The sequence below is a fragment of the Chiloscyllium plagiosum genome, unplaced genomic scaffold (assembly GCF_037043375.1).
Source record: "Chiloscyllium plagiosum isolate Xiang-an unplaced genomic scaffold, Cpla_swu_hap1 HiC_scaffold_11, whole genome shotgun sequence".
Classification (NCBI taxonomy): domain Eukaryota; kingdom Metazoa; phylum Chordata; class Chondrichthyes; order Orectolobiformes; family Hemiscylliidae; genus Chiloscyllium; species Chiloscyllium plagiosum.
The window spans coordinates 30000404-30144582 of record NW_028270149.1 but is presented as its reverse complement, the minus strand read 5'-3'; the positions used below and the strand labels follow the sequence as shown (position 1 = coordinate 30144582).

General features: G+C 41.0%; 2 protein-coding genes across 4 annotated transcripts in view; both read left to right on the top strand.

Moving 5' to 3' along the window:
- The window catches only part of cox7b (cytochrome c oxidase subunit 7B), a 7509-nt gene extending 1520 nt beyond the window's left edge, over positions 1-5989 (top strand). Inside the window, exons 2-3 of the mRNA XM_043704938.2 lie at positions 4203-4327; positions 5776-5989. Of these exons, the coding sequence (XP_043560873.1) occupies positions 4203-4327; positions 5776-5853 (203 nt within the window). The 3' untranslated portion in view covers positions 5854-5989. The remainder of the gene's footprint in view (positions 1-4202; positions 4328-5775) is intronic.
- Positions 5990-41005: 35016 nt separating this feature from the next.
- On the top strand, positions 41006-142627 carry LOC122557337 (copper-transporting ATPase 1-like). 3 transcript variants are annotated; one of them, XM_043704939.2, is made up of 23 exons: positions 41007-42110; positions 48403-48543; positions 89664-90141; positions 91643-92374; positions 95540-95782; positions 102959-103122; positions 104222-104383; positions 105930-106006; positions 108829-109051; positions 115073-115306; positions 117244-117335; positions 117528-117655; positions 118765-118919; positions 121433-121567; positions 125420-125614; positions 127456-127638; positions 129074-129278; positions 129898-130038; positions 132311-132453; positions 133876-134079; positions 135554-135671; positions 137261-137363; positions 137690-142626. In XM_043704939.2, the coding sequence occupies exons 2-23, from the start codon at positions 48424-48426 to the stop codon at positions 137955-137957; spliced, it is 4503 nt and encodes a 1500-aa protein (XP_043560874.2). In that variant the 5' UTR covers positions 41007-42110; positions 48403-48423; the 3' UTR covers positions 137958-142626. The 3 variants fall into 3 exon arrangements, with proteins under 3 accessions (XP_043560876.2, XP_043560874.2, XP_087848073.1); XM_043704941.2 differs by lacking the exon at positions 129898-130038 and having other exon boundaries at positions 41006-42110; positions 137690-142627; XM_087991947.1 differs by lacking the exons at positions 41007-42110; positions 48403-48543 and adding an exon at positions 83825-84209.
- The last annotated feature ends 1552 nt before the right edge of the window (positions 142628-144179 follow it).

Genomic DNA, 144179 nt, shown 5'->3' with positions numbered 1-144179 from the left:
GACTAGGGGTAGGGCGTAGCTCTTCAATTCTGTAGATGTGGTATTATCAGTGTGTTAAATCTTGCACTATCCAGTAGCTTTTTTGTTATAAAGTAGAGTGAAGTACATTGACTGAAGACTGGCACTTGTCTCAGGATTCTGGATCAGTGGTGCTGGAAGAGCACAGCAATTCAGGCAGCATCCGACGAGCAGCAAAATCGACGTTTCGGGCAAAAGCCCTTCATCAGGAATAGCACAGCAATTCAGGCAGCATCCGACGAGCAGCAAAATCGACGTTTCGGGCAAAAGCCCTTCATCAGGAATAAAGCTTTATTCCTGATGAAGGGCTTTTGCCCGAAACGTCGATTTTGCTGCTCGTCGGATGCTGCCTGAATTGCTGTGCTCTTCCAGTACCACTGATCCAGAATCTGGTTTCCAGCATCTGCAGTCATTGTTTTTACCTCCTTTTTAACTTGTCTCAGGAGGCAATCAAGTTGGCACTTCACTGAAGCAAGGTTCAAACTCCTTAACCTGTGTTTTGTGTTGAGATGCTGGTCTTTTCCATCATTGAGGGTGGAACCATTGGTGGAGCTGCTACCTTCTGTTTAATTGTCCACCACCATCATCATGATTCAATGTGGCAAGACTACACAGCTTCTATCTGACCGATGATTGAGAGGCTGGTCTGTCATTCTGTCGATCATATTGTTTGGAATGTATATTGTCCTTCTAGTAGCTTCACTAGATTGACATCACACTTTGGTGTTCCAAGCATGAACTCCTGCACAGTTTGTAGAACCAGTGTTGATACCGTGGCATTGATAGTAATGCTAGACTGAGGGATGTGCCTTACGATGAGGTTACAGGTTGTGATTGAGTAGATGATTGTTGTTACTAATGATCCATAGCGCCTCATGGAGCGACTGTTCTCGATCTGTTCTGTTTAGCAAAGTGGTAGTGCTACATAACAAAATGGAACACCACCTCAATGTAAAGAAAGGATATAGAGTCAAAGAGATGTACAGCATGGAAACACACCCTTCGGTCCAATCCGTCCATGCCGACCAGATATCCCAACCCAATCTAGTTCCACCTGCCAGCACCCGGCCCAGATCCCTCCAAACCCTTCCTATTCATATACCCATCCAGATGCCTCTTAAATGTTGCAATTGTACCAGCCTCCACCACTTCCTCTGGCAACACATTCCATACACGTACCACCCTCTGTGTGAAAAAGTTGCCCCTTAGGTCTCTTTTATATTTTTCCCCTCTCACCCTAAACCTATGCCCTCTAGTTCTGGACTCCCCAATCCCAGGAAAAATACTTTGCCTATTTATCCTATCCATGCCCCTCATAATTTTGTAAACCTCTATAAGGTCACCCTTCAGCCTCTGACGCTCCAGGGAAAACAGCCCCAGCCTGTTCAGCCTCTCCCTCTAGCTCAGATCCTCCAACCCTGGCAACATCCTTGTAAATCTTTTCTGAACCCTTTCAAGTTTCACAACATCTTTCCGATAGGAAGGAGACCAGAATTGCATGCAATATTCCAACAGTGGCCTAATCAATGTCCTGTACAACCGCAACATGACCTCCCAACTCCTGTACTCAATACTCTAACCAATAAAGGAAAGCCTTCTTCACTATCCTATCTACCTGCGACTCCACTTTCAAAGAGCTATGAACCTGCACTCCAAGGTCTCTTTGTTCAGCAACACTCCCATCTTGACCATTTGTATTAGAAATGTTTCATAGATTAGTTATGGTATATCTGTCTTGTTTATGAAGCATGGGTCTCATCTGCTCTTGTAAATTATGGTTCCTCGAGTAGCTGTGGAAGAAAAATAGTTTTGTTGCACATTGGTTATATTGCATTTGTGATTGTGGATCGACCACTCTAATAACTATTTGAAGGGCTTCTGCTAAAAGGCCAACAGACTTTGTCCTAATTTATTATTAGAATAGCAAACTTGATAGAATTGCCAGCACTGACCATTGAGATAAGTCGAAACAGAATGTGATTATTTTGCACTGCGTAATTTGCTGCTGTGCAGATATGCAGTGAAGCTCATTATGCTACTGGCAATTGCATAGAATCGTCGAAAATAGGACTGAGTAGGCCATTTGTCCCTTTGAACCTATTTCACCATTCCACATGAGCATGGCTAATTATTCACTTCCCTACCCTGCTGCTGCTTTCTCCCCATGCTTGGATCCCTTAAGTCCAAAGAACTATCTCTTTCAAAATAGTTGGCCTGAACCCCTTTCTCTGGAGAATTTCACAGGCTGGCCACTCTGGATGAAGACATTTATCTTTGCCCAAATCCTAAATGGCCTACCCCACATCCTTACACTATGACCATCATTCTGGACTCTTGGTATACAAGAACATCTTTTATTCATATCAAGTCAGTGTGAACCAGAAATTACAGGTAACAAAGTGTAGACCTTATGAAAGCTGTATATTTGAACACCATGGAAACAGTATAATGATTTTTGCTAAGTCCAGTTGCGTCTAACTTTCAGGCAGACCATGAATTGCAAATGGGCTCCATTCTTGAGAATGTTCACAAGTTGATTATGACAGGTGGGAACACAAACTTCAGTTCCAGCCTCTACTCCTTTAAGAGGGATAGGGTTGTCCTTAAGCCATACCAGCCTCATGTTTTTGGACCCAGTGCCAAAAGGTGTATGGTCACTCAGCAGCACAGCACGAAGCTGCACCTCACTATCAGTTACATTAATGACAGCACAAAGTTTCTGAGCTACCTGTAATCCTGAGCTCAATTACCAGCCTGATTGAATTTTAACCCCTTGGTGTTTGACAGCACTGGTCAGTACGCAGCACAGTGGAAGGGGGAAACAAGTGAATAAAGAGGGGTTTGGTTCTCAAAATGAAATCAATGTAATCAGGCCCAATCTTAGTGGCGCATTGAAACCTGGAAGGAGTAAAGCAGAGCAATATCATATTTAAAGCAATACAAAATGTCAACAAATGCTTCCTTATTTAGGAAATACAAATACTTTGTCTAGTAACATCTATTTCCTAAATAAGGAAGCATTTGTTGACATTTTGTATTGCTTTCAGTATAAGTATGATATTGCTCTGCTTTACTCCTTCCAGGTTTCAATGCGCCACTTAGATCGGGCCTGATTACATTGATTTCATTTTGAGAACCAAACCCCTCTTTATTCACTTGTTTCCCCCTTCCACTGTGCTGCGTACTGACCAGTGCTGTCAAACACCAAGGGGTTAAAATTCAATCAGGCTGGTAATTGAGCTCAGGATTACAGGTAGCTCAGAAACTTTGTGCTGTCATTAATGTAACTGATAGTGAGGTGCAGCTTCGTGCTGATGTGCTGCTGAGTGACCATACACCTTTTGGCACTGGGTCCAAAAACATGAGGCTGGTATGGCTGAAGGACAACCCTATCCCTCTTAAAGGAGTAGAGGCTGGAACTGAAGTTTCTGAGTAGAAAGAAGAAAAATGAAAATATAGTAACAAGGATGTTGCCAGGGTTAGTGTTTTGAGCAATAGGGAGAGGCTGAATGGGCTGGAGCTATTTTCCTTGGAGTCTTAGGCTGAGGGGTGACGTTATAGAGGTTTATAAAATCATGAGGGGCATGCATAGAGTAAATAGACAAGATCTTTTCCCCAGGCTAGGGGAGTCCAAAACTAGAGAGCATAGGTTTAAAGGGAGAGATTTAAAAGCGACCTAAGGGATAGCTTTTCAACACAGAAGCTGGTGTGTATATGGAATGAGCTGCCAGAGGAAATAGTGGCGGATGGGACAATTGCAACACTTAAAAAGCATCTGGATGGGTATACGAATAGGAAGGTTTTAGAGGGATTTGGGCCAAATACAGGCAAATGGAACTAGATTTATTTAGAACACCTGGTCAGCATGGACAAGTTGGACTGAAGGGTTCATTTTTGTATATCTGACTCCAAAAATATTGTTTTGTTGACTGTTGTGTTGACTTCAGTTTGGTGATATCTGTAATATCTGCTAAATCCATCTTGCCACATCTGTAGTTTAGAGTTGGTAATTCATTCTGAATCCTACATTTTATGTGGTACCTGCAATGCAGCTGAAATGTAGTATTCTAAAATTCACATGAATGCACTCTCTCTGGCTGTCGAATTTAACAATCATATCTTTGAAGTTGAATAATTGCAGTTAAAAAGAATTTGGTTTTTATTGTTGATCTTTTTATGTTTAGGTCGATGCATTCGCCAAATTGCAACAAGACAAGCTCACCACAAGACTGGTCCTAACTTCCATGATAAATATGGCAACGCTGTCCTTTTGGGAGGGCTAACATTCTGTGTTGTAGTTTGGAGCTATGTAAGTTTTTTTTAACTTAATGATCTTCTATTTGCTTTTTTCCACATTTTCAAAATCAAATAACAGACATCATTCAAGTCAAAACTGGTCTGTTAGGTCACTATCACTACTAATAAACTGGTGATGTGGTAGGTACTATTTTATGGCAACTCAGCAGCACAGACATGGAATGTGTCCCTTGCTTGTGAAATTGGTGCTGAAGCAACGGCAGCATTTCAAAAAATTCAACCTACTTTGAGAGATTTGCCTCATGATGGATATTTGTCTGACTTCAAAACATTTCTAACAATATTCTATCTTTGTTCTGATGTAACTATTAGATACCGATTATAAGCTGAGGGAAACTCTGGAGGGTGTCTACAAGATTTTCCATGTCTGAAAGAGTTGTTCCATCCATTAAAAAATTGTTGATACCTTCTTCACTAAAATGCAGATGACGTTCTCCCTGCAAGCTAAATTAAATTGGCAGAGCTTGGACCGTAAACTGGACAGCAGTTTAATCAAGAACTTCTGACTTGATATGAAGCATTAAGTCCCAAATAAGCACTTGTCTGTCTTATCTGGAATTTCAGTCTTCCTAATTAAGCCTTTTAAAGATTTATGGTGGGAATCGGACCCAAGGCCTGTTCTGTCTTTTTGTTAATCATGGTTGATCTATATCTAAGTTCTAGCTGCTGTCATTTGTTTTCTTTAATACTGTTCTCCAGCATTTTCTGTTTCGGATTTCCAGCATTTGCAATATTTTGTTTTAATTGTTCTCGTAGGTCTGTAATGCTCCCCTTCATGGCCATTATATCTTTTCTAAGGTGTGGTGCTCAGAACTGTTCAATTTGCTATCGTAGATGGCTGGTGGAGGCCTGGTCACACATTTAAGCATATTTTTAAAATGTTGAATTTTGATATTAAAGGCATCAGAAGGTATAGAAAGAAAGCAGGAATATGGCATTGAGAAAAGATTAGCCACGATTGTATTGAATGGCAGGGCTAGCTTGAAGAGCTAAATGGGCCTACTCCTAGTATCTGTGAACTGAATGCAGTATTCTAAATAAGGTATAACCATTGCTTTGTATTCCTGTCCCCTTGCCCAATGTTCTGATCGTCACTTAATCTAAGAAAATAAATCACAGAAATTGCTGGCAAATTTCAGCAGGTCTGGCAGCATTTGTGAAGAGAACTCCATTAATGTTTCAGGTCTGGTAACCCTTCCTCAGAAATCCTTTCTCTTCGCTACCAGACCTGCTGAATATTTCCAGCAATTTCTGATTTACAGCATCTGCAGTTCTGAGTTTTTATTTAATAAAATAAATGAACTCCCTTTTGAGCTGTAATCTATCTGTGGATTAGTTCCCAGCTCTGTTGCTACAGTTCTTTCCTATTAGAAAGACTTGAATTCAACTAGTTACATAGTGTAGTAATTTGTTTGCTTACATGCTTCTGTTTGTATGTAGGTTTCGACACAGACTGGCATAACATGGAACTTATCTCCTGTTGGCAAGATCACCCCTCAAAAATGGAGAGAGGACTAGATGAATGGATCAAGTGTTTGCAAAATAGGAGTACGGAGCCTGAATTGCGTATTAGTCTCAAGGCTCATTCCTTCTGCTGTAATGATTACCTATGTAAACTGGATTTCATAGTAAGTCAATAAATAATAGAAATTTGTATGTTGTGCTCTTTTTGAGGTTGGAGTAGAGCAGGCTTTCGGGGAGGTTGAATGGATAGGTTTGCTCAGCAGTGAAGATGAGTTTAAGTTTTCTGATGAAGGGCTCTTCAATTATCCTGCTCTTCAGATGCTGCCTGACCTGCTGTGCTTTCCAGCACCACAATTTTGACTCTGATCTCGAGCATCTGCAGTCTTCACTTTCTCCATCAGTGAAGATGTATATTTAACAGCTTGTGTAAGATTCACACTTGAGAAGGTTGCTAGGAATGTAGATTGAAACAAAATAAACAAAATATAGTTATGGTGGGGAAGCCAAAAATACTATATAACTGATTTTTAAAGTAAATGTATTAAAACAGAAAATATAGACAATATAAAGCAGGGTTCAGATATGTAGAGCAAAGAAAATGGGCAACCATGCAAAAGTCTATCTTGAGATTAGTGCAAGAGGTTAGGATTTGAAAGTTCTGATATGGATTCAAAAGCCTTTGTTGGAGGACACTGAATCTGGGAATATGGTCTATTAAAATTTTTGAATTGTCAACATGCACTCCCTTCACGTCACTTCACAGTGACAGCATTGTATGTTGTCTATAAGTGCACTACCATAATTCAGTAGGCTTCTCTGGCATCTTCCTAACTGTGACCTCTCTTCCTTTGAAAGACAAGGGCAGCAGATACATGAGAATACATAGAAAAGTACTGCACAGAACAGGCCCTTCGGCCCACTATGTTGTGCCGAGGATTGTTCCTATGTACCCCTCAATTCACTGCTGTCCATATGTATGTCCAACAGTCTGCTTCCACCACCACTGCTGGCAACACATTCCATGCATTCACAACTTAAAGAATCTTCTTCTGACATCTCTATACCTTAACTGACCCTTCATGCCAGTCAGTCCTGCTCTGGGGAAAAGTCTCTGGCTATTGACTCTATCCATGCCCCTCATTACCTTGTGTATATCGATCAGATCACCTCTCTTCCTACTCCTCCTCCTCTCCAGAGAGAAAAGTCTTAGCTTAGTCAACATCTCTTCATAAGACAAGCCATCCAGACCAGGCAGACTCCTGAAAAACTATCTTTGCACCCTCAAGCCTCTGTATCTTTCCTGTAATAGGGTGACCAGAACTGGACACAATATTCCAAGTGTGGTCTCACCAGGGTCTTGTAGAGTTGTAGCAAAACCTCGCAGCTCTTAAACTTGATTCCTCCTGTTAATGAAAGCCAAAACACCATATGCTTTCTTAACAACTCTATCCATTTGGGTGGCAACTTTGAGGGATCTGTGCACTTGAACACCAAGATCCCTCTGTTCCTCCACACTGCCAAGAATCCTGTCTTTAATCCTATATTCAGCATTCAAGTTCAACCTTCCAAAATGCATCACTTTGCATTTATCCAGTTGAACTCCCATCTGCCATTTCTCAGCCCAGCTCTGCATCCTGTCTATGTCGAGCTGCAGCCTACAATAGCCCTCAATACTATCGGCATCCCTAGCCCTTGTGTCATCTGCAAATTTACTAACCCCCCACCCCCCACTTCCTCATCAGTCATTTATTAAAAACTCCAAACAGCAAGGGCCCAAGAACACAGCCCTGTGGGACACCACTCACCACTGACCTCCAGCAGAATTTTTTCCATCTACAGCCACTCTCTGCCTTCTGTCAGCCAACCAATTCTGAATCCAGACAGTCAAATCTCCCTGTATCCCATACCTCCTGGCTTTATGAATGGGCCTACTGGGTGAACCTTATCAAATACCTTGCTGAAGTCAATTTACACCACATCCACTGCTCGACCTTTGTCGACCTGTCATGTTACCTCCTCAAAGAACTCAAAGATTTGTGAGGCATAACCTGCCCCCTCAAAGCCATGCTGACTGCCTTTAATCACGCTATGCTTCTCCAAATAGTCATACATCCAATCCCTCAGAATTCTTTCCAAAACCTTGCTGACTACAGCCATAAGACTGACTAGTCTGTAATTGCCAGGGATTTCCCTATTCCCCTTGAAAAGAAGAACAGCATTTGCCTCTCTTCAATCCTCTGGTATGACTCCTGTGGAGAGTGAGGAAGCACCAGCAGCTTAGCAACCTCATTTCTCGCTTCCCTGAGCAACCTAGGATAAATCTGGTCTGGCTTGGGGACATAACGATCTTAATGTCTGCCAAAATTTCCAGTGCATCAGCTTCATGAATATTGATCTGTTCAAGCCTGTTTCCCAGCTCCTCAAAGTTCTCGTTCACAATAAGGTCTCTCTTTCATGAAAACTGAAGCAAAAGGTTCACTTGGGGCTTCCCTTATCTGCTAAGACTCCACGCACAAGTCCCCTCCGCTATCCCTGATCAGCCCTACCTTCTCCCTGATAATTCTCTTATTCCTCACGTATGAGTAAAATGCCTTTGGGTTCTAATCCTTCCTGCCAAATTTTTCTTTCCCTGTCCTGGTTCTCCTCAGTCCATTTCTGAGCTCCTTTCTAGTAAGCCTGTAATCCTCTAAGGCTGTGCTAGATCCTTGCTTCCTCCACCTTGCGTAAGCTGCCTTCTTCCTTTTGATGAGAAGCTCCTCTGTTCTCGTCATCCAAGATTCCTTAATCTTACCTATTCTTGCCTGTCTCGGAGGAATAAAGTTTGTGCATCATTCACAACAACCTGTTTCCACACTGTAAGTAAATCTAAGTGAAAATCTAAGTAAAATAACTGCTTAAACAGTCTCCACATGTCTGTTGTGCTCTTTCTGTGGAACAATTGCTCCCAGTCTGTACTTCCCAACTCCTGTACGTTAATTACTTTCTTACCCTTTCTGAAATATCCTGCATGTATATCCCCTTCCTTGTTATTTCTCCTGTCACTTGTTGTTAACGTCAAGTTTCTGACAGTATTGAAATGATGCTGGTCAAGGTGGCAAACGACATGCAATACAACCTTGATTAATTTATTCAAGGTCATTTTAAACTGGGGCTATAATATTCAAATCCTTGAAATAAAATTGTGCCTGATGTGATTCCAAAACCACATTCTAGGTAAATCCATGATTGCTGCCTTTTTCTCATTAAAGTATAATGATGCAAATAATCTGAATATCATAGCTTCGGATGAGACAGGCAAAACTTGAAAAGGCTTCTGGCTCATGTTTATCATACTGCCAGCATTCCTGGATGTGTGTGGACACTACATGATACCAATGATTAACTCGACTACAATGCCCACCTTTCGTGGTCAAATAGTTTGCTGATACTCGTCGCTAGTGGAGAGAAAATCAGTGCTATGTAATTGTACCCACAAGATTTGAATACCTTCAAAATTACCAAACAAAAAGGACAACATCAGTACGGAATTAAAAACTCAAACAATCATTTGAGAAATGCATTTTTACTACTGATTTGGAGACGCTGGTGTTGGACTGGGGTGTACAAAGTTAAAAGTCACACAACACTAGGTTATATAGTCCAACAGGTTTATTTGGAAGTACTAGCTTTTGGAGCGCTGCTCCTTCAGGTGATTGTGGAGAATAAGATTGTAAGACACAGAATTTATAGCAAAAGTTTACCATGCGATGTAACTGAAATTATATATTGAAAAAAACCCGTATTTAAGTTTCTCATCTTTTAGAATGGGCATGTTGGTTTCAGTTCTTTCATATGTAAATCACAAAGCTTCTTTTTAAAAGTTGCATTCTTAAGTGCACTTTAACAATTGGTGTCATGTCGGCCCAGATAAGGTATTGAAGGTGTTAACTCCCTGTGAGGCTGTCTGTGCCGCAATGGTCAGACTGATTTAATCTAAAAATCGATTTACAGAACCTTACATGGATTCATGCAGTTTTTGCTCAACATGGTCATTCTAAAAGATGAGAGACTTAACAAACAATCTGGGTCTTTTTCAATATATAATTTCAGTTACATCACACTGTAACCTTTTGCTATAAATTCTGGGTCTTACAATCTTATTTTCCACAATCACCTGATCGAGAAACTCGGGCAGTGTGTTGGAGGGGCGGAACAACGTCCCGGGGCCTCAGAGACAGCTGCTGAATCCTCTGCGGGCCAGGTCCGGGCTCTGGAGTGCCGAGTCTGGGCCTTAGAAGAACATATCGACGACGTTGAAAATTGAGGTTGTCGATATTTGGTTGCTGGGCCTCCCCGAACGGGGAGGAAGGCCAGCTTGTTGATTTTCTGGAGCAATGGCTCCCACAGCTGCTGAAACTGGAGTCGGGGCTGGGTGCGGGTTGAGAGGGCTCACCGGGTTGTTATGCACAGGTCCGGTTTGGACCAGCACCCCCGCCCGGTCCTAGTTCGACCTTAGTACTACATGGAAAAACAAATGCAGCTGGAGGCCTCCAGAATCTTGGGGAAGGATCCCCAAGCCATGGTATACAAGTGATCCAAAATAATGTTGTTCCATGACTTCTCTCTGGTTGTGGTTCGCAAGAGGAGGGCATTCGACAAGGGATTTATGCTTCAGTCATGGAGGATCTGTGTATAACTTTGGATCACCGGAATAAGTAAAAGAATTCCTGGATGCTCACAAATAGACTGCAGGATTTGAACTATATGGATAATGACTTTTTTTTCCTCCTCTTTCCCTCTTTCTCTTTTCCATCCTTCCTCAAGTGGGGGGAGGGGGGTGGGGTTCATTCTTTCTCCTTTCTTTTGACTCTTATCTGTAACTCGTTCGGTTTATCTGATTATTGGGGGATGTTTCTGAGTTTTCTTTTGTTCCTTAATATTTGCTGGGATTGTAATTTAATATATTTTATCTTATATTACTGTTTTGTTAAGTGTGCCTAGGTAATAGTGTAGAGAGAGTGGGTTGGTCACCAACTTTTAACTCCTGTATTATAAGATATTCACATTTGTTTATTCTACTTTGTAATGTCTGGGCCGACGGCATGGCTCTAGCTGGGAGATGTTATGGTGTGATTACTGGAAGGTAGGAGTGTCTCCTGTGGACAAGGGGGAAAAGTCTTCTTTTAAATATATCTTTTTTATGGTTTCTACCCAATGTCTTTTGAGTGGTAGTCTTCCTCCTGATGGATCTCGCACTTGCTTGAACGATCACGGCTAGTCATTTGTTTAAGTAGTGCACCTGGAATGTCAAGGGGAGCCACTCACCAATCAAAAGGAAAAAGATATTATCAAGTCTTAAAAAAGGAGACACATCTACTTGCTAAGGAGCGTTCGAAGCTGCAACAGAGTGGATTTGGCCAGGTGTTCTTTTCATCTTTCAGCTCAAAAAGTAGGGGAGTGGCCATTCTTATTTGGAAGAATCTTCCCTTCCAAATGCTAAACCAGATAAAAGATGAGTCTGGACAGTATATATTACTTAAGCCGTAATTTATGGAGTGGAATACAGGATCTTGAATCTTTACTGCCCCCCTGCACACCCTTTTAAATTTGTAACAGAAGTATTCTCCAAGTTGATGGCTCGGGGGGTGCGTCACACAATTATAGGGGGAGATTTTAATTGTCTTATCAACCCTGAGGTGGATAGGATACTTAGGACCTCTTCGGAAAAATCTATGAGATCTAGGCAATTGGCTGATCTGAATAGGGAGTTGGGGCTGGTAGATTTGTGGAGGTGTCTTCACCCTAAGGGTAGAGATTTGTGCTTTTTATTCTAATCCACACAAATGCCATACCAGAATTGATATGTATTTTGTCCCTCCAACCTTTCTGAACTCGATATTATTTTGTAAAGTAGGTAATATAACTATTTCCAACCATGCCGCGGTATATATGGAGATTAAGACTAGTGATGGCGAAATGGGTTCACAACATTGGTGTATGGACCCTTTCCTTTTGAAGGATAGCAAGTTCATAAAATATTTCTCGCAGGAATTTAAAACTTCCTGGGATATCAATTCAGGCATGGCCAGTAACCCACCGGTGATGTGGGAGACTGCTAAAGCATACATGCGAGGCTTGATTATTTCATATTCTGCAACCCGGAAAAGACAAAAGGGAGAGCAACAGTGTCTGCTTGAGGCTCGCCTGAAGGCAGCTGAGACAATGTATGTTGACAGGCCCTCCATTACAAAACTACAGCGGATCACGGCCCTCAGGGCAACTTTGAATACCGCATTTACTCAAACAGCAAAGAGGGGAGATACTTGCGAAGCAGGGATCATTTGAATACGGTGATAAGTGGGCAGGTATCTCGCATACCTTGCCAGAAAGAAAAAGGCTCCCCAATCCATTACGTCTATTAGAGAGAATACTGGTACCCTGACTTTTGATCATAAAAAGATCAATGCAGCTTTCAGAAAGTTCTATTTCGAATTGTATAAATCGGAGGGCTGTGAGGATAGAATGGAGAAGATGGAGTCCTTTTTTAAAAATCTGTCCCTCTTGGGCCTAACCTCGGAGCAGGTGTCGTTCTTGAATGCCCCCCGATGACCCAGGAAGTACAGGAGGTGGTGAGGCAGCTCCAGAGCAGTAAAGCGCCCAGGCCAGACGGATTCCAGGCTGAGTTCTACAGAATTTATAGGTGAATTGGTCGGGTCACTTTTGGATATGTATAATTATGTATAATTAATCACACAGTCAGGGTTGCCTCCCGCCTTCTCTGAGAGAAGCAAATATCTCCCTCATTCTTAAGAAAAGAAAAGCCCTGCATGACTGCATTTTGTACAGACCTATATCCTTATTGAATGTGGACATTAAAATTCTTTCAAAAATGTTGGCATTAAGATTGGAGAGGGTTCTACCATTCATTATAACAGAGGATCAGACGGGGTTTATAAAGGGCTGCAGATCAATCAATAACATTAGAAGAGTGTTAAACATAGTACAAGCCTGCCAGCAGGGAGCGATACCAGGATTAATTGTCCTTCTAGATGCAAAGCAGGCATTCGATTGGGTAGAATAGCCATATCTCTTTTATTCTTTGGAACGGTTTGGTGTTGGAGAGGTCTTTACCAAATGGGTTACAGTTTTATATAATGACCCCAAAGCAGCGGTGACTACTAATGGTGTAAGTTCTGATAGCTTTAGTGTTGGCAGAGGTTGTCGGCAGGGATGCCCACTCTCACCATTATTATTTACTCTAGTGATTGAGCTGCTGGCGGAAGCTATATGAACTGACCCTAATATAACGGCCCCAGAGGTTGGATCGGGTAGCATAAAATCACTGTCTATGCGGATGACATCCTTTTCCTAAATGACCCATTGACATCTGTGCCCCGTTTAATTCAAGTGGTTAACTTATTTGGTATGTTCTCAGGTTACAAAATCAATTTTATGAAATCAGAGGCCATATTGCTAGGAGGTCTTACCAGCATATCCAATTTTCTGGATGGATCCCACTTCCCCTTTAGATGGTCACTGGGAGGTTTTCTTAAGTATTTTTATTACTCTGATATTTGGTCAGCTATGTGAAGCTAACTATACACACTTAGTAGAGAAAATAAGGCAGGACCTTCAACGCTGGCAAGATCTCCCGATATCTTGGCTAGGAAGAATAGCTTTGGTTATGATGAATATCCTACCTCGTCTTTTATACCCCATGAGAATGCTCCCCTTGATGCCTTCGAGACAGGCGCTGCATAGGCTCTATTGTTGGCTTGACTCCTTTATTTGGAGTCACAGAAGGCCCTTTATTAAATTAGATAAACTGCAACTCCCACAAGTAAGGGGACTTCAGGAGGTACCAATTAAGCCCTCTGTTATCTTATGTAATTGACTGGGTCTCCTGTGACTCATAATCAATCTGGTTAGATATTGAGGCCTCCCAGGCAAAATGTCCCCTCATCAATCTACTCTTCATGGAAAAGATGAGAGTTATTACAGATCATTGTAAAAATCCTATTGTATTAAATACAATCAAAGCTTGGAGGATGATGCGACAGGATGAGGGTAATCTACAAAAAAACCTCCCCTTATATCCCTATAGTGGGATTTCAGCCAGGGCTGACTAATGATTAGATTACCTACAGTGTGGAAACAGACCCTTTGGCCCAACCAGTCCATTTCCCTTTGACTATGGGCAATTTAGCATGGCCAATTCACCTGGTCTGCACATCTTTGGACTGTGGGAGGAAACCAGAGCACCTGGAGGAACACAGAGAGAATGTGCAAACTCCACAAAGACAGTCACACGAGGCTGGAATTGAACCTGGGACCCTGGTGCTGTGAGGCAGCAGTGGTAACTGCTGAGCCACTGTGCTGCCCACTGATGCTCGTTTTAAAATCTGGGAGTCCAGAGGTATCTCCTGTTTGGGAGATCTGTTTGATGGGGAGGTCTTGATGTCCTTCGAACAGTTATGTCAGAAATTCGAGTTGTCCAGCAAGGACCTTTTTTCGATATTTTCAAATATGAGACTTTATACAAAAGAAGACCACATTGATGATTAATTCTTATAAATCGGATATGGAAAGGAGAGTGCTTCGGCCGATAGGTATGCCCTTGGTCAGTACTCTCTACCACTTGCTACGTAATAAGGTATCGAAGGACACAGAACGGTTATATGAAACCTGGAATCAAGAACTGAGGATGGAAATCTCCTTAGAGATGTGAGAGGATATCTGGGAAAACGCTAGGAAGATCACTATCTGTAATAGAACTCAGGTTATTCTATTAAGATACTTCATAGGGCTCACATGGCCCCAGAGCGACTTGCAAAGTTCAAGGCAGAAGCATCCCCAATGCCCTAAGTGCAAAATAGAAGGTGGTACTCTTACGCATTGTCTGTGGACATGCCATAAGATTCGTAGATATTGGAATAGCGTAGCAAATGCCTTGGCAAAGATTTTGAGAATGGAGATTGGGCTGGACCCCATGTCTCTTCTTCTGGGTTCTCCAAATTTCCCTCTTTGGATGTATATGGGAGGAAATTATTCACTATTTTTTCCTTCTGTGTGAGGAAAATATCTTAGTAAATTGGGTGTCCAAAAGTCTCCCAGAACTTTCGAATTGGTATAGGGTAGTTATGGAATACATTCCCCTTGACTTCCTTATGAATATGGTGCACCAAAAAACGGAATTATTTTATAGAACATGGCAGCCTTTTTTGAACTACATTGACACAGATATATCGGTCATATTGTTTAGGGCTTTTGCTTAGCCGTGGGTATGGTGTTAGCTGGTTCGGGGACTCCCGGGAGGAAGAATCCCGTATAAATATGGGTTTTGTTATGGCTTGATATAAATTTATTTTGAATGTGTATCTAGTTATTTATTTACTTACTTATTTTCTTTTTTCTTGATCATTGTGAATAATGTACGATAACCTATTTTCTGTTTTGGTAGTCTGTAGAATAGATTAGTAGTTAGTTTTTCTAATTTTATATTAGTGTTGCTATTATATTGTAAAATGGAATACACTATTTTGTACTAATTTTATAATTTGGTAAAATATCTCAAAAATCTTTTTTTTCAATAAAAATATTTATTAAAACAATGCTTTAAATAAAGACAAGGATAGATGGGGGATAGTGATTTTCATAGAATGAGAGAATGACATCATGGCTCTTCAAATGAGCAGAAAATGTGTTGCTGGAAAAGCGCAGCAGGTCAGGCAGCATCCAGGGAACAGGAGAATCGACGTTTCGGGCATAAGCCCTTCTTCAGGAATGCTTATGAGCAATCTGGTGAGTCATACACCTCTGCTTCATCCACAAGTTCCTGCAAAAAAGAACTTTAATATGTTTATCCACTTCTCTCTAGGAGTTATTGTTGAATCTGCTTCCATCATGCTTTTGGGCTGTACGTTCCTCAAGCCACAGAATCTCTTCCCAGTTACCTTAAAGCAGTGTAACCCTCAGACTATACGATGCTTGTTTCAGCTATGATGTACAACATCAATGTATAACACTTTCAATAATGTAAACATTGCCACAGTGCATGTTTAGAATGAAATGTCATATTATCATCCTGTAGTCACAAATTTTGGCACCAGGTGGAGCCAGATCATAACTGGCAACAAAGGTTTTCAGATTATTTGGATTGACAAAAGACAAAGAACAAATGCATGAGGTCCTGGTTGCAGGAAACTGTATGTAGTCCACTGCCCCCAGTTTATAAAATTCAACCTCATCTCTTAAATGACTGTGAGTATGCAGTATAGGATGACGAGTTCATCATTCTGTAAGGTGTGGAAAACCTTAGGCCTATTTTCATAATTTAAGGAGTTGGTGTGATAATTCAAATGATTACAATGACTATTGGATGATGATGAGGGATGAAGTTTTGTGTAAATACCCTGGATGTTAATCTGGCAGAGTGGATAGCCCTGCTTTGTAGAATCTAGATTAGAATGGTGCTGGAAAAGCACAGCAGTTCAGGCAGCATCCGAGGAGCAGTAAAATCGACGTTTCGGGCAAAAGCTGGTTTCCAGCATCTGCAGTCATTGTTTTTACCCTGCTTTGTAGAATGTTTATCCCATGGAGCCAGTAGTTGCAGATGATCTAGCCTCTATCCTGTACAATTATGATTGGTTTGGAACAGAACTAGACCCTTGTCACCTCAGAGATGTGGCTGCTAGGGCACTTGTGATGATGGCACCATTAAATATTAAGGGAGGTTGTCACAGAATCACTGAATTGTTATGCTGCAGAAGGAGGATATTCAGCCCATAATGTTTGCACTGGCTCTCTGAAGTGATAGAGATTGGTACCTTTACAAAATACATCTGAATGGGTGTATGAATAGGAAGGGTTTGGAGGGATATGGGCGAAGTGGTGGCAAATGGGACATGTAAGAACTGTAAGAATGCATCAGGAATGAATGGAGCATTTGGCAAATTTTCGTGTTGATTCTTGTGAACTTCAAAGTGAGTTAACAGACTTTTAGATTAGAATCAATCTAAACATTATGGCACAGACAGAGAACATGGGGGCTAACAACTTCAACATATTATCTGGCTAATACCAATTAGATTAGATTAGATTACTTACAGTGTGGAAACAGGCCCTTCGGCCCAACAAGTCCACACCGACCCGCCGAAGCGCAACCCACCCATACCCCTACATTTACGCCTTTAACCTAACACTATGGGCAATTTAGCATGGCCAATTCACCTGACCCGCACATCTTTTGGACTGTGGGAGGAAACCGGAGCACCCGGAGGAAACCCACGCAGACACGGGGAGAATGTGCAAACTCCACACAGTCAGTCGCCTGACTCGGGAATTGAACCCGGGACTCTGCCGCTGTGAGGCAGCAGTGCTAACCACTGTGCCACCGTGCCGCCCAGAATTGTTACAGTTAACCTGAGAATGTAACTATTAAAAAAAAGTTTTGTCGTTAAATATGAAAGAAGTGAAACTATCATGGTATTCGAACAGATGAAAAACTAACAAACAATCAAGGTATTTTTCAATGTATATTTTCAGTTACATCACACTGTTAACTTTTGCTATAAATTCTGTGTCTTGCAATTGTGTCCTCCTCAACCACCTGATGAGGGAGCAGCGCTCCGAAAGCTGGTGTGCTTCCAATTAAACCTGTTGGACTATAACCTGGTGTTGTGTGATTTTTAACCAAAAACAAGATGGCACAGATTTAAAGTAATTTCTAAAAGAAGCAAATGCAATGTCAGAAAAAATGTTTTCACAAAACAAGTATTTAGGATCTGTAATGCATTGTCTGAAAGATAGGGGAGGCAGGTTCAATTGAGGCATTCAAGAGAGCATTGGATGATTATTTGAAAAGAAACAACATTCAAGGCTATGGGGAAATGGTACAGATTCAGAGTTAACCCATATGTCGTACTGATGAACTGAATGTTTCTGGTAAATTTTAATGCAGCCTTCTTGAATAGATATTGCTTGTTAGATTTTGCTGTTTGGTTTTGCCTATCTCTAAATACTCTTGAGAAGATGGTGGTAAACTACCTTCTTGAACCATTGCAATCTATTGAATGCATGTACATCTACAGTTGTAGACATTAACCTAAAATATATCAGATTAGCTAAAATGAAATTACAAGAAAAAATACATATGAAGCCTGATGATGACATCAGGTCACTGAATTTTCTTGTGTTTCTGTCTCTGAACGAATGTCTGTAGTTAAGTACTATAACTTGCAGTAATGGACTGAATGATCACAGTAGTTCTGAAAGACTGGGGTCTCATATAAAAACAGAAACAATGAATTAGATATGATAAAGTGTGGAGCTGGAAAAAGCACAGCAGGTCAAGCAACATCAGAGGAGCAGGACAGGAAACATTTCAAGTCAGGACCCTTCATATGGGGTGAAGGGGGCTGAGAAATAAATAGAGGAAGGGGGTCCCACCCAGACCTGATGAAGGGTCCTGACCTGAAATGTTGACAGTCCTGCACCTCTGATGCTGCTTGACCTGCTGTGCTTTTTCTAGCTGCACACATTATCGACTCTTGACTTTCCAGCATCTGCAGTCCTCACTATCTCCAAGATGTGATAAGGTGGACTATTTATAAGCTAAAAAGGGATTACTTGATCATAGAATTGTTCTGTGTGAATATCATACATCTGATGAGGTAACACATAGGTAGTATCAGCATAAGCAAGCCAATGCTAAGGTCCAGGTTTGTTAAGACCAAGACAAAAGTTCTTTCCAAGGACAAATGACCAGCTCCTAATGAGTTTTTTGAACAAACTAGCGGGGAGGGGTGGGGTAAACATATTTGTGATATTTGCCAGAGGTCGTACTGAACATTTGCTGGTAACTGAACAACAGCTGGTCTCCTGTTTCAGTCTGATCGTTGACAAATCCATGTAAACCGGTTCACATGTAATTGTTGTATGGGTTAGATTTTTGAAGTACTTTGGGGTGTACTTTTCTTTACTAAAGAACATTAGGTTTGTTCCATTGTTAGCACTGTCTTGAAGTATTGATATCCAGAGTAAACTCAACAGACCAGGGAAAGTAGGAATAAAAGCCTATATCACTTGGAATGCATGTACACAAACAATGTTCGGGATAAAGTCCCAGGATTTTGAACCAGTAATAATGAAGGAAAGGCAGTGATATTATTCAAGGATGGAATGGAGTACAGTGGGGAACTTGCCACTCCTGATCTTTCCGTGTCTCCACTGCACTTGTTCTACAAAATTATAGCTCTCCATTGGACTGATTGCTAGCAGGAGAGGATTATCCTATGAGAAGGGATTGAGTAAAATGTGCTGGAGTTTAAAAGAATGTGATGTGTTCTTATTGATACATTTTAGACTTTGGGAAGGCTTGACAGGATAGTTGCTGTCAGTCTGGAACTATGGGGCATACACTGTTCAGGGCGTGGACAAACAGAAAGATCATCATTAAGAGTGTTGCAATTTTTTTACATTCTGTTCATCAGAAGGCTTGGATGTTCAGTAATTGACTGTTCAAAACATCAATAACTTTGTACTTTTAATTTAAGTATATGAGGATAGATGAGGTGGAGTTGAATGGCAAAGTAAGCTTGAGGGACTCAATGGCCTACCCTGCTGCTGTTTCTTACGCTCTTAGAACTTCCATGTGTTTGGTTAGGTGTCGGTGTGATAGCTGTGCTTGTGGAATTTGATGAGCTAAGTAATTTACTCTGGGGCACAGGTTGTGTAAATTGGAGTGTTGTCAGCGCTCACAGCCTTTGCTGTATCCAATGCACTCAGCTGCTTAGGAAATTCTAGGGGCTGGGCTGAACTGGGGCTTTGGGACATAACTGTCAGTAAAGTCACAGGCACTGCAACTGCATGTGCATGGAGTGTACTTTCAGAAATTACAGTGTCTGCAAATGCCCTCTTTAAATGAAAATCTGTTTCCTCCTTTATATTCAAAGTTAATCTTGGTAATCATCGTCTCATTTAATAATGTCCATCACTCTTCCATCAATATGATTTTGTAAACCACTGAACTTTAACTAATATTTGACAGATGAGACGAAGCAGTGTCAGCAGATCATTCTAATCCAAGATGCATTAAGAGGGAGAGCTAACCCATGCTGCTCAATAATTACACATTGATGATATTTACTGGATCATGCTTCAGAATGAAAATGTCTACATATTCATCTTATTCCTATCTCAGTTATACTGAAGCCACAACCATTTCAACCAGTGTCCTGACTAAGATCAGCATACTCAACACAGATTGAGAATTGAACCACTGACCATCCCTGACTATATGACTCAGCATCACACAATACAGAAAGATACTCCTTTATAAGTTCATTAATTTAAGGGAAAAAAAAATGCAGGGTATCTCCTGAGAAATTATACAAGGAAACAAAATATTGTGAATTTCATTGGGACTAATCAAATTATGAATTCACTTGACATTTAGCTTGATTTCATTTTCCAAAAGCTGTATTACAAAGACCTCAATCCCAATTTATTGTTATTTTCTTCAAGATATTAATTATTCTAAACAATTGAATTTTAAACATAGATTTTGTTTGGGACTATAAACTAAATACATGAAACATTTCAATAAACATGAAGCACACAAATGTGTTTGAACATTTCAAAAGGCTGTCAGGACAATTGATCAAATCTCAAGATAACCCCTAACTAACCATTAAGCTTAGTTTACTTCAGTCCCTCTTGTTGGCATGAATATTTGAAAGCAGAACTTAGTGGGAGGCTAAATTGCTGCATTTTTATACTGGAGCATGGCGACATTCCTAAGATGAAAGATCAACCTACATTTATCCTCTGTGTCAAGTATATACATGTTCTATCAAATAGGCTGAAAATGGAGGTGTGTAAGTTTCAGCTATATGTATAGATATTAAAACATTATTCTGTATAAGCTGATAGGGCCCTGCAAAAATAAGTAGGAGTTTAGATTAAATTACCCTTAAAGATGTTCTTCTGTCATATTAATATGTCACCAAATTAAGACAAGGACAAGGCAAATTTTATTCTCTCTTGGGATCCTAAGTCTGCGGAAATCTCTTCCTGAAAAGGAGGATAGAGCGGTGATGGTCTACTGGCCAGACTATTATTGGGAAAACTCAGCTACTGTTGTGGGGATTCTGGTTCAAATTTCACCTTGGGCAGATTGTGAAATTTGAATTCAGTGAAATAAAATACCTGGAATTAAGAATCTTCGGATGACCATGAAACAATTGTCGATTATCAGAAAAACCAATCTGTTCACTAATGTCATTTACGGAAGCAAATCTGCCATCCTCACCTGGTCTGGCCTACATGTGACTCCAGACCCAGAGCAATGTGGTTGACTCTCAAATGCCATATAAAATGGCCGAGCAAGCCACTAAGTTGTATCAATTGCTATGAAGTCTCAAAGAAATGAAACCGACGGACCACCTGCCATTGACCTAGGCCTCAGAAAAGACAATGGCAGAAACAGCACTGCTGACCCGGCGAAGTCCTCTTTATTGATATCTGGATGCTAGTGCCAAAATTGAGGGAGCTGTCTCACAGCCTAGTCAAGCAACAGCTTGACATAATTGTACTCACGGAATCATACCTGACAGGCCAGATCCCAGACACCACCACTCCACTGGCAGGACAGGGGAGAGTTGCTTTGGGAATCATGAACATTGACTCTGGATCCCATGAAGTCTCATTGTTTCAGGTTAAACATGGGCAAGTAAAGTTCCTACTAATTACTACATATGGTCCTCCCTCAGCTGATGAATCAATGCTCCTCCATATTGAACAATACTTTGAGGAAGCACTGAAGGTGGCAAGTATATTAAATGTACTCTGCTGGGAGATTCCAATGTCCACCACCAACAGTGGCTTGGCAGCAGCACCACTAATTGAGTTGGTCAGTTTCTAAAAGACACAGTTGCTAGACCGTGTCTACAGAACATGGAGAGGGAACCAACAAGAAGGAAGAACATACTTGATCTCATCCTTACCAATCTGTCAGTTGCATACGCATTTGTCCATGACAGTATTGATAAGAATGACCGTCACACAGTCCTTGTGAAGACAAAGTCTGCTTTCACATTGACAATATCTTCCACTGAGTTGTGTTGCACTTTCACCATGCTAAATGGTACAGACTTCGAACAGATCTTGCAACTCAAGGCTGGGCATCCATGAGGCACTGTGGGCCATCAGCAGCAGCAGAATTGTAGTCCAACACAATCATGGACCAGCAAATCCCGCACTCAACTATTACCATCAAGCCAGAGGATCAACCCTGGTTCAACAGAGGGTGCAGGAGGGCATTCCCAGGACCAGCATCAGTCATACCTAAACATGAGGTGTAAATCTGATGAAGCTACCAAACAGAACAATATGCATGCCAAACAGTATAAGCAGCAAGTAGCAGACAGAGCTAAATGATCCCACAACCAACAGATCAGGTTTAAGCTCTGCAGCCCTGTCATATTCAGTCATGTCTGGTGGTGGACGATTAAATAACTCACTGGAGGAGGCTCCACAAATACCCTCATCCCCAGTGATGGAAGAGCCCAACACACAAGTGCAAAAGAGAAGGCTGAAGTATTTACAACTATCTTCAGCCTGAAGTGCCAAGTGGATGATCCATCTCAGGCACATCCACTGGTCCCCAGTATTACAGATACCTGTCTTCAGCCAATTTGATTCACTCCACATGTTATCAAGAAACAATAGGAGGCATTGGATACTACAAAGGCTATGAGGTCTGACAACATACAAGAGAACTTGCTGTTTCCCTAGCCAAGCTGTTCAAGTACAGTTACAACATTAGCATCCAGCCAACAGCGTGGAAAATTGCCCGGGTATGTCCTATACACAAAATGCACGACAAATCCGAGCTGGCCAATTATTGCCCCATCCGTCTACTCTCAATCATCAGTAAAGTGATGGAAGATGTCATCAAGTGCTACCAGCTCAGCCATAACTTGCTCAATGATGCACAGTTTTTGTTCCGCGAGGAACTTCTGACCTCATTACAGCTTGGTTCAAACATAGACAAAAGAGCTGAATTCCAGAGGTGAGATCAGAGTGATAGCCCTTGACATCAGGCTGCATTTGACCAAGTGTAGCATCAGGAGTCCAAGCAAAACTAGAATCAATAGGTACTGGGGGCAAATTCTCTGAAGACAGGTATTCCATTATACTATACATGAATAGATAAATAAATACACCTGGTAAAAGGATGATGGTTGTGGTTGTTGAAGGTCAGTCATTTCAGCTCCAGCATATCTCTGCAGGAGTTCCTGAAGGTGGTGTCCTAGACTCAACTATCTTCAGCTGCTTCATCAATGACCTTCTCTCCATCCCAAGGTCAGAACTGGGGATGTTTGCTGATGGTTGCACACTATTCAGCACCATTCATAACTGCCCAGATACTGAGGCAGTTCATGCTCAAGTTCAACAAGATCTGGATCAGCTTGGGCTGTCAAATAACAAGTAACATTTGTGCCACACAAATGCCAGATAATGACCATCACGAACAAGAGACAATCTAACCACCACTGACATTCAATGGTGTTACCATCACTGAACTCCCCCACTATCGACATCCTTGGTGTTGCCATTGACCAGAAACTCAACTGGACTTGCTATATAAATACAGAACAGGTCAGAAAATAGGAATACTGACACAAACTTGATTGAGTTTTTTGAAGAAGTAACAAAGAGGATTGATGAGGGCAGAGCGGTAGATGTGATCTATATGGACTTCAGTAAGGCGTTTGACAAGGTTCCCCATGGGAGACTGGTTACCAAGGTTAGATCTCATGGAATACAGGGAGAACTAGTCATTTGAATACAGAATTGGCTCAAAGGTAGAAGACAGAGGGTGGTGGTGGAGGTTTGTTTTTCAGACTGGAGGCCTGTGACCAGTGGAGTGCTGGATCTCCTACTTTTTGTCATTTACATAAATGATTTGGATGCGAGCATAAGAGGTACAGTTAGTAAGTTTGCAGATGATACCAAAATTGGAGGTGTAGTGGACAGTGAAGAAGGTTACCTTAGATTACAACAGGATCTTGATCAGATGGGCCAATGGGCTGAGAAGTGGCAGATGGAGTGTAATTCAGATAAATGCGAGGTGCTGCATTTTGGGAAAGCAAATCTTAGTAGGACTTCTACACTTAATGGTAAGGTCCTACCGAGTGTTGCTGAACAAAGAGACCTTGGAATGAAGGTTCATAGCTCCTTGAAAGTGGAGTCACAGGTAGATAGGATAGGGAAGAAGTTGTTTGGTATGCCTTCTTTTCAGAGTATTGAGTACAGGAGTTGGGAGGTCATGTTGCGACTGTACAGGGCAATGGTTAGGCCACTGTTTTCCCTGGAGCGTCGGAGGCTGAGGGGTGACCTTATAGAGGTTTACAAAATTATGAAGGGCATGGATAGGATAAATAGACAAAGTCTTTTCCCTGGGGTGGTGGAGTCCAAAACTAGAATGAATAGGTTTAGGGTGAGAGGGGAAAGTTATAAAATGGATCTAAGGGGCAGCTTTTTCACACAGAGGGTGGCACGTGTATGAAATGAGCTGCCAGAGAAAGTGGTGGAGGCTGGTACAATTGCAACATTTAAGAGGCATTTGGATGGATATATGAATAGGAAGGGTTTGGAGGGATATTGGTCAGATGCTGGCAGGTGGGACTAGATTGGTTTGGGATATCTAGTTGGCATGAACAGGTTGGACCGAAGGGTCTGTTTCCATGCTGTACATCTCTATGACTCTATGAGTAACTCACCTCTTGCCATCTCAAAGCCTGTCTGTCATCTACAAGGCATACTCCTCACTTGTCTGGATGGGGCAGCTCCAACAGCACACAACGTTGACCATCCAGGTTGAAGCAGCCGACTTGATTGACATCATATCCACAAACAATCACTCCCTCCATCACCAATGCTCAGTACTGGCCATGTGTACCTTTTACAAGATGCACAGCAGAAATTCACCAAAGATCCTTAGACAAGCTGTATGGTCTATGGGCCAAGTGCTGGAAAATGTAATTAGAATAGTTGGGCTGTTTTTGACTGCTGCAGACATGATGGGCCTTTTTCTGTGCTCGAGGCCCAAATGATGGTGAATTAGATGCTGTTCAAGCAAGATGCTTTACTTAATGGTGTCAAGTTTCTTGAGTGTTGGAGCTGCACTCATGGCAGCAAACAGGATCTATTCTATTGCAGTCCTCCTACAAAGCACTTATTTTGTTACGTGGCAACGTCTTTAGAAATGTAAATTCACCCTTTTTCATGGCTACATATATGTAATACAAACACACACAGGAAGAAACTTTAATGATAGCGTAATAAAATCTAATGGAGGATTTTATTTCCCCCACCCTTGTTTTCTCCTCTCCTTGTCCTTTGATTCATGAATAATGTTGGAAAGTTTCCATATGTGTTATTAACTTTCTGGTAACTCAAGTGGAACCATACAAACAAGCATATGAATGCACATGTTAGGAGGAGGAGTAGGCCTTTTGGCTGTTCAAGCCTGTCTGCCATTAAATAAAGTCACGATTGTAACCTCAACCTCACATTCCCAATAACCCCTGATAAAACTTTCACTCCAAGAATCTACACCCATCTGATCTGAAAGTATTTCAAAGTCTGTTTCCTCACCTTTTTTCACTTGTGAGACATGGGTGTCTCTGGCTAGCCAGCATTTTTTGCCCGTCCCTAGTTTCCCTTGAGAAAGTGGTGATGAGCTGCTTCCTTGAACTGCTGTAGTCCACGTGCTGTGGGTTGACCCACGATGAACTTGGAGAGGGAATTCCAGGATCTTGACCCAGTGACAGTTAAGGAACAGTAATACATTTCCAAGTCAGGGTGGTGAGGGGATCATGCAAATAATGGTGTTCCCATCTACCCTCTGCTCTTGTCCTTCTAGATGGAAGTGGTCATGGGTTTGGAAGGTGCAATTACTTACCATCCTGTCCAAGTGCATCACCCTAGATTGAATCCCATTTGTCACTGATTAGCCCATCTGACCAGTGCAGCTATACTCTCCTCTAATCTGAGCCTATCCTCCTCACTACTTACCTTCCCAACAATTTTCATATCATCCACAAACTCACTAATCAACTCTCCTGTATTCCAGTCTAAATCATTGAAATATGCCAGAAACAGCAAGATCCCCAACACTGACCCCTGTGGAACCACAATAGACACAGTCTTACAGTCATAAGAGCAAAAACATCCTTAGCTATTATTCTCTGCTTCCTGCCACTCAGCCAATTCTAGATCCAAGTGCCAAACTTCCTTGGATGCCATGGGCTCTTACCTTCACTGCCAGTCTCCCATATGGAACCTTATTAACAGCCTTGTTGAAATCCATGTAGTCTACAACAAATACATTGCCCTCTTCTACATATCTGATTGCCTCCTCAAAAAATTAAATTAAGTTAGTCAGACATGATCTCCACTTAACAAAGTCATGCTGCCCATTCTTAATTCATTTCTGCCTCTCCAGATGCAGATTAATTCTGTTCCTCAGTAATGGATCTAATAGTTTTCCCAACACTGAGGTTAGGCTGACTGGCCTGTAGATTCCTGGTTTATCCCTTGCTCCCTACTTGAATAATGATACTACATTGGCTGTCCTACAGTCCTCTGACACTTCTCCTGTGATCAGGGAGGAATTGAAAATTATGGTCAATGCCACAAGCTATTTCCCCCCTTTCTTTACTCAGTAGCCTGGAATACACTTCATCCGGTCTTGGATATTTGTCTACTCTTAAGCCTGACTGTTAAGCCTGCCAAACCACTCAGAACCTCCTCTTTGTCTATGCTAACTTCTTTATGTGTGTCACAGGTCCTTCTCCCTGATTTCTGTACCGATCACTCCTCTCATTAGTGAACACTGAGAAAATGTATTCATTTAAAACCCTACCTACATCTTCTAGCTTCATGCACAAATTATTGTGCTCTTTAACTCTTTCGCCAGTTATCCTTAATGTGCCTGTAAAATATCTTAAGATTTTCCTTTTGTTTTACCATGCCCCCTTTTGGATCTCCTGATTTCCTTTTCAGGTTTCCTCTCGCATGTTTTGTATTCCTCCAAAGCTTCTGCTGTTTTGAGCCCTCAGTATCTGCCACAAATCTCCCTCTTTCTGTCTATAGAATACTGTATATCTTTTGATATTCCAGGGTTCGCAGGGTTTGTTTGTCCCAGCCTTTATCTTTGTTGGAACATGTGTACTCTCCCTGTTTCCTTTCTAAAAGTATTGGTTCCCAATACACTCTGACCAAATCATACCTGTTCTAATTAAAATTAGTTTAGACGTTTGCCTTCAGGCCCATCCTTGTCCTTTTCCATACAATCTTGAATCTAACAAAGTTAAGATTGCTATCTGCAAAATGCACCCTCACTAATACTTCAAACAACTTCATTACCAAAAAATTAAGTCCAGGATCTTTCTTTTGGGCTTTCTACATAGTGGCTTAAAATGTTGTCCTAGATACATTTTACGAATTCTGCTCCCTCTAGATATTTCATGCTATGACTACCTCAGTTAATGTTGGGGAAGTTGAAATCCCCTACTATCACTACCCCTCCCAAATTACTTTCACACTTCTCTGAAATTTGCCAGCATATCTGCTTTTTTACCTCTCTCAGCAGTATAGGGGGCCGCTAGTACATTCCCAGCAATGTGATTGCTCCTTTTTGGGTTTTAAATTCTACCCACATGGTCTCATTTGAAGATCTCACTGAGATGTCATCTCTCCTTACTAATGTTATTGATCCCCGATCAATATTGTGACAACCCCTCCTCTTTTACCTTTTTGCCTGTCTTTCCTGAACACCTATATCCTGGAATATTGAGCTGTCTATCTTGCCGCTCTCCCCGCCCTCCCCCACCCCATTTATCTCTCCACTCTGGAGGCTTCCTGCCTCTATTCCTGATGAAGGGCTTTTGCCTGAAACGTTGAATTTCCTGCTCCTCAGATGCTGCCTCACCTGCTGTGCTTTTCCAGCACCACTCTGATCTAAACTCTGGTTTCCAGCATCAGCAGTCTTCATTTTTGCCTAGCTCTTTCAACCATGTTTCAGTGATAGCAAATACATCAGATCGCCTTGTTTTTATTTGAATTGAATTGAATTAGCTTTATTGTCACGTGTACTCACATGAGTACAAAGAAGAGTTGCCACTTATGGTGTCATCTTAGGTACATAGGTACCTAGGTGCAGAATCTTGGTACAAAGCAGAAAAATAAGGAAAACAATGTTAAAAAGCTAAATGTTACACTCCTTCTTGCTAAAAAGTAGAAAAACAAAGAAACATGGTTAACAGTTCAACACCGCAGTCCATAAGCACCTGGCCATGCTGGGCTCATACTCTTCACAAGGGCTTGTGCTCTCTCCTTGCTGCCACCCCAGACTGCCTGCTCTCACTGCCTTGCAACCTGTGGCTGGTCTTATCGGGATTTGTGGCCTCAACTCATCTGTCTTGTTTGTCAGATTCCTAACATTAAAACACAAACCATCCAACTCCTTTGTGCCTTAACTGGTTTATAATTTATAATTTCTTTGCCTTCATGACTCACTTTCTCTCTCTTCTAATTCTGGCTATTCACCTCCCCATGCTGGATCTTCTTTCTGGGTCCCACCCTTGTTGCCAAGTTAGTTTAAGCTGTCTTCAACAGCATTAGCAAACCATCCCACAAAAAGTCTGTTCCCATTCCGGATCTTGTACAACCTGTCTGTCTTGTACAGATCCCACTGTTCCCAAAAATGGTCCCATTGTCCCAGAAATCTTAAGCTCTCCCTTCTGCACCATTTCTCCAGTCACACATTCATTTGCAGTAACGTTCTATTCCTATACTCACTAGCATGTGGCACTGAAATTTTTCGACGCTCTGGTCCTGTCCTTTAATCTTCTTCCTGGCTCCCTAGGATTTCATCCTTTTCTTTCATGTGTTATATGTTTGTCCTCCCCTTTCAGAATACCTTTGCAGCTGTTCAGTGACATCTCTGACCCTGGCACCAGGGAGGCAACACACCATCCTGGAGTTTCTTTTTTGGCTGCAGAAATGTCTGTTTTCCTTACAATTGAATCCCCTAACCAGTATAGCTCTGCAGTTTTTATTCCTCCCTCTTTTGCATCAGAGCCACCCATGATGCCATAAAGTTGGCTCCTGCTGCTTTCCTCTATACAGTCATCTCCCTGATAGTATCAAAATCATAAATGCTCTACAGTGAATTCACCCATTGTACACCCCAGTCCAACACCGGCATCTCGAAATCATGACACCCATAGCTCCAATTCCAAAATGCAATTAGCCAGTAGCTGCAGTTGGACACACTTCTGAACATGTTGTCACTAGGGATAACTAAAGGTACCATGATTGGTCACTTAGCACAAGAGGAACACAGCCCAAGTGCAAACCCTGCTGCATGACTTCCTTTAAGCCCCTTCCTTTTAAAACAAAATTAATTATGTTTATGTAACTCTAACTCTACTTCCATTATCTTACTTTGCTTATTTATATAACTTTATCATATTGGCCTTTTGACTTATTCCTGTTTATTTTTATTTTCAAAAAAATACACTTTTAAAAATTTTGAACCAATAAACACAACACTTTCCTGTGACATCACTCTTTGATTTGTTTTGCCAATCAGCAGTACGCTGAAGCTGTTAAACTAGGGCTCCCCTCCCTCTGTTTAGTTGAAGCTGAAAAATACAGTCTTACAAAGTATGAACTAAAAAAATTGCAAAATGCATCTCTTCCTTTCTGCACCAAATTCCCACGATGTTCCAAATTCTCAAAAACACACTCATTCCAGGCTGTGTCTTTTTCAGGGTGTGTTCTCTCCCACTGTGACTGCAAGGTGTACTGCAGCAACTTGCTAAGAGTTCCATTGATAGCACTTTCTGAATTCATGAAGAACTATAGGTAGAAAGGTAGCAGGTCCATAAGAACACAACCAAACTCCCCTTCAGGACACACCCCACCCTGATGTGGAAAGTTGTTTGCATTCCTTTACTGTCGCTGAGTCAAATTCCTGGAACCCTTGACAGCATTGTGGTTTCACCTACATCATATGGACTGCAGTAGCTCAAGGACGCAATGCAACATGCCATGAATTAATTAATTTTAAAAAGCAGAAAATGCTGGAAATGCTCAGAAGGATTTGCAGCATCTATGGAGAGAGAAAAACAAACGTAACATTTTGATTCATTGACCAATTTGCCCACCACTGTTGTCAGGCTCACCAGTCTATAGTTCCCTGGCTTTTCCTTACCACCTTTCTTAAATAATAGCACCACATTAACCAATGTCAGTCTTCCATCACCTCACCTGTGGCTATCCTTGATACAAATATCTCAACAAGATGCCCAGCAATCTCTTCCCGAACTTCCCACAGTGTTCTAGAATACACCTGATCAGATTCTGGGGATTTATCCACCTTTATGCATTTTAGGACGTCCAGCACCTCCTCCTCTATAAAATGGACATTTTTCATTTTATTTTATTTATTTCCCCTCATTCTCTATCTTCAATATTCTTCTCCACAGTAAACACTGATGCAAAATACTGATTTGTAACTTCCCCATCTCCTGCAGTTCCACACATAGGCTTGCCTTCCTGATCTTTGATGGGTCCTAATCTCTCCTGAGTTAATCTTTTGTCCTTAACGTGTTTTTAGAATTCCCTTAGATTCTCCTCAACCCTATTTGCCAAAGTTATCTCATGTCCCCTTTTTGCCCTCCTCATTTCTCTCTTAAGTATACTCCAACCACCTTTATACTCTTCTCGGGAATCACTCAATTTCTGCTGTCTATACCTGACAGATGCTTCCTTCTTATTCTTGACCAAAACCTCAATTTCTCTAGTCATCCAGCATTCTGTACACCTACCAGCCTTGCCCTTCACCCTAACAGGAACAGACTGTCTTTGAACTTTATTGTATCATTTTTGAAGGCTTCCCATTTTGCAGCCATCCCATTACCTGCAAACATCCACCTCCATCAACTTTTAAAAGTTCTTGCACAATCCTGTCAAAATTGGCCTTCCACCAAATTAGAACTTTAACTTTGTTGCACAATCATTTAACAAAAGACATCCTATGTTAACTTGATTCGCAATGTTTTGGAAAATTGTATAGATTTGGAAATGAAAATGAACCTTCCAGCTCAGTGAGCAAACCTCCATCCAGATTTGGAAATTTACACTGCTTCAAAGATTATGGAGAAAAAGACCGTAGGAGATTGTAGAAGAATTATTGCTCATTCCTGATGAAGGGCTTATGCCTAAACGTTGATTCTCCTGCTCCTTGGATGCTGCCTGACCTGCTGTGCTTTTCCAGCACCATACTCTCAACTTTGTGAAAAATGCAGTAAATCTGAATTAGCTATCAAAAGTGTCTGATCAGTTAAAAAGGTTACACCTCAAGGATGATTGTAAGACTATACAGGCTACTTTATACTTGTGTAACTTTTTGGGAAGGTTACACTTCGAACATTGTCAACAGCTTTTTGTAAAAGGTAAATTGACGTTAGGAAGTTCACCATTTGAAGAAGGATATTTCGGTTTGTAGGGAGCCAGGGTTCACCCATGGTAGCGTTTAGAACATAGAACATAGAACATAGAACATAGAACATAGAAGAATACAGCGCAGTACAGGCCCTTGGGCCCTCGATGTTGCGCCGATCCAAGCCCACCTAAACTACACTAACCCACTATCCTCCATATACCTATCCAATGCCCTCTTAAATGCCCATAAAGAGGGAGAGTCCACCACTGTTACTGGCAGGGCATTCCATGAACTAACGACTCGCTGAGTGAACCATGTGGAACCATATCAAATGCTTTACTGAAGTCCATGTATAGCACGTCAACTGCCCTACCCCTCATCTACATGCTTGATCACCTTCTCAAAAAACTCAATGAGGTTTGTGAGACACGACCTGCCCTTGACGAAACCATGTTGACTATCTGAAATCAAATTGTTGCTTGTTAGATGATTATAAATCTTATCTCTTATAATCCTTTCCAAAACTTTTTCTACAACAAAAGTAAGGCTCACTGGTCTATATTCAACCTATTCATGCCCCTCATGATTTTATAATCCTGTATAAGTTTATCCTTCGGCCTCTGACGCTCCAGGGGCATGAAACATTTAAGTAAAGTCCTGAAAATGTGTCCCAAACCAGAGACCAAATCCCTAACCATGTGAGTGGTAAACATAAGAATATAAGAAACAGGAAGGGTGTTGTTAAACTTGAGAGGATGCAGAAAAGATTTACAAGGACGTTGCTAGAACTGAAGGGTTTGAATTATACAAAGAGCCTGAATAGGTTGGGGCTTTTTCCCCTGGAGCGTCAGAGGCCGAAGGATAAACTTATACAGGATTATAAAATCATGAGGGGCATGAATAGGTTGAATATAGACCAGTGAGCCTTACTTTTGTTGTAGAAAAAGTTTTGGAAAGGATTATAAGAGATAAGATTTATAATCATCTAACAAGCAACAATTTGATTTCAGATAGTCAACATGGTTTCGTCAAGGGCAGGTCGTGTCTCACAAACCTCATTGAGTTTTTTGAGAAGGTGATCAAGCATGTAGATGAGGGGTAGGGCAGTTGACGTGCTATACATGGACTTCAGTAAAGCATTTGATATGGTTCCACATGGTAGGCTGTTGGAGAAAATGCAGAGGCATGGAATTGAGGGTCATTTAGCAGTTTAGATTAGAAACTGGCTTTCTGAAAGAAGGCAGCAAGTGATGGTTGATGGAAAATATTCAGCCTGGAGTCCGGTTACTAGTGATATACCACAAGCATCTGTTTTGGGACCACTGCTGTTTGTCATTTTTATAGATGAGTTAGATGCAGGCATAGGTGGATGGATTAGAAAATTTGCAGACGACACTAAAGTCAGTGGAGTCGTGGACAGTGTGGAAGAATGTTGCAGGGGGACTTGGATAAACTGCAGAATTGGGCTGAGAGGTAGCAAATGGAGTTCAGTGCAGCGAAATGTGAGGTGATGCACTTTGGGAAGAATAACAGGAAGGCAGAGTACTGGGTCAATGGAAAGATTCTTGGTGGTGTGGATGTGCAGAGGGATCTTGGAGTCCATGTACATAGATCCCTGAAAGTTGCCACCGAGGTGGATAGTGCTGTTAAGAAGGCAAACAGTGTGTTAGGTTTCATTCGTAGAGGGATTGAGTTCCGTGGCCGCAATATCATGCTGCAACTATACAAAACGCTGGTGTGGCCACACTTGGAATATTGTGTACAGTTTTGGTCCCCATATTTCAGGAAGGATGTGAAAGCATTGGAAAAGGTGCAGAGGAGATTTACCAGGATGTTGCTTGGTCTGGAGGGAAGGTCTTATGAGGAAAGGCTGAGAGACTTGAACCTGTTCTCATTGGCAAGAAGAAGGCTAAGGGGGGATTTGATAGAGACATACAAGATGATCAGAGGATAAGATAGAGTAGACAGTTGTTTTAAAAAATTCTCAAGGTCAGGTTCGTAGGAGAGTAGTCTGACACAGAACAAACGACCAAGAGGCGAGTCTGCTAGAATATGGGCATTTTATTCCCCGCAGCGTCGCCACAACGGGTCTGGCTTATACTCACTCTACATGTTACCAAAACTGGGAGCCGTCAGTTCTCGTAGAGCGGTTGCCACGCTCGGCGGTTAAACGTAACCCCGGAGCAGACTCACCGAACTGGAGACTTTTTCAGCTGATATACTCTTTTCCAGATATAAACATTCATGTGAACAGCAGAGCAAGGCTAAAAAACACATTCCATTCTGGTTACATACAGATAAGAAGATTCACACGGGGAGGTGTGTAATAAGATTCACACGGGACTAAGCAACACCTCCATTCCGGTTAGATTCACACATGTATTGGGACATAATTTTTAACCGTTTCACCACATTCCACTGCTTGGAATTTTACACCACATTCCACTGCTTGGCCCAATACATGTGTTACATTATGCTTAATTCAGTTCAATTCGTTTCAGTTAATTTCAGTTCAGTCAATTCAGTGTAGTTCAATTCAGCTCAGTTCAGGTCTGTTCAGTTCAATTCAATTGTGTTCAATTCAGTTCCGTCCATTTCAATTCAATTTAGCAGTTCCACTCAGTTCAGTTCAGTTCAATCCCATTCAATTCTGTTAACTCCGCTTACATGCCCACATCCTCCGCTGTACCCCAGGCAAGGGTTCTTCGGCAGGACTGGGATCCTCTCTCAAACAAACTGCCACGTACATGCCCACATCCATGCCATCCCGGGACGGTCGGGACCTCCACAGTTTGTTCTTCTGGTTTCTTAGTCTTTTTCCAAAACATTGTTCTGTATCAAAATCTCTCCTCAATTGCGATTGACCCTGCTCGACTACGCCAAATGTTTTAAAAAATTCTCAAGGTCAGGTTCGTAGGAGAGTAGTCTGACACAGAACAAACGACCAAGAGGCGAGTCTGCTAGAATATGGGCATTTTATTCCCCGCAGCGTCGCCACAACGGGTCTGGCTTATACTCACTCTACATGTTACCAAAACTGGGAGCCGTCAGTTCTCGTAGAGCGGTTGCCAACAACCCACGCTCGGCGGTTAAACGTAACCCCGGAGCAGACTCACCGAACTGGAGACTTTTTCAGCTGATATACTCTTTTCCAGATATAAACCTTCATGTGAACAGCAGAGCAAGGCTAAAAAACACATTCCATTCTGGTTACATACAGATAAGAAGATTCACACGGGGAGGTGTGTAATAAGATTCACACGGGACTAAGCAACACCTCCATTCCGGTTAGATTCACACATGTATTGGGACATAATTTTTAACCGTTTCACCACATTCCACTGCTTGGAATTTTACACCACAACAGTGAAAGTCTTTTTCCTAGGATGATGACATCAGCATGTACAAGGGTCATAATTACAAATTGAGGGGTGATAGATTTAAGACAGATGTCAGAGGCAGGTTCTTTACATAGAGTGGTAAGGGTGTGGAATGCACGACCTACTAATGTAGTCAACTCAGCCACATTAGGGAGATTTAACATAGAACATAGAACAATACAGCACAGAACAGGCCCTTCGGCCCACGATGTTGTGCCGAACATTTGTCCTAGCTTAAGCACCCATCCATGTACCTATCCAATTGCCACTTAAAGGTCACCAAAGATTCTGACTCTGCCACTCCCACAGGCAGCGCATTCCATGCCCCCACCACTCTCTGGGTAAAGAACCCACCCCTGACATCTCCCCTATACCTTCCACCCTTCACCTTAAATTTATGTCCCCTTGTAACACTCTGTTGTACCCGGGGAAAAAGTTTCTGACTGTCGACTCTATCTATTCCTCTGATCATCTTATAAACCTCTATCAAGTCACCCCTCATCCTTCGCCGTTCCAATGAGAAAAGGCCTAGCACTCTCAACCTATTCTCGTACGACCTATTCTCCATTCCAGGCAACCATCCTGGTAAATCTTCTCTGCACCCTCTCCAAAGCTTCCACATCTTTCCTAAAGTGAGGCGACCAGAACTGCACACAGTACTCCAAATGTGGCCTAACCAAAGTCCTGTACAGTTGCAACATCACTTCACGACTCTTGAATTCAATCCCTCTGCTAATGAACGCTAATACACCATAGGCCTTCTTACAAGCTCTATCCACCTGAGTGGCAAGTTTCAAAGATCTATGAACATAGACCCCAAGATCCCTCTGTTCCTCCACCTCACTAAGAACCCTACCGTTAACCCTGTATTCCGCATTCTTATTTGTCTTTCCAAAATGGACAACCTCACACTTGGCAGGGTTGAACTCCATCTGCCACTCCTCAGCCCAGCTCTGCGTCATATCTATGTCCCTTTGCAGCCGACAACAGCCCTCCTCACTATCCACAACTCCACCAATCTTCGTATCATCTTCAAATTTACTGACCCACCCTTCGACTCCCTCATCCAAGTCATTAATAAAAATTACAAACAGCAGAGGACCCAGAACTGATCCCTGCGGACTTCCACTTGTAACTGGGCTCCAGGCTGAATATTTACCATCTACCACCACTCTCTGACTTTGACCGGTTAGCCAGTTTTCTATCCAACTGGCCAAATTTCCCACTATCCCATGCCTCCTGACTTTCCGCATAAGCCTACAATGGGGAACCTGATCAAATGCCTTACTAAAATCCATGTATACTACATCCACTGCTCTACCCTCATCCACATGCTTGGTCACCTCCTCAAAGAATTCAATAAGACTTGTAAGGCAAGACCTACCCTTCACAAATCCGTGCTGGCTGTCACTAATCAAGCAGTGTCTTTCCAGATACTCATAAATCCTATCCCTCAGTACCCTTTCCATTACTTTGCCTACCACCGAAGTAAGACTAACTGGTCTGTAATTCCCGGGGTTATCCCTATTCCCTTTTTTGAATAGGGGCACAACATTCGCCACTCTCCAGTCCCCTGGTACCACTCCCGTTGACAGTGAAGACGAAAAGATCATTGCCAACGGTACTGCAATTTTCTCTCTTGCTTCCCACATAATCCTAGGATATATCCCGTCAGGCCCAGGGGACTTGTCTATCCTCAAGTTGTTCAAAATGTCCAACACATCTTCCTTCCTAACAAGTATCTCCTCTAGTCCGTTTCACACTCTCCTCTTCAACAATACGGTCCCTCTCGTTCATAAATACTGAAGAAAAGTACTCATTCAAGACCTCTCCTATCTCTTCCGACTCAATACACAGTCTCCCACTACTATCCTTGATCGGACCTACCCTCGTTCTCGTCATTCTCATGTTTCTCACATACACATAAGATGCCTTTGGGTTATCCTTGATCCTATCCGCCAAAGATTTTTCATGCCCTCTCCTAATCCCTTTCTTCAGCTTCCTTCTGGCTATCCTGTATCCCTCCACTGCTCTGTCTGAACCCTGTTTCCTCAACCTTATGTAAGCCTCCTTCTTCCTCTTTACAAGACATTCAACCTCCCTCGTCAACCAAGGTTCCCTCACATGACCATTTCTTTCCTGCCTGACATGTACATACATATCAAGGACACGTCGTATCTGTTCCTTGAAAAAGTTCCACATTTCCACGACATCCTTCCCTGACAGCCTATGCTCCCAACTTATGCTCCTCAGATCCTGTCTTACAGCATCATAATTACCCTTCCCCCAATTGTAAAACCTACCCTGTTGCACGCACCTATCTCTCTCCATAACCAAGGTGAAAGTTTCAGAATTGTGGTCACCATCACCAAAATGTTCACCCACTAACAAGCCCATCACTTGTCCCGGTTCATTACCGAGTACCAAATCCAATATGGCCTCCCCTCTCGTCGGACAATCTACATACTGAGTTAGAAAAACTTCCTGGACACACTGCGCAAACACCGCCCCATCCAATCTACTTGATCTAAAGAGCTTCCAATCAATATTTGGGAAGTTGAAATCGCCCATGACTACTACCTTGTGGCTTCTGCACCTTTCCAAAATCTGTGTCCCAATCTGTTTCTCCACATCTCTGCTGCTATTGGGGGGCCTATAGTAAACACCCAACAAGGTGACTGCACCTTTCCTATTTCTGACTTCAGCCCATACCATCTCCAAAGGCAGATCCCCCTCGAATTGCCTTTCTGCAGCCATTATACCATTTCTAATTAGCAACGCCACCCCCCCTCCTTTTTTACCACCCTCCCTATTCTTACTGAAACATCTGTAACCAGGAACCTCCAATAACCATTCCTGTCCCTCTTCTATCCACGTTTCTGTGATGGCCACAACATCATAGTCCCAGGTACCGATCCACACCTTAAGTTCACCCACCTTATTTCTGATACTCCTTGCGTTGAAGTATACGTACTTGAACCCATCTCTGTGTCCGCAAGTATTCCCTGTCAGTGCTACCTTCTTCATAGCCTCCCTACATTCTTGGACATCCTGATAAACAGCTGGCCTACTTGCTGGACTACAAGTCCGGATCCCATCCCCCTGCCAAATTAGTTTAACCCCCCCCGAAAAGTGCTAGCAAACCTACCCCCCCAGGATATTGGTGCCCTTCTGGTTCAGGTGCAACCCGTCCTGCTTGTACAGGTCCCACCTTCCCCAGAATGCAGTCCAATTGTCCAAATACCTGAAGCCCTCCCTCCTACACTATCCTTGCAGCCACGTGTTCAACTGCACTCTCTCCCTATTCCTTGCCTCACTGTCACGTGGCACCGGCAACAACCCAGAGATGACGACTCTGTCTGTCCTAGCTTTTAGCTTCCAGCCTAACTCCCTGAGCTCTTGAATGACCTCCCCACCCCTCTTCCTACCTATGTCGTTGGTACCAATATGCACCACGACTTCTGGCTGCACACCCTCCCTCTTAAGGATTCTGAAGACACGGTCCGAGACGTCTCGGACCCTGGCACCCGGGAGGCAACAAACCATCCAAGAGTCTCGCCCATGTCCACAGAACCGCCTGTCCGTCCTTCTAACTAGAGAGTCTCCTATAACTAGTGCTCTCCTCCTCTCCCCCTTTCCCTTCTGAGTCTCAGAGCCAGACCTCACGCCACAGACCCGGTCACTGCAGCTTACCCCTGCTAGGCCGTTCCCCCCCAACAGTATCCAAAGCGGTATACTTATTGTTTAGGGGAACGACCACAGGGGATCCTTGCACTGCCTGCTTCCTCCCCTTCCCACCTCTAACTGTTACCCAGCTACCTCTGTTCTCTGGCGTAGCTATGTCCCAGTAGCTTCTATCTATCACCCTCTCAGCCTCTCGAATAATCCTCAGTGCATCCAACTCCAGTTCCAGTTCCCTAACTCGTTCTGTGAGGAGCAGGATCTGACTGCATTTCCTGCAGATGAAGTCGGCAGGAGTATCGGTGGTCACCCCTACTTCAAACATCCTGCAGGAGGAACATTCCACTGCCTGCGCTGCCATTACTCTACACCTCGTCTGCAAAACAAGAACACTGAGTAGCTTACCTGTGGACTTTAAAATTAGGTTAGAGGAGGAGGATGGGAGGGAGGCCCTATTATGTAGGGCCTGAGGTCTAGAACACACCCACTCAAATATCAATCACTTACCTTCCCGACCAGCTCTGCGCTCCAACCTCACTTCCGCCCAGCTCGCACCGCTTTCTGTTGTGAAAAGAATTTAAACAATTCTTAGACAAGCACATGGATGATTTTGGGATAGTGTAGGGGAACAAGCTGAGAATAGTTCACAGATCAGCGCAACATTGAGGGCTGAAGGGCCTGTTCTGCGTTGTATTGTTCTATGTTCTAATAGCTAAGATCATTTCCTTAAGGTGAGGGAGTCCAAACTAGGGGGCATAGGTTTAATCAGAGGGGGAAATATTTTAAAGGGACCTGATGGATAACTTTTTCACCGAGAGGGTGTATGGAATGAGCTGTCAGAGAAAGTGGTGGAGACCGGTACAATTAAACATTTAAAAGGCAGCTGGATGGATATATGAATAGGAAGGGTTTCGAGGGATAGAGGCCAAATACTGGCAAATGAGACTGGGTCAGATTGGAATGTCTGGTAGAGTTAGACTACAGGTCTGTATCCATGCTGTATGACTCTATGACTCTATTAGGAGCATGGGTAGGCAATCCAGCCCCTTGAGCCTGTTCCAATCAAAACAGATCATGGCAGATGTCATGTTGACCTCAACTCCACTTTTGTGCCTGTTCTCCATAACCTACAACCTGCTACTAATTAAAGATCTGTCTATCTTCTGTTCAAATTTGCTTAGTGCCTGCATTCAACACATTCTGGGGTGGTGACTTCAACAAGTTAAACATTTTTTTATCTTCACAATGAATCATAGAGATTTTGTCAAACAGAAATGTCCTTCAAATGGCAAATGAATTGTTTACTTTAACCAGTCATTCCTATCTGCACATACTGCACAATACTGCTTTACTGTTGCAATAAAAAGTGTTAGGTGAATGCTGATGATATAAGATTACGCTTACTCCTATGCATTTTTGTGGAAACCAAACTACAATGCATTGAGTATAGGAATTGGGAGGTCATGTTGCGGCTGTACAGGACATTGGTTAAGCCTCTACTGGAATACTGTGTGCAATTCTGATCTCCCTGCTATAGGAAGGATGTTGTGAAACTTGAAGGAGTTCAGAAGAGATTTGCAAGGATGTTGCCAGGATTGGAGGGTTTGACCTATAGGCAGAAGCCGAATAGATTGGGGCAATTTTCCCTTGAGAGTTGGAGGCTGAGGCATGACTGTATAGAGGTTTATAATATCATGAGGGGCATAAATAGGGTAAACAGACAAGATCTTTTCTCCAGGGTGGGGGAATCCAAAACTAGTGGGCATAGGTTTAAGATAAGAGGGGAAAGATTTAAAAGGGACCTAAGGGGCAACGTTTCCACTTAGAGGGTAGTGCATGTATGGAATGAGCTACGAGAGGAAGTGGTTGAGTCTGGTACAATTACAATGTTTAAAAGGCATCTGGATGGGTATTTGAATAGGGATGATTTAGAGGGTCATGGATCAAATGCTGGCAAATGGGATTAGTCTTATTTAGGATATCTGATCGGCATAGATGAGTTGGACTGAAGGATCTGTTTCTGTGCTGTCTTTCTCTATGACTCTATTTCATTAAGTTCTTCTTAGTACCCCTTTGTAACTTTTGATTTGATTGATGATATCCTCCTATAAGCTATTATATTGATTCACCTATGCTACGAAGATAAACCTGTATCTCCATCTATAGGTTTAATTGTTATTATGACTGATGTTTAGCCAAATGTTCTGAAGAAGGGTCACTGGACTCAAAAAATGTTCACTTTTCTTTCTGTCAGGTGCTGCCAGACATGCTGAGTTTTTCCATCAATTTTCTGTTTTTGTTTCAAATTTCCAGCATCCATAGTTATTTGTTTTTGTTTTGATAAATATTGTTCATTTTCCTCCCTTGTGTCCTAGCTATATGAAACTGCACTCTTCATTTATCCATTGTGCTGATTTAAATATTCTATATCCTCAAATGTTTTACCAATTTCAGTCAATGGGATTAAGTCATAGTTTTGATATTCAAACCAAATCATTGTAACCAAATTCCCTGAAGATCTCAGTGCCGGAATATTATTTCCAAAGTTTTGAGTGTTCATTTACAAATTTGCTTTGAAAGGACACAGAATATTAAGTGTGCAAAAACCAGCAATCCCACACTGTTAATGAACATGTTGCACAAATTGGTATGAATCATTAAGTTTATTAGACACTTGACTAACTTCCAAGCTGTCGGTAACTTTAGATCCTAAGTGGAGTCTAGATTCCACATCAGTTGGAATGCAAGACGTTGCAGTTCCTGTTCCATTATTTGACAAAATTGTTCCTCAACGTTTGATTCCACTTTAGCCTCATACTCCTACAGTCCCTGGCTATACAGTTCTGAGGACAACAGAGAGCCCCTTGGTGGGTCCAGCTCCTGAGCCTGGCTAGAGTAGCCATCTACATCTTTGGGCTGTGAGGGGGGTGGCCTTAAAACTGAGATGAAGAGAAATTTCTTCACCCAGAGGGGCGAACTTGTGCAATTCTCTGCAACAGAAAGTCGTTTAAAGTGAAACATTGTAGTCAGATACAGACATTCCTCAGTATCCATGAGGGTTTTGTTGCTGAGAACCGGCAAGTGTGGAGCCAGTTAAAAATAGGTTAAAATTGTGGATGTGAGTTTGCCTGCGGGTTGCTACTTTTTGGCGCAGATAGATGAAGTTGCAGACACAGATGATTTACTGTATATTTTTAGTGTTAAAGAGATCAAAGGAAAAACGGAAAGTGGGATTAGGGTACTAAATCAGATGATCATGTTGAATGGTGGAGGAGGCTCGAAGGGCTGAATGGCCTACGTGCTCCTGTTTCCTTTGTTTATGGGAGCACAGTTTCTGCCACTATTCTTCAGTAGTTAGTTTTATAATTAATAAAATTCCTTCATGCCTTTTAGTCTTTTTGTCATTTGTTGACCGCCATTTGAAAAGAGGACACTTTTGTTGGTGTTTTTGTACATTTAGTAGTCAGTGGTCACCTTTCATATTTTTCTGAAGACACGTCCCACATTATCCCCTCCCTCTGCACGTTCCATCCTCTGATTGACACGTCACGTCGTGATGTCAACACAGTCTAGCCCCGCCCCATGCCACGAAGCGTCATCCATGTGCATGCGCAGCCTGGGGTTCCGCTCCTCAATCTCATCCCCCCGGGAATCTCTGGTGGCGACGATCCGTTCCGGAGGTAACGTTATCCTTGGTGGTGGCGTGTGGCGTTAGCAGGAAGAAGTCAGCTGCTCGGCCGAGGCCCAAGGTGAGCAGCAGCTGGTGATGCTCTAGTGCAAATATAAAACTTTGTTTTTTTTCTAAATGAGGAAAAACATGTGTCTTTTGTGCAAGAGTAAGGGAGAAACAGGTGAAAGCTTCAATTCATTGGAATCTTTTAAATAAACAACAGGACCTGATGTGCATCAGCATGAAAACAAAACTCCATAACAAAGGAAGTAATAATAACCCAATATGTTCAATAGAATCAATCAACTCCCAGTTCCAAGAAGTAGAATGCAAAATAACAATGTTACACAGAAATTCTTGTATAGAAATTGAGTATTTTGTGGAAACTTGATAGAGATGTATTGTTAAGTTTTATAATAAAGGAAAGCTGGTATTGGAAGAGCTTGTACGTGATATGAATTATGTAATACGTAGCGACTTTAAAATAGCTTGTATTTATAATGTATAGAAACATGTCAAGATTCTTCGCGAAAATGTAACCAAACAAATATTTGACACGGGAGTTAGAAAACGGGATTAATGAGAGGGCTGATTAGTATCTGGATCAAAGCGTTTTTAAAAAAATACGAGACAACGAAACGAAGTGTTTAATAACGATTTGGAGGAGCCGGTATTGGACTGGAGTGGACAAAGTTAAAAATCATACAACACCAGGTTATAGTCCAACGGGTTTATTTGGCAGAACTAGTTTCAGAGTGCTGCTCCTTCAGGTGGTTGTGGAGTGTAAGATACAGAATTTATAGCAAAAGTTTAGTGTGATGTAACTGAATTGTATATTGAAAAAGACCTGGATTGTTTGTTAAGTCGCTCAACTTTTAGAATGGGCATGTTGGTTTCAGTTCTTTCATATGTAAATCGAATGTGTGGTCATGGAATTTGGAGGAGAGGAGCATAAGTGAGTCACATGAGTGAAATAAGTTTCGAGTGTGTTATGAGGGAACTGGAGAATTTAATGAAAAATGGTACTGTAGTTCAGGACTAGACTATGCTGAGCCTTGGCTGAACGGAAAGTAGACAGGCAGGAGGCTGGAAGAACACAGCAGGCCAGGCAGCGTCAGGATGTGGAGAAGTCGATGTTTCGGGTGTAACCCTTCTTCAGGAGTGGGGGAGCTGTCAATAATGGGAGTGGCAGGGGAAGGGTGGTGAATTGGGGATGGGTCAAGACAGGTAGAGGGTATGACCTGGTTGGTCAATGAGAGAAATGAATCCCGTTGGTGGAAGGGAGGTTATTTGAAATTTGAGAATTCAATGTTGAGTCCTTGGTGTAGGCTGCCCAGGTGGAAGAAGAGGTGGTGTTCCTCCAATTTGCAGTTTAGTTCTTTGTGGCAACGGAGGAGGCCAAGGATGGTCATGTCGGAAAGGGAGTGGGAAGGGGAATTAAAATGGGCAGTGACTGGGAGGTCCAGTCAGCCCCTGTAGTCCCAGCTGAGATGCTCAGTGAACCGTTCCTCAAGTTTACTTTTGGTCTCCCCGACGTAGCGAAGACTACGTCGGGAGTACCTGATGCAGTAAACTAGGTTGGAAGAGAGGCAGGTGAACTTCTGTATCACCTGGAAGGACTGTTTGAGGCCCTGGATGCTTGCAGTGTCCTTCCAGCTTCCTCCCTGTCTAATTTGGATTCCAGCATTTGCAGTTTTTTTGTCTCTAATCTTGGATGAGTGGAAAGGCAGCTGAGTAACAGGTGATTCCTATCTTCATAAATATGTTGGAGGGGACAGCAAAGAGTGTTTTAAGAACATAATTGGCAGTGAAGAAAAGAAGCTGAAAATGTGTTGCTGGAAAAGCGCAGCAGGTCAGGCAGCATCCAGGGAACAGGAGAATCGACGTTTCGGGCATAAGCCCTTCTTCAGGAAGAAGGGCTTATGCCCGAAACGTCGATTCTCCTGTTCCCTAGATGCTACCTGATCTACTGCGCTTTTCCAGCAACACATTTTCAGCTCTGATCTCCAGCATCTACAGCCCTCACTTTCTCCAGTGAAGAAAAGAAGCCTGATGTTATATTTGCGGTTAGCTGTAACTGAGAAATGAAGACAAAACGATTATAGTTCAGCCTTATTTTATTTTCCCCAAGTTGTCTTGCACAGGAAAGCTTATAATGTTTCTGTTTTTATACTTAAAGTCTATTTTTTCTCCTAGTTCCTGAATGCTTGGGTATGACTCATCTACTACTGGACATTGCTCATTTATCTGATGTGATTCTTGCACTATTATAAAGGACATCACATTTGAGGCTCATTCTGTCCATATTGGACCTCCAAATGGTAACACCTCTGACAGTGCAGCTCTCTCTATACTACGTGCCATAGTCAGCCTAGATCATGTGCTTCTGCTTTGGACTTAGATTTGGATCTACACCCCAGTGATTCATAGACAAGAAAACAATTAAGTATGTTAGTTGACATAGTGCCTAACAAAATGTTAAGTCACTGTGCATATGGCTTTGTGGTGAGATGTTATGTAGAACTGAAAGTTTTAATAATATAGTTGCTGCATGGTAGGCAAGGAAATGACACAAGCCAACTTGTGGTGAAGATTATTGTTATGGAACTTTATTATGACGAGAGCTTATACTATGTCGAGAAATAATATCTGGCAAGCAGTAACTTGTTTGATCAGGATAGAATTTAACTGAAGTGTTTAAGTATGATGTATTCCTGGACTAAATTGAATGTTGATGTTCAATGCGAGCTTTAAAAAAAAATGTGCACCACTAGATATCTCTCCTTGCACAAAGTGAGTTACTGGCAGTCTGTTCTCTTCACTGTTGCATTAATTTTTATATTCATTCAGTAAAAGTGTTAATTAAAGGTATTATCAGAAAGCTAATGATTTTGTTGAGAACAAATTGTGATATATGCCATAGTTTAGACTCATAGATGTCCAGCGTAGAAACAGACTCTTTCGTCCAACTTGTCCATGCTGACCAGATATCCTAAATTAATCTCGTCCCATTTGCCAGCATTTGACCCATATCCCTCTAAACCTTTCCTATTCATATATCCATCCAGATGCGTTTTTAAATGTTGTAATTGTACCAGCCTCCCCCACTTCCTCTGGCACTTTATCCCATACACATACCACCCTCTGATCCTCAGGTCTCTTTAGTCTTTCCCTCTCACCTTAAACCAAGTCCTTCAGTTTTGAACTCCCCTATCCTGTGGCAAAGACCTTAACTATTCATCCTAACCATGCTAACCTCATGATGGTATAGACATCTATAAGGTCACCTCTCAGCTTCCAACACTCCAGGGAAAATAGCCCCAGTCTATTCAGCCTCCCTGCTATAGCTCAAACCCTTCAACACTGGCAACATTCTTGTGTATCTTTTCTACACCCTTCCAAGTTTCACAGCATCCTTCTGATAGCAAGGAGATCAGAATTGAATATAGTATTCCAAAAGTGGCCTGATCAATGTCTTAGACAGCTGCAACTCACTGCATTGAACAATAAAGGCAAGTGTACCAAACACCACCTTCACTACTCTGTTGACTTGTGACTCCATTTTCAAGGAGCTGTGAACCTGCACTCCATGGTCTCTTTGTTCATAGTAATCATTATTCCATAACCTTAATTTAAACTTTCCAACCTTCTGTCCAGGTTGGCTTAGCCACCTTTATGGGGAAAGGGAGGGGGTGATGTAAGAGTGAGAAAGACAGGAAGAAAATTTGAGGGTAGCCAAAAATTAAAATACTGCTTCAGAGAAACTGAAGTAAATAAAGGCACTAATTTATAACAATACTGCTTTTTTTTTGGTAATTGCATAGATCCAGAAAATCTCAGAAGGTCCCATAAAACCGTTATCTGAACAATCAGTTATTCAAATAAAATACTCCTCGCATCATCTCATTTGAATAATCAAGGTTATTTTGTACATACATATTTTGGTTCAGCCTTCACAAAGAAGAACAGAAGGTCTAGATAGAGGGATGAAGTGAAATAAATTAGTAGGGAAATGGGTTGGGGAAATTGATGGGGTTAAATATTAAATCCCCAGAGTCCAATAATCTACATCCCAGTTATTTAAGGAAGTGGCCCTAGAAATAGGGCATGATCATCTTTTAATATTCTATAGACTCTTGAACAGTTCCTTTGAATGATGGTAACTTGGGTAACTTTAAAAAAGGTAGAGAGAAATAGAATTATAGACCAGTTAGCCTGACGTTGATAGAAGGGAAAATGCTCAAGATTTAATAGAACACTAAGAAAACATTAACAGGATCAGACAGAGGCAGCACAGATTTACAGAGGGAAAAATAACATTTGACAAATCCACTCGAATTTTTCAAGGATATAATGAGCAGCATTGTTTAGAGGGGTTGGGGGTGTGGGGGGGGTGCAGTGGATTAACTTGTACTTTCAGAAGGCTTTCATTGAAGTCTGACGTAAGAAATCAGCATACAAAAGTAAAGTGCATGGGATTGAGAGTTATGTATTGACATTGATAGAGAACCTGTTTGCAGACAGAAAATGAGGAGTAGGCACTTAGGGGTCTCTGTGATTCTATTTATGAATAAACTGGTATTTTTTACAGGAGACTGTAGAAGCATCCCAGCTTTCAGTATCTGGACCCCAGCTATTCACAGTATAGCTTAATGATTTAAGTGAGGAAACTAAATGTAATATCTCCAAATTTGCAGACAGCACAAAACCGGGTGGGAGGGTGAACTGTGAGGAGGATGCAGAGATGCTTCATATGATATGGACAAGCGCAGCAAGCAGACAAATACATGGCAGATGAAATATCATGTGAATAAATGTGAAGTTGTCCACTTTGATAGCAAGAGATTGGCAAGGGGGAGGTGCAAAGAGACCTGGGTGTCTTGAACATCAGTCGCTGAAAGTAAGTAGGCAGGTTCAGAAGACAGCAAAGGGAATGTTGGCCTACAAAGCAAGAGATTTGAGTACAGGAGCAGGGATGTCTTCCTGTAATTATACATGCCTTAGTGAGATCACACTTGGGAGTAATATGCGCATTTTGGTCTCTATATCTGAGGAATATTCTGGCTCTGGAGGGAGTGCAACAAAGTTTTACTGGACTGATTTCTGGATGGCAGGACTGATGTATGAATAGATGCTGGATCAGCTCGGGTTGTATTCACTGGAGTGTAGAAGAATGACCAGGATCTCCATCGGAGCGTATAAAATTCTATTCGAACTAGACAGGGTACATGCAGGAAGAATATTCATGATGGCAAAGGAATCCAAAACCGGGACTCTCAGTCTAAGGATTTAGGGTAGGCCATTTAGGACTGAGAAGCAGAGAAATTTCTTCTCCTAGAGAGAGATCAGCTTGTGGAAGTTTCTGCTACCGAAAGTATTTGAAGCCAAAACAGTGAATTGTTTCAAAAAGGAATTAGCTATAGTTCTACAGCTAAAGGGGTCAAAAGGAATGGGCAGAAAACAAGAACAGGGTACTGAGTTGGATGATCAGCTAGGATCATACTGAATGGTACAGCAGGCTCGAAGGATCAAATGGCCTACTACTGCTCCTATTTTCTATATTTCTCTGAAAACTTCTAAACAATTTAAAGGAATACATGCTGTGATATACAATATTTTCGGCCGTAGCTTTTCATCACAATATGACTGCACAAAGAAAAATTGAGCAAATGTCCTAATGTTATTTTGGAGATAACTATGGGCAATTATGAATATCATAATACATTCAATGACAATCTTCACTCGTATTGGACTTGAAACTTTAACTGTTTTTTCACTCACCACAGCTGCTGCCAGGCCCATTGAGTTACTCCAACATTTTGTTGCTATTTCAAACAACAGTATTTTGCTTTTGTCATTACAATTGGTTCATGCATATGAACACAAGAATTAAGAGCAGAAATAAACCACTCTCTCCCTCAAGCCCTCTCTGGTAATGAGTAAGACCATGTCCAACTCTTCACTTACTTTCTGATCGACCTTTGTGTCACCAGCAAATTTGGCATTTGGTCCCTTTACCAAAATCATTTATACAAATTGGCTGGGACTTCAACTCTTTCCAATGTTCTCTCGAAGCTGTGCATGCCATGCAAGATGATTGCCAGCGCCATGCTAACCACAGCAGGCACTTCCAGTTCCAGAAGTGATCTTGTTCGGTAAATCCAAAATTTGGATAATTGACGTTCGGTTAACCAAGGTTGTTCTGTAGTTGGTCTGCCATTTCTTTGTTCACCATTATAATTTCCCCTGTTCCTGATTGTAAGGGATCTATATTTGTCTTTACTGAGCTTTTTAATTTTCAAATACTTTTAGAGGATTTTGCAATCTGTTTTCTTGAGGTTCGCCTGCTTGACTGCCTTGCTATTTTCCAGTGATGTGAAGACCAAAGACAAATGGACAAGAAAAGTGAAATGCATTCCATTAACATATCTGTGGAGGGAATGACCTGCAACTCATGTGTACAGACCATTGAGCAACAGATTGGAAAGTTACAAGGGGTCTGCAAAATAACGGTAGGTGTTGTTCAGTTTGTTCAGTGCAAGCTATTTTCTTCCACATTTTTGGGGCAGTGTGGAGGCATCTATGCTTCAGGATAACGAAAAGCTGAATAAGTTTTACTGGGACTTGAGCATTATGGTGTGCGTCAATGAACTTTGTCTGCCACTGACTTCCATCTGTTTATTAACTCTTCAGTTACAAAATTTCAAATTATATGTAGACAAGAATAACTTGTATGGATTTGTTTAAACAAAGTCACATGTAACTGTGAAGGGAATGCTATAGAGATAGTACATACGAACGTTTAGAAATACTTAAACCAAATCTCTCAAAATGCATGTAGTAAAATTTAGTCAACTGATGTAAGTCAAAGTGTAGCTGCCTGGCTAGAAAGCTGGCCGCCAGTTGGAAATATGGGAAGAGTTGGAAATGGTGTGTTCTAGGAGTTAATGGTCGGGTGCACTTTTGTACCTTGTGAATTTTTGGTTGATTTAGACTTGGGAAACAGGAAAACTGTATTAGAATTTGCTGATGATTAAGTAGTGAATTTGGTATGCAGGATGAGGAGTGAAGTACTTTAGAAAGACATATATAGGTTCACAGAATGAAGAGAAAGTTTGAATATAATTAAATTTGAATAAGTGCTGGGTAATATACATTTAACTGTATCTCTTGCTGCTGTACAAGAGCAGTTGTGCACACTTAGTAGGTACTAACTCCGTTGACCAGTATATTCATGGTTCCTCCCACTGCTGACATCATTGTTATGTGTCTGCTCTCTGCCTAAGCTGATGGCCTGCTTGAAGCCTTTCACTTGAAACACTTCACCCAAGTTCACACCATGCTACCTCAGCAAAAATGGACAATAGGTTATCTCAACAAACAGGAGAAAGTGAGGACTGCTGATGCTGGCGATCAGAGTCAAAAAGTGTGGTGCTGGAAAAGCACAGCTGGCCAAGCAGCATCCGAGGAGCATAAACTTTCAGCAGGAATGTGGCAGCGAAGGAATTGGGAGTAAGGGATAGCATTTTTACTGGGTGGGGGGGGCGGAGGAGGAGGAGGACGTAGTCCAGGTAGCTGTGGGAGTCGGTGTAGTCCAGGTAGCTGTGGGGGTTGGTGGGTTTGAAGTTGATGTCTGTGTTGAGTCGGTGACCGGAAATGGAGATGGAGAGGCCCAGGAAGGGGAGGGAAGTATCCAAGATGGTCTAGGTGAACATCAGGTCAGTGTTGAAGATGTTTGTGAAGTTGATGAACTGTTCAACCTCTTCATGGGAGCACGAGGTGGCGCTAATACAAGCATTGATGTAGCAGAGGAAGAGGTGGGGAATGGTGCCAGTATAGTTGTGGAAGATGTACCCAACACCCCCCGCACCCCGTATAAATGCTATCCCTTACTCCCAATTTCTCCACCCCTGCCACATCTCCTCCCAGGAGGACCAGCTCCACTCCAGAACATCCAAATGGCCTCCTACTTTCAAGGACCGCAATTCCCCCGCCCACATGGTCAGCAATGCCCTCCAGCGCATCTCCTCCATTTCCTGCACCTCTGCCCTTCAACCCCACCTCTCCAATCGCAACGAGGACAGAACCCACCCAGTCCTCACCTCCAATGTCCAGATACAATGCATCATGCTCCACCATTTCCACTACCTACAGTCAGATCCCACCACCAGAGATAAAATTCCCTCCCGACTCCTTTCAGCACTTCACAGAGACTATTCCCTCCGCAACTTCCTCGTTAGGTCTGCACCTCTCATCAAACCACCCTCCATTCTGGGCACCTTCCTTTGCCACCCCAAGTGGTGTAAAACCTACCTACACACACACACACATTCCTCTATATTGGGGAGAGAGGATGCCAACTTGCAGAATGTTTCAGAGAACATCTCCGGGGCACATGCACCAATCAACCCCACCGCCCTGTGGCTAAACTCTTCAACTACTCCCACTCGGTCAAGGACATGTAAGTCCTGGGCCCTCTTCCACTGCCAAATCCTAGCCACCTGATGCTTTGAGGAAAAACACCTGATCTTCCACTTTGGGACCCTTCAACCACATATAAATTTCACCAGTTTTTTGATCTCCTCCCCCCTCCACTTCTTTTCCAATTCCAAGATCCAATTCTCCAACTCGGCACCGCTCTCTTGAACTGTTCTACTTGTCCATGTTCCTTCCCACCTATGCATTCCACCCTATCACCATCACCTCCCACCTTCATCTACCGATCGTATTCCCAGCTACCTTCCCCTGCCCCCAGTCCCACCACCCTCCCATTTATCTCTCTACCCCCTATTACCCTTCGCCCCCCACATTCCTGATGAAGAGCTTATGCTCGATATGTTGACTCTACTATCCCAAAGAACAGTATACCAATTTGAAAGTTGTGCCCTCATGTTGATCATTGGAGAGACCTTGGCACTCCCACATTGTTCATGATTCCCCGAAGATATGAACAGTACTTTAGGCCTTTTTAAGAATGATAGTGCATGTGTATAGCATCCTTTACAATCTTGGGATGTTACAAAGCACAACGCAGCGAATAAAGTATTTACTGAAGTGCAATTGCTGTTGTGATTGATTGGAAAGTCATCAGTCCATTTGTACACAGCAAGGTTCCACAAGTAGCTGTCTCGTAATTATCCAGATTATTTGAGTATGTTGATTATGTCTATTTCCTACTTGGAACTGTTTATGATTTCATCCAGAAGACACTACCAATGTCATACTTTCTCAGTGTTGCAGCATTAACTTTAATGATATGCTTAATTATTTTGGAGTGGGCTTTGAACCCACAATGTTGAGAGTCTGAGGTAAGATTGTTGCTGCAGTTGCAAAGTGGACAGCACAAATGGGACAGATGAGTAAAAAAAGACCGAATACATTTATAAAAAAAAATGGTTATTCTGAAAACAGTGGGAGGAGAATAGAATTGGCTCAGTTGACTTAATATCTCCCATTAGGAAAATGCTAGAATCTATTATTAAGAAGGTGAAAGCGGGACACTTAGTAAATCCAGTTAGAGTAAACATGATTTAATGAAGAGGAAATCATGTTTGATCAATTTGAGTGTTTTCTGATGAGCAGAAGTGATATATGTGGACTTCTAGAAGCTGTTGAAAAGGTGCTACATCAAATAAGAGTTTTTTTTAGGGGTAATATAGTCCCATGGATCGAGGATTCATTGGCTGACAGAAAACAGATTAGGAACAAAAGCAAAATACTGCAGATACTGAAGATCTGAAAGGAAACAGGAAGTGTTGGAGAAATTCAGCTGGCCTGGCAGCATCTGTGGAGAGTTCATATTTTGAGTCCAATAAGGTGGTTCTTTGGAACCAGAGAAAATGTGACTTTTATTGCTGTTGAGAGGCTTCAGATTTGGTTGGTGGAATAGAAAAAAATGCAGTGACAGGTTAGAGGATGAGGGAGGTTAGAGATCAAAAGTGTCATTGAACAAAAGACACACGGAGGCATAATGATTTTAGAGTACAGATAGCGAATCATCCAGAGTCCATTATACAACCAATTGGGAATTAGGTCAGAGAGGGACCAGTGTATCATTTTTGGGTTGGTAATCTGTGGAGGGTTAGTGCTTATGGCCTCAACTATTTGTGACTTGGAAAAAGGGGCTAAATGTATGTCTGTTAATTATACCAATGATACAAAGAGACGTGGGAAAGTAAATAGTGAGGAGTAAACTAAAGAATTTCAATTGTGTGTGAGGAAAAGATTGGCAAATGAAATTTAATGTTGGAAAATATGAACCGTTTGGAACTAAAGCAGCATGTTATTTAAATGGAGAAAGCTTGTAAACCTAGAGATTACAAAAAGATCTGTAGTACAAGGGGACCCAGGTCTCTTGGCGCATGAATTGCACAAAGTTAGTATGTAAATACAATATGTGCTTAAGAAGGCAAATGGAATGTTAATAGGATGGGGATTGGAATACAAAATTAGGAAAGTTTTATTACAGTTGCATGTGACATTGATGAAACCGTATCTGGAGTAATGTGTACAGTTTTGTTCTTGGTTTTTAAGTAAGGATATTGTAATGTTCAAACCAGTTCATAGCTGATTCCTGTGATTGTTATAAGGTTATAAAAGGTTATAAGGAAAGATGGATGACCTTGTAGAGGTTTACAAAATTATGAGGGGCATCGATAAGATAAATAGGCAAAGTCTTTTCCCTTGGATCGGGGAGTCCAGAACTAGAGGGCATAGGTTTAGGGTGAAAGGGGAATGATATAAAAGGGACCTAAGGGGCAACTTTTTCCACACAGAGGGTGGTACGTGTATGGAATGAGCTGTCAGAGGATGTGGTGGAGGCCGGTACAATTGCAACATTTAAGAGGCATTTGAATGGGTATATGAATAGGAAGGGTTTGGAGGGATATGGGCCGGGTCATGGCAGGTGGGACTAGATTTGGTTGGGATATCTGGTCGGCGTGGACAGGTTGGACCGAAGGGTCTGTTTCCATGCTGTACATCTCTATGAATCTATGTGCTTTAACCATTGGAGCTCAGAAGAATAAGAAATGATCTAATTGAAACCTGTAAGATTCTGGGGGGATTTAGAAGGCTGGCTCACCTGTGGGAGAGACGAGAATTAAGGAAGACATTTTAAAAACAAGGGGCCTTCCGTATAAGGTGTAGACTAGTAGAATTTTTTCTGTCTGTCTGTGAGTCTGCACAATTATTTTTTGTAGAGAGCAGTGGATGCAGGGAATGGGATTTATTATAGGGTGAGCTAGATAGATCCTTGATTGACAAGGAAATTGACGGGCATGGGGGTAGCCAGCAAAGTGAAATTGCACTCGCAGTCAGGTCAACACGATGCTGTCAAATGGAGAAGCAGACTTGAGATGCCAAATGGCTGAAAGTTACTGTACTCCTAAATCATATGTTCCTAAAAAAAAAAGGTCTATTTGAAGCCTTGATGATTCCACAGAGTGGGTTCACCAAAATGATACCGTATTTGAGAAATTATAGTTAAGGAGATTCTTGAGATCTCAGGATTATTTTTAGCCATGTAGAGAAGACAGAAGATTTATTAGAGATGTTTAAAATAATGAGTTGTGCTGCTTGATTGAATCTGGAGAAACTAGGTAGTCAGTCATGGATAATTAATTAATTTAACATAATTAGAATAAGAAGAGAGGCTAGCAGAAACTGATCACATGAAGAAGCATGGAATATTTTGTTGCTTGGATCATTGTATATCAGGAAACAAAATTAAATATTTGAAATAGAGGAAGTTAGAGCTACATGAGAGAGACAGCGTGACAGGTTTGATTTGGATTCAGCTGCTCCAGCATAGAGTCAGTACAGATCAGAATGAATTGAATGACTGTGTTCTGTGTTGTAACCTTGTGTACTTCTATGAGATTTTGAAGTTCACCTTTTAAATGCTTATTTATCTTTCTGTGCCTGTGATAGATGAGGTGCTTTCAGCACTGCTACTATCTTATAGAAGTGTACAATGACCTTGGCATTGATGCATGAACCATCATTTATTTTGCATCATTTTCTCTGACCTTTTGATAACTGTGCTGCGCACTGTTTTGCTTTGTTCTAAGCTTCATGATTTTGGGCAGATATTATAATAAGGGTTTAGATCAGAGTGGTGCTGGAAAAGCACAGCAGGTCAGGCAGCATCTGAGGAGCAGAAAAATCGACGTTTTGGGCAAAAGCCCTTCATCAGGAATAGAGACAGGTAGCCTGGAGAGATAAATGGGGGGGGGGGGGAAGCTGGGGAGAAGATAACAAAGAGTACAATAGGTGAATGGGGGTGGGGATGGAGGTGATCGGTCAGAGGGGAGGGCGGAGTGGATAGGTGGGAAGGGAGATTGGCAGATAGGACAAGTCATGAGGACAGTACTGAGCTGGAAGTTTGGAGCTGGGAGAAGGTGGGGGAGGGGAAATGAGGAAACTGGTGAAGTCCACATTGATGTCCTGGGATTGAAGTGTTCCGAGGTGGAAGATGAGGCGTTCTTCCTCCAGGCATCGGGTGGCGAGGGAGCAGCAGTGGAGGAGGCCCAGGACCTCCGTGTCCTCGGCAGAGTGGGAGGGGGAGTTGAAATGTTGGGCCACAGGGCGGTGATTGGTGCGGGTGTCCCGGAGATGTTCCCTGAAGCGCTCTGCAAGATGGTGTCCAGTCTCCCCAATGCAGAGGAGACCGCATCAACAGCAACTGATACAATAAATGACATTGGTGGATGTGCAGGTGAAGCTTTGGATGTGGAAGGCTCCTTTGGGGCCTTGGATGGTGGTGAGGGAGGAGTTGTGGGCGCAGGTTTTGCAATTCCTGTGGTGGCAAGGGAAGGTGCCAGGATGGGAGGGTGGGTTGTTGGGGGGCGTGGACCTGACCAGGTAGTCACGGAAGGAAGGTCTTTGCGGAAAGCAGAAAGGGGTGGAAGGGAAATATATCCCTGGTGGTGGGATCTGTTTGGAGGTGGTGGAAATTTCGGTGGATGAAGCAGTTATTGGGAAGGTTGGTAGGGTGGAAGGAGAGGACCAGGGGTGTTCTGTCCTTATTACGGTTGTAGGGCTGGGGTTTGAGGACTGAGGGCCGGGATGTGGATGAGATGCGTTGGAGGGCATCTTCAACCACGTGGGAAGGGAAATTGCGATCCCTAAAGAAGGGGGCCATCTGGTGTGTTCTGTGGTGGAACTGGTCCTCCTGGAGGCAGATACGGCAGAGGCGGAGGAATTGGGAATACGGGATGGCATTTTTGCAGGAGGTAGGGTGGGAAGAGGTGTAATCCAAGTAGCTGTGGGAGTCCGTGGGTTTGTTTAAAAAAAAAATGAAGGTGTCAAGTTGGTCGTCATTAATGGAGAGGCCCAGGAAGGGGAGGGAGGTGGTCCAGGTGAATTTGAGGTCAGGGTGGAATGTGTTGGTGAAGTTGATATTATAATAAGTCTCCTCTTGTATTTATCTTGAATTGGGCACTATTTGGAAAGACAATGTGAACTCGGATCTTTGAGAACAAAGGTAATATCCTTACTGACTTGTGCTCAGTGTAAAACATTATGCTTTCCAAAAAAAAATCTTGTTTTTTAGTGGGAGAGGTGTTGTGCCTCCAGTCAATTGGGAACAGGTCATTCAGTACAGGGAAAATTAAAGGTATTATACATTAACCTTCAAACAATCATAGACTATTAGTTATGCCAAATGTCCAAAGGTATGTTGCAAAAGGTTCAGTGACATTAGAATTTGTGGCAGATTTTCTTTATGTGCTGGTTTGTAACACATGACATGATAAATTGATTTGTCTTGTACTTTGGCCATCAAGTTCTCAAGGAATTAGTTATAAATTAATGCTTCAACAACACAATCACTGTGCTTGAGAACTTGCATTGATTGGTGCTTTCAGCACTATGAAATTAACAAAAAAAAAACAACTAAGCCAGTTGTGTTGTGCACATAACGGCACAAAGTAGATGGGATATCTGGTCGGCATGGACGTGTTGGACCGAAGGGTCTGTTTCCGTGCTGTACATCTCTATGACTCTGTCATTGGAGATGGGGATATTTGTGACGCCTGCACCTCCAGGCGTTGTTTTATTGTCCACCAGCATTCACAAACTGGATATGGCAGGACTGGAGAGCTTAGATCTGATCTATTGGTTCCCGGATGGTTGAGCTCTGTCTATTACTTGCTGGTTCGGCTGTTTGGCATGTAAGTAATCTTGTTTGGTAGCTTCACCAAGTTAACACCTAAGTTTTATGGATGCCTGGTGCTGCTTCAGACATGCCTTCCTGCACACTCCATTAAATAGGAAAATGGAAAGTTCGAATAGTCAAAAGAAAATACTGTCACCTTGTACCATCAAAACACTATTTGATTTGATTATCCATCTTGTACAGATTGTATTCACTGACCAAGCAGAAACTTGTACTATTTACACACTTATGAAATGGATGCCCCTTGAACTAATGGAGTCATAGAGATGTACAGCATGGAAACAGACCCTTCGGTCCAACCCGTCCATATGTCCCAACCCAATCTAGTCCCACCTGCCAGCACCCGGCCCATATCCCTCCAAACCTTTCCTATTCATATACCCATCCAGATGCCTTTTAAATGTTGCAATTGTACTAGCCTCCACCACTTCCTCTCGCAGCTCATTCCATACACGTACCACCCTCTGTGTGGAAAAAGTTGCCCCTTAGGTCTCTTTTATATCTTTCCCCTCTCACCCTAAACTTATGCCCTCAAGTTCTGGACTCCCCGGCCCCAGGGAAAAGACTTTATCTATTTATCCTATCCATGCTCCTCAAAATTTTGTAAACCTCTACAAGGTCACCCCTCAGCCTCCAACGCTCCAGGGAAAACAGTCCCAGCCTATTCAACCTCTCCCTAAAGCTCAAATCCTCCAACCCTTGCAGCATCCTTGTAAATCTTTTCTGAACCCTTTCAAGTTTCACAACATCCTTGCATTAGGAAGGAGACTAGATTTGCACACAGTATTCCAACAGTGGCTTAACCAATCTCCTGTAAAGCCGCAACATGACCTCCCAGCTCCTGTACTCTATACTCTGACCAATAAAGGAAAGCATACCAAACGCTGCTTTCCCTATCCTATCTACCTGCGACTCCACTTTCAAGGAGCTATGAACCTGCACTCCAAGGTCTCTTTGTTCAGTAACACTTCCAAGGACCTTACCATTAAGTGAGTAGGTCCTGCTAAGATTTGCTTTCCCAAAATGCAGCACCTCACATTTATCTAAATTAAACTTCATCTGCCACCCCTCAGCTCATTGGCTCATCTGATCAAGGTCCCGTTGTAATCTGAGGTAACCTTCTTTGTTGTCCACTTCATCTCCAATTTTGGTGTCATGTGCAAGCTTACTAATTATAACTCTGCTCGCATCCAAATCATTTATATAAATGACAAAAAGTAGTGGACCCAGCACTGATCCTTGTGGCACTCCACTGGTCACAAGCCTCCAGTTTGAAAAACAGCCGTCCAACACCACCCTCTGTGTTCTACCTTCAAGCCAGTTCTGTATCCAAATGGCTAGTTCTCCCTGTGTTCCGTGAGATCTAACCTTGCTAACCAGTCTCCCATGGGGAGAATTGTCGAACACCTTGCTGAAATCCATATAGATCATGCCCACCGTTCTGCCCTCATCAATCCTTTTTGTTATTTTTCAAAAAACTCAATGAAGTTTGTGAGACATGATTTCCCATGCACAAAGCCATGTTGACTATCCCTAATCAGTCCTTATGTTTCCAAATACATGCACATCCTGTCCCTCCGGATTCCCACCAACAACTTGTCCACCACTGACGTCAGGCTCACTGGTCTATAATTCTCTGGTTTGTCCTTACCACCCTTCTTAAACAGGTAGCACCACATTAGCCAACCTCCAGTCTTCTGGCACCTCACCTCTGACTATCGATGATACAAATACTTCAGCAAGGGGCCCAGCAATCACTTCCCTAGCTTCCCACAGAGTTCTAGGGTACACCTGATCAGGTCCTGGGGATTTACCCACCTTTATGCATTTCAAGACATCCAGCACTTCCTCCTCTCTAAAATGGACATTTTTCAAGATGTCACCATCTATTTTCCCACATTCTATATCTTCCATGTCCTTTTCCGCAGTAAGCAAAGATGCAAAGTACTCGTTTAGTATCTTCCCCATCTCCCGTGGCTCCACACAAAGATCTTGCTGCTCTTTGAGAGGCTCTATTCTCTCCCTAGTTAGCTTTTTGTCCTTGCTGTATTTGTGAAAACCTTTTGGATTGTCCTTAACCCTATTTGCCACAGCTGTTTCATGTCTCTTCCCCCCCCCCCCACTTTGGCCTCCTGATATTCCTCTTAAGTATATTCCTACTGCCTTTATACTGATCTCAGGATTCACTTGATCTACCCTGTCTATACCTGACATATGCTTCCTGCTTTTTCTTAACCAAACCTTCAATTTCTCTCGTCATCCAGCATTCCCAATACCTACCAGCCTTTCACCCTAACAGGAGTATACTGTCTCTGGACTCCTGTTATCTCATTTCTGAAGGCTTCCCATTTTCTAGCCATCCCTTTACCTGCAAACATCTGCACCCAATCAGCTTTTGAAAGTTTAGATTAGATTAGATTAGATTACAGTGTGGAAACAGGCCCTTCGGCTCAACAAGTCCACACCGACCCACCGAAGCGAAACCTTCCCATACCCCTACATTTACCCCTTACCTAACACTATCGGCAATTTAGTATGGCCAATTCACCTGAACCTGCACATCTTTGTGACTGTGGGAGGAAACCGGAGCACCCGGAGGAAACCCACGCAGACACGGGGAGAACGTGCAAACTCCACACAGTCAGTCGCCTGAGGCGGGAATTGAACCCGGGTCTCTGGCGCTGTGAGGCAGCAGTGCTAACCACTGTGCCACTGTGCCGCCCACCAAGTTCTTGCCTAATACAGTCAAAGTTGGCCTCCCTCCAATTTAGAACTTCAACTTTTAGATCTGGTCTTTCCTTTTCCATCATTATTTAAAATCTAATAGAATTATAGTCACTGGCCCCAAAGTGCTCCCCCACTGACACCTCAGTCTCCTGCCCTGCTTTGTTTCCCAAGAGTAGGACGAGTTTTGCACCTTCTCTTGTAGCTACATCCTCTCCATCTAAACCCTTATGGCAGTCCCAGTCTATGTTTGGAAAATTAAAATCCCCTGCCATAACCACCCTATTATTCTTACAGATAACTGAGATCTCCTTAAAAATTTGTTTGTCAGTTTCCCACTGACTATTACGGGGAGTATAATACAATCCCAATAAGGTGATCATCCCTTTCTTTTTTCTGAGTTCAACCCAAATAACTTCCCTGGATGTATTGAGGGAATATCCTCCCTCAATACAGCTGTAATGCTGTCCCTTACCAAAAATGCCACTCCCCCTCCTGTCTTTCAGGCAAGTGGGGAGTATTTAATCACACTCCTGATCTGTGCCTTTGCAGTATCTCGTGCCTTCAACCATTTTTTAAATATCACGTGCAGTGAATTGAATTGACTGAAGATTGGTATCTGTAATGCTAATCTTCTTGACTTTGGACAGATATTAAGTCACCTCTTGGGTTTATCTTGAATTGGGCATTATTGTACTGGCCTCCTCTACATCAGTACAAAAGATAAAGCTCAAGCATTCGCAACAACCTTAGCCAGAAGTGCCAAGTGGATGATCCATCTCCGCCTCCTCCTCTGAGTTGACATTGTCTTTCTAAATAGTTTGATGAAATACTCCCCACTTGCCTGGGTGGGTGCAGCTCCAACAACACTCAAGAAACTGGACATTATCCTGGAAAAAGCAGTGCTCTTACATCTACAAGCATCCACTTTCTCTACTATCGATGCTCAGTGTGTATTATTAGATTAGATTACTTACAGTATGGAAACAGGCCCTTCAGCCCAACAAGTCCACACCGCCCCGCCGAAGCGTAACCCACCCATACCCCTACATTTACCCCTTACCTAACACTACGGGCAATTTAGCATGGCCAATTCACCTGACCTGCACATCTTTGGAGTGTGGGAGGAAACCGGAGCACCCGGAGGAAACCCACGCACACACGGGGAGAACGTGCAAACTCCACACAGTCAGTCGCCTGAGGCGGGAATTGAACCCAGGTCTCTGGCGCTGTGAGGCAGCAGTGCTAACCACTGTGCCACCGTGCCACCCGGTGCAAGATGCATTTGCAGAAATTCACCAAAGATCCTTAGAATGTTTCAAACTCTTTGAGCATTTCCATCTTCAAGGTAAAGCGCAGCAGATACATGGAAATAATACTGCAAGTTTCCCTCCAAGTCATTTGACATCCTGACTGGAAATATATTACTGTTCCTTGACTGTCACTGTGTCAAACAAATCCTGGCATTCCCTCCCTCAGGGCAATGTGCATCAACTGACAGCATGTGGACTGCAGCAGTTTGAGAAGGCAGCTCGTCACCACTTTCTGAAAGGCAACTAGGGATGAGTAATAAAGGCTGGCCCAGCCAGTGATGCCCATGTCTCATGAGTGAATAAAAAAAATGAGCAATTGTCTGGATTTTTTCATATACATTTCCTAATGTTGCAATGGTTTTACATATGAATGCAGCATAAAAATGTTTTTTAAAAGTTTTTATTTAAATGTTGTCCATCTAAGATTAGGGGAACTGTGGGCAGCAAGTCTGTGCCACCAATGCTGGTTCTTCAGTCTCTTCTGTTCCATACCAGGTGGTGTTCTAACTCCTCAAACTTGACGAGGTAATCTTTGGCTGGCCCTATCAACTTCATCTTAGTCTCTTTCACTCGATTGCCAAATTGGTAGGGCTTATGTCTGGGAGATAAATGGCGCATCTGGCAGCATCAGTTGTCTCTCCGTCACACTGAGTCTCTGGTCTCTTCAGCCAGTTGTCTGGGTTAACTCTATTTGTGATCCCATTCCTTCGCGTGCTACCCAGCATCTTGTAGGCAGTGCAGGTGAAAGATGTTTGAGATTAGTTAAAACTTTTGTTCTTTCCATGTCTTGCTGACATAGGGGACAAAGGCCTTTCACTTGCCAACAGGTAAACTGTGATTAGCACTTGGGTAGTTAAACAGCTTCTGGCTGTGAAATGTTTGGGCAGAATATATTAGCCCTCCAGAAAGGAAGGAGCTGCCCTTTTGTCTGCAATTAAAAATGCTCATGCTTGAAGAAAACCAGTTTATTTCTCCAAATCAGTTGTTGTAAACTGTGGCTCCTGACCAAGAAGTCATGTTGAAAGCCACTTTGAGATGGCCCAGGGGATCCCTTATGGACTCAGACCTGTAAAGCCTCTCTCTTGGTTCATCTCGGAGATCGTATTCTTGGAAGTCTGGAATAAAAAACCTCTTATAGACAGATTAGTTTAATTTTAGTCATTCCCTTTCTTTACTAATGGCATCACTGCTGATACCAATACTCTAAACTCACTAGATTCTAATGACCTAGCAGAGTAGGGTACCAGCAGGCTACTCCAATGTACTGATACAAAGTGGCTTCCTTTATACAAAAGTTTACGAAAACATTGCATGTTCTTAATTGGACAGATAACAGTGAAAGACAATAATTCATAAGGAAGAAAAGTTAATTGACAGGTCTGTGTACGCTTGACCAATCACTCCTGCAGGCCATAAGCCATTCATAAGGTGGGAAAAACAAACCCAGCAAGTTAGGCACCTGTTAGCGAGATAAACTCCTATCGTACCAGTCTGAGCTAATTGGAGAGTTCATAAGGTAACCTTGCACAACACTCATATCAGATACAATTCTTTTACAAAATGGCTTGTTTCCTTAGCAAGGAGGGCAAACTTTTGACCATAAAATGGCTTCCTGAGACATTGTGCCAGAATCTCTTCAATGTTAGGCCGAGAATAATTTCTAAGCGAGGAGCAGACTCCTGCTTTTAAGCACTGAATCATTCTGTACCTGAGGCTGAAATGTTACCATAAGGTTGCATTTAAACTGACTCATTCGTCTTCGAATTAAATATGCTTTCTTTTCAGGGTTGTGATTCAAATTCAAATAAGACATAAGATCTGATTAGTTAGGATTGACAGTGGGGTAGTCTGTAAGGTCTGTAGAGTGGTCTGCAAGAACAGCAAGTAAGTTAAAGCTTCATCAATATTACCTTTTACAGAGTTTGTATTTAATAACTGGTAAAGGCTACTCTATATCATCATAAAGTGCCAAATGAAATTAAATTCAATCCATAGCAGGTAAGCACTAGGAGTTATTTTTCTGCTGGCTTCAGCAGCCTCAGCACTAAAATGGTCTCTCTCTGTAGTGTCCTTTTGAACTCTCAAGTCGGGGTCTTGTAACTGCAGAGACGTTTTTCTGTGTCTGCCCCGTTTGCAGGAGAGATAAGAATCCATTATAATTGACAGGATGTGACCGTCAATTACAAGGCTTTTGATAGTACCGAGTTTAGTTTCAGGGTTAGAATCAAACACCGTCATTAATTTCACAAGGAAACGGCCATAAATATTATCACTTGGTGTCCTGTTCACACAGATTCACCGATACTAAGGCAAATGTTCTTAATTGCCGTAGAGCATCCTGTTATCACTTGGTGAACACAGATGTTTTTATCTTCTGTATTCCTTGAGTTCCCCCTTTTTTTTTTAGCCTTCCCACTTGTCTTACCTTCTAGTGCAGCTAGAAGATTAAGCATTGCATTTTAGTCTAAATGTTCAAAGACATGTTTTAAGGCTATAGATGTTCTCAGTCAGAGACTTTACAAGGGTGAACCAGTCACTCTGTGCATCCTGCAATTAAGTGAAAGTACCTGGAGAAGGAGGATTGAGGAGTAACAAGTTGAAAGGATCATTTCAGCAAACTGTCAGGACAGGAACTATCTCCCCACACTTTCCTTCTGCCCAATGCATCCATTTTCTTTGTGTATCTACATGTGTGTAGGATACTTTTTAACTTGTAGTTAAATGTAGTTATGAATAATATGTTGATTATTCATAATTATTTATCGATAGCTAGAATCCATTTTTTTGCAATAATTAGTAATTCTTGTTTTATAATAGCCTGGTCTGTGCTTTCTTTTAACTTGGGTCGAAATGACAGGTAAATTGGAGAATTTTGTGTCCTCTTATAAAATCTTTTAACTTTTGTGACAACTCTGGGAATAGTGGGGCTTGATTTCTCATCATAATGTGGATGTGCTAGTGTTGGACTGGGGTGGAAACAGTTAAAAATCACACAACACCAGGTTATAGTTCAACAGATTTATTTGAAAATACAAGCTTTTGGAGTGCTACCTGGCGGAGCATCACTCTGAAAGTGTGTACTTTCAAGTGAACCTGTTGGACTATGACTTCGTGCTGTGAGATTTTTAACCTTGATTTGTAGTGCTCGAGAGTCGAAGATTGTGGCACTGGAAAAACGCAGCAGGCCAGGCAGCATCTGAGGAACGGGAGAGTTGACGTTTTGGGCATTAGCCTTTCATCAGGAATATGGGGAAGGAAGAACTTATGCCTGAAACATTGACTTTCCTGCTCCTTGGATGGTAATTGGCTTGCTGTGCTTTTCCAGCACTACACTTTTCGACTATGATCTCTGCCATCTGCGGTCCTCACTTTCTCCTTTATAGTGTTCTGCCCCAGTGAGATGTTAATATATATGGCTTTGAAGGTATTAATATACTGCTCTGGGATGAGTACTGTCTTGTGATGTACCAGAGTAACTGCTGCTGATTGACATTGGAAGCCTTTCTGAAATCAATGGAGTTGGTAAGGAATGGCTTCTGGTATTCTGGTATTTGCTCTTTGACATTTCTGTGTGTAAAGATCTACCAATCTGGAAACTTACCCTTTTTTCATGAACATTACCAACTATGTCTGGTTTCAGCCTGTTAAGCTGCACCATGCTCAAGACCTTGCCATCTATCAACAATAGCATTATGCCTCTTCAGTTGCTGTGGTCATTGATGTTTTCTTTATTTGGCAGCTGTGTTGTGATTGTGTGCTTGTTATGTTTTAACAGCACTTCTGGTATCTCAATGTCTGGTGCTTTGTAGTCTTTCAGGTTCTTATTGGCTCTTTGATTTCTGTGGCAGTTTCTCCCAGTTTAATGCTTAGCTTCTGGTACAGTGCTTTTATTGAGCTTGACTCTGCAGCTGGGGCTGGGCGAGTTGATGCGTTGTACCCATCTGTTGTGCCCCTTGTCCATAACATCCTGCTGTCCACGCCCCTCATTGGTAAACTGCTTTGGTTCCTTGCACCAGTTAGCCGCCATACAATCCTGGAGAGCATTATGGAGTCATGCTACAACTGTTGTATTGAGCATCTCTTTGAGTTGAGTATAACTTCATAGTATTGGGTGTGGTGTTTTTCTTAACCAGAGGTCAGGTTTGCTGCACTCTTCCAGCAGATTTTCCTTTGGCCTGTTGACCATGTCTCTCAATGTCCGTGATCTCAAGTTATTTGGTTCTCATTTCCGTCAGTCCATGGGATTGTTTCCTTTCAGGAAGAGTGTCTCCCTGTCCAAATTTGCTGTTGACTCAAAGACAGATGGTATTTTAAGCAGTGTTGATAAAATTACAAAGATATTGGCCATATCAGCATAATAGAATGCTGACCACAAATGCGTTATCCAGTTGTTATACTGGAGACCTTATGTGCATGTAAATGTTTTTAAAAAGGAAGAAACTTAGACCTAAAACAGCTGCAGTAGTCATCTGACCACAGGTTGAGGCAAGGTTTTGGATACCAATAGCAAAAATAAAGCCGACTAAAATTGCCTTATTTATCAAAAGACAGAGAATCAAGGCAACTGAATCAACATCATAAAATTTGCATCTCTAATTTTAATGCACACTTGTATGATAATTTTGCACATTGGCCTGGGTGGCCTATCAGTTAACCAAAGACAATGGAGTTAGTCTCGAGTGCTATATTTCAACAACTGCCTTCCTCGCTCCACGTCTCTGTCAATTTCTTTCACCATCTTGGAATGGTGAACAAAGACACGCATGAGAATTCTGAGAGGCATGGCATTCCAACCGGAACTCTATCAACAAACACCGAGTTAGATCCCATCTACCATCCCCTGAGAGCTAAGGATTCTGGGTAATCCAAGATGGAGGATGGGAAAAATATCTGGCTGTAACAGCTGCTCCTTTTTTTTAAGTGAGGTATTTTAGGTGCTGGAGGTTATTTCCTTGAATTCCAGGAGCAGCAATTACTGTTTTATGATTTGGAGATGCCGGTGTTGGACTGGGGTGTACAAAGTTAAAAATCACACAACACCAGGTTGTAGTCCAACAGGTTTAATTGGAAGCACACTAGCTTTTGGAGCGTCGCTCCTTCATCAGGTGGAGGAACGACGCTTGGAAAGCTAGTGTGCTTCCAATTAAACCTGTTGAACTACAACCTGGTGTTGTGTGATTTTTAACTTTGTTTTATATGCTGTTGCATTGTTTTGGAACTTTGGAAAAAAAAAAGTCAACAGCAGTTTTAAAAGGGTGAAGAACAGACAAAGGAAGCACATGGTGAGGACAGTGCAGGAGAGAGAGATCGAGAGAGAGAGAACCTGCACAGCTACTGCCTTTGCTGTTTTTGAATTCATGTATCGCTGGACATCAGAATGCATCTGGCAAAATTAACAAACACCGAATTTGACAACTAATCTTGGAGGAACCTGTTTGGGCGAAGTTTGCAACACAGAATCAGATAAGTTAATCATTGTTTTAAGTGTGTCCACTAGAAAGGCTGCAGTAGTGAGTAGAGTGAGTTCTTTCTTGATTATATGTCTTTGGAAATAAATCTCTTGATTAAACTTAAAATATAAGCCATAACTATTAAGTTAACCTGGGGCAGTTTTTTGTAGAGGAATAAGACTGTGTTATTTTCTGGGTCTGTAAATTGTGAAGGAGCAAAAATGGCCTTTAGTCGAGTGATATGTACTTCTTGTCAGATGTGGGAGTTTAAAGAGAGTTTAAGGGTTACTGCGGATTAAGTCTGCAATAAATGCTGTTGGTTGCAAATCTTATCAGATCGAATAGATCAGTTGGAGAGACAGCTAGAAGCGATGAGGAATTTGCAACAGCAACAGTACGTGATGGATGGCAGTTATAGGAAGGAGGGAAAGTCTCAGATACAGTCACATAGATGGGTTAACTCCAAGAAGGGTAAGAGAGGTAGGCTGCTAGTGCAGGAGTCATTTGTGGATATACCCATTTCAAACAGATATGCTGTTTTGGAAAAAGTAGGGGGTGATGGATTCACAGGGGAACAGCCAAGTTTCTGGTATTGAGACTGATTCTAATGCGATGAGGGGTACGTCGGCTTCCAAGAAATCAATTGTGTTAGGCGGTTCTCTAGTCCGAGGTACAGATAGCCGTTTCTGTGGCCAGCAGCAAAAAAGCAGAATGATATGTTGCTTTCCTGGTGCCAGGATCAAGCATGTCTCAGAAAGGGTGCAGAATGTTCTCATGAGGAAGACGTGCCAGCAAGAGGTCACTGTCTACATTGGAACCAATGATATAGGAAGGGAAAAGGTTGAGATTCTGAAGGGAGATTACAGAGAGTGAGGCAGAAATTTAAAAAGGTGGTCCTTAAGGGTAGTAATATCTGGATTATTCCCAGTGCTACGAGCTCGTGAGGGCAGGAATAGGAGGATAGGGTAGATGAATGCATGGCTGAGGAGCTGGTGTATGGGAGAAGGATTCACATTTTTGGATCATTGGAATCTCCTTTGGGGTAGAAGTGACCTGTACAAGAAGGACGGATTGTGGACTATATTGGAAGGGGACTAATATACTGGCAGGGAGGTTTGCTAGAACTGCTCGGGAGGATTTAAACTAATAAGGTGGGGGGGTGGGACCCAGAGAGATAGTGAGGAAAGAGATCAATCTGAGACTGGTACAGTTGAGAACAGAAGCGAGTTAAACAGTTGGCAGGCAGGCACAAGGTAGGACTAATAAATTAAACTGCATTTATTTCAATGCAAGGGGCCTAACCGGGAAGGCAGATGAACTCAGGGCATAGTTAGGAACATGGGATTGGGATATCATAGCAATTACAGAAATATGGCTCAGGGATGGGCAGGACTGGCAGCTTAATGTTCCAGGATATAAATGCTACAGGAAGGATAGAAAGGGAGTCAAGAGAGGAGGAAGAGTGGCATTTTTGATGAAGGATAGCATTACAGCTGTGCTGAGGGAGGACATTCCTGGAAATACATCCAGGGAAGTAATTTGGGTGGAACTGAGAAATTTAAAAAAAGGGATGATCACCTTATTGGGATTGTGTTATAGATCCCCTAATAGTCAGAGGGAAATTGAGAAACAAACTTGTAAGGAGCTCTCAGCTATCTGTAAGAATAATAGGGTGGTTTTGGTAGGGGATTATAACTTTCCAAACATAAACTAGGACTGCCATAGTGTTAATGGTTTAGATGGAGAGGAATTTAAGTACGTAGAAGACAATTTTCTGATTCCGTATGTGGATGTACCGACTAGAGAAGGTGCAAAACTTGACCTACTCTTGGGAAATAAGGCAAGGCAGGGCAGGTGACTAAGGTGTCAGTGGGGGAGCACTTTGGGGCCAGCGACCATAATTCTATTAGTTTTAAAATAGTGATGGAAAAGGATAGACCAGATCTAAAAGTTGAAGACCTAAATTGGAGAAAGGCCAATTTTGACGGTATCAGGCAAGAACTTTCAAAAGCTGATTGGGGGCAGATGTTTGCAGGTAAAGGGACGGCTGGAAAATGGGAAGCCTTCAGAAATGAGATACTGAGAATCCAGAGAAAGTATATTCCTGTCAGGGTGAAAGAAAAGGCTGGTAGGTATATGGAATGCTGGGTGACTAAGAAATTGAGGGTTTGGTTAAGAAAAAGAAGGCAGCATATGTAAGGTATACACAGGATAGATTGAGTGAATCCTTAGAAGAGTATAAAGGGAGTCGGAATATACTTGAGAGAAATCAGGAGGGCAAAAAGGGGACATGAGATGGCTTTGGCAAATAGAATTAAGGAGAATCCAAAGGGTTTTCACAAGTGTGTTAAGGACAAAAGGGTAACTAGGGAGAGACTCGGGCCCTTCAAAGATCAGCAAGGCAGCCTTTGTGTGGACCTGCAGAAAATGGGGGAGATACTAAATGAGTATTTTGCATCCGTATTTACTGTGGGAAAGGATATGGAAGATATAGACTGTAGGTAAATAGATGGTAACATCTTGCAAAGTGTCCAGAATACAGAGGAGGAAGTGCTGGATGTCTTGAAATGGGTAAAGGTGGATAAATCCCCATGACCTGATCAGATGTACCCAAGAACCCTGTGGGAAAGTAGATTAGATTAGAGATATTTGTATCATCAATAGTCACAGGTGAGGTGCCGGAAGACTGGAGGTTGGCCAACGTGGTGCCACTGTTTAAGAAGGACAAGCCAGGGAACCATAGATGGTGAGCTGACCTCGGTGGTGGTCAAGTTGTTGGAGGGAATCCTGAGGGACGCGATGTACATGTATTTGGAAAGGCAAGGACTGATTAGGGATGGTCAACATGGCTTTGTGTATGGGAAATCATGACTCACAAACTTGATTGAGTTTTTTTAAGAAGAAACAAAGAAGATTGAGGAGGGCAGAGCAGTGGATGTGATCTATATGAACTTCAGTAAGGCGTTTGACAAGGTTCCCCATGGTAGACTGATTAGCAAGGTTAGATCTCATGGAATACAGGGGGAACTAGCCATTTGGATACAGAACTGGCTCAAAGGTAGAAGACAGAGGGTGGTGATGGAGGGTTTTTTTTCAGACTGGAGGCCAATGACCAGTGGAGTGTCACAAGGATCGGTCCTGGGTCCTCTACTTTTTGTCATTTACATAAATGATTTGGATGCGAGCATAAGAGGTACAGTTAGTAAGTTTGCAGATGACACCAAAATTGGAGGTGTAGTGGACAGCGAAGAGGGTTACCTCAGATTACAACAGGATCTTGACCAGATGGGCCAATGGGCTGAGAAGCGGCAGATGGAGTTTAATTCAAATAAATGCAAGGTGCTGCATTTTGGGAAAGCAAATCTTAGCAGGACTTATACACTTAATGGTAAGGTCCTTGGGAGTGTTGCTGAACAAAGAGATCTTGGAGTGCAGGTTGGTAGCTCCTTGAAAGTAGAGTCGCAGGTAGGTAGCATAGTGAAGAAGTTGTTTGGTATGCTTTCCTTTATTGGTCAGAATATTGAGTACAGGAGTTGGGAGGTCATGTTGCGGCTGTACAGGACATTGGTTAGGCCACTGTTGGAATATTGCATGCAATTCTAGTCTCCGCCCTATTGGAAAGATGTTGTGAAACTTGAAAGGGTTCAGAAAAGATTTACAAGGATGTTGCAAGGGTTGGAGGATTTGCGCTATAGTGAGCGGTTGAACAGGCTGGGGCTGTTTTCCCTGGAGCGTCGGAGGCTGAGGGTGACCTTATAGAGGTTTACAAGATTATGAGGGGCATGGATAGAATAAATAGATAAAGTCTTTTCCCTGGGGTCGGGAAGTCCAGAACTTGCGGGCATAGGTTTAGGTGAGAGGGGAAAGATATAAAAGAGACCTAAGGGGCAACCTTTTCAAACAGAGGGTGGTATGTGTATGGAATGAGCTGCCAGAGGAAGTGGTGGATGCTGGTACAATTGCAACATTTAAGAGGCATTTGGATGGGTATATGAATAGGAAGAGTTTGGAGGGATATGGGCCAGGTGCTGGCAGGTGGGACTAGATTGGGTTGGGATAACTGGTTGGCATGGATGGGTTGGACCGAAGGGTCTGTTTCCATGCTGTATATTTCTATGACTCTAAAAGGAACAGGAAATAACAACACCACAGGAAATGACATCACCAACCCAAAGAAACCCAAACATTTTAATAGAAAGTAGGAAGTTTCAGCATTGCTTTGCCTGAGGCCCACTGAAGATGTTACCTAGTTGGGTAACAAAACGTCTGGAAATGAACCTTCCAGCTCACTGAGCAAAGCTACATCCAAAACCATCTTGAAATATAGTGCCTAGAGGAAAAGCAAATTGGGCAATCGAAAATTAACTAAGAACATAAAAATAACTACAGGTTTCAGTACTGCTGAAAGTTCAAGTGACCCATTAAACAACTATGATTTCGGGTTAACCCGGACACAGCCAGGGCTTTTAGGACTTCTTTTAAATGCATAACTATTATCACTTCTGTACCAGAGTCCTCATTTTTAAAACTTCTATAACCTGTTTGTGTCTTTATTGTTTTTCTTAGGATTGGGAGATAATAAACTTCCTGTTTCTGTTACTCCAAGAAAAACATTAGCAATTTGGAAAACCATAGCATGATTAAAGGTAGTCAGCATGGCTTTGTGAGGGGCAGGTCATGCCTCACAAATCTTTGAGGAGGTGACAAGACAGGTCAATGAAGGTCAAGCAGTGGATGTGGTGTATATGAGCTTCAGCAAGGCACTTGATAAGGTTCCCTATTGCAGGCTCATTCATAAAGTCAGGTGGTATGGGATACAGGGAGATTTGACTACCTGGATTCAGAATTGGTTGGCTGACAGAAGGCCGAGAGTGGTTGTAGATGGAGAGTATTCTATCTTGAGGTCAGTGTTGAGTGGTGTCCCGTGGGGCTCTGTTCTTGGGTCTCTGCTCTTTATGGTTTTTATAAATGACTTAGATGAGGAGATTGAGGGGTGGGTTGGTAAATTTGCCGATGACACAAAGGTTGGAGGTGCCATTGATAGTATCAAGGGCTATTGCAGACTGCAGTGCAACATAGACAGGATGCAGAGCTGGTGTGAGAAATGGCACATGGAGTTCAACCTGGATAAAAGCGAAGTGATGCATTTTGGAAGGTCGAACTTGAATGCTGAATGTAGGATTAAAGACAGGATTCTTGGCAGTATGGATGAACAGAGGGATTTTGGTGTTCAGGTTGCCACAAAGCTCCCTCAAAGTTGCCACTCAAGTGAATAGGGTTGTTAAGAAATCATATGCTGTTTTGGCTTTCATTAACAGGGGGATAGAGTTTAAGAGCCGCATGGTTTTGCTACAGCTCTACAAGTCCCTGGTGAGACCACACTTGGAATATTGTGTCCAGTTCTGGTCGCTCTACGATAGGAAAGATACAGAGGCTTTGGAGCGGGTGCAAAAAAGGTTTACCAGGATGCTGCCTGGACTGGAGGGCTGGCCTTATGAAGAGAGCTTGACTAAGCTCGGACTTTTCTCTCTGGAGAGAAGGAGGAAAAGAGGTGACCTGATCGAGGTATACAAAGTAGTGAGAGGCATGGATAGAGTCAATAGCCAGAGACTTTTCACCAGGGCAGGATTGACTGGCACGCGGGGTCATAGCTTTAAGATATTAGGAAGAAAGTATAGAGGGGACATCAGAGGTAGATTCTTTACGCAGAGAGTTGTGAATGCATGGAATGTGTTGCCAGCTGTGGTGGTGGAAGCGGAGTCATTCGGGACATTTAAGCAACTGCTGGACATGTACATGGAAAGGAGTGAACTGAGAGGTACGTAGGTTAGATTAGTATATTAGGATTAATCCTCGGCACAACATCGTGGGCCAAAGTGCCTGTTCTGTGCTGTACTTTCTCTGTTCTAATTTGGCTCTTTGAAATGTAGTTTATGAGAACACTAATTCAAGCATAATAGCTGTGTTAAGAAGTAAAAATACTTGTTGCAACCAACCGAAAGGGGTTTAAAAAGAGATGAGCCAATTTTCCCCTCACCTTCTCATAACAATGTAAGGAATGATTAGAAGTTTGGAATTCTCTTCTGTTAATTACAATTCGTTTTAAAATTGAGATTGCCGGACACTTGGAGCAAAAGTGTAAAGGAATGTGGATCAACTAGAAACATGTGTTAATTTGCACATTAGCCTCAGTCTCACTGACAGATCAAACTCAAAGGGGACTAACTGACCTTTGCTTAATCCAATATTTTGCTATTACGACAAATGAAGACAGTTTCTGGTTTGCTGTCCCTTGGGTTTTTCCTGAATCATTTTCCTCTATAAATGACTTGTATGTGAGCAATGGCCATCTGAATTAATAACGTGAACTTTTCACAGTGAGTGTCCTTCTGAGCCGAATCATAGCATGGACAACAACCTGTTTTTTGAAGTATAGCTCACGAGAATGGGGGCTGGGGGAGAAGGAAAGAGTGAAATACGGTCTTGCCTTATTAAAGTTTTTTATTTTCCCTTTTGGGTTCTATTGCAAATAATTTAATTATTAAAGCTAATTATATTTCTGATTACGTTTTTCCCTATGAAAAGTAAGATGAATTTATGGTACTTGCTTCTTTACTGATTACAAACCATGTAGCTTGCACTATGTTCTTTGACTATTGAGAAACTGGTTTTGATCAGCTTCTAATTGAACAGTTTTGCGATGTAAGGTATACCCGAACGTAGGTCACCTTTTGAGGAGGTCCAACAAGATACGGTAAAATATCTTATTTATGTATCAAAACAGTTAATTTGAATCTTGTATGTATATACAAAGGAATCTCAATTATCCGATTGAGATGGGTGGGTGCTATTTTGTTCAGATAATTGATAGTTCGGTTAATTGATTTCAGTGCCTCTCCTCTGGGGCTCGGAGTTTTCTGAAGTTTCCTGTTTCCTTGCCCTGCCTGCCTTGTTCCCCCTCTCTGTCTGAGTTTGTTTCTGAGCAGAAACTCAGTTGTGTGTAAGGGATGTGCAGCATTGCTGAAACTCCCCCACTGCCATCAGTTCAATAGGACTGACACAGCGAGCACTTGCTCAGTTTGCACCCCGCTCAGGAGACTAGGCAACAGCACACTGCACGTGAGCCCCCAACCCGGCCCCCTATCCACCCATCCAACCCCGTCCAAGATCCATCCCTGTCCGACCTGGTCACCATGCCCTGCCGTCTGCCCCCACCATCTCCCGTGAGACCCCGTCCACCCACGCCCCCAGCAGCTCCCGTGAGAAACCCCCTCCCTGCCGGTACCCGGACTGGATACCAACAGTAAGACCACTGCTGGGGGGTGAGTCTCAAAACAGTGCACACGCAAACGACTTCTTACTGCAACGCTTTGACAGGTTCCTTCTTTGCCCTATTCAGGACAATGTTGGAGAGATTATCTGGGGAAGGGGGGCGTTAAGGGTATGCCCCTGCGTAGAACTCCACGGCAAGTGTGGGGAGGGAGAGAGGGCAGCAGTCAGTCATTTGGAGGCAGTGCCTGGGATCCAATTGATGTCCAGGATTATTCTCGGCAGCATTTTCGTAACTTGAGTTCATTTTTAATCATCGTAAACAAAAGAAATGATCAGTGTTGAAACACCTCTTTGATCTAATGTTTCTCTCGGGACCTTGAGATCTTCTTCGGATAATCCGATATTCGGATAATTGATATTCGGATAATTGAGGTTCCTCTGTATACATTTGGGATGTAGCAGTGATGCTTATGGTTCAGAAAGGTCGCAAGTTTTTAACCTTTGGTGTTCATTGAACGTTGCTAGTTTGGTGTGAAAGCACGATAACTGTCTCCGGTATCCTCAGACCAGGGAAAAGACCAAAATCGATAAACTCAGTGGGAGAAATGAGGGGTGGGTGGAACCTTCACTGAATATGGAGACAGAGCTTCTGAGGTGACGTCAGGGTTCAGAAAGAGGCATAGAGCAAGAGGATTTAGAGACTGTCTCCCTCTTGGTACTACTCATTGAGTGTAAAGTCCTTATTTTTTTTGTTTGCTGAGTAGTGGATAAGATTAGGTAATTGGTCCCTAGTTTATTGTTTGTAATCAATAAGATTCACTGTGGCAGTGAATTTTGGAACATTGGAATGGCTTCTGGGCTAGGGGTTACCTATACAAGTTGGACAGGTTACATCTGAACTGGAATGGCTCCAGTATCCTTGCTCGGAGTTTACTTGTGCTGTTGAGGAGGTTTTAAACTAATTTGGCAGGGGAAATGGGGCACTGAGTGACGAAAAGTAGTGAACAAGATCTAATCGCTGACAACTCATGGGCAAGATAAGGCACATGAGAGATCTACAAAGCTAAATTGTATCTATTTTAATACAAGGAGCTTGACTAGTAAGATGCATGAATTTAGGGGAAATAGAAGAGAGGTGGGATGTTGGTTAAGGAAACCATCACTTCATTAATGAGGGAGGACATCCTAGAAAGGTCTTCAAATGAGGCCATTTGGTCGAGCTTAGAAATAAAAATGGAGGCCATTATATCATTGGGATTATACTGCATGCCTCCCAACAGTCTGAGGGAGTCAGAGGAGCAGATATGCAGGCAAATCACAGAAAGGTAAGAGAGCAATAGGGTTGTGGTTGAAGGGGACTTCAACATTGCTAGCATTAACTAGGAGTCTATGGCCTAGTGGCATTATCACTAGACTGTTAATCCAGAGATCCAGGTAATGTTCTGGGGACCTGGGTTCAAATCCTGCCATGGAAGATGGTGGAATTTGAATTCCAGAAAGGAAAAAAAACCTGGAATTAATGAATCCATTGCTGATTGTCAGAAAAACCCATCTGCTTCACTCATGCCCTTTAGGGAAGGAAACTGCCATACTTGTCTGGATTGTGTGTGATGTCAGACACACAGCAATGTAGTTGACTAGGGATCATGAAGGGCATCTTGTGAATGAATAAAATATAGATGACTAAGTCCCCATGGCCTGATGAGATGTATTTCAGGCTGCTTGTGGGGGCTTGGGAAGAGATTGCTGGGGCCCTGGTGGATATATTTAATACTTTGCTGGCTGCCGGTGAAGTGCCAGATGACTGGAAGATAGCTCATGTGGTACCGTTTGTTCAAGAAGGGTAGCAGAGGCCAGGTAATTCCAGATCAGATGGTCTGACATCAATGGCAGGGAGTTATTGGAACAAGTTCTGAGGGACAGGTTTAATCAGTACTGAGAAGGGCAGAGATTGATCAAGGATAATCAGATCAAGGATGATCAAATATATTGATGAGGGTGTATAGTTGTTGTGGTTTACATGGACTTCAGTCAGGCCTTTGACAAATCCCATATAGAAGGCTGGTTCAGAAGGTAAGCAAGGGGATCCAAGCTAAGTTGGCAAACTGGATCCAAAATTAGCTTACAGATCAGAGGCAAAAGATGATGGAGGGCTGTTTTTGTAACAGGAAGCCTGTTATCAGCGGTGTACCACAGGAATTGATGCTGGGGCTCTTGCTGTTTGTTATGTACATTAACAATTTGGATGAGAATGTAGAAGATTTAATTGCAGTTGACGTGAGAATTGGGGGTTGTTGATTGATGAGAGAATACGTCAGACTAATGACTGATATTAATCAGTTGGTAAATTGAGCAGAACAGTGACAGAGGGGATTTAGGTCTTTTAAGTGTGAGGTGATGCATTTTGGGAAGTCTGCTCACAGAAGTGCATACAAAATGTACTCTTGCAACATTTAAGAAGCAGCCGGGTGAATACTTATATGTTCCTAGGAGGTACTGAGGAATAAAGGGACCTTGGTGTAAAAATTCAGAGATTCTTGAAGGTTTCAGCACAGGTTGGCAGAGTAGTGAAGAAAGCATATGTGATGCTTGCCTCTATTAGATGGAGTGTAGACTATGGAAATGAGAAGGCTTGTAATTACTTTACAAAAGTTTGGTTAGGCCACAGATTGAATCCTGTGTTCAATTCTGGTTAAATCATTTTCGGATGGATATGGTTGCACTGGAGAGGGTGCAGAGGTGGTTCATTAGGATTTTGCCTGGGATGAAAAGTCTCAGTTATGAGTAGAGGCTGAATAGGCTGGGTTTACTTCTCTTGGAGGAGAGGAGGCTGAGAGGGCATCTGAGTGAGGTCTACAATATGATTAGAGGCATGGACAGTAGATTGTGAGAATTTCATCCCCATGATAGGTATGTCTGAGACTAGAGGGCATGGTTAAGGTGACCAGCAAGTGGTTTAGAGAATATCTAATGGAAATTTTTTTTTCACCGGTGGGTGGTAGAAATATGGAGTGTGCTGCCTGCAAGAGTGGCGGAGGTAAGTACTCTTGCAACATTTAAGAAGCAGCCGGGTGAATACTTATAATGCCAGAGCTTTGTAGGCTATGGACCAAGTGAAGGTAAATGCAGTCAGTATAGTTTGGTGGTTGTTGGTCAGCATGGACATGGTGGGCTGAAGGGCTATTTGTATACTGTATGATTCTATGACTTCTGTTGGCTCTCCACACACCTCAGCTGCAAGTCTACATGTGATTACAAAGTTTACAATTTCAGAAAAACATTGGGTCTGGCAGTGATGGCTGTAATTCTCCTGTCTCCCTGCACCTCCTCTCCAGGAATGTCTCTTTCTCCCCACCTTGACAGCCATCCACCCTCTTTCCAAATCATCCAGCTTGCATCTGTGCATATAATATCACTTTTCTTTATTCTCTTTGCACTTCACTTTGCTGATCTCTAACAAATGTTCCCAGTTCAGATTCATGATGATGTGAGCTCCATTTAATTCAAAAGGCTAAATTAAGCAACCAATAAGCACCTCAACAGTGAAAGCATATCACTTGTACCCTCCATAAATCTGCATACTCATCTCGATTTACTTTATTTGAGTTTATTGTGAACCTGTTATTTGCAAACCTGTTTTTGTGGCACTGGAGTGATTTCCCTCTGACAGTGATTGTATCTTCGTATTGATTTCTGTGCTCATTGAGTGATGCTGGTATTGAATTAATATTTTAAATCCTGCATATTGGGTGATATATTTACCTTATGCAATTTGGCCTTGGGATAGTATTGGCCTTTTAACCATTTTCTGTTCAATCTTTAAGCATCACTAAATTTGATTTTATCCCCATGAGTCATTGGTTTATCTTGGGAGTATCAAAGGTAGAACTCAGCTTCGGGCCTGTTAAATAGATTTGTAGGATATAACTGGGCAAATCAAATAATAGCCTGCCTTGTTGAGCTTGAGGAAATGAGGTTATACTGTGACTATTCTGTTTTGGTTAATTATTTTATTCCAATAAATTAAACGTAAAGTATAGTTTGTAATCAATTTGAGATTCAATTTTCGGTAGTTATTGCCATGGAGATATTGAATATCATGTTCTGTTCGCTAGAACAATCGATTTAGATTGCACCTCAGGGCTGCTCAGCATGCAGTCGGCCTGAGGAGGAGTGAGGTATGCTGTTGGTGCAGTTGGTCAATACTGAGCCTAAAGTTAAGATCTTCTGAGTAAGGCTTTTTTGCTGGGCTGAAATTTAAAATGCTTGTAACTAAGTTTCCATTGTTATCATTTCATAATGATTCTGATATTTTTGGGCTGGTTCCGGTGCTCTGTGGCAAATAGCAATTTTGTAATCCTTTTCTGTGCTACATAAAGAATAGAATTGCATAGAATAAGCAGATAACTTGTTTTGTTTCCTCTGGTGTTTTTTTTTCCTTCCCTACTACACTTTTCACTGATATAATTATTCATGTTGGTTTATATGTCCACTGACATAGTCATCCCTTCACTGCCTTGCCCAAGTAGACATGCTCCATATCAGAAATCTGGTGAGACTGTTTGGCAGTGGGAGCCATTATAGCAGTCAAAACCTGCCCTTGTTCCATGTTCAAATCAGCACTAATCATTCTGTATTACTGGTTGAGTGACAGGAATTAAAGCATTTACTAATTTCATTTTTTTGCCTTCCTTTTTTAGCTTCTCACTTCAATCTGCAGAAACCAAATGCCCTTTGACTGGGTCAGTGAGCTCAGCAAAGAGAAACAAGAATTGTCCTACTTTTCTTGGCCTAAGTGGCAATGTCACAATTAACTGGGCATTTGTCACACTTTAACATATAATTTTGGATTTTGAGTGCATCATTTGTAGCTGTGGACCTGATTGGAGTATATGGATTTTGTGATCAGCTACTCCAGTGCTTCAGTCAATAAAGACACCAGCACGAAAACTTCAAACTCAGATTTTTCTGTGACCTTTTTTAATAAAAGGGATATTTATTTGTATATTTTCTTTTCCCAAACTGGTACTGTTTTCATTTTTTTATGTTAAACTTTACATTTTAGTTTGGAATCTTCACTTTTGAGATTTTTTTCAGATGGATTTTGTGTACAGTTTGCACAAAGGAAGTACAATGCTGGTCAGAGATTGTGAAAGACCATCTCCGGGACTCCTTGGAACCAGTGGGCTGGACCGTGTTAAAGTACTCGGCAGAAAACTTAGATGTGTACGCCACCACCGTAACAGACTTTGTTTGCAAATGCTTGGAGGACTGTGTACCAAAGAAGTCAACCCAAGTCTTCCCCAGCCATAAATCTCAGATGAACCAGGAAATCCACTCCCACTGAAGACCAGATGTGCAGCATTCAAGTCAGATGACCCAGACCAATACGGGAGATTCGGATATGACCTCCGCAAAGCTATCAGGGATGCCGAGAGGCGTTACCAGACCAAGTAACAGGCCCAAACCTACCAAACAGGCTCTTGCCACCTATGGCATGGCCTAAAAAAAATTACAGGATATAAAATGAAGCAGGGCAAGATAGGGGACAATGCCAGCTGTGCGGTGAATCCTGCTCCAGGATTCAGCTCTGGACACACCTGTTCCATTGGTTAGCATTGCAGACATCAGATCAGTCTTCCTGGGGAGTCAACCCAAGGAAAGCGGTGGGTCCACATGGTGTCCCTGGTCGAGCACTCAGATCCTGTGTGGTCCAACTGGCGGAGGTGTTCACTGACATTTTCAACCTCTCCCTCCTGCAAGCTGAAGTCCCCACCTGCTTCAAGAAGACCATCATCATCCCCATGCCTAAGAAAGCACATGCAATGTTCCTTAATGACTATTACCCAATAGCTCTGACCTCAATTGTGAAATGCTTTGAGAGGCTGGTCATGGCCAACATCAACTCTAGCTTCCCAGACTCCTTCAATCCCCTGCAATTTACCTACCAATAAAACAGGTCCACAGCAGGTGCCATATCCCTATCGCTGCACTCATCCCTGGAACATCTGGATAACAAGGACACTTATGTCAGACTCCTACTCATTAAATACAGCTCTGCCTTCAACACAATAATCCCTACCAGACTGATCTCCAAACCCCGCTCTTTATCCGCTCTCTGCAACTGGTTCCTCGTCTTTCTGACCCACAGACCGCAATCAGTGAAGATAGGTAACTGCACCACCTCCACAATAGCGTTTGACAACTGGAGCCCAAGTTGTATCCTCACTCCTGTACTGTACTCCCTGTATACCCCTGACTATGTTGCCAAATTCCAAATGAGGGCCATCTATAAGTTTGCTGACCACACCGCCATAGTGGGATGGATAGCTAATGATGAAATACAGAATATGGAAAGGGCGATAGGGGGCTTGATGACATGGTGTAGTTAGAACAACCTCTGTCTCAATGTCAGCAAAACTGAAGAACTGACTGTTGACTTCAGACAGAAAAGACGAGGGCATCATCTGCCACCAAAATCCAGCTACATCAATTGTACTGAAGTTGAGAGAATGGAGAGTATCAAGTTCCTCGGAGTGGAACTGACGACCTGTCCTGGACTTCCCACGTAGATGCGACAGTCAAGAAGGCAAGCCCATGCCTTTTCTTAGGCAGCTCAGGAAAATGGCCATGTCCATAAGGACCCTTACTAACTTGTACAGATGCACCATGGGTGCTTAACGGCCTGGAATGGCAACTGCTGTGCCCAGGACCAGAGGAAACTGCAGAAGGTGGTGTGCATAGCCCAGACCATCACGGAAGCCAACCTTCCATCTGTGGACTCCATCGAAATGGCTTGCTGCTTCAGAAAGCCTGCCTACATCATCAAAGACTGTTGTACCCCGGTAATGAGTTCCTACAACCTCTTCCATGAGGCAGAAGATACAGAAGCCAAACACATGCACCAGCAGGTTCAGGGAAAGCTTCTTCCTGGCTGTTTATTAAACTTATAAATGGACTCTAGCCTCAAAATGCTGATCTTGCTAACGCTGGTCTCACTCAGCGCCCACCCTATGCAATTAAACCTGTAAGCATCTGTTGAAGTCTTTTTGATTTGTACATCTTTGCTTACTATGATCTGCTTGTATTGCTCATAAACAAAGCTTTTCACTGTACCTTGGTACACGTGATAATAAATCAAATCAGTCAATCTCACCCCCCCCCTTGGATATTTTTTCATTTTGCAGTTGAAACTTGAGACTGAATGCAAACTTGTTCAGCCAAGTCTGAAACGAAACATCTGGAATACTAATTCCATCTCATCTCCAGCTGTTTTGAGACCGAATCTAACATCAGGTGTCCCTCCTGAATTGACTTTGAAAACCCACATCCAGTCTGGTACAGCCAATTTAGTGGGACATCACAAATTATATCACCTTCATCCTTGCCAAAACCTGCAGCCACATTGAGGCTTGTTGGCTCAAGTTGTTGCCCCTGCTGGCTTTCTGCGGTCCAAAGTTTAACTCACACAAAATGCTCACAAAATACCTTCAGTTTCTCCTTGCCCATCAGTGTTTTGTTTGAACATTTCTTTCCTTCTCTTCCACTCTCTTCATGGTCTGACTCCACCCAGTTTTGTCTTGTGGATGTCAATGTATCAGTCAACCTTTCACTCTTCAAAGCTCTTTCAATGATTGCGGCTAACTTATAAACCAAGAATAAAAACGAACTGTTGATATGGTTGTGGGTATGTGACATCTTTATCACTCACCACTCTATGGGTGTGCCTTAAACTCCTGCAACAAAGAGCCTTCAACAATCGCGTCCTTACACTCTGGAACTATAATTAAATTTCTTTGCCTTGTCACCTTTCTCTCTTCAAAAATCTCCTAAAGTTTACTACTTTAGCTATGCATTTTGGTAATTAGTGTATGTTGTCCCTAATTTGACAGCATCTTGACATAGAACATGAGATGCTTTGCAAAGTCAATGATGTTGAATTCACGTTTTCTGCTAGAAAGTGCTGTTAGAATGGAAGCATTTGAGGATCACAATGAGTAAAATTCTGGATAAAGTTGATTTTCTAATTTTTGGTATTTATCTGATCATTAATGACTGTTGCTCAAAAGTTGTCAATTGGTTGTCTTCTAAATCTGCAGTACACAAAAATTATAATCTATGGATGCAATTTCTTAGAATTCTTGTTGCAATTGTTATCACTGTTTATCTGCAGTATTTTGTATTCTTATGGTCCAAAGTTTGTTTTAAAGGGTCATGCTTCTCCATTCTTACTTTAAAATGATGACTTTCCAAAACGCCCAACTAACGACCTGACTTGATTTGATTTATTATTGTCACTTGTACCTAGGCATTGTGAAAAGTTCTGTTTTGTGTGCAGTACAGGCAGATCATACCAAACTAAGTGCGAAAGGATTATAGAATCGAGCGAGGAATACAGTGTTATGGTTGCAGAAAAGGTCCACAAAGGGTGAGGTCGTTATTAACTTTGAAATTTGAGAGGTCCATTCGGAAATCAAATTACAGTGGGGAAGAAGCTATTCTTGAATTTCTTACTAAGTGTGTTTAAGCTTTTGTATCTTCTGCACAACAAAAGAAGTTGGAAGCGATTATAACTCAGTGGGGGAAGGGTCTTTGATTATGTTAGGTGAAAGTGAGGACTGCAGATGCTGCAGATCAGAGTCTAGATTTGAGTAGTGCTGGAAAAGCACAGCTGGTCAGGTAGCATCCGAGGAGCAGGAAAATTGACATTTCGGGCAGGAACTCTTCATCTGATGAACCCTCATCCCTGATGAAGGGCTCCTGCCTGAAACATCGACTTTCCTACTCCTCGGATGATGCCTGACCTGCTGTACTTTTCCAGCACTGCTCTAATCTTGTCTTTCATTATGTTGACTGCCTTCTGAGGCAGCGGGAAGCATAGATGGAGTCAGTAGATGGAAGGTTGGCTTGCATGATGGACTGGGCTGTGTTCACTACTTTCTGTAGGGCCGCACCAAGCTGTGATATATCCAGGTAGAGTATTCTCTACGGTGCATCTATAAAAATTAATAATAGTCTTTACAGACATGGCGATTTCCTTATCCTTCTGAGAAAAAAGAGGCGTTGTTGTGCCGCCTTGACCATCACATCAATGTGGGTGGACCAGGACAGATTGTTGGTGATTGTCATTCCAAGGAACCTGATGCTGTTTACCATCTCCAGCTCAGTTCCATTGATGTAGATAGGGATGTGCCTTCCATATTGCTTCCTGAAGTCTATGACCAGTTCTTTCATTTTGCTGACTTTGTGGGAGAGATTGCTGTCTTTACATGCCACAAACACACTATCTCTTTCCTGTATTATGTCTCATCATTGTCTGAGATCTGCCTATAATGGCGGTGTCATCAGCGAACTTGTAGGTGGAGTTAGGACAAAATTTGGCCACGCAATCATGAGTGTTATGACTTCCCAAAGCCAGCCCACTATCGAATATATGGCACAGGTCAGGAGTGAGATGGATTGCCTCCTATTTGCCTGGTTGAGTATGGTTCCAACTACACTTGAGAAACTTGAACCAAAAAAGCAGCTCCTTAGATTGCACCTTCCAAATCTATGAACTCTCTTATCAGCTGGAAGCATGAGGGCAGCAGTGGTAACTTCACCAGTTGCAAGCTCCTAGCCATTCACCAGCCCGAACTGAAAATGTATGACTATTACTTCAATGTTGTTGAATCAAAATCCTGGAACTCCCTTGTGTACTCTATTGTTGGTGCACCTACACACCAAATAGATTGCAGCAGTTCAAGAAGTGAAGGAGTGGTGTTGGAATGGGGTGTACAAAGTTTAAAATCTTTAAAAGGTTATAGTCCAACAGATTTATTTGGAAGCACTGGCTTTCGGAGCACTGCTCCTACCTGATAGAATCACTGAGGAAGGAGCAGCCCTCCAAAAGCTAGTGCTTCCAAATAAACTTATTGGACTATAACTTGGTATTGTGTGATTTTTAACTTTAATGCAGTTCAAGAAGACAGCTCAGCACCACATTATGAAGAACAATTTGTGATGCGCAATAAATGCTGGCCCACTAATCTCATGATTGAATAAAAATAATCTTTTTTAGTAATAACTGATACGTGATGGTGTCACAAATGCTTGAATTGACTTTGTGCACTTGAGTTAAAGGAAGCAAAAAAATCTGCTTCCATTTGTAATTCAGTTACTTCTGCTAGAAAATACGGTGTTTCAAATGTTAGGGGGTGTCTCTGATGCTTAATTTAATTAAGTAGCCTGCTTGTCGTTTCTATCGAAATGGATGCATTTGTAAGCGGAGGAATAGCTACCTGACCAAGTAACCAGAGGACAATGTTGTAGTCTGCGAATTAAGGAGGGGGAAGCTACAATTCTCATATTTATTGCGATTTACATTCCATGAATCTCTCCATGTTGCTTTAACAGGCAGATTGTATGTTGCAAGTCAGACACTTTTCATAGACCACATCTGTATGTCCTCTGTGTGTAATTGATGGGATTTGTCTGTTTGTGAACATATGTTCTTTTTAAATCTGAACTGTTTAATTCAAATTATTTGTTACTTCAAGTTGAAATGCTTTTTTTTAAAAAATACATTTTACTATTGTATTTAAACTGCTCATGTGAAAGGCATGGTGCAGTAGAATATGAGAATTGATCAGTCTGTGAAGAACATACTTAAGGTAATGAACTTTGCTTTGTTGTTCGTTGAGAGGCAGGTCACCTGTCGCTGCCAGGCACAGAGTACTGAACAATTGGGAGGGTTTGTCTGACGATAGCATTGAGCATTTTTATTGGTGGTGTAATGAAAAGGATTGTCTCTTTCCTGGATACACTATTCCAGATTGGCAAGCAGCAGTTCAACATTTGCCAAGTAACTGAAGCTTGGTGCTTTTAAATCTCTTGCATAGCTGGTGTTTTGCAATTTAAATTGTCTTGGTGTCAAATTTCATCAGCTCTTACCTCAATGAGTGAAGCATGTACTGCTTTATGTGGAGAATTGTAGCCGAGCAACTGACTTCGTTCGGGAATTATCAGAACAGAAAGTTGGAATAGCGTTGCAGTTTCTCTAATGTGGTGAAGGAACTGAAGAACTAGTATTCAAGACCATGCTGCATTTTATGTATGCCCTGATCTGTGTTCTGTAAAAAATGTGAAGAGATTCCTGAGCTAATGCCACTTGACTCTTGCTCACTTGTTTGATATCTGTTTCGCAGAGGGGACCATAAAAGAAATCCAATATGTCAGTTCAACAGATCGCCAGCTGTAAGGTTAGGTCCTCTTTACAAATATATGGATTTTTCTGTCTGTCTGTTTCTCCTTTATAGAGGTTGACAAAATTGAGAGGCATGGATAGGATAAATAGACAAAGTCTTTTCCCTGGGGTCAGGGAGTCCAGAACTAGAAGGCATAGGTTAAGGGTGAGCGGGAAAAGATATGAAAGAGACCTACGGGGCAACCTTTTCACTGAGAATGGTACATGTATGGAAGGGTTTGGAGGGATATGGGCTGGGTGCTGGCAGTTGGGACTAGATTGGGTTGGGATATCTGGTCGGCATGGTCGGGCTGGACCGAAGGGTCCGTTTCCATGCTGTACATTCTATGACTCTATGTTGAGTACTAGCAGGGGAGACAAATACTTAAATTGACTTTAGTCCAGTAGTGAATACTAAAATCAGTTTCAGCCCTGTTCTTGTATGAGTACTCGCCCAAGTGTTTACAGTCAGCTGTTGTCAACTGATAGGGATGAGAACTGAACTGATTTTTCTTTGGTTTTCATTTTTCCTTGCTGTGGGATTAGAACTTGTTTTTGTAAGACAAATTAGCATTTAAATACTATCCAGTTTTAATGAGAATGTACCCTTCTATTATTTTTATAAAGTAATCAGTTAATGTGAAAATTTGTATATTTATTTTTGATGTATTATATTTAGATTAGATTACATTACTTACAGCGTGGAAACAGGCCCTTCGGCCCAACAAGTCCACACCGACCCATCGAAGCGCAATCCACCCAGATCCATTCCCCTACGTTTACCCCTGCCCCTAACACTACGGGCAATTTAGTGTGGTGAATTCACCTAATCTGCACATTTTTGGACTGTGGGAGGAAACCGGAGCATCCGGAGGAAACCCACGTAGACACTGGGAGAATGTGCAAACTCCGTCGCCTGAGGCAGGAATTGAACCCGGGTCTCTGGCGCTGTGAGGCAACAGTGCTAATCACTGTGTCACCGTGCCGCCCGTGTATTCCCTGTACTAGTTATGATGTTCAACCTCAACTCTGCATAGTTTGTTCTTTTTAATCAAGGTCAGAAAGAGGTGCTTGCTTATTTTCTTAGTTTAACTTAATTAAGTAGTGAAACTAAATCATTTAATGTTCATCTCAAGGTAGCAGTTAAGTTCAAACTTGATGTTGCATTTAATGATTGAGAGAAACTGAGAGGGAAGATTGAAGTGATTTCATACCATTACACATTTGTCCTGAAATTCACTTGGGGGAAATATTACTTGTAATAAAAGCAATTATGGCAACTGCTTACTTGCTGTTTCTCTCAAACTCTTTCCCTTTGTACAACTTTCTATTTCTCTGCCTGAGAAAATCAATATTTCATTCAGTAGGACAGTTTCATGGACCTGGATCTCATAAATGCATAAAAATTAAGACCTGCAGTATCTTTAATAAGATTATGGCTGATTTGATTTTAACCTCAACTTCACTTTACTGCCTCTTCCCTGTAATCCATGATTCCCTTAAAGTCCAAAAATCTGCTTTGACCCTAAAGGTCCTCAAAAATTGTGTGTCTGCAGGCTTCGGAGCTAGAGAATTCCGACGATTCATGCCCCAGAATTGGAACACAATCTCCCAGCATCTACTCTGTCAGATCTCCTCAGATTTTGATCAGATCAGATCTCCTACTTCTAAATTTCAGCATGTATGTGCCCATTTTATCCATCATAAGGCCAGCTTTACTTACCAGAGACCATCTCTAACAAACCTTCTCTGTACCATCCCTAAGGCAGTATATTCTCCCTTAGACTTCAAGTTGTTTGCCCATGTACGTTGTGTAGGGCAAGATAATGAATACTGATAGGTTGCTTGACCTTGAAAGATGTCGTCATATTGCATCAATCTTTTGTCAGGGGAAGCTTTATTCATGTTGTATGCAATGGCTTGTTGGCTGTTAGTACAGAGCTTGAAATTTGATCAACGAACAAGAGTAGACTACTTGGCTCGCTGAGCTTGCTCTGCCTTTCAATAATAAAATGGCTAATCTGATTTTAACCTCAACTCTACATTCCTTTATATTCCTGATAATCTTTCATCCCCTTGGTAATAAAGAATCTATCTACCTCTGCCTTTTTATAAAAAATAGATTCTGCATCCACTGCCTTTTTGAGGAGGGGAATTCCAAAGATACTCAATCCTCAGAGAAAACTGACTTCAATGTTCTTCAAGCTTGTGGACATTTTAGCAGGTTATTAAGTGGGTATAATAAGCTGGGATCAAGATCCATCTCATTATGAATTACTGAGGCCAATTTTGGAGTCCGACAATGATTTGACATTGAAATGAGATAATACAGGAAACGTGTTACTGTCTCTGCTTTATACGTTCAGCAATGCCTTTAACCAGTCAGGAAAAAGGACAGTCCTTTTCACTGGCATTCATTTGTGCATTATATTGTTAGGTTAGAAGTGGTGTTGATCAGCTGAGAGAATTTCATTGTATAATGCATAAGTTAACTGTTAGACAAAGATTGATGGCATTGCAACGAGAAGAAATTGTCGATCTTGAAGGAATATTGGTCTTAAATAGATGAATTATGCAACTTTTTAATAAGCTAAACTTCCTTCAGAGAAAGAATTGACATTGTGCAAACAATTAAAAGTTTGTAATTTTACCGAAGATTAGTTGGTCTGAGCTTTATCAGGTGTAACTGTGTTTTAGGTGTAAAAGGCACAAAATCGCTAGTTTCTTTTTCGACATAAGCCATGTGAAAAATGCATGACATGTCAGTCAACATTTGGAGGAGAAAAATGTTAATATTTCACAAACTCTTCATCAAAATTAGATATCTTGCTTTATTGGTCTCACCAAATGCGAAGCAGTAATGTGTGCGCGATATATGTTCAGTATTTCCGTTATTTTGCACAGAGAGACATGGTCTTGAAGCTTCTCATGTTGCATTCAAGAACTAATGCAAAAACACCAAAGTTAGCCAAGTTCACTCTGGCTGAGGTGTTGCCATGGAGATATCCACAGGGCCCAATGCCCCTCCAAACTCATGGGAATCCAATAGAGACAGATCATGTTAGAACACATTCATTTGTAAAGAATGGGTGCTTGTATATATATCACTTGCAAGTATATATGAGCTTGATTGTAAGTTTGTTGTTTGTAGTTCTCTATTGCTTTCAATTAGTGACTCGCCAGACAATGAACAACTACCGCTCATGCAATATAAATTGCTGTCATTTTTTTATTGTTGAAATTTGAAATTTCACGTTCTTTCGTTGTCCTGATGAGTACAGATGAAAAGCATTGGCAACATAAGAACCAAGAGCAGGACAAGGCAATTCAGCCTCTCAAGACTGATCTGTTATTTGATATGATGGTGGCTGATTTCATCTCTGCCTCAACTATACTTTCCTGCTGGCTGTCCCTAACCATTCAACCCATTGCTAATTAAGCATCTATTTATCTCCTCCTCAAATTTACTCAATGTCTCCACATCCACTGCACTCTGAAGTGCAAAGAGACTTGGGAGCTTGAGTCCAGGATTCTCACAATTTGCAGGTTGAGACACTAGTTAGGAAGGCAAATGTAATGATGGCATTTATTTTGAGAGGACTTGAATATAAAAGGAGGGATGTACTTCTGAGGCTCTGTAAAGCGCTGGAATTCATTGCCACAGAAGGCTGTGGAGGCCATGTCATTGAGTATATTTAAGACTGAGATAGATAGGTTCTTGATTATCTATGGGATTAAGGATTATGGGGAGAATGGGGTTGAGAAACATATCAGCCATGATTGAATGGCAGAGCAGACCCAATGGGCTGAATGGCCTAATTTCTGCTTCTGTGTCTTATGGTTACTTGGGAGTAGTGAATTCCATGGATTCATGACCCTTTTAGAGAAGTAATTTCTCCTCATCTCTGTTTTAAATCTGTTATCCCTCAGCCAAAAGTGTATGCAATACTCCAGGTGGGGTCTCGCTAATGCCTGCAGTTCTCTTCTTTTATACTCACTTGTCTATTTTTATACTGTATTCTATACTCTATTGTGTAATATTTCTCTGACATATTCTTTTCAGCAATGTTCGGTTTTGTGCTACCAAATTACTTTTGGACTTAGTTTATACAAAAGCTATTGTTGGGAAGGACACATTCTGTCACCTTTTTTTTCTTGCACTCATTGCCAATGTCAATAAAGGGAAAGCCAACACTTTTTTGTATGAGAGGAAAATGTTGATCAGTTGTCAAGTTGACACAGGTAGAGGTGGTGTTGTGGAGAATGCAGTAGTTAATGATGATTGACAGTTAACTACCAAGCTTTGTTTAGATTTTAACCCAGACAGCTTGGGTCTGGTTGATTAGGGCATTGCCCAAGAAATGATCCAGCAAAAGGCTGTTGTCCATTTTGTTGAGTTGACATTTATTTTTGAAATCTCTTCTTTTGGAAATGTTTTTGTTTCCTGTTTTCAGTTGTGCGTAAGTGGTTTTGTTGCGATAGAATGATGGATAGGAGAGAGAAAAGTATTTCTTCAAAAGGAAGATAACAGTCTTGCAGTTTTGTACAATAAGTTGGGCAGTAACAAAAACAGAAATTGTTTGAGCAAGTCAGCAAGTCTGACAGCATCTGTCGGAGGAAAACAGAGTGAATGCTTTGAGTCCATTGGCACTTCACAGCACAATTGGACGTTTATTCTGTTGCTTCAGGTTTCTGTTCTCGCTGATGTTTGATTACCTTTCCAGATCAATTGTTTTACTGAGGAAATCCAAAGAGTCCGAGCCTTGAATAGGGATCAAATTTGGCATCTTTTTTTAACTAATGAGCACAGTATCTCATCAGAATGTATGTTTACTCATTGGAAAGGAGCTAGTCATAGATTAAAACCTATGCTAGAGCAGCTTTGTGGGGCGAAAAGTTGGCAAGGACAAGCTGAGCATCATATTTATTTGTCTTTGCTGTTTTCTGCAAAATACTAACAATACACGCAGTCCCCAGTTTACAAACCGGTTCTGTTCCTGATGTGTTCGTAGGTCAATTTGTACACAGCTCCAAACCCAATACAGTGCAGAATGAAATAGCTGTTCATATGGGATCTTGTTCCTGAGCGCAAGTGTTCATAAATGCAGGGGTTAAGGATCACTTGTAACTTGGTTTTGCTAAATTTGAAATCTGCAGAAGTGAGACAAGTTTGAAACTGTCCAGATCTACTTACTTATTTCCAGATGCTTTCAAGCATTAGTTTACTATTTTAAATAGACATTATGCTTGTTGTCAGATGAATTGCTATTGTGAACTTGAGCAGTGGAACAGTTTACTATGCAGCTGGCAATGTTAATGTTTTATTTTCCTTATCGAAGAGAAAGTATTTTTGTCTTTTTTGTTCAAACTGGAATTGTTTGTTTGAGGGTTATTTTGTTTTCTTTGCCTTTCTCAGGGTTTCTGAGTATTTTCTTTTAAAACGCTTTGATTTTTGTGTTTTTCTGTACAGGTCTCACTTGAAAACCATAATGCTGCTGTTATGTACAATCCAGAGTTTCAGACCCCAGAGTCACTGCAGGAAGCAATCGATGACATGGGATTTGAAGCTACATTGAATGCAAGTCCAATGATTATCCCTCAAGAATCACCCCTTCTCAGTAACAAGAGGGAACTCGCTCCTCAGCCTGGCCAGCAGATTGTAAGCCAAATGCCCAGCACTAATGTCACAGTGAGAAATAAGTTATTTGATGAAAATGATTCAGCCTTCACCTTTATCCCCACCACACCAAGTGTTAAAGAGGAAATCGTTGACTTAAAGGTGGACAGTTCTTCAGTGGGAAAAAAGTTGTCAATGATTGAAGACACTTCGTCCATCCAAGGCAGTGAAATGGTGGTAAAGATGAGAGTTGAAGGAATGACTTGTCATTCCTGTTGCAGCACGATTGAAGGCAAGATTGGGAAGCTACAAGGTGTTCAGCGCATTAAAGGTGATCTTTAAAAAAAAAAAATTATTTTCTTTGCAACTTTCCTGGTTCTGGCAGGTAGATCTTTGTTGACCAAAGAATTCTGCCAATTTTGTTCATTCTTTTATGTGCATGAGCAAAGGAGGTTACAGAACAGGTAAAAGTAACAAATCAAAATGGGTTTACTCTGCCTACAATAGGAAAATTGAGTTTACTCAAACACATAAACTCATATGGTTTAATTGGATTACAAGAAAGCACAAAAACATTTTATATCTTTACTCATAATTGCAGCTTATAAATTCATTTATAGCCTCTATAGGGGACAGTTTATTTGTCTTTTAAAAAGAAACCTTCACTGCTAAATATAAATCTTGAGGTGCAGCGTGGTATTACGTGTGTTAATTGCCTGATTTTTCACTAATTAAACAATGGCAAGATAGTGCTCCCTGCAACACGAGGGATCATAGCTGTGTTTGCATTTCAGAGGACAGGAATACTTTCCAGCGTGACGATTCTCAGTGAAAGTGTTAGTAACCATTCTTGCTCATCTTGATTAACATCCCAACAACTATCGAATAGTTGTCTGTAAATGACCTTGGGAACTATTTGACATCTATCTCAACACTGACAAAAGCCATAAATGTTTAATTATTATATAAGTTCTGAAGTTTTTTTAATTTTATTCTGCATTTCCTGATCATTTTAGTTATGTCTGGGTGCAATTCTAACTGCTGTGCTTTGCTGCATGACTTTTGTCATGTAACTGGGAGGGAGATGTGTACAATATTATAGTGCTTGTTCAGTGTGTGAATACTTAACAATTTTTCTGATCCAAATTATTGGAAAAAAATTGGAGAGCGAAAATGAAAAGTGATTTAAAAATGGAAATAGTGTGTCAGTTACAAAGAACACGTGGGTTAAAATTTCAGATGGCACCTTCTGTTTTGATGACACATCACTCTTGAAATATGAAGATGTTCCTTGCGCTATGGTACATTTTCTTTGTTTCTGTTGGCACACACTCTTTGCCATACTGTTGCTAGGTTCAGTCCCACAGGTACTAGGAGCCCTCTGGTATTTTGGCCAAGGGGGCGTTCTTTAAACGTGAGCATGGATGATAACCATTAACTGACTCAGGTCAGTGTAAAGTTGGAGAATTCAGCTTGGTTATCTTCTTGCCTACTGTGCTCAGAATGCAGTCTTGAACCATACTGCAGTCAAAGCATGAGGCTACATGTTTGTTTTTCGCCTCTCACCCAAAACAGGGAGTCCAATTAGAGTTTCTCAGTCTGTTGAATTTGTTGGTCTCAGCTTGGATTTGATCCAGAGACTTTCTGCTTTATGTGGCTTAGTGCAAAGTCTGAGTTTTTGTCTATCGCACCATTGAGAGTGTAGAATGTTTTGGACTTTTTTATTGAAAAATTAATGTTCTACAAGGTCATTTATGTAAGTTTGCATAATTTAAAGTCTGCTTTAATGTATTGAATTAATATTAACCAGATGTTTCTTTTTAAATATAAAGTTTCTTTGAATAATCAGGAAGCCACAATTGTGTACCAAGCCCACCTCATCACACCAGAGGACCTCAGGACTCAAATCGAAATTGCTGGATTTAATGCCACAATCAGAACCAAGGCCAAACCTTTGAAGCTTGACCTTAACATTGAACGTCTAATAAATGCAACTCAGGTGACCAAACCCGATCCACAGGAGGTGACTAACAGATTGACAAACTTGATCCTTAGAATAGATGGCATGCACTGTAATTCCTGCGTAATGAACATAGAGAGTAACTTGTCAGAACTTCCAGCTGTACACAACATCAAGGTTTCTTTGGAATCCAAGAGTGCCACAGTACAGTACAACTCAGCCATCATTACTCCAAATGCCTTAAAGCGGGCTATTGAAGCCTTGCCACCTGGGAATTTCAAAGTTTCACTCCGTAATGAATGTCATGATAACATGTCTTCACTTGGTGTTACTGAGCATCCTTTAGTAACTTCACCACAACTACGTACCTTGGATTCGAGGAAGCATCGGTTGAGCCATGTGACGGTGATTAATATTAAAGGAATGGTTTGTGATTCTTGTGTAAAAACTATCGAAGAAAATATTTCAAACAAAAGTGGAGTGATCTCAATTCATGTCTCCCTTGCACAACACAATGGAACTGTGGAGTATGATCCTCTATTTACCAATCCTGAAGAACTGAAGGAGATGATTGATGATATGGGATTTGATGCCATTCTTCCTGGTAATGTTTTTTAATCTAAGAATGCATTTTCATATCTTTTTTTTTTCAATTTCAATACTTGCACACCCTTAATGATCATCCTTGCATCCCTTGATCATAAGGGTAAGTTGCATTGTTGCCTCCCAGATGATTACCCCTCCTGTTTGTGTCTCCTGGCAGCATACCACTTTTTAGTGGAGAAGCCCTATCTTTTTGTTTTGTTTCTTTTCTGTTTCGAGTGGGCTTCACTTAGATACAGTACTGTCATGAGAACTTGCGTTAAGCAATAGTATTAGAATGCTGACATTACCCTGTTAGGTTTGTGTATTCCTTGACTGGAGTAAAGTAAAGAATCATTTACAAATGTTAAGGAAATCTTTAGTGTTCTGATCAGTACATGTAGAATACTGTCAATATAAGTGAAAGAATTAAGCCCTACTAAGGAAATGCACTGCACATGATAGAAGAGAGCCATGCAGTCTTGGATAACTGCAAATGTGAACTTCTGAATAACCTTGAGGTCATTGATCTTGGCCAGAATGTCAAGAGGTACTTTTACTCTAGGGCTGTCAAGTTAAGCTGAGTGTTCTTATAGCCAAGTTTCATAATTTGACTTCAGCTGAAAAATGCAAGTGCTATTTGAAAAGGGAGTCCATCTTATCTGTGATGTCACCCTTTTTTAGCCTGTAAATGTTCACTGTGAAGACTCATTGTTTGGATGAGCTAACGGGGCAATGTCAACGTTGCCCTTTTAAATCTTTGCACTGTCCCCCTAAACCGATAGTTTTGGACTCCCTGAGCCTGATAAAAGACCTTGTCTGTTCACCCTCTCCATGACCCTCATGATTTTGTAGACTTCTCTAAGGTCACCCTTCGGCGTCTGACGCTCCAGGGAAAACAGCCTCAGCCTATTCAGCATTATATTACATTTACAGTGTGGAAACAGGCCCTTTGGCCCAACAAATCCACACCGACCCGCCGAAGCGCAACCCACCCGTACCCCTACATTTACCCCTTACCTAAGGTGGCCAATTCACCTTGACCTGCACATCTTTGGACTGTGGGAGGAAACCGGAGCACCTGGAGGAAACCCACGCAGACACAGGGAGAACGTGCAAACTCCACACAGTCAGTCGCCTGAGGCAGGAATTGAACCCGGGTCTCAGGCGCTGTGAGGCAGCAGTGCTAACCATGCCACCCATCTTTTCATCCAAATTGTTTATGTAAATGACAAACAACAGTATACCCAGCACCAATCCTTGCGGAACACCACTGGTCACAGGCCTCCAGTCTGAATTCTGAAACTATGCCCTTTGGTGTTAAATTCTCCCATGAGGGGAATCATCTTCTCACTATTTACACCGGCAAGTACCCTAAGAATCCAATATGTTTCAGTGAGATCATCTTTCATTCTTCTGACCTCCGATGAGTAGAATCTCAACCTTTAGCTTTTACTCATGACACAATCCCTCCTTGTCAGTGAAATTTGCCCAGTAGGATAGAGATCACAAAAACACAGCCTGAAGTGGAATTGACATCTCCCTATATCTCAAACCCTCCAACCCTGGAACCATTCTTGCAGGTCTTTTCTGAACCCTGTAAAGTTTCACAACATGTTTCCCATGGCACAGAGACCAGAATTGCGCATAGTATTCTAAAAGTGGCCTAACCTTCAATATCCTATAAAGCCACTGCATGGCCTCCCAACTTGTATACTGAATGCACTGACCAGTGCAGACAAGCATACCAAATGCCGCCTTCACTATCCTATCTAACTGGGACTCTACTTTCGAGGAACTATGAACCTGGATTCCAAGGTCTCTTTGTTGAGCAACACTCCCCAGGACCTTCCCACTAAGTGTATACATGCTGCTCTGATTTACCTTTCCAAAAAGCAGCACCTCACACTTATCTAACTTAAACTCCATCTGCCAGTCCCTGACCCATTTGCCCATCTGATCAATAACTTATTGTAATCTGAGGTAACCTTATTCGCTGTCCACTACACCTCCAATTTTGGTGCCCTCTACAAACTTACTAACTATACCTCCTATGTTCACATCCAAATCATTTATTCAAATGATGAAAAGTAGTGGACATCATCAATCATCTTTGTTATTTTCTCAAAAAAACTCAATCAAGTTAGTGAGACGCAATTTTCCATGCTCAAAGCCAAGTTGACTATCCCTAATCAGTCCTTGCCTTTCTAAATGCATGTAAATCTTGTCCCTCCAGATCCCCTCCAAAAGCATGCCTGCCACTGATGGCTGGCTCATTGGTCTATAGTTCCCTGGCTTTTCCTTACCACCTTTCTTAAATAGTGGCACCATGCTAGCCAATTTCCAGTCTTCTGGCACCTCACCTGTGGCTATTGATGATACAAATATCTCAACAAGGGGCCCAGCAATCACTTCCCTCACTTTCTACAGGGTCAGTTAGAAATGGATTTCTGTGCAAAGTAGATATGCATTTTCCTTCCACTTTGCCCCAAGTTTAAAACCATTTTAAACTTATACAGGGAAAGTGGGATTATCACTGGACTGTTCATCTTGATATCTCGGTAACGTTGAAATCGCGCCATCGCAGATGATGGAACTTGAATTCACTTAAAATCTGGAACTAAAAATCTAATGATGACCATGAAACCATTGTCAATTGTAGAAAAACCCCATGTGGCTTACTGATGTCCTTGAGGGAAGGAAACGTACCATCCTTTCTTGGTCTGGTCTGTATGTGACTGCAGACCCACAGCCATTGATTCTTAACTGCCCTCTGGGCAGTTAGGCATGGGCAATGAATGCTGGCCTAGCCAGTGATATCCTGAATGTATTTTAAAAAATACTTTCAATCTCTTCAGTTAATTGTAAGGATCTATATATCTTCGTAGGAACCAACAAAGTTGGTGTAAAACTAAGCACAGTGGCAGTAATACAGTGGCAAGCTCCTGAAATAATGGTCATGCATGAAATGGAAATGTCACACAGGTGTGAAAAGGCAACTCTCTTGGAATACAAGTAAAGACATAATACTCTGTAGGGACGTCCTGCTTTATAATGATGTACTTTATCTGTGTGAATCCACTTAATATCTGACAAGTGAAAAAGTGCAATTGATGGTTTTGATGAATTCTAGTGCACGTTCCATAATGCAACTTATAATGAAGTTATTATGCAAATTGCATTGCAGCAAGTAACGAACCTGCAGTGTTACCAACAGAAGTTTTGCCCAAAGTATCTGTTAAAGGGAAAAGCATGAGGAATGGGCTATGTGAAACTGGGATGGTGGCAATGAAAGGAGAGATGCAGGAGTTGAGCATTCCTCAGCAGAACGCAGAAGCCCCAGTGCCAGAAAAATGCTTTATTCAGATTACTGGCATGACCTGTGCATCATGTGTGGCTAACATTGAGAGGAACTTGAAGCAGGAAGATGGTAAGCATATTTGTTCTGTATCTTCTATGGGACTTATATTTATTACAAACGTCTTTCAAGTCTTAATTTGGTTTCTTCTCTCCTCCCTCTGAGATCTTGTCAGTTGGAGCATTCTCTTGAGCAAGAATGGTTCCTCTTTCCTCAACACCTCAAGCTACTGGTTATTCGCATTGTCCATCTGCAGCTTTCCTATTGGGTATAATATGAACATTGATCGATGTTTTAACAGACAGGAAGTGGAAATTGGACATTTTCAAGTTGGCAGACTGAATGGTGAAGTGCTGCAAGGGTCAGTGCTGAGGCATTAGCTATCTGTCATCTGCATTAATGACATCGGTGAAGAGATAGGAAGAATAGAAAATTATGATTGATGAGTCTGTTGAAGTTTTTTTTAACGATACAAATTGCAAGTTTAATAAAAGGAAGTCAGTGATTTAGTGTAATTGATTTTTAGACACTTCCCACAGGAAGTTGATAAGCAGAATTAAAGCACGTGTGACAGGAGGTAATATACTGGCATGGATTATGGATTAGCTAGTGGACGGGAAGTAGAAGGTAGGAATATATGGGTCACTGTTGTGTTGGCATGCTATGTAAAGTGAGGTACCACAAAGATCAGTCCTTGGATCCCTGTTCAGAATATTTTTCAATTATTTGGATGTGGAGACTAAATGTAATATTTCCAGGTTTGCAGACAATACAAAGCTAGATGGAAACTTGTGAGGAAGATGCTTAAGTGCCTATGAGAGGATTTGGACAGGTTTAGTGAGTTAGCAAGAACATTATAGATAGAATGCAATGTTGAAAAATGTGAGTTATCCACTATGATAGGAAGAACAGATGCACAGAATATTTCTTAAATGCTAAGAGATTAGAAGGTGTAGATGTATACAAGGACATGGATGTCCTTGTCAATAAACCACTGAAGGCTAACATACAGGTGCAGCAAGCAATAAGGAAAATCAATGGTATGATCTTTTTCACAGGAGGATTTCAATATAGGAGTAGCAAAATCTTGAATTGTATAGAATCTTGGTTAGACTGCACCAGGAGTACTGTATGCAGTTTTGATCCCCATTACTTAAGATGTTAAACTGTCAAAGTTAGTGCTTCAAAGGTCCACCCGACTTATTCTTAGGATGGTGGGAAGGTCCTACAAAAAAAGATTGGGGAAACAGAGCCTGTATCATCTTTAGAATGTCGAAGAATAAGAAGTAATCTCATTTGAATCTTAGAAAATACTTTAAAGGGGTCGACAGTTTAGCTGTGAATAAGATGTGTCCGCTGAACGAGGAGTCTAGAACTGCGGGACGCACTCCCAAAATACAAGAAGCCAAAGAGGACTGAGATGAGGAGCATTGTTTTTTAATTAGAAGGTTCTAAATTTTTGTAATTCTGTACCCCTAATCAGCTGTGAAAGTTGACTCCTTGTGTCTATTTGAAGTGGAGATTAGTATTTACAAATTTGTTAATGACATTAAGGGATATGGGAAAATTGGAAAAAGGTATTGAAGTAGATGGTCAGCCATGATTGTATTGAATGGCACAGCAGGCCTGAGAGACTGAATAGCCTACTCCTGTTTCTATGTTCCTAATGTATCAAAGTTTGCTATGATGCAGGGTGGTCGGTTAGTTTTGGTAAGGATGCAAAGTGGCTGCAGAAAAACATTAGATAGGTTAAGTGAATGAACAAAAAGATGACAGATGGATTATGTTGTAGTGGTGAAGTTATTCACTTTAGCCACAAGAATAACAAATCAGAATGTCTTTTGAATGATGTGAAACTCCTGAATGTTGCTATTCAAAAAGACACTGCATATGCTTGTACCAGTAATGCATGCAAGTACAGCAAGACATCAAATCAAATAGCATTTAACGTGCAAGAATAAAAAAGCCTGATTAAAATTGTACAGGAATTTGGTAAGAACATATTTGCAGTACTGTATGCAGTTTTGGTCTCCCCGTTTAAGATATACTTGGATTGGAGACAGTACATTGAAGGTTCTCCAAATTTGGTCCTGGAATCAGGTCGTTACGATTAGAGGTTGAAGGAATTGGGTCTGTGTCCTTGGAAGAGTGAAAAGAGATCTAATAGAAACAGTAAAATTTCTGAAGAGTGTTGATCCCGTAGATGCTGGCTGACAGTGCCGATCAGAGAATCTGAAACATTTGACGGTCTCGGGATAAGGGACGCATCATTTAGGACTGAGATGAAAGATTAGTTCACGCAAAGCATTGTAAATCTTGGGAATTCTTTGCCCCAGATTGTTTCCAAGCTTCCATTATTGAATACATTTTAAGGCTGGAGTAGACAGATTTTGGTGTTTTAGGGAATCAAGGGATATGGGAAGCAGACAGAAAAGTGGAGTTGAGGTCCAAATCAACCATGATTGGGTGGAATGGTTGAATAGCTTGATTGGCCATTTGGTCTGCTCCTGCTCCTATTTCCTCTGTCCATATGACCGCATAGAGACGACAACATCCAGTGTTTATTCCTGTCCTTATCTGATACCTGTAAAGAAGGGTACTGATCAAGAAGAGGAAGCTTTCCAGATCTTTTTTAATTCCATGGTGAACATTGTTAAGACCAGCTGTACTGCTGCTAGTATCTGCTTTGGATGAGATCAGCAAATTCTGTGTATGAAAGTGGAAGAAAGGACAAAAGACCAATGTTTCCCATCAAGCTTTGTGTTTAGGATGCCACTTAACCTGCTGTGCAGTTACAACTTTTTATTTCAAATCAAACATCTAATATCATTTCTTTTTTTGGCATCATCATTGCAGAATAGTTCCTGTTTAGGTTGTGTTATGCAATGAACTGTCTGCTGAAATAACCTTTCATCTTTCTCACATTAAGTCTTCAATTCTTCTCCCTTCATGCAATGTTTTTAATTTTTCGATATCATCAGTACTACTCTTGGGACTGCACTTTTTTTCAGTCTTTTCATTGCTTAAGTAAGCCATCCAATTTGTTCCAATTCCTCTTTGTAATTTCACTTTGCTGAAGTTGAAATCCATCAAGTATTTTCCAGCTGTAGCTCACTTATATCAGAACCTTAAAACTGGGCAAGTTAACCTTGTATTTTCCCTGCTTCCTGCAATCAGCAGACTTTTAAAATTCAACCTTCATTTTCTTGCAATAGAAAAAATGTTCAAGGGCACTGTGTACTCCCACTCTGACCAGTAGCAATCAATCTTGACAGTGTAATTAAATTTAATTCTGCTTTAGTGCATATGATGTGTGCGGAGCAATATTTGTTAGTGAATCAAGTACTTGAAATATAATTTAGCTTTCAGATGACATCTCTAAGTTATTCTAGTCATATTTGACTTTCTATTCACTCACCTGATTTAATTATCATCAAAACTTTGAATCATCCTTTTCATTTCTGTATGTGTTCATACATTTAAGGTAATGTTGATTTTAATTTTTAACGGTCTTGAAAAAGTATGAATTAAATCTTAAAAAGTAAAATTCAGAACTAAGTAATACACTTGACATTTCTCCACAGAAACATGCTTCATGTTTATGCTGTTCAAGGAGCTGATCATTTTTATTTCTCAATTTATGCATCTACATTGTAAAGGTTTTTGTTTGTGTGTCACTCATGGTGTAGAATCATGGCGTGTCTTTGGTGGGGTCTGAGGTTGAGCCTCTATCACTTGATAAATTTGTAGTCCAGTTGTCTTCCCTACCTCCTTATACTTCATTCCTAATTTATGATCTCTGACTAGATAAAACCTCAATTTCTTACTGGACTTATTCTCTGTTGTACCCATTCCTCTCAACTGTCTTTGCTGTATTCAACCCAACATATGTTCAACTAACACTGCCTTATTGATCCTCATTCCCAGCTTTCTGATGAGAAGGCTTGTGCATTTCTTGAATGATTTAAAAAATTATATTAAGTTCCTGTCAGGGTATTCTATGCCCTGCGACACAAAAGATCAAAAGCCGAGAGGGATGTCTGTGCAGGAAGTGTTGGGAATAAAATCTGCATATGCTTACAGGAAGTTTTCATCACTTATCATAGAGTTCTGGGATTGAGTATAGAGTCCAGACTCTTACTTCAGCTGAGATCATTGGAGACTTGGGATCATAGAGTCTTAAAGATGTACAGCATGGAAACAGACCCTTCGGTCCAACCCGTCCATGCCGACCAGATATCCCAACCCAATCTAGTCCCACCTGCCAGCACCAGGCCCATATCCCTCCAAAGCCTTCCTATTCATATACCCATCCAAATGCCTCTTAAATGTTGCAATTGTACCAGCCTCCACCACTTCCTCTGGCAGCTCATTCCATACGTACCACCCTCTGTGTGAAAAAGTTGCCCCTTAGGTCCCTTTATATATTTCCCCTTTCACCCTAAACCTATGCCCTCTAGTTCAGGTCTCCCTGACCCCAGGGAAAAGACTTTGTCTACTTACCCTATCCATGCCCCACATGATTTTGTAAACCTCTATAAGGTCACCCCTCAGCCTCCGATGCTCCAGGGAAAACAGCCCCAGCCTGTTCAGCCTCTCCTCATAGCTCAAATTCTCCAACCCTGGCAACATCCTTGTAAATCTTTTCTGAACCCTTTCAAGTTTCACAACATTTTTCTGACAGGAAGGAGACCAGAATTGCACACAATATTCGAACAGTGGTAAAAACAATGACTGCAGATGCTGGAAACCAGAGTCTAGATTAGAGTGGTGCTGGAAAAGCACAGAGATTCAGGCAGCATCTCAGGAGCAGTAAAATCGACTCTATTCCAACAATGACCTAACCAATGTCCTGTACAGCCAAGACATGACGTCCCTTTTAGATCTGGTCTATCCTTTTCCATCACAATTTAAAATCTAATGGAATTATTGTTGCTGGCCCCAAAGTGCTCTTCCACTAGCACTCAGTTACCTGCCCTGTCTTATTTCCCAAGAGTAGGTCAAGTTTTTCACCACCTATAGAAGGTACATCCACAGACTGAATCAGAAAATTAGGAGAAAGTGAGGACTGCAGATGCTGGAGATCAGAGCTGAAAAATGTGTTGCTGGAAAAACGCAGCAGGTCAGGCAGGATCAAAGGAGAAGGAGAATCGATGTTTCGGGCATAAGCCTTTCTTCCTGAAGAAGGGCTTATGCCCGAAACGTCGATTCTCCTGCTCCTTTGATGCTGCCTGACCTGCTGTGCTTTTCCAGCAACACATTTTTCAGCTCTCAATCAGAAAATTGTCTTGTATGCACTTAACAAATTCCTCTCCATCTACACCCTTAACACTATGGCAGTCCCAGTCTATGTTTGGAAAGATAAAATCCCCTACTAAAACCATGCAATTATTCTTGCAGATAGCGGAGATCAGCTTACAAGTTTGTTTCTCAATTTCACCTCTGACTATTAGGGGGTCTACAATACAGTCCCAATAAGGTGATCATCCCTGTCTTATTTCTCAGTTCCACCCAAATAATTTCCCTGGATGTATTTCCAGGAATGTCCTCCCTCAGCACAGCTGTAATGCTAAACCTCATCAAAAACGCCACTCTTCCTCCTCTCTTGCCTCTCTTTATATCCTTCCTGTAGCATTTATATCCTGGAACATTAAGCTGCCAGTCCTGCCCATCCCTGAGCCATGTTTCTGTAATTGCTATGATATCCCAGTCCCATGTTCCTAACCATGCCCTGAGTTCATCTGCCTTCCCTGTTAGGCCCCTTGCATTGAAACAAATGCAGTTTAATTTATTAGTCCTATCTTGTCCCTGCCTGCCCTGACTGTTTTGACTTGCTTCTGTTCTCAACTGTACCAGTCTCCGATTGATCTGTTTCCTCGCTATCTCCCTAGGTCCCCCACAAACTCCTCCCAACTTACTAGTTTAAATCCTTCCGAGCAGCTGTAACAAATTTCCCTGCCAGTATATTAGTCCCCTTCCAAATTAGGTGCAAACCGTCCTCCTTGTACAGGTCACTTCTACCCCAAAAGCGATTCCAATGATCCAAAAATGTGGATCCTTCTCCCATACAGCAGCTCCTCAGCCATGCATTCATCTGCTCTATCCTCCTCTTCCCACCCTCACTAGCTCATAGCACCAGGAGTAATCCAGATATTACTACTCTTGAGGACCTCCTTTTTAAATTCCTGCCTGACTCTCTGTAATCTCCCTTCAGAATCTCAACCCTTTCTCTTCCTATGTCGTTGGTTCCCATGTGGTCAATGACCTCTTGCTGACCCGTCTCCCCCATGAGATCATTCTGTAGCCTGTCTGACACATCCTTGATACTGGCACCAGAGAAGCAACACACCATTCTGATTTTTCGTTGCTGGCCACAGAAAGGTCCCTCTGTACCTCTGACTAGAGAATCCCTGAACACAATTGATCTCTTGGAACCCGATGTACCCCTCGTTGCATTAGAGCCAGTCTCAATACCAGAAACTTGGCTGTTTGTGCTATGTTCCCCTGAGAATCCATTACCCCCCCATCATTTTCCAAAACGGCATACTTGTTTGAAATGGGTATAGCCACAGAAGGCTCCTGCACTAGTTGCCTACCCCTCTTACCTTTCCTGGACTTACCCCATCTTTGTGACTGTATCTGAGACTTTACCCCCTTCCTCTAACTGCCATCCATCATATACTGTTGCTGTTGCAAATTCCTCATTGCTTCTAACTGTCTCTCCAACTGATCCATTTGATCTGATAAGATTCGCAACCAACAGCATTTATTGCAGATATAATCCGCAGTAACCCTTAAACGCCTTGACTGCATTTTTATCTCTTGTCGAAAAAAAAAATTAGCCTTATTTGGGAAATGGTCAAGTTGGAAATGCTTTCGAAATAAAAAAAAATCTGGAAACAAAATTCCTATTGCAACTCATTTCAGTGTTAGCAATCTGTGTCTGGAACTTTGTTCCTTGATTGAAGTTCACATTGCCATTTTCATTTTCTATTTTTGTGTTCTATGTGTATAAAATTCCTTTTAAGTTAAAATTCATCAGTGAAATAACCTAACAAAGGTGCTACTTATGAACCTTTTGCATCTTAATCAGAAATGTCTGCTTTTAACTTGTTCAGCAACTGCAGATTTGTTAGCAGCATGTGGGTGTGTTAATGGTAAATGAGCATAAATGCTGAAATTATTTTGAGCTTTTTAGCAAAGGCTGCAGTGTTGTCATTTAATGTGAGTTTTTTTTATTCTTTCAAGGAATATATTCTGTATTGGTTGCTCTAATGGCTGGAAAAGCAGAAGTGAGGTATAACCCAGGTATCGTAAAGCCCCCCGATATTGCAGACTTAATAAAGGAACTGGGCTTTGGAGCCTCTGTACTGGAGGACTATGATGGATCAGATGGTCAGTTGGAACTTGTTGTGAGTATAGAGTTCAAATATCGCTGAATTGTTCACTATTTCAAGGGAAATAATTCTAACCAATATAGTTACAGCAACACTTCCTTATTTTTATGCTGTATTCTTTTTGCAAGAAATACTTCGGCCTTCCTTATTACCTGCTGTATCTGCACACTAGTTTTCTGCGATTCATGCATGAGGGCACCCAGAATCATTAGGCCCATTCATCTAATCTATCCATGTCTTTTTGTAAATTTCTTAGTTATTCCACTGCAACTTGGTTTGTTGTCTTTTGCAAATTTAGCTACAGCACTTTCTGTCCCTACATTGAAGTTATTAATATAGCTAGTAAATAGTTGGGCCTGAGGACTAAACCCTGTAGTACCCCATTAGTTATGTCTTGCCAACCAGAAAAAGACCCATTTATCCTACCTCTCGGCTTACTGTTGGTTAGCCTGTCCTCTGGCGAAGCTAATAAATTATGACTTGTGGTCTTAGCTTGTGTATCAACCTTTTTTGCGACACCTTATCTTGACTGTTCTGGTCTATTCAAGATGGTGCCAGAATCATGGTGACTGTTTTCACTGTGAAGTACACAAAACAATAAAATCATTCATTCTTTCGTTGACAATTTCCAGAAGATTGATAGTTGGGTGTTCAGTAACGGTAATGCTTCTGAATGTCAAGGATCGATGATTAGATTCTGTTTTGTTGGAGATGGTCAATAACTTTTGTCTGTCTCCCCTTGAAGTCTGTCAGTGTCCTCTTCATAGTTCACAGTACTTACAAATTATGCCTTTTGTGAATTTTCAACTTGTGCCTGGCCCATCAAGTATGATCATTAATATAAATCAAGCAAAGCAGAGATCCTCATACAAACCATTGGGTAATGCACAGTATATCTTCCATTAGTGTGAAAATCATCTGTTTTGATTCACTTAGCAAACAATGCTGTCAATGTACATTTTATTCCTTGAGGCTTTCAAGTAAATGGCAAGCACTTCAAGAGGCGTCTTTCAGAAATCTGTGTGCAGTACATGATGTCAACAGCATCACCCTTCTCAACCCTCTTTGCTATCTCAACAAAACATTTCTGTCATGTTCTTTAACTTTTACCTAGGTGAGAGGAATGACTTGTGCCTCATGTGTTCATAATATTGAGTCAACACTTATGAAAACCAAAGGTATACTTTATACATCAGTGGCGCTTGCAACCAATAAAGCTCACATCAGATTTGATAAAGAGTGCATTGGCCCTCGTGATGTCATCAAATGCATCGAGGTGAGTTTGGATGATTTTAATCTTTTCTGTTATTAACTGAAAATTTGCAGACCCTTTATACATTTACTACTGTAACATCTTATGTTTCTTCAGAATGCTTTGTCTATTTCTGCATGTACCACTCCTGATATTGCCTGAGAACAGTATTATGGTAATTATATTTGACTTGATTGCTACTGGACTGACCTTCCTGGCTTAAGTATATTTTTGATGCCTGATCAACATAATAATAAATAGAAACTTGGTGTGTTTTCTGATTATATTTGTAGATCCATATTATGGGTATCTTGAATATTGAAAGCCTTTGCCACTGTAACTGCAGTGTGTGCTCTCTACAGGATGCACTGCAGCAACTCAGTTTATTCAACAGCATCGTCTCAATCCAAACACAGTGGATAAATAGAGGCAGTGTAGGCTTTGAGTTCCTCAAATTTTTATGTCATCCTAAAATGAATATTTGTTACTATTCATTCATCATTACTGAGTTGAGATCCTGAAACACGCTATCTGAAAACAATGGAGAAGTGTAGTCAACACGTTGCAAGTCCCTCCATATTTTTCATAAAAACCCAAATAGAAGTTGGAGTCGTATAACTGAAAAGCCAGGAGAGTTTTGCAACTTGGAAATCGAGGGTTTTAATTATTGAGCTTTACGATTCCGCATAATCTTTTGGAGACTGTGGGAGGGAAAATTTGAGACTGACTGGCAGAAGGAGTCTTTAGAGTCAAGGAGATTCTGCCTGACAACAGCCCTTTGGTTAAGCTGAAGACTTAAAATGCTGCAAGTGCCAGCAGCAGTACAATAGAAGAAACACCCAGAGCTTTGTCTCTCGCTTGTGCTCATGCTGTCTCGCTGACACTGCCTCTGTCTCGCCCTCTGGGTGTTGTCTGCCCACTGAGCGTCATCCACCTTCTGGCTCTGGCTCTGACCTTGGTTCTCTGGTGCTAGCATTTGCTATCACCCTTTGATTTTTTATCTCGTTCGCTCTCTCGCTATCTATAGTGTGTGTGTTAAACAGATTGTCTTTTATGTGGCTTAATTGTGATTGTGTTTGTAATTGGGGTTTTGAAAGGGTATAGTTTGAGTTTCACAAGCTAGAAATATTATATTTCCCTGGTTTTGTTAAAGTTAAGTGTGTTACAATAAATAGTTATTTACATCTGTTACCATACAAACTGATGTGAATTACTCTTGTCCTGAGGAGCTGTCTAACAGACAAATTGATTATCTTGATCATCTCATTGGGATTTTATATACTTGTATGTTTTGTGATGGTTTGAGGAAGAGTTAGGTATGATTAGCGGTGCATTGTTCCCAGCTAAGTCATGACAACATGCACTGCAACAGTTCAATAAGGATGCCCACCATTAACTACTTGAGAACAATTGGAGATCACCAATAAATGCTCCCCTTCCTAATGGTATGCATTATAATTCTTTACACAGTTGAATATAATCTACTGTACAACTGCTGCTAGATTGTTGTGTTGAACCAGTGAAAAGTGTAAATATTACTGGAGTTCTGAATCTTAATTTTTTTTAATAGGATCTGGGCTTTGAAGCATCCTTAGTCAAAAGAGATCGCTCTGCTAGCCACTTGGATCATAGAGAAGAAATCAGTCGGTAAATTCCATTTCCGCATTTGAAGTTGATCTCCACATTAAGCTGAAGGATGTAGAACGTTTTATCACAAAAAATAGGAGCAGAAGTAGACCCTTTGGCTTCTTGAGCCTGCTTTGTCATTCAATAAGATAATTGAATCACCAGTGGTACAAGACATGTAGTGACTCCACCCTCACTGTCTTCAGAGGCAATGTGTTTCAAAGTGTCTCACCCCACAGACAAAATAAGTTCTTCTCATCTCTATCCTGAAAAGATAGCAGTGTGTTCTAATTCTGAAGTGAATCCCAAGAGGAAACATCCTTTCTGCATCCACTTTGTCAAGACCACTCAGCATCATATGCATTTCAAGTCATTCCTGACTCTACTAAGCACCAATGGAAATAACTCCAGCCAGTCTCTCCTCATAAGTCAACCTATTTATTCCAGATATCATTCTCGTAAACATCCTCTGAAGAGTTTCCAGTCCATTTATATCTTGTTTGAATAAGGAAACTAAAAGTGCACTCTGTATTGGAGATGTGGTCTCACCCTCACCAATGCCATATCTAACTGAGACAAAACATCCTTACTGTTTCATTCAATTCTTTAGTAATACTTGTAAGAAGGATAACATCCCATTAACCTTCTAGACTATCTGATATATCTGCAGACTAATGCTTCGTGACTCATGCACTAGAAGACACAAAGTTCCACAGTGGTTCTCTATTTAAGTAATACCTTTGTTATTCTTCCTGTCCAAGTGAACAAGTTTATGTTTTTCTCCATCTGCAAATTATTCAACTTAACCATATCCATCTGCAAACTTTTGTCATCTTCGCAACATAGTTCCCTCCCTGTCTTGGTGTCATCTACGGGTTTAGCTCCCCATATCAAAGTCATTGATGTAAATTGCAAAATGTTAAGGCCTCAGTACAGACCTGTATAGCACTGCACTCCGTTCATCAACTTGTAGGAGAAGCTTTCTGATGATTTGAAAGAGTTTAAAGTTTCATTATCCACTGGAGCATAGGGAGAGTTGTTTGGGAGTTAATTTTCGTTGTGAGAACCAAACTTTGTGAATAGTTGTGGATCTGCATTCGAAAGAGTTTGGTAAGTATAGAATAGAATCATGAGGAAAATGTATAATTAATGGAGGAGGTTATTTTGAGAACAGAGGCCAAAACCTTGCACAATTAATGAGTTAATGGAAACAAAATCCGAGGATAAACAATGAACTACCTGACAGTAGAGTAACTGAAGTGAAAAGTAGCTGTCTATCTCTGTAAGAACAAAAAAGGGTGGGAAAACTTGAATATATGTGGCAATTGCATATTTGTAGAAGTTGTAGATCTGACTCAATGATTTTTGAATCAATACTGTAACGTAGTACTTGTGTGAAAGATGACATGGCTTTAACTGGGAATGAAGTCTTGCCTGTTTTTCAAAGTAATGACTGTCGGCACTTGTTCATTTTTTAAAGAAAATGATGGAAGCACTTCCTTTGTGGCAGGTGGTCAGGAGAGAGGAAGATTATAAGAGAAAAGTTTGTCCTATTTTCTGCAATAAATTTTACATAGATTGCATCAAGGGGGGATATCTGTGCCACAATATCTTTCCACTCTCACTTCGGCTCTTAATCACAACAACAGTTGTGTGTAGTTATACCATATTCGATGCTGCAAACTGTATGTTAGTTCCTTTTTACACTTATGAGTAAGGGAGAGGCATGAACTGTCTCATTTTTGGTTGGTCGCAACAAAGGTTAAGTTTCTTTTAGCATGAGGCTATGCCTTTCTCCAGTTAAAATATAGTTAACATTTGTTTATACTGCGAGCAAGGACAATGCAAGTTTCTTAATGTGTAAAAGAGCAATTTAAATATCTACTAACCTCAACAAAAATAACACTTATCAAACATATGGCCTTAATTCAGTAATTGTGCCCTCACACTACCATGTACGCTGCTAGAAAGTTAAAAGAGGATTATGTCCAGTAGAAAGAAAGATAAACTGATATGCAGTCTAGATCCTTTGAGTGTCCTTGAGGCCTAGAGTTTTAACATGAGACCATAGTTCAGCAAGTTGGTTTCTTGGAGATTATCAGCAGTTAGGTATTAAGATTAACTTTTGGAGTTCTTGGTTTTTCTCCTGCTTCTTTGCAGTAAGTGCAGTCAAGCGAGGTGCTTTCCTTTTGAGAGGCAGAGAACCTTCTTGGTCTGTGTTCAGTTCTGCATTCTTAATTCCATCATCATTGGTCTGCCAAAACTAGCTCCTTGTAAAAGGGTTGATAATTGCAGGTGAGGTTTTATCTCCAGTATGTAAATATTCTTGTAATAGCATAAATCAAATAGAATATGGCTATCTCTTCACACATCCCATTGAGCAGGTCTGGCTGATTTTAATGCCATTAGCAAATATATTGATATCAGCTCTGGCTATCTTTGATCGAAACCACACTTGTTTCATGAATCTTTGTCAATTTGTGTAGGTCAGGTTATCCTTGTGGCAATTTCAAATTAGTATTTTGGTTTGTTTCAGCCAAGAGACCTAGATATTAAATTGTCTGATGGAACGTAAAGACCAATGTTGGATTTCTTTATATCATTGTGAGAACATACTAGGAAGCCTTCTGACCATCAAAAATAAGAATTGGCTCTGCGATGCTGGATTGAAACCAGCCCAGTTTATTGGAAACATTTCAGCATGGCTTTGCTACAAAATTAAAAGGACAAGATCATCCAATTCTGTACTGTTAATTTTTGTTTTTTTTTAAGTCTGCTTCTATTCTGGCTGGTTAAGTTCTGGTAATAAACAAAATACTTCTATTGTGATTTGTTTTTGTCAGATGGAGGAGATCCTTCTTCGTCAGTTTATTTTTTTGCGTTCCTGTGATGATCATGATGATTTACATGATAGTTGTAGACCATGCATTCTACAAAAGCCATCAGAATAGCTCAACACCGAATGAGCTTGAAAAACACCATGCCTCAATGTTTCTGGAGCGGCAACTCCTTCCAGGGCTTTCCATTATGAATTTGTTGTCCTTCATACTCTGTGTTCCAGTTCAGGTATGTTTTGTCTGATTTGGATATGCTGAAATTAATTTTTATTCTGTTTCTGGATACTCAAACACAATAAGTGACCATAAAGTTGAAATCCTGTTGTGAAATTGTGATTCTAACATTAGCCATTTTTCAATTAGCGCATACTTTTGTCAATTTTTCTGTGTTCTGACTCCCTGTTTTGAAATAGTTGATTCATTTCTGATTTGTGGTTCCATTCTCCACTGGTCATTGTTCATATGTATGCCTGGGTACTGAGCGTGAATCAGTTGTTAGACCAACACAGTAAAGACTAAAACATAAAAAAGGAAAATGTTGGAAATCCTCACCAAGTCAGACAGTGTCTATCGAGAGAGTGGGATGGAGTTCATGTTTCAGATCAATGACCTTTCATCAAATCTGGAAAAAGTTAGGCTATTTTAAAGTAAGTACAGTGGTGGGAGAGGTAGTAAAACAAAAAAGAAATTCTGCTGTAGGGTGGAAAGTAGGAATGATTAAATGACAAAAATAATGTTGCAAGACAAAGCAGAGTTATGATCCCAGTTATGAGAATACTGGATAAACTGGTTCTTTATGATCTGGTTTGATCAACCTTTAATCCTGCAATAAGTAGCAGGATTCAAGGATTGAGTTGAAACACCACAATGTTTTGTACAGTCTAAGCAACCGTGACCTATAGGTACACTGAACAAGCCAGATAATGATTCTAAACTAGCATTTGCTATAGAACACAGACTGAACTCCTTTTTAACATTCTGAATTAATAGGAGGTAAACACACAACCTCTTTGAACACTTAGACCGCAGTTTAATGGCCCATGTAGTCCAGGCAGATTCCATCTAAAGATTAATGACAGAGAGTCACCAAATCTTACTTAACATTCCATCTCCAGCAAACGCTTGAGATTGTTTCCAACTATCTAATGACCAACTCAGTTTTGGCTTTTATAGTGCAGCTTGCTTCACCTAAACTGGCACTGAATTTCCCTAAACTTTAGTCTTCTCTGATCCATAATTACTGCTTGTGGGCTTCTATCACCCTGCTCTCAGCTGCCCTGAACTATCAATGACTCCCAGGGATTTTTTTTAACCCTAACGTTTTTACATGGCACAGAAACTTCGCTTTTGGGGGAATTTCTAACAATCTGTAGTCTGCTAAAAGTAGCACTTGAACTACCTGAAGCTGCGCCTTTACTTCAGCTCTCTCATAGCCAAAAACTCGAGACAACATGAAGCTAGTGAACCTTCTTAACCTCAACCCAAGACATGGTGCACAGGCCGATCTGATCTATCCTTAAACTGACTTTTATGTTTAATTTATCTATAATTGCTTCTTTAACGCAGTAAATGCATTTTACAGCCTTTGAATTCACTGAATGTGTTTAATGGTGGTTCAGTGGTTAGCACTGCTGCCTCACACTGCCAAGGACCCAGGTTCGATTCCAGCTATGGGTGACTGTCTGTGTGGAGTTTGTACATTCTCCCCGTGTCTGCGTGGGTTTCCTCCAGTTTCCTCCCATAGTCCAAAGATGTGCAGGTTAGATGAATTGGCCATTCTAAATTGCCTATAGAGTTCGATGCATTAGTCAGAGCGAAATGGGTCGTGGTGGGTTACTCTTCGGAGGGTTGGTGTGGACTTGTTGGGCCGAAGGGCCTGTCTCTACACTGGAGGGAAATCTAATCTAATCTAAACTAATTTAGCTTTAACTCTCAAATCAATCTCTATAATCTACTGCAAGTACTGTGGATACTATTTGTCATTATTTTAGCAAGCCCACATGTTTCTCATCCTACTTTTCGAGCTGTTAACCTCTTAAAGCTACATAATCCCGATCTTTGTAGTGTAATAGCCTTCCATGTCCTGCATTGCATTTATGCCATTTTCTCCAGTTAAGTTTTAATCCTACAGCTAAAAAGTCATATGTTAAAATTTATCACCTGGATGTTCACAACAGCAAACAATCACACAATAAAAGAAATAAAAGTCTGAGGGAGGTGTAAATACAATTAGCCAATCCATTACCAGCATCTGCTACACAAAATGGGGATAAATTTTAAAAATTCTCTAATTCAATATTGAGTCTGGAAGTTTGTAGTAGTTTGAGCCTGTTATGTCTTAAAAACTAAAAATGCATTGTCTCTGATGACATCTTTGGTTATAGAAACTGCTGTTTAAAGTGGATGGCTTCTCCTCACTTTGGCTGATTTTTTTTTTGTTTTGCATCATCTCCTTTCCACCAGATCCATGGATGCTGAATCTTGTTCTAGATCCCATACCATTGTTTAACTTTATATGGACCTTTCGGTGCCATATTTAAGTTGTTCCTTATGACAGCATAACACCAGCCAGAGAACCATCAAAGAGCACTACAGATGTTATTGTTTTAAAGAAATGAGTAAGAATAGTGAATTTTTTTTAAGCATTTACATATGATAAGTAATCTGCCTATGCAGCTGTGCATTTCTACCTGCTGATACTAAGTACTGGGCGAGGCAGTAGAATTTCTTAAGCCACCCATAGGGAGAGGGGATAATTTGTGTTTTTGTGCTGTTAACTATGGCTTTTGGCATAATTCTTACCTCTGAATTAGACGGTTGTGGGTTAAAGTTCACTGAAGGAGATCAAAGGAAGCTTGTGACAGAGACCAAAGGCCCAATTCTGCAAAAAATGATTAGAACCATAAAAATTGTGTGGAATGAAGTGATAAAGTTGCAGCTGCTAAAAGAATTGGTTGTGTAGCTACAGGAAGATATTAATGGAGATGTCATCTTGGCAGAACTCTGGAGGATTGTGAATTATTATTTTTGGGAAAGATAGCAAGACAGGAGAATACACAATAAATGGTAGGATACTGGGAAATAAGCAGAACAGTAGGATCTTCAAGTGCATGCTAACAGATGCTTGGAAGTGGCGAGACAGATCAACAAGGTGGTGAAGGAAACATGCAGAATATTTGTCTTTATTAACTAGGACACACAATGCAAGAACTTGGAGGTTATGTTAAAAATACTAAAAGCATTAAGACTCGGTGTTCATGTTCTGTATGTAGTTCTGGTCACTCCACTATCTCAAAGGTGTGATTGTACTGGAGAGGGTACAGAGAAGATGTTTTTTGGACTTAAGAATTTTAATCATTAAAAAAATAATTGGACGAGCTTGGCTAAATGAGTGAGTAAGAACATGGCAGATGGTGTACAACATGGAGAAGTGAGAAGTACTCAACTTTGGCAGGAGAAATAAAACTACAACATATTTTGTCAATGGTGAGAATCTGGGCAATGTTTGCGTTTGGAAAAGAAATTTGGGTGTCCTTGCATGTTAGTCGCAGAAAGCTAACATATAGGTACATCAGTGATTAGGAAGCCCAATTGTATTCTGGTTTTTGTTACAAAGAAATTAGAGTCTGACTAATTGAACCTTACCTCATTTATAAAGGATATTAATGAGGCCACACTTGGAATACTGTGCTCTGTTTTAGTCTCCTTGCCTAGGTAAGAATTTATTTACATTTTAGAGGGAGTGCAACTAAGTTTAGACTGGTTCCTGGTTGAGGGCATGACCCCATGAGCAGAGAATGAATAGATTATGTTCGTAATTACTTTTAATCAACATAGTCATATAGCAGGAAAACAGACCCTTTAGTCCATATCGTCCTTGCTGACGAGTTGGACTAAAGGGTCCAACTGATGATTAGATTAGATTCCCTACAGTGCGGAAACAGACCCTTTGGCCCAACAAGTCCACACCGACCCTCCAAAGAGTAATCCATCCAGACCATCTCTCTGACTAATGCACCTATCACTATGGGCAATTTACCTTGGCCAATTCACCTGACCTGCACATCTTTGGACTGTGGGGAAAAAACCATAGCACCCAGAAGAAACCCACGCAGACACAGGGAGAATGTGCAAACTCCACACAGTCACCCAAGGCTGAGAATTGAACCTGGGACCCTGGTGCTGTGAGGCAGCAGTGCTATCCACTGAGCCACCGTGCTGCCCATTTTGACCCATTTGCTGGCATTTGACCCATATCCCTCTAAATCCTTCCTATTCATGCATCCATCCAGATGCCTTTTAAATGTTGTAATTGTACTCGCCTCCATTCTGCCTTGGCAACTTGCTCCATATATGCATCACTCTCTGCGTGAAAAAGTTGCTCCTCAGGTCCCTTTTAAATCTTTCCCCTCTCACATTAAACCTATGCTCTTTAGTTTGGACTCCCCTCCCCAGGAAAAAAGACCTAGGCTATTCACCCGAATCATGCCCCTCATGATTTTAGAAACATCAGTAAGGTCACCCCTCAGCCCCCAAAGCTGCAATGAAAATAGTCCTAACCTATTCAGCCTCTCCTTATAACTCAAGTTTTCCAATTGCGGCAACATTCTTGTAAATCTTTTTTGAATCCTTTCAAGTTTCACAACATCCTTCCAATAATTGGTTAATCAGAACTGTATGCAACATTCTAAAAGTGGCCTCATCAATGTTCTGTACAGTTGCAACATGACATCTCAATTCCTTCACTGACCAATGAAGGCAACCGTGTCAAATGCTACCTTCACCATACTGTCTACTTGCGACTCCACTTTCAAGGAACTATGAACCTGCCCCCCAGGTCCTTTTGAGTAGCAACATTCCCCAGACGTTCCGATATGTTATGAAACACATCCAGCAGAAGTGTTTGAACACAGACTTTCTAGCTCAGAGATAGGACGCTATCACTATGCTACAAGAATCTGAAGGCTAGGCTTATGTTCTTCAGAGTTCCAAAAAATGTGAGGCTTTACCATGTGGTTTCTGAGGAAATGTTTCTCCTAGTTATGAAATTTTCGAAGATGGGTGATCGTGTCAGAATGCTGGTCAGCCATTTAGTGCTGAAATGAGAAGAAGTTTCTTCACTCAAGAGGTTGAGAGACTTTGGAATTTTCTACCTTGAACCCATGGATGCTCTTGGAGTACATTCACAATAGAAGTTGATGAGACTTTTGAGTATGGTGAGAATCAAGGGACAAAACAGGGTGGTGGAGTTGATGTAGCAGATCAGTAAACATCATGTTGATTGACCAGAGCAGGGTCCAAGGGCCAAATTACCTACTTTCATTTCTTATGTTCTTGTTTCTGCGGTGACTACGCTTCAGAGGCACTGAGTTGCTGTGAAGTGCTTGGAGCTGTCAGGAGGCAAAAAGTGTTTATACCTTTCCTTGTCCTGCAAGTCTATTACTACATGAGAAAGACCAAGGTCAATGAGGTTTCCAGCTCCTTAAATCTGATCATCTAACTATCACTATCTCTGAACAGTAACCCTCATTACATTTATGAAGTGTTGAGATGTACACTTGCAATACTAAGGCATATAGGACTATATGACAAGTGCTGGAAAGTAGGATTCGAGCTGTTAGGTTGTTTTTGACTGGCACAAACTCAATGGGCTGAAGGGCCTTTTTCTGTGCTGTAGACCTCTGTGACTCTAAGGCTCGATACTTATTAGAAGCAGCTGTGACTTTTTGCTAGTCCGTCAGGTTTTTTGTCATTTTTGCTGAGTGCTCCAACCTTCACATATGGCTAATTTAAGCATAGTTACACAATACCCAATTCGACCCAGAGTGAATGATTCTTTAATTTTAGTTGTTTACATTTACTATACTTTTGCGCTTAATTGAGTTTTTTGTGGAAAGATGTTAATGAAAGGTGTGTATTGCAAAGTGTTTACTTAAAACGTTGGCAGTTGGTTCACTCAGTTAACTGAACAGCTGGTTCACAATGCAGAGTGAAGCCAGCAGTATGGGTTCAATTCCCATTACCAGCTTAGATTACCACAAAAGGCTCTTCTTCTCAACCTCTCCCCTCACCTGAGGTCAAACCATCTCTGTCTGTCCCTCTGTCTGTCCCTCTGTCTGTCCCTCTGTCTGTCCCTCTGTCTGTCCCTCTGTCTGTCCCTCTGTCTGTCCCTCTGTCTGTCCCTCTGTCTGTCCCTCTGTCTGTCCCTCTGTCTGTCCCTCTGTCTGTTTTTAATCAGTTTTTCTTTTAGTTTGTAGGTGGATGGTATTTCTATATCCAAGCATACAAAGCACTCAAGCACAAAACTGCCAACATGGATGTGCTGATAGTTCTAGCTACAACGATTGCTTTCTTATATTCCTGTGTCATTCTTGCCATTGCTATGGCAGAAAAGGCCAAAGTGAACCCCATAACTTTCTTCGATACACCTCCGATGCTGTTTGTCTTCATTGGTTTGGGTCGGTGGCTTGAGCACATTGCTAAGGTGAGGAAAAAAAAGACTAACTTTAATTGAATTGTGACTTCAATTTCTTTTCTTGTTCCTTGTCCATTTTCTTCCTGTATCTGCTGTCCTGAAGACCCAAATACTAACTTGGTACAGTTGCACAGTGGAGTTTACCACTAGAATCTCATCCAGTTGATCAACATTGTTAAGTGAATTTGACCAAAAGTATATTTAAGTTCCCTAAGCTCTTGGAATCAGGTAATATGGCTGAGGACGAAGCTGCCTCCACCCAAAAATTGCCTTTAGCAAAGTTTTCTCATTCAGAATGGCAAAATCTGAACAAATTTTGTATCCTTCTGAGTGATGAGACAAATTGTAGTGCTGTTGTCAATGCCATGCTCAGTTCAGATGTGGAGTTAAATGTGGATCCTTTTGTGTGTTAACCAATTCCCAGGCCAGCAGGAAGCTTTTGGCTTCATAGTCAGTGACACTATGGCCACTCTTGCGCCTCAGATTGATCTCCAGTCGGCAACCCTGGAATGAAATGTTGTTTATGGAAAGCACAGCAGAGAAATAAAGCTGAATGAATATTCTGGATTTCACTGTTTACTTTTGGATATCAGGCATGATTGTACACCGCTTTCATTTGGAAATTTAAATGGGTGGATTTATGTCTCTCGTACATTCAAGTGGAGAGTTCACTGTACTTGGTTTGTTGCAGAAGTGAATTTGACTGGCCAAAATTATTTTCTTTGTTTCCTAACTTTTATTCTGAATTACAGTATTTTGTTTTTTTCTGAAAGAGTTGAATCCAGTTTTATTTCTTCTTCAAAACAAATGACTCTCTCAGTCTAGTCCTGTGGTTTGGAGGTGTAAGCGTCGGCCAGAAATGGGTCACCTGACTCCAAGCATGATATCGGCAGAGTGAGGTTTTAATTTTGTTGGGTAATTATGAATGGCACATCTGCATTCCAGCAAGGCTATTGCCCTTTCATTTTACCCTTAAATTAATTCTGTTTTTAATGCATATTCCTTTGTTCAAATTGGCTATTTTGTTACATTTGAACAATGAAAGAAAGTGTAATTATATAAATGAATGCTGGCACAATTTTGATCTTTAGTTAGTTGCCACTTGCATGCTTAGTAAATGTCACTTCAAATTTCCACAAAAGTTCTTTAGCCAGAAGTTGACTGTTCCCTTGACACTATAATAGCTGTTCATGCTACTTTGCTGAAAATGCAGCAGGAAATTCAGGCTTCCTTCCTGTGTTTCAATCAAAAAATGTCAATACCATCTTGGAACGAAACATCTAGAGTTCAATTTAGTTTCAGTTTTAGTCCTTTGAATCCAATTTCTCTAACGTTTAATTCATAATTCCACACTTCATGAAGTTGTTTGTACGTTGCATATAATAAATATGAAAATTAGAATGATAATTCTCCCAGCCACCACTAGCCTGTCCTCTTCCTTCGTGCTGGTGCCAATACATAAGCAGTTAGATGAACTTAGGATCATATTAAATCAGGAATCCCTCACCATCAATGTGCTATTTTACCTAAGAAAACTCCCATGCAATGACTAAAGTGAAAATGTGTTGTTTTAACATTGAAATAGAAAGTCGAAACATGCAAGATGGAAAAAGGTGACAATTCGAGAGTGTACTGTATAAGGTTTCATGAAGACTTTTCTTACAGATTCACATAACCAGCAGCCTTTATTCCTCATAATGGGGACTTAATGCAGGTAGTTTGAGCAATTGAACACCTGAAGTTAATCGTCTTTAAGACAGTGTGTTGTTTAGTCATCTCAATATAAATGTAGTGGAATACAAAATTGGCAGAATCAAGACTTCTCTATCTTTAATGCATGAAGTTGGTCTGGTTCTGAATCTACAGCAATAGAAGGACTGTTCTGTTTATTGTGAAACTTTTTATGTATTTTGTGAAATGAGAGATTTTTGAAAATTATATTTCAGAGCAAAACATCAGAAGCGCTTGCGAAGCTGATGTCATTGCAGGCAACTGAGGCCACAATAGTGAAGATAAATGAGGACCATTCCATTTTAAGGTTAGAGCTATTCAAAAAGAACATAGTTTTATGTGTTTAATGCTCATTAGATGACTAATTTATTTGTTCGTGTCCTTGACCTTTATTTTGTGAAACATTGTTGTTCTTTTTTGCACTTTAATACATTTATTTTCATTGGACAAATTGTGATTGATTAAATGCTGTTTTCTTTTTCTCACAATGGCTCCTCAGTGAAGCCCAAATTGATGTGGAGTTGGTACAACGAGGCGATATTGTAAAAGTGGTCCCAGGTGGTAAATTCCCTGTTGATGGCAGAGTGATTGAAGGTCATTCGTTGGCTGATGAATCTCTGATCACTGGTAAGAAATACACAACAGAATTCTGTGCATGTAACTCAAAAAATAAAATTGTAATTTTTGTGTTCAGGGAGTACAAACATGTACGTGGGAAATACTCAAAACATTGCTTTCTGTGCTCTTTAGCTTTGTCAGGTATCTAGGATATGCAGGCAATTTCCAAACATGATTTTTGGAATTAACTTCACACGTTGGTCACCATGCCAAAGTTGTAACTGTAAAAGCAAATTACTGCAGGTGCTGGAATTTGTACTGAAAGCAAATAAGTGCTGGAAATCACAGTGGGTCCGGCAACTTCTGTGGAAAGAGAGCAAGCTAACGTTTTGAGTCTAGATGACTCTGTGTCAGAGGATTGTAACTGTAACCTTTTAAAACTATATTTTAAGTCAACAGCCATTCTGAACTGCTGTATTGACAGTTGGTGTGAGCAGCAGACTGTTCCTTTTTAGGCATGAAGAGAATCATTAAATGAAAGTCAACAAAATCAGGAGTTCCTATTGATAGTCCTCTGTAGCAAACATTTTAGATAATATGCTTTGGTACTGTACCTCTGTGGTCCATCTCCATTCAATTTTGGTGATAAATGTATATCACATAAGTTGATTTCTGCCCAGTAAATCATTGCAAGTGCTCTAAAATAAAAGCAAAAATACTGTGGGTGTTGGAATTTTGAAATCAAATGAGAAAGTGCAAGAAATACTTAACCAGACTGACAGCATCTGTGAACAGCAAAGTAGAGTATGACAGTTCTGAAGAAGGTGCAATCGATGCATAGATGGGAGTGTGCAAACTTTTGAGTGGCTTGTCTACCCATCCCTTCAAGGACCATCTGCCTCACATGTGGTAGAGTCTGCAAGTCATGCCTTGTTCCTCACCATTTCTCAGAGCCTTTTGAATGAAAGTAACTATTGATCCCTACGGGCTGCCTTTTATGAATTCCAGCACTTTGTTTCTATTTACGTAATGTGCTCTGCTTACCTTAAGTGCCATTTGCACTACACGAGTAATCTGATGGAGTTTGTTATTGTTAGACTAGTAGACCATGAATATTAGACTATTGAAGCTATTAGTAATAACTTTTTGGTCCCCTTTGTGTTATGCATTGTTTGTAGGTGAAGCAATGCCAGTAACTAAAAAGTTGGGGAGCAGTGTCATTGCAGGCTCCATTAATCAGCATGGAGCTCTATTGATTGAAGCTACTCATGTTGGATCTGAAACCACTCTCTCTCAGATTGTGAAACTTGTAGAAGAAGCTCAAACATCTAAGGTACAGTCTTGGTGATCACGTTCATAACCTAGGAGTTCTTTATGGGGATTTTCTTTTCCAAATGGGGATTATTATATCGACAATAGACATGAGAAGTGTGCATGCTGAATTTTTTTTGTAGTTCCTTTTCAGGTTTTGCTGGATGAGTATATGGATAGGAAAGGTTTATAGGGATATGGGCCAAATGCTGGCAAATGAGACTGGATTTATTTCAGATATTGGGTCAGCATGGACGAGCTGGACCAAAGAGTCTGTTTCCATGCTACAGCTCTAGGTAGCTTCAAGTAATCTCTTCAATGTACTTTTTATCTGAATATTTCTGGTTTGGGGCTGACATTATCTTTTCACTCCAAGAAAATCTAATTTACTATATCTACCATTATCATCTCAGGAGAAATGATCCATACAACCGTCCTGTTCCAAGCACTTCACAAAGTTACCTCCCTTAAAGTCAAAAGTGAAACTAAAAATCTCACTCTGTTATGAGCTTTTCCCTTAAAATAAAATTTCGCAACACACACTAACAAACCTTTGAGAGTATATTGCTGGTTGCAACCAATCTAAAATTAACAGGTCAATGGTTAGGGATAACCCTAACCCATTGGCTCTGCAGCCAGACTTCAAAATCTGTTTTGAAAATAAATTGCTATCATTTCAGAAATACTCACAAGTTAATTATTTACTGAATGAGCGCTGAAAATCCCTCCAGTTACAAACTCAAAACCAAAAAACTCCTGCTCTCACCACGTATCATGAAAAATTATGCATGTAAATCCCACAGTTTACATCACATTTACCACTTTCTGTCATAATTGCAGCTTTGCAGTCATTTTACAAACAAGAAACAAACATGGTTTATAAAATTATAATTGATTATAATTAATGTTGTTCATTGTACAACACTTTGCATCTGGTATTTAGCACTGAAAGAGGGACGCACTTCTCTTGTGAATGATTAGAGTTATAGAGCTTTACAGCATGGAAACAGACCTTTTGGTCCATCGCGTCCATGCCGATCAGATATCCTAAACTAATCTATTCCTATTTGCTAGCATTTGGCCCAAATCCCTCTAAACCCTTCCTATTCATATATCCATCCAGATATCTTCTAAATGTTGTAATTTTACCAGCCTCCACCACTTCCTCTGCCAGCTCATTCCATACACTCACCTACCCTCCATGTGAAAAGGTGCCCCTTAGCTCCCTTTCAAAAATCCCACCCACCTTAAACCCTTTAGTTCTGGATTCCCCGAACCTTGGGAAAGGACCTTGTCTATTTAGGAGAAGGTGAGGACTGCAGATGCTGGAGATCACAGTCGAAGAGTCTGGCACTAGAAAAGCACAGCCAGTCAGGCAGCATCCAAGGAGCAGGAGAATCGACATTTCGGGCATTAGCCCTTCATCAGGAAGGGCTTATGCCCAAATGATTCTTGATGAAGGGATTATGCCCGAAACGTTGATTCTCCTGCTCCTCAGATAATGCCTTACTGGCTGTGCTTTTCCAGCACCAAATTCTTCAACTGTGATCTCCAGCATCTGCAGTTCTCACCTTGTCCTAAATAGACAAGGTGTTTTCCCAAGGGTAGGATATGTACCCTATCCATGCTGCTCATCATTTTATGGACCTCTATCAAGTCATCCCTCAGCCTCTGACAGTCCATGGAAAATAACCTCAGCCTGTTCAGCCTCTCCCTATAGCTCAAATCCTCCAACTTTGGCAACATTTTTGTATATCTTTTCTGAACTCTTTCAGGTTTCACAACATCCATCCTATACCACAGAGACCAGAATTGTACACAGTATTCCAAAAGTGGCCTAACCCCCATGTCCTGTACAGCTGCAACATGACTTCACAACTTCAATACTCAATGCACTGACCAATAAAGGCAAGCATACCTTCCTCATTATCCTATCTATCTGTGATTCCACTTAAAAGGAACTATGAACCTGCACTTCAATGTCTCTTCATTCAGCAACACTCCCCAGCACCTTACCATTAAATGTGTAAGTCCTGTTCTGATTTACCTTTCCAAATTGCGGCACCTCATGTTTATTTAAATTAAACTCCACCTACTACTACTTAGCCCATTGACTCAACTGATCAAGATCCTGTTATACTCTGAGGTAACCTCCTTCGCTGTCCACTACACCTCCAATTTTGATGTCATCTGCAAACATACTAACCCATACCCCCTAAGTTCACATCCAAATCATTTATATAACTGATGAATAGCAGTGGACCCAGCACCAATCCTTGTGACACATCACTAGCCACAGGCTTCCAGTCTGGAAAGCAACCCTCCACCACCATCGTCTGTCGTTTACCTCTGCTTTATTTGGGCAAATTTATACATTAATGACCTTCTGGAAAATGTTCACATTGGATGCAAAGGCTGGAAGAATGCCCTCTTCCCTTGCACCCAGATTGTGTTTATTTAGAGATTTTTCACTTCTCTAGCTTCTCCACCGAAGTTGCAGAGAGTCCACAATTTGTTGTTTGTTTTCTTTTATAGGCCCCTATTCAACAGTTTGCAGATAAGCTGAGTGGATACTTCGTCCCATTTATCGTTGGAGTTTCCGTTGTTACTCTGATTGCCTGGGTTATCATTGGATTTTTTAAGTTTAACCTTGTGGAAGAATATTTCTCTGTAAGTACTGAAGTTTAAGCAGAATGTCATGTCTGGAAAGGTGGTCAATACAAGTGGCAAAGTTTGAAATTAAGTTGTAGTTGTCAAAACTAGAACTATGGATTCTTCATTTCATGATGTATATCAGTATTGGTCCTGGGCATTATTGCTATAGATATGATTTTGGATTAAAATAGTGTGGAATTCTTTTGGTATTTATAATTACTTCTGACGATTTAGCCGTTAATGCAGAAATATAATGCAGATACTCTCATGAGAACATTTTGGGTTTAGTTTTCTCTGACTTGCACATTAAACAAGGCATGAGTTCTGTCTATAGTCTCGCAAGCTCCTGATAAAGCTTCAGCTGATGTCACCTGTGGCAAATTATGGCAGTGATTCTCAACTTTATGTGCCAACATCCGAGATGGCCTTGATGAGGTCACCCTTTATAAGATTATCAGCATAATCTGGGGGTTTAGTGGGTGGACAGGGAATGCAAATGTCAAGAGTTCTTGAACTCCTTGCCTATTCCAGGACACCACCCATGGTTAACACTGTTATAGCTAATAACATTAAGGTTACTGGTCAAATTAACTGGAGAGGTGGACCCGACATGGAGCTTTGATTGACTCCTCGAAGATTTAAAAACAGAAATTATCCTTTCCATAAAAGCTGACTCACCCCGGACCCTGTTAGCTGATAGGCGTAGGAGTTCCTTAAACTATGACAGAAGGAAGACCTCCCCCAGGTTTCGATCTTTCTGCTGGACTTCCCAGCTGTGTTCCCAGCTTTAGGAGGCACAGTTAGTCTGCCAATGCATTTTAAATGTTGTGCCCTAACTGCTATCCAACTCGCATATGTAGATTCAAGCTTGGCACTCAGCACGGGTAAAGCTTGGCACTTTAGTTGCATTTATCTATGAAATTTGAGAATGTTAGCCAGCCTGGATGCCAATGACTCGAAACAGATTATCAATGAACTCAGGATCAAAAACGGGTGTTAAAGGTATCCTGGGATGATGTGATGAAAGGGTAGTCGGTAGATCAAAAAGGAACCTCGGGAAATGAAATTAAATACAACTTGAAATCTGTTTTTCTGATATAATATGAGAGCAAGCAGAAGAGCTGAGAATCCAAAACTAAACTTGAAGGCAGCAGTTTGATTTTATCATATCCCAATTTGCAATAGGAAGTTAAAGGGAACTTTACTTCTGCAAATGCTAAAAGGCAAAGTTAAAAAACACACAACACCAGGTTAGAGTCCAACAGGTTTATTTGGAAGCACTAGCTTTCAGACCACTCCTCTTTCATCGGGTGGTTGTGGAATATAAGATCATAAGACACAGAATTTATAGCAAAAGTTTACAGTGTGATGCACCCGGGATGATAAATTGAAAAAGACTTGGATTGTTGGTTAAGTCTCTAATGACTATGTTGGTTTCAGTTTGTTCATATGTAAGTCCCAGAAGTTTTTTCAAGTTATATTCTCAAGCGAACTTTAACGATAAGTGCCATGTCAGCTCAGATAATGCATTGAAGGTATAAGGTTAAAGTTTGTCTGTGTCCCAACGTTCAGACTGATACTATTTCTAAAAAGGGATTTACAGAATCTTCCATGAATTCATGCAATTTTTGAGCAAAATAAGATGTAATTCTGCAAGTACAAATTCACCCCACAAACTTATGTATGTGTGGTTGGGTGGGTGTGTGGGGGTGATGTGAATGTCTGTGAGAGTGTGTGTGTATGTGTGAGAGTATGAAGGGGTTTAAGTCTGTGAGAGGCAGATGACACCAAAATTGGAGGTGTAGTGGACAGTGAAGAGAGTTACCTCATTACAACAGGATCTGGACCAGATGGGCCAATGGGCTGAGAAGAGGCAGATGGAGTTTAATTCAGATAAATGCGAGGTGCTGCATTTTGGGAAAGCAAATCTTAGCAAGACTTATACACTTAATGGTAAGGTCCTCGGGAGTGTTGCTGAACAAAGAGACCTTGGAGTGCAGGTTCATAGCTCCTTGAAAGTGGAGTCGCAGGTAGATAGGATAGTGAAGGCAGCGTTTCGTACGCTTTCCTTTACTGGTCAGAGTATTGAGTACAGGAGTTGGGAGTTAATGTTGCGGCTGTACAGGGCATTGGTCAGGCCACTGTTGGAATATTGTGTGCAATTCTGGTCTCCTTCCTTTCGGAAAGATGTTGTGAAACTTGAAAGGGTTCAGAAAAGATTTACAAGGATGTTGTCAGAGTTGGAGGATTTGAGCAATAGGGAGAGGCTGAACAGGCTGGGGCTGTTTTCCCTGGAGCGTCGGAGGCTGAGGGGTGACCTTATAGAGATTTACAAAATTGAGAGGCATGGATAGGATAAATAGACAAAGTCTTTTCCCTGGGGTCGGGGAGTCCAGAACTAGAGGGCATAGGTTTAGGGTGAGAGGGGAAAGATATAAAAGGGACCTAAGGGGCAACTTTTTCACACAGAGGGTGGTACGTGTATGGAATGAGCTGCCAGAGGAAGTGGTGGAAGCTGGTACAATTGCAACATTTAAGAGGCATTTGGATGAGTATATGAATAGGAAGGGTTTGAAGGGGTATGGGCCAGGTGCTGGCAAGTGGAACTAGATTGGGTTGGGATATCTGGTCGGCATGGACGGGTTGGACCGAAGGGTCTGTTTCCATGCTGTGTATCTCTATGATTCTAAGTGTTGCTGTACTGGAATCAGGCTGTGATGTCTTTCCTAAAGGCCCACGCACTGTAGATTTTAGGTAAACACTAAGTGCTCAATAAAAGCAAAATATGGCAAATTCTGGAAATCTGAAATAAAATCAAACTTGACTGGTCTGGCATTACCCATGGAGAGGAAACAGTTCATGTTTCAAGCTCAATATTGACTAAACATTAGGTGGTTGATAGCTAATAAGTGGCAGCCAGCATAGATTCAAAAGGTAATGATCCCCTCGATAAATACACTTATTAAAAACTAAGTAGTGACATCCCCAATCAACTGTGGAAGCTTCAAGATGGTGGTGTGCCTTGATTTTCAAAACCAATTGAAAAGTGTAGTGTAAACCTGCTACAAAGGCTGAGATTTCAAATTTAACTTGGAAATGAATATAAAATGGTTGTGCTGCTTGAAAACAGGGATCATTGAGGGGTTTGTGTCAGTGGAGAAAGAAGGAAACGTTAAGTGGGTTCCTCAGGAGATCGGTGGACATTTCTGCCATGTTAGCATGTTCAAACTGAGGATGTGGAATGCTGTTGAAATGGCAGACACATCACTGTTGGTTTGGAATAACATGTAGTCCAGACAAGTAAAAATGGCAGATTTCATTTCCGAAACAATAGATTGAACCAGATAGGTTCAGATGTTTCTTAATATCAATGATTGTTGAAATCACCATCTAAGATGGCCAGCTTTATGTCACTTGTTCCTCGTGTCTTAAATTCAAATTCCTCCAGCTGTTGTGTTGAGGTGAGAACCAATGACCTCCAAGCATGGGTTTCTCCTCTGATGACATTGCCACTGCACCATCATCTCAACTACCCATACCCTGATTTATATCCTGGATGAATTTGAGATCGCGCTATGAAAGTGTTCCATTGCAGTGGGAAATTTTCAGCACAAGTTCAGTGTAGAAGAACATCCGAGTTCATCACATCTAGGAGCAGCAGTGAATATTTAACTTGTTTTTTTTTAATTCTAGCAATAAAAAAATTTATTATCAAAATTTTAGCTTTCATTTTATTTCAAGCAATCTTGCTGAAAAGTAACAACAATAATTGTCTCTCTATTAGGTTATAGCCCAAGCAGTGTTCTTTCTGTTGAGGTTATACCTGCCAGCTATGATTGACTGACTGACTTACCTGTTTTTACTTAGGGTTACAACAAAAGCTTGTCTCAACCTGAGGTGATTGTGCGTTTTGCATTCCAAGCCTCAATTACTGTCCTTTGCATTGCGTGCCCCTGTGCATTGGGATTGGCAACACCTACCGCAGTAATGGTGGGAACAGGAGTCGGTGCACAAAATGGTATCCTCATTAAAGGAGGGGAGCCACTGGAAATGGCACACAAGGTAAATACAGTAAGAGACTATAATGTCCTTGTAACTCAGGACAAATACTTTGATTGTTGTGTATATAAATTAATATCAGTTGTTAAATCATGGAGATTTTCCTGTCAGAGCATCTTGTCCTTAGCTGTTTACTATGACAACTGCATTGAACATTTATTTTGCCATAAATGGAGTTCAAGTGTCCTACAAGGTTCACCTATATGTATTATAAACAGTGACTGATGCACAGGAAATTAGAAAGACCAGTAATAAAAGGTCGGCACAGTGGCCCAGTGGTTGGCACTGCTGCCTCACAGTACCAGGGACCCGGATTCAATTCCAGCCTCTGACGACTGACTGTGTGGAGTTTGCACATTCTTCCTGTGTCTGCATGAGTTTCTGCTGGATGCTCCCACTTGCACAGTCCAAAGATGTGCAGGCTAGGTGGATTGGCCCTGGGAAATGCAGGGTTACAGGATAAGATGGGGGGTTGGGTTGGGAAGCTCTTTGAAGGGTTGGTGTACACTCGATGGGCCAAATGGCTTCTTTCCACACTGTACAGATTCTATTTCAGAAAGGAACTTTCATTTACTGCAGCAAGTTTTGAAATAGTTATCAGAATCAATTGGATCTGTGGAAAATACTTTTCCTCCATAATTCAGACAATTCAGAAGACAACTGATGCAGTGTGTTTGGTTCATGACACTAATGTATTGCTGATGTGTGCAACAACAACTTGCATTTATATAGCCCCTTTTAGTGTAATAACATTTCCCAAGGTGCTTCCAAGGAGTACTATGAAGCAAAATTTGACATAGAACCACGTAAGTGGTATCAGGACAGATGATAAAGGCTTGGTCAACGAGAGGGAAATGAAACAGAGAAAAGTAGAGGTTTGGGGAGGGAATTCCAGTACTTGAAACACAGGCAGCTGAAGGCACAGCCACCAGGGCTAAAATAAATAAGATCAGGATGCTTATAAGACCACAACTAAATGAATACCAATTCCAGGATTTTTGGGTTGAATGAAATTACCAACCTTGGGGGAGGTGCACTGAAGTGGAGGGATATGAAATAATGGATGAGAATTTTCATGTTATGGTGTTGCTGTTCCAAAAATCAATGTAAGTCTGAAAACAAGGTTTTTTTTAAATATACGAACATGAGGTAGCATGAGTACGTTTTCACCATTTTGGAAGGCCTGAAGTTCATGGCAAGTAGGATTGAAAGATTAAATGTCCACATAAAGGATGTGTTTACTACAGTGAAATGTGACAAAGTCTCCCTGTTGGAGTTATTCAGTTCCATTGTAATGATTTTGTAATGTTAACTTTGCTATTTCCAGAAACCAAAAAGTATGAATACAATGGTTACATTGATTTCTGTTCAGTATTGTTAGAGCTGAGGAAAAATTTGAAAAATGTCTAGAACCCTCTTTAATTCTGCCGTATAGTTATACCTACATAACATTATCCAGTCTATCTAGCCCATCCCCAGTCGCCTTTCAAGAGCATATTGACAGAAGTCTCAGAACACACATACTCAATATTATATCTATATGTGGTATGTGATTTGAAATTGCACTAAGGTGGCAGTAGTGCTTACTTTTCCAATCAGCCGAACAGAAGCTTTATTTTCATGGATTTCACCCTGCCAGTCCTCTGCTTTAATAGTATACTGTGGAAAATTTACATAGTTCTCTAGGCTTATTGTCCTGGTTAAATGTAGAACTGTATAAACTTTTTTTTAGCAAAATCAAGTTGTTTTCTTGGATTCAAGTTTAATTCAGTTAAGAAATGAATTGGATTGTATTGACTGACGCTGATGTTTTAGTAGAATAATAAAATTCCTGTCTTATTTAGATTAACACTGTTGTTTTTGATAAAACTGGAACAATCACTCACGGAACGCCCAGAGTGATGAACCTGAAGATACTGTCAGAGAGTAATTACATATCACAGACAAAGCTGTTGGCCATTGTTGGCACTGCAGAAACCAACAGTGAACATCCATTGGGTGTAGCAGTAACCAAGTACTGTAAACAGGTATGACCTTTTCTTATTACTGTCAATTTGTAAAGAGTAAATTTGCGATCACAGTTTTTTAAGATCATATATCAGTGAGAAAAACTAGCAGCATTTCTGTAGTTTGAGGCTGGGAGAGTGCTTCCATTATATACACTGCACTCTGCAGTGTGACCAGCATTACCTCCCTCAGTGTTTCTTAAGCATGGGTGGAGGAGTTGTCAGATGAATCTATTCCTAATAGAAGTTAATTTTCTCATGACATTTTTGAGCAGATATTTGAGAGCAGCTCAAGATGCCCAGATCTTTGTGATCTGAAAGACCCCCCCCCCCCCCGCCCCCCCCCCCCTGCCAAAGCCACCACCTTAGAAGTAATTAAACATTAGGCTTCCATCTTGTGGTATTCAGATTTGAATGACGAGTTTACCAATGAAAAACAAGTTGCATAAAATGTTCATGCCGTCGGGCTCAGAAAAGAATTGTAAAAAAAAGTCTCAGCAGTCCAGGGGAAAGAACCTGGAAAATATCAATTCAGTAAAGTTTTTTAAAAAGCTGAGGTAGGTGCAATACTTCCCGGGAATTGCATATCTGCAAGAAAGATAATGTTGGGAAACATGTTTGAACTTTGTTTCTCTGCTTGCATTCAGGTCTTTCGACCTGTATTGTATAATATGCTTGTTTTCTTTGATTTCTGCATTAAACGTAGGTCTATTGTTTAAGAACTGTTGCAGTCTGGTGTGAATCTGCTCCATTGAATAACCACTGTGGTAACCAACTGCAACAATGAAACATATGCTTCCTCAAGCCGTTTCATGTTTTATTGTGGAATTTGACTTGTCATGTATTTTCATAAGCCGGAATTGTAATTGTGTAAAGATGTGGACTTGTTCATTGTAACAATAATGAGATTGTGAATTCTAACCATATCAAATGATCACAAATATGCCAGCCTGGACACTGACAAACACATTGTCATAGTTAAACAAAGATTTTACCTAATTATTATCCATTATCAGACTATGGCCACATGTATTCTTGTAGATCATGCTATTTTGTATTGTTATCCCATTTTTTGGTGTTTTGTTGCAATTATTAAAACTCACTGGTAATGTGAACTAATAATAATGTGCCCAAGTGATGTTTTGTAAATATACATGCACACATTTTGCAAATCCTGTGCTGAATCCATTTTGCAAGAAGCTGAAAGTTTCAGGGAACAATTGTAGGGTACCCTGGTTACCTGGGCCAGTCATGGCAATATCTTTAATAGCTGTGCTAAGTGCAGCATCTTCTAAACCTTTGTTTATTTGCTTGTCAAGTTGGTTTCTGTGTATTTCACACACACATTCCAGGAGGAGGGGAAGAAAATACAAAAGGAGGATACCAATGAAGGAAAGATATGGAGACAGATGCTCACAACATAAAACAAAAATAACTTGTTCTTTTCTCACTTCAGGAACTAGGCTCAGATGAGCTTGGCTCATGTTCAGACTTTCAAGCAGTTGCTGGCTGTGGCATCATGTGCAAAGTCTCCAACATTGAGTCACTACTAAATAAAAAGAATCTTGAGGTTGAACAGAACATGATGCTGATACAGATCAATCAGAAAAGCAGCGATGATGGCTCATCACATTCTTCAATCAAAGAGGCTCAGTCAGGAAGTGAGTGAATTTTCTTCTCTGCTATAGTGCAACAAATCGTTACAGGTGGTCAAAGTTGACTCCTCCCTTTCCCAAACAGATTACTACTTGTTTATTTGTACATTATTGTAGAAATAGTAGGAAATGATAAAGGCCGTAAATAAGAAATAGTAACTTTCTCCAGAGGCGTTCTAACGGTTAACTGAAAACTGCTAAAATAAGTTATCTGAGTATGGGTGACCTTCGTTATCATCAAGATTGACATTGTGAGGCAACATGGAAAGCTTTGATGTTTTGGTGCATAATGTCATCTCTTGGTACATTGGTTTACAGAACTGGTGCTTAAATATTTATTACTGCTTACTTGGATTTAATGAATGTTGTTTAATTTGTATTTCAAACATTGAACGTTTTGATCTACTGACCTTTGTACTATACGGGGTAGTTTCTTCTCGTAATTCTGTTCTTCTGAAAAGCACTTATCTATTTGTCGCCTCACTTTTCTATTATTGCGCCATTTGGAATAATTATTTCAAACTTTCTGGAAATGTTCCTCTGTGGTAATCACTGATTTCTCACTTGATTATTTATATTTTTGCATATCAGTTTATTGTTTCTTTGTGCTCTGCTGCTGGTTCAGGGAAATCACAGGTCTTTTCGGTGCTGATTGGAAATCGTGAATGGATGAAAAGGAATGGTCTACATATCAGTAATGACGTGGACAGTTGCATGATAGAGCACGAAGGTCAGGGACATACAGCGGTGCTAGTCTCTGTAGATGGTAAGAACACAAGCAGTTTTCTGTTTCAATCAGAGCCCACTTTGGTACGGAAACAGGAAGTTGTGTATGTTGGAAGTCTGGCAAGGAAAGGGTCATTCATGCTTGACTGTGGCCCTATAGGTGGTCTGATACATTGCTTCACACAGGTCGGAACACCCCTTGGACAAGGTAATGAAGGCTTGCTAGTGCCTGTTGGACTGCCCCCTGCAAGTATTTTTGGAAATTATCAACTAGCTGCCCAGAGGTGGCATTAGAATCAGCTGTGCATTTGAAATCGTAGGATTGCAACCAGGCATACATTGGAAATATGGTACAGGATCAGACCATTGTACCACACAATTGTATATGCTAAACCTGAATTTCCTTTCACCATTTCTCATCTAAATTAACCATTATAACAGTCTATTTCTATCTTTTTCAAATCTTGTCTGGCTTCACTTCAAATGCATCTGTTTGCTTTCACTCCTACCTGCAGTAAAAAGTTCCACATTGTTATCAATTTGAATGAAAAGTTTCTTCGGTTTCCTGATGGATTTCTTGGTGACTATCTTTATATCCTCCCACAAAAGGAAACACTCTCGGTATCTTTCTGCCAAAACGTATGACAATTTTTAAACACTGCTATTGTGTCACCCTTTCACCAAAAGAAAAACAGACCCAGTTTGTCAGTCTTCCTGTTATGTGCATTTATGCATTTAGATGGTGCCCTTTAACGTCAAAAAACACTGACGGTTCTTCACAGATTTATATTCAGTGTCATGAATGATAAATATTACTGGACAGCTTTGTTCTGAACTGCCCCTTTTGGGGGAAAAAGAGGATAGTGAATTTATGGTAAAGTTCTCAGATGGAGAAATGTGCACGTGACTTTAGGTTTCAAATAAAAGCAAAGTACTCCGGATGCCGGAGATCTGAAATAAAAACAGAATGTTCTGAAGAAACTCTGGTGTTGCAGTACCTGTGGAGGGGGAGAGAGAGACACAAAGTTACACTTTAAGGATGATATGATACTTCTTTTCCATGTTTCCATGGAAAAGAGAGTTGAGCAGGGATAGAAAGGCAAAAGCGCAACCTGAAGCAACCAGATATCTTGAGGTGTCGCAGGGCAAATGTAGGAAGGATTTTTCCCCTGTTTGAGAGGCCTAGAACCAGGATATTGAGCCTTTGAAGAAGAGGTTGACCGTTTTGTCCTGAGGAATTTCTTCATTCATTTGGTGGTGAATTTTTGAAATTTTCTGCCCAGAGTGGTCAAAAACATTCAGTCATTGAGTACATTCAATACAGAGATTGATAGATTTCTAGATTTCCACATTTACAGATATCAGGAGAATTTGTGGGGTGGGGATATGAAGGGAATTGACATTGAGGTAAGAAATCGTACATGATTTATCGAAAGACAGGACAGGCATGATTGGCTAATTGACTTACTCCAGTTCCAAAATAGAAACCCATGAACTGCTCATTACCGATTTTAATGCCTTTACAAAGCGCTCTTAGAGTAGAGGGGAATGAGCTGTTGCTGAGAAGCAGGCACAAAGAGAACTGGAATTCTCCTAGGAGCAGGTTTCTCTGTTCGACAGAAAATGGTAGAAAGCAGAAGTCAAACAAAGAATGAGGAAAGCAATTTGATCAGAGACAACTAAACCATTTAAAAATGTCAATATTGGCATCTCTGAAATTCTGGGTTGTGTGGACTATTGTGACCTGACAGAGGGGGGGATTTGGCAAGATTAGATTAGAGTGGAAAGAGGCCCTTCGGCCTAACAAGTCCACACCAACCCTCCGAAGAGCAACCCACCCTGACCCCTACATTTATCCCTTCACCTAATACTTCGGGCAATTTAGCATGGCCAATTCACCTAACCTGAACATTTTTGGACTGTGGGAGGAAACCAGAGCACCGAGGAAACACACGCAGACACGGGGAGAATGTGCAAACTCCATACAGACAGTTGCCTGAGGCGGGAATTGAACCCGGGTCTCTGGTGCTGTGAGGCAGCAGTGCTAACCACTGTGCCACCGTTTGCAAGGGATGATCATATCTGAAAAGCATGGAAGAGAGTGGAACAATTTTTCGAGGATTGAATGCACTGACAGTCAACAGGTTTGTAAAAATAGGTGACCAATTTGGAAAACTCGACCAGTGAATCACATTAGTATAACATCAGATTTTAAAACTAAAATTAATTTGGTATTCATCCCACGTCCGCCTTCCCACTGTCTGTTGAAATGTACATTTACCAATAATGTTTGATTTTTTTTAAAAATGCAGGTGTACTTTGTGGAATGTTAGCAATTGCAGACACTGTGAAGCCAGAAGCAGACTTGGCTGTCTACACACTCAACAGTATGGGACTGGAAGTGGTCCTCATGACTGGAGACAACAGTAAAACAGCCAGGGCTATTGCTGCTCAGGTGAGTTCAAGTTAGATTTATTATTTTGAAGTTGTGGGTTGTGCTTGGAATGTCTTTTGAGTGGGGGAAAGATTGGGAATAATTAAATGTGTGAATGAAGTGGCATGCAATATTTTGTAGGTAAAAACATCTCTGACACCTCCCTCCCCTTCCTGGACCTATCCATCTCCATTAATGACGACCGACTTGACACTGACATTTTTTACAAACCCACCGACTCCGACAGCTATCTGGATTACACCTCTTCCCACCCTACCTCTTGCAAAAATGCCATCCCGTATTCCCAATTCCTCCACCTCTGCCGTATCTGCTCCCAGGAGGACCAGTTCCACCACAGAACACACAGATGGCGGCCTCCTTTAGAGACCGCACGTGGTTAAAAATGCTCTCTAATGCATCTCGTCCACATCCCGCACCTCCGCCCTCAGACCCCACCCCTCCAATCATAACAAAGACAGAATGACCCTGGTGCTCACCTTCCACCCTACCAACCTTCGCATAAACCAAATCATCTGCCAACATTTCCGCCACCTCCAAACAGACCCCACCACCAGGGATATGTTTCCCTCCCCACCCCTTTCCACCTTCTGCAAAGACCTTTTCCTCTGTGACTACCTGGTCAGGTCCACGCCACCCTACAACCTACCCTCCCATCCTGGCACCTTTCCCTGCCACTGCAGGAATTGCAAAACCTGCGCCCACACCTCCCTCACCTCCATCCAAGGCCCTAAAGGAGCCTTCCACATCCATCAAAGTTTTATCTGCACATCCACCAATATCATTTATTATATCCATTGCTCCCGATGCGGTCTCCTCTACACTGGGGAACATCTCCAGACACCCGCACCAATCAACCACACCGCCCTGTGGCCCAACATTTCAACTCCCCCTCCCACTCTGCCGAGGACATGGAGGTCCTGGGCCTCCTTCACCGCTGCTCCCTCACCACCAGACACCTGGAGGAAGGACGCCTCATCTTCCGCCTCAGAACACTTCAACCCCAGGGCATCAATGTGGACTTCAACAGTTTCCTCATTTCCCCTTCCCCCACCTCACCCCAGTTCCAAACTTCCAGCTCAGCACTGTCCCCATGACTTGTCCTACCTGCCTTTCTTCTTTTCCACCTATCCACTCCATCCTCCACCCCCAATCTATCACCTTCATCCCCTCCCCCACTCACCTATTGTACTCTATGCTTCTTTCTCCCCACCCCCACCCTCCTCTCACTTATCTCTCCACCCTTCAGGCTCTCTGCCTGTATTCCTGATGAAATATTCCTGATGCTTTTGCCCGAAACATCGATGTTACTGCTCCTCGCTGCCTGAACTGCTGTGTTCTCTCAGCACCACTAATCCAGAATGCGATATTTTGTAGCTTGTATGAAAGATAATTGCCATAACTTGATTTAACCTGCATTGTCAGGTTGGCATCACCAAAGTGTTTGCTGAAGTCCTTCCCTCACACAAAGTAGCCAAAGTGGAACAGCTGCAGAAGCAAGGGAAGATTGTGGCAATGGTGGGTGATGGTGTGAATGATTCCCCAGCACTGGCAATGGCTGACATTGGAATTGCGATTGGTACAGGGACTGACGTAGCCATTGAAGCAGCGGATGTTGTTTTGATTCGGGTAAGATTGAAGATTTCAGTCAGCGTTCTTTGCTTTCTTTATCTGACTACTGGATTCCTTGAGTTTGTACTGTGACTAATTTCACAAGGACAAAGTTAAAAATCACACAACACCAGGTTATAGTTGAACAGGTTTAATTGGAAGCACATTAGCTTTCGGAGCGACGCTCCTTCATCAGGTGATAGTGATGAAGGAGCGTCACTCCGAAAGTTAGTGTGCTTACAATTAAACCTGTTGGACTATAACCTGGTGTTGTGATTTTTAACTTTGTACACCCCAGTCCAACACCAGCATCTCCAATTCACAAGGACTGTTTACTTGCAACTATTAATTACAGTGTACAACTGATGCTGGAGGGAAACACCATTGTTTTAGTCTCACTAGTCCATATGTCAGACAATAAAATAAAAATAGTTTTCTCATTTACCAAAATGACCAATTCTACATCTCACCTGTGTCAGATTTTAAAGAAAATGCTTTATCCAAAGTTACTGAATAAGATGCAATAGTTAAATAATGCTCTGTATCAGTAATGTAGAAATATAAATGCTTATCCCTATAATACCCCTGAAGTTCACATGAAAATGCACCTATGTGCATGTGGACACATGCATTCACAGGAAGCTGCAGAATTTTTAAAACTACACAATGTAAGTTTATTACATAAAGAAACCAAACAAACCAAGCTATTTTCAGATCTTATCACACATTAAAGCAAAATTCTGAACTCTATGCATTACACCGAAGTCCACAGAATTCATTCGCCTATTTCCACTCGCTTTAGGTTTCTATTTAACTGACTCCTTCATGTTTCTCTTTCTTGAACTGTAGAGGTAATTCTGTGATTCCTCACTGAGTCTGATGGCATGAACTTTTCACAATTCTGATGATCTAAACCTTTTTTTTCTAATAGCCTGTAAATTTCAATCCCACGCTTTCCTGACTTGGGCATTTCATAAAAATTGAGAAAACATGATTGTGAAATCAACTCTTAATCCTTCTCAACACTCTGGTGTTTCCTGAACTAATCTGAAAGCAAACTAATGCCTTAATGTGGTAACAGTTCCTGTCTTAAAGCTGTAAGTCTAAACATCTCTCCCAAGCCCTTGATTGCTGTTAAAGGCCTCCTTGAAATTAGTCTTTATTCAAGATTGGCTTCCTGACTGGATTTTTAAAAAAATCTCACATCGCTACCCACATCCATACACTTCTCATTTGGAATTTGGGTTGTTTTAAAACATGATAATAAAATTTACTATCAATTTTATAAACTTTACAATGTACTGCTAATGTTCACTAGTCTGTTACGCACTGAGCCTGTTGAGACTTTGTCATATGACATATTTCCAGAATGGCCACTAAGCACTAGAGCCATACGCAGAATAAAATTATAGATTATACATTCTCACAACTCCTCAATGTGACAAGGATGGTGTAGTAATATTTCTTTTCTTTACTTATCTCTGCTCCACAGAATGATCTACTTGACGTAGTGGCGAGTATTCATTTGTCCAAAAAGACTGTCCAGCGAATTCGGATAAATTTCGTGTTTGCTTTAATTTATAATATTGTCGGTATTCCCATAGCAGCTGGTAAGTGTGCTCAATATGTATTCAGTTTTCTTTTCCCCCAAGTTCCTTGGGTAATGATTGTACAAAATTAAAAACATGGATGGAAATCTTCTGATTATATAATTTAAAAAAAAAAGTCAGAGAATTGGAGAACTTTCAATCATTATTTATTTTAATATAAACTTTGTTCCAAGAGTGGAAGTAGATTGAAATAACTTTCTGGCTGCATTGAGACATTTCTGTGTATAATATTTTATTTTATACGCACACAAGTTATGCAATGATAGCTTTTCTAGAAGTTCTGTTTGAGGCTTATTTCCTCCATATCATTCATTAATGAATGACTTTGGTACCTGAATTCCCACAACCCCACTGTGCCCCTAACATAATACTCCAAAAACATGAAATGTACCAAAGTGTGAGCCTCATCAGAGCATCTACAGCTTTAGTATGGTTTCTTGCCTTTCAGCTTCACAAGTTATAAATATAATCCAACATCCTTGGTGCTCTGTTTATTACCTCTCTCACTACTCAATCAAAGAAAAGTACAAGTCAATTAACACCACCAAATCAATATCTTCTTTGACAAGCATTATCTAACCATGGAGTACATATGCCTGTGATTTGTTCTTCTGAATTGCATAATCTTCTGTAATAAGATTCATTTGCAATAAGTAAGCTTCACTCATCACTGGTCAGCTCAGCTATAACTCCTGTTAAATTCTATTTTTCCAAAATTAGCTGCCTGTGTCCAAATTTGATTTTTTTTCATTCTACCACCCTATCCCCACTGCCTTCCAGAAAGAAATTCCATGTTATTTACAAACCTTGGGCCTATTTAACAAAAACTCTTTGCCATTTGAACACCAGTATGAAAATGCTTCTGAATAACTCTTACTTTCAGTGTTATTTTCTCAGTTTTTTATGAACCACAACATTTGACTTGGCAACTGCACATGTATTTGAAATCAGAAAATTATTGCAACACAGGATTGGAGGATTTGAGCTGCATGGAGAGACTGAATGGACTGGGGATATTTCCCTGGAGTGTCAGAGGCTGAGGGGTGACCTTATAGAGGTTTATAAAATCGTGAGGGACACAAATAGGGTAAATAGACAAGGCCTTTTCCTAGGAATAGGAGAGCCCAAAACTGGAGGGCATTGGTTTAAGGTGTGTGGGGCAAGACATAAAAGGAATTGAAGAGGTAACTGTTTCATGCAGGGGGTGTTGTGTGTATGGAATGAGCTGCCGGAGGAAATGGTGGAGGCAGGAACAATTAAAACGTTTAGAAGGCATCTGACTGATATATGAACAGGAAGGGTTTAGAGAGATATGGGCCAAGTGCTGGCAAATGAGACTACATTTATTTAGGACATTGGGTCAGCATGGACGCATTAGACCAAAGGATCTGTTTCTGTGGTGTATATCTCTATGACTCTATATGATGCATTCCACAAGTGTAGTTTGAACTGTGTAATTTTGTACAATTAATTTGTATGGAATGATTACTCATCATTTGAAATTAACAAGTTATGTGTTTCAGGGTAAATATGAAAATAATTGAATTTATTCCACTTTCTCTCTGAATTATCAATTCTTTGCTTTTCAGGGGTTTTCTTACCTGTGGGACTGATTTTACAACCATGGATGGGATCTGCTGCGATGGCAGCATCATCTGTTTCTGTGGTACTTTCTTCTCTATTATTAAAGCTGTAAGTATTTGCTGCTTGAATTTAGCATTCTAGTGGAAAATAGACCAAGGGGATACAGACTTTGGGAGCAGGCAGAAATTAGCTAACTTCTAATGGACAGTCAGTAAGGTTGAATATGGGTATTATCAAGATGTCATGCAAATACTGATAAGTTGAATGGCAGCTCATGGGACTGTATCGATGCACAGTAAGGAGCTATATCGAGGAAATGTCAGAAGAAATTTTAATACCTTCAGAAATTGCATGTTTTTGCAATAACACTAATAGTTTTTCCTTTTTTTATGACCCATTTTTATAGCAGCGTATCCCCTTTCCTTTTGTTTCAGTTACAAGAAACCTGATTCAGCCAGGTTGGAGAACCGAGCTCGGAATCGCATGAAGCAGAAATCGCTGTCTGACATCAGTGTGCATATTGGTATGGGTGAAGAGAGGCGGGAGTCACCAAAGCTAAGCCTATTGGATCGAGTAGTTCACTACAGCCGAGTCTCCATTAATTCGCTGAGGTCTGAAAGGCGATCCATGACTAACATTCCTTTACATGATCCAGACAAAAACCATCTCCTTTTGGGAAGAGAGGAGGATGATGCAGTTTGAGCATAGCCTTACTGTTTGCAACAGATTGGCAATATCTGTTCTCCCAACTACAGTGTCTTCTGAACCTCTATATCTCAGATATACGGCGACCACGGATGCACAGATATATGTTTTATTATTATGTAGTTTACTTGCTACACTGTTATATAATTGTAATTTATCTTTTTTTTGCAATCTCTATTTTTTTAAACATCTCTTCAGGCTCCTAATCTCTCCTCCTGCACCCAGGAGGAAAAAGCTATTTTAAATTAGTTTCCTCATTGTTCTGCATGCATAAACCACAAATCCTCCATGACCATCCAACAAGAATTCTGATGGTCATGATGCATATCAGTTTTTCTTGCTTTCACACAGAACTCAATCTCCAACTAGTATGCGACTGGGAAGCGTTGCACCATTTGAGTGATTGGACTGAATTCCAACATCTTCAGTTGTGTGAAACGTGTTTAACCACTTTCATCATTTTGAAATGGTGCCTGTGGTACCCCTTCTTATCTAGTCAAGACCAAATTCATCATTTGAGCTGATTACTAACTATTCCAAATTTCTATGTCCTTATGTTCTTCTGTTATATAAAGGGCAATGCAATATGTCGGACAAGCCAAAGACACCTCTGATATCCCAGATTCTGTAGTAATGGCTGAATCTGATAAACGGGTGCATGGTGTAATTAACCAAACATTGCAAACACACGACATGATGGAGAACCGCAACTGAATAGTGAGTTCTATTTTTCTGGCGAACTTACATTTTTGCTGTGATCTTAAATGACATCTTAATATTGAGATTGAAGGAAGTGCAAAATGCTGGATCTATTTTACGAAAAGTTATGGAGTAGATAGTTAACTATTTTAAAAATGCTGATTCGCATTTTTTGTTGTATCTTACTCTGAGCTGTGCAGCTCTGTCATTTATGTTTAAAAGAAAACTGAATACAATTGATACTAAACATAGCCTTGTCCTTCTGCCTCACCGACAGCAGCACCCTGTCCTCCATCCTCTTTTATTTATAAAAAGCTTTCTTATTGATGCCTGGAGTAGTTAGGTTTTTTTTTTGTTTATTTTTAAATAAACCAGCCAATTTTTGTTGGCTGGTTTGTTACAGAGAGAGTTAACTCTACAATGTTTTCCACAATTGATTTTTAGGGAATTGGATGAGTTGCTCTTGCCCTTCCCAGCTGCTTCATGAATCACTTTTGGCAACCAAGGAATAATGGCAGCTTAATTCTAGAGAGAAATCCAAAGTTTGGAAGTTTACTTGTCACTTAGGGTAATAGTTTGTTTTTATTCTACTTCAAATTAGTTTAATATATCCTTAACACTGCAGTTGTATCATGGAATACAGATGCAACAATGAAGTGTCTGAAGTATCACAATCAAGTGCTTTATCTTCAGTTTTTTAGAAAAATTAAAAGCCTAAACATTTCTTCCTAAAGAAATGAATTAATTCAGCTTGTCAATGAGAGTGTAATGTTGAAAGTCCTGTAGTTCAATGTTATTGTAACTTGTGTCTCCCTGTTAAAATATTAGGTCACTCCAGGTTTGTATATAAAATGATGTGTCATTGATAGTAGAACTTCTAGAAAATCACAGTTCAATCTGAATTTCATGCCAGCTGCATTGTTATCTTTTTATGTCACATGGTTCAACTAGTTTTAAATTATGCTGTCATTGTGAAAAGTGAACAGATTGTCTCCTGCATTTCCTTTTCCACAAGTGCTGACTTTGAACTGGGACATAGAAATGACAGGTCTTTGGTACCTTACCAATATAGTTATTCCGAGTTACAAACCTTAACATTGTCTGAGGACCAAGACCAGTTGACCCCACTCCTAGCATAATGTAATACCTACATAGACCTTTCACAGCCAAAACGATTGGATAATGTTCAGGTGAAGCAATTTTCCAGACTTGCAGCCAGAAATGCTTGGGCCATTTCTGTATAACTCTAAACAACATTACCTAATCCATTAAAAACCAAGACTGATTCCAAGATCTGACTGACTGGACTAACTTTAAAAAATCATCGGATATCAAATTTATCCGCTGAATTACCAATGCAGAAATGTTCATAGCAGGCTGCATCTTAACGCAAGAGACTGAGCTTCAGCAGATGGTAAATATTACTGTCCCATAATTATTGACATATTCAGTATTTTTGCCTTCTCCATCAGCTATAGACTTTAATAGATGTTTTAGGTCTTAATTTTGTGACAGTTGCTAATGGTACAAGATTAAATGGCAATACGTAACTAATTTTAAGCACAAGTAAATTAATTTTCTAGTGGAAGGAAAAGAATTCACAAATTTATTTATAGTTATACAAATCAGTTCCAGTCATTTAAGGTTTGCGCCAATATTTAAAGTATAGATGCAATGTTAATTTCATTGCCACAATCAATAATAATTGACATTTTGATGATTTAAGATGGTGAGAAATTCCCAGTGTCCTTGGGAGCTCAACTTGCTTTTTATCCTCTCACTTCATAATGGGGGAAATAATTGGATAGAGAAGAGAAATTTGCGAACATAAATTTAAATCACCAACAAATGAAGAAGTTAAAATACAAGTTAGAAATGGTGGAAAATGAAATGAATGATTTTATATTTGTGAAATCAATCTTTTTCTGTCTGAAATTATTGAAATTAGAAAATGGCAAAGAGGGCAATTTTGTTGTTAATATTGATGTGATCTCTTTTCCTGATCATGTCTCAGTGGAAACATGTTTTGGCCGAAATTAGAGGGCATTTATGAAGAGATTTTATTTGAATGCAGAAATGATTAATGTTGCATCCAAGATGGCAATGAAGCAGATAATGTTGTATTGACAAGCTGTTGTACTAATAATACATTGTTGTCCTATTATTGACTCCATTAACTACATATATGAACTTTGTTCTTGGCCTTTTTAAGCAACAGGGTCTGAAGGCCCGGCTTGGTTTCTAGTCCCTTTATGTGAATATGAGGCTATTTTCCATCAGTATATCAATGTATCAAAGGCAGTTTGATAAATTATTACATTTGCCTCGGTTATACTGGGCAAAGGTCCTTGCCTCCAATCTGCTTTTGTACGTGTTAAGATTTACCTATTAAGGAAAATGCTTTCAGCTACAGCACGCATGACATTAGTGCTAAAACCTCCAGTCAACTTCACTTTGTATCCTTGGTCCCTGCTGCAGTGTAAGAGCAGATGGAAGGCCAATCTGTCAAACTTAGCTCAACTGTCAAGGAAAAAAAAACTACTGTCCCTCAGCATAACATCCAACTATCTCAAATGACTGCAGGAATTTTGATTCTAGTATTCACCTTGAGAGCTTTCCATGCACTTAAAATATTGATGCGAGTTCCAAATTTGCCCTCCACTAATTTGAACTTTGTCACTTTCTTCTTTGTAAACATACCTCAGCATGTTGTACTGGGCTTCTTTACCTTTGTATTTACTTATTCCTATGTAACATTGTGCTTTAAAGGCTAAAGAAAGCAATTCACTCAAAATAGTACTTGTGTATATATTGATGTGCAAGGGAAATTTAATTTGTTTCTGTGTAGGAGCAAATGCTGAGCTAATGGGCCACTGGATAGGTTCTGAATGAATTTATTTGCAACTTGACACTTTATATTTTTTTTATCTCCAAGGTTCAAAGAGCTAACAACTCCATCACACTCCCTATCAAAATCTGTGGTCAAGTTTGCACAAATATGAATGTAACAGGACTGATTCCAGATTTCTATTTCCTGATTTATATATTTTTTTGGTTTAATGATTTCATTTGACATAGCTGATTCAAGCTCTTCCCGAATGCTTTCCCAATAATCTGAGCAAACCAAGACACCAATTAATCATCAAAAAATAAATCATTTGTCCTATTTCAGAACAGGACAGGCTCAATATCTAAGATGTAAAGTTCTCATCCTAAAATGAGTTTAAATTCTTAATTATTGTGCAATTCAATTAATATTATTATTGTTGAACTTATTTATGTACTCAAACAATAAAGCTGCAACGGTCTTAAGAAAAAAAAGTGCCTAAAATGTAAATCATGTTTTGTGTTTTTTTTAAAAACAAATTTCTAAGAGAAAGAAATTCAAGAACATAGTTCCTTGATACATCTGGTGGTCCCACAACTATCCTATCATTTTCTTATCCAAGTTTAAGCAGCTGGACTGTTCCATTATTGACTTGCTCAGCATTGCAGAAAATGTACATGTTTTGGACAAGTTACAACAAGACTTGGATTGTGTTGTTCATAGATGTGGTAGGCCACCAGTTGAACAATGCCAAAATTAAAGATGTTGTATTTGAGATAAGGATTGTAGTACATTTTATTAATGATCTGTTTATACATAGAGTCAGAGAGATGTACAGCACAGAAGCAGACCCTTTCATCCACCTCGTCCATGCCAACCAGATATCGTAACCTAATTTAGTCTCATTTGCCAGCACTTGGACCATATCCCTCCAAACCCTTCCTATTCATATATCCATGCAGATGTCTTTTGTAATGGTACCAGCCTCCTCCTTTTCCTCTGGCAGCTCATTCCATACACATACCACTCTCTGTGTGAAAAAGTTGCCCCTTAGGTCCCTTTTATATCTTTCCCCTTTTATCCTAAACCTATGCCCTCTAGTTCTGGGCTCCACAACCCCAGGGAAAAGACCTTGTCTGTTTATCCTATCCATGCCCCTCATGATATTATAAACTTCGATATGGTCACCCCTCAGCCTCCGACACTCCAGAGAAAACAACCCTTGCCAATTCAATCTCTCCTTCTAGCTCAAATCCTCCAGCCTTGGCAACATCCTTGTAAACCTTATCTGAACCCTTTCAAGTTTCACAGCATTCGTTATGGGGGTTGGTTAGCTCAGTTGGCTGGACAGATAGTTTGTGATGCAAGAATGATGCCAACAATGATGTGAGTTCAATTCCTGCAGTTGCTGAGGTCACCGTGAAGGTCCTAGCTTCCCAGCTTCATTCCTCACCTGAGCCATGGTGACGCTCAGGTTAAATTCACCACCAGTCACATCTCTTCAGTGAGTGGCCTGTCCTTTGATTCTCTGGGACTATAGTACTTTTGCTTTTTACATTTGACTTTGTTGTGAATTGAGTTGACGTTATTTCTAAGCTAGCTGGTATAAAATTGGCTTAATCTTTGCATAAGAACAAAGAGCACATGAGCAACATGCATGAAATGAGCGGAACAATGAACAAAACAAAATGTTATAACAAACTCTGCGACTAATCTTGAAGTACAAGCAATCAAAACTTAGTTTATGTGGTCTTTGTAAAATTGGGTTATCCTTATCAAAAATAATGCTCCCATATATCTGATTTGATCTGAGATCCTAATGTTGTTCTTGTTTTACTGCTTGAAGATGCATGCCCTCAGCCAATTACCAAGCTACCTCTTTAGATGCTGTTGGATGACATTCTTTCTCAGCTATCCTGATAAACTGAACATTCCAGTTGAGAAAAAAAAGTATACATGGTGGGGGATAGAAAACATAGGCTGCCTACATCTCTATCCCAACTTTGTGTACCTCTTATCAATTTTGAACTTCCTTGACAGCCTTTATATTTTATTGAGTCATTGGTAAAATTCCTTTGTGCAAATAAATGGTAGTGAATAAAACATCAAGTTTTGACTATTAATGTCAAATTTGAGCTTTTGAAGGGCTGCAGATTAGAAGTATAGGAGAAACAAGGTCAAAGTTCAAGTGATTTTAAACAAGAGGTAAATATTACAGAATGGAGTGACAGTCACTTTCGGATGCTGTAGCATATTGGCAGAGCTTACTATTGATGAGAGATAGGGCAGTGTTGTTGTTTGCATGTCCCTTAATTGACTTGTTTTCTTTAAATGATAAATTGTGCTTTAAAATTCTTCCTTCATGGTTTTGATTTGATCAATAGAACAAGATTGATTGGAACTTGATTGAGTACCATAAAGTTAGTTATTTTATCAGTAGATATTTCTTGTAACACATTGTACATAACATGACTAGCTGGAAGTATACACTTGATTAAATTATTTTCCCTCTTGAAATAAGTGTTTAAAAATATAAACCATATAAACTCCATTTGCAAAAAAATTAAATGATTTGTCTTTCACTGCTGTAACCTGTACTGAACCAAGCTACAAGCAGACGTACTAATTAAACAAACTAAGCAATGAAAATGTGTTGAAAATAGAATGAATAAATAAACTATACAAATGATGCA

Coding starts and splice junctions, on each gene's coding strand:
- LOC122557337 (XM_043704939.2), top strand. CDS start 48,424: ATGGACAAGAAAAGTGAAATGCATTCCATTAACATATCTGTGGAGGGA. Junction 104,384..105,929: donor ATGTCATCAAATGCATCGAG/GTGAGTTTGGAT, acceptor TTTTTTTAATAG/GATCTGGGCTTTGAAGCATC. Junction 109,052..115,072: donor TACTCTGTGTTCCAGTTCAG/GTATGTTTTGTC, acceptor TTTTTCTTTTAG/TTTGTAGGTGGATGGTATTT.